Source organism: Sceloporus occidentalis, unplaced genomic scaffold (genome assembly GCF_023333645.1).
Source record: "Sceloporus occidentalis isolate IW3139 unplaced genomic scaffold, rSceOcc1.0.p SCAF_35, whole genome shotgun sequence".
NCBI lineage: Eukaryota > Metazoa > Chordata > Lepidosauria > Squamata > Phrynosomatidae > Sceloporus > Sceloporus occidentalis.
The window spans coordinates 3398054-3538394 of NW_028317015.1; the positions used below are offsets into that span (position 1 = coordinate 3398054).

At 40.3% G+C, this 140341-nt stretch overlaps 3 protein-coding genes and 1 pseudogene across 4 annotated transcripts; 1 reads left to right on the forward strand and 3 right to left on the reverse strand.

Moving 5' to 3' along the window:
• The first annotated feature begins 21569 nt into the window (after positions 1 to 21569).
• TMPRSS5 (transmembrane serine protease 5) lies at positions 21570 to 40303 on the forward strand. Its single transcript, XM_089487838.1, has 9 exons — positions 21570 to 21581; positions 24073 to 24154; positions 26499 to 26615; positions 31550 to 31712; positions 32145 to 32326; positions 34082 to 34180; positions 35141 to 35283; positions 38114 to 38266; positions 40247 to 40303. The coding sequence occupies exons 1-9, from the start codon at positions 21570 to 21572 to the stop codon at positions 40301 to 40303; spliced, it is 1008 nt and encodes a 335-aa protein (XP_089343964.1).
• A 382-nt stretch (positions 40304 to 40685) lies between these two features.
• On the reverse strand, positions 40686 to 56209 carry ZW10 (zw10 kinetochore protein). Of its 2 annotated transcripts, none has more exons than XM_089487963.1 (16): positions 56105 to 56209; positions 53737 to 53871; positions 51525 to 51626; positions 50167 to 50244; positions 48988 to 49147; positions 48533 to 48682; positions 47922 to 48113; positions 47361 to 47524; positions 45950 to 46132; positions 44876 to 45105; positions 44396 to 44467; positions 43141 to 43310; positions 42773 to 42903; positions 42283 to 42414; positions 41994 to 42196; positions 40686 to 40806 (listed from the first exon to the last, which is right to left on the reverse strand). In XM_089487963.1, exons 1-16 carry the CDS (start codon positions 56207 to 56209, stop codon positions 40686 to 40688), a joined length of 2328 nt encoding a protein of 775 aa, XP_089344089.1. The 2 variants fall into 2 exon arrangements, with proteins under 2 accessions (XP_089344089.1, XP_089344090.1); XM_089487964.1 differs by having other exon boundaries at positions 47361 to 47497; positions 47904 to 48113.
• Positions 56210 to 61999: 5790 nt separating this feature from the next.
• LOC149297969 (G protein-activated inward rectifier potassium channel 4 pseudogene) lies at positions 62000 to 68810 on the reverse strand (annotated as a pseudogene).
• Positions 68811 to 96211: 27401 nt separating this feature from the next.
• Positions 96212 to 122083, reverse strand: USP28 (ubiquitin specific peptidase 28). Its single transcript, XM_089487840.1, has 25 exons — positions 122018 to 122083; positions 120415 to 120547; positions 119738 to 119840; positions 119078 to 119240; positions 117364 to 117450; positions 116872 to 117009; positions 115280 to 115353; positions 114606 to 114682; positions 113592 to 113740; positions 112506 to 112633; positions 111887 to 111982; positions 110598 to 110743; positions 109530 to 109661; positions 109011 to 109081; positions 107930 to 108158; positions 105886 to 106074; positions 104734 to 104885; positions 104199 to 104360; positions 103597 to 103692; positions 100766 to 100944; positions 99621 to 99699; positions 99315 to 99394; positions 98789 to 98912; positions 98098 to 98293; positions 96212 to 96387 (listed from the first exon to the last, which is right to left on the reverse strand). The coding sequence occupies exons 3-25, from the start codon at positions 119824 to 119826 to the stop codon at positions 96212 to 96214; spliced, it is 3012 nt and encodes a 1003-aa protein (XP_089343966.1). The 5' UTR covers positions 119827 to 119840; positions 120415 to 120547; positions 122018 to 122083.
• Positions 122084 to 140341: the final 18258 nt, after the last annotated feature.

Here is a 140341-nt window from a genome sequence, read left to right on the forward strand (position 1 = left end):
CCCTTTCCCCCCCCCCCCCCTTGTACTTACCTTTCAGCAGTCCTGCAGCGAGTCTCCCTGTTCGGTCTCGGTGCCGGCTTGTAATGCTGAGCATTACAAGCTGGCACCGAGACCGAACAGGAAGACTCGCCGCAGAGGAGGAAGAGAGGGGCGCCGAGCGGGTCTCTTTTTTTTTTTTTTTTTTTAAAAAGCGAAAGAAAGGGCTTGGGGCGGCAAAGTGCTGCCCCTTCAAAAGTGCCGCCTGGAGCAGTTGCCCCACTCGGCTCCATTGTCGGGCCGGCCCTGTTTTGAGCAATTAACATATTTCAGTAATTTTCCACTATATCAACTATTTCCTTAAGGCTCTGATACAGCCCAGCCCTGCCTGAAATATCTGTACATTCTACTGAATTATAACATTAAGTAAAAAGGCACATGGGCCCTATATCTCAGTGTGCAAATGCTAATAAACATTCCATATTAAAAAGCTGGACACTGCAGTTTCGAGTTAATTACTGCATCCTCCATTACCAGAGGGACTCTCAGATCCTCGATTCCTTGAAACGTTTATTTATCAGGTAGGCAACCCAATAAAAGCATAGATGTTAAAGTGTGATGGATAATGTAGTAGAAGTTGATTCTTTATATTAACCCAATGCACAGAAGTCCTTTTTCCTCTTTTTGTTATATTCATCAGATGTACTCATTAAGGGCAAAGTTGGTTATTCACTGTCTCAGGCCATGCCAAGTTCATGGACGCTGTACTCTTCAATGAGTTGTTGGTAATCTCTACATCACAGATTCTGAGTGTTCAACTTCTACTCAACAAAATCATCTAGAGTTTATTTCAGGATAATGTGTCAGATCATAGATTTTCAGACCAATCCCATTCAAGGCATATGGAAATGTCCATGGATGTTCCATGAGTTATCCTTGGGTTTAGTTTTGGGATATATCAGATTGATCATTTAGCTTATACATCAGGGCACAGATGAAATACTGTATATAACAGAAGCTAAACCACTTAACCTTTTTATGGCATTTACAGATTTCATTATACTAAACATAATGCATCAGCAAGATGCTGATCCTAACTCAATATGAGTGTACTTTTACTTATTTATTCCACAAAATAAACCTCTACTTTACACACATACTAATTTAAAGGGATACGAGAGGCTTAATTTTAAAGGATTACTTAGTGTATAATAAAGGAACATATTAATTACAACCTAGAAATCCTGTGTGCGAGATAACCACTTATCTGAAAGATGTTCTGTAATTATAGCTTTTGACTTTTTTTATTAAATTATTCTTTCATATTAATAAAACTTGCAAGGGGAAACAAAGTTAGAAAATACATGCTTTCAGCTACAAATATGAGGGAATCGCTCGTGGATGTCTCGAATGTCAGGGAAAAATATAAATAAAAAATATGCAAAAGTAATCCTTAGGATTGTACTAAGGAAAGTGTTATAAAGGATCACTAGGACTTAATATATCCTGAATAGGTTACTGCATAAAGCATGTGCACTGCAGCCTATCATGGTGACAAATTGCTATTGTATAGAAAGAATTGATAAATAAAGGTTACCATCTTTGCCAGGATAATTACTAAGCCAGTATTAAATGTTTTTATTTTTATTTTTTTTATATACCATTTTGAGAGGCTTGGCCGGTGGCAGTGGATAGGACTTTCCATGTTGTGGGGAGGCAGGTTATTGGCTGGTATTTGGAGGGTGCTTTAGTATAACATCAGTAGAATAGTGCAGGATTGCCCTGGTCCCTCAACATCTAATGCAGACCTTGTTATATATAAATGTTAGGTTATCTGTGAGTCAAAGAATCAGTATGCATGTCTACACTCCACTTAGATGTTGCCTGCAGGTCAGGACAGTCACGTAACTTTGCTTTCATAAGGGACAAAAATGGAACTAGTAGAACTAGACTGTAGATAACAATATAATTGCACTAGGTTGTAGATGAAAGAAGACAAAGGTTTCAAGAAAGCGAGAGGCTAAGCAGCTACTAATAGCAGAGAAGAGGCACTAAGGTACCAAGAAGTTTCAAGGAGTCAGGTACCTGAAGCCAATTAACAATCTGCTGTCTGTTTTCAGGAGAATTCAAGGTTAGTCAGACAAGACATGTCAGGATAGCCATTCATTAGCTGTTAACATGCAACCACAGTAGCCAGGGCAGTGAAAACAATGCACCCCAGGAGACACTGGAAAAAAGGCAGGCCAATTATCAAGACTATGGAAGAGGGTGAGTGCCTAGAAATAGATCTATCCAGGTAACCTGACTTACAAACATAATAATATGGGAAACAGCCGGCTCCATGGAGTTTGAGGTTGATGGCCCGGTGAACTAAGCAAAGCCTCTTTTATACCCACATGGAAATGCTACAACGAGGACACGCTCTAGTTTAATGTTTCAAAATCTTTTTGTTATGTTCCCAGGACCCAGAATTTTTTTTTATGCTGCTACCAAATAAATCACTTTTGAAATCACACAAGTTTTAAGGTAGCCACTAAAACAACCACAAGTACCCCAATGGGCAGAGAATGACGTTTTAGACAGCTGCTGTAAGAAAAATGCCTGCTGCTTGCAAATTGGATAGGATCGCAATACCGAGAATATACTCAGACCTTAGATACCGCGAATTACGGTACATTGATGGACAGAAAGAGGAGAAATAAGAACAGCAGTACAAAAGTTTGATATGTTTAATGGTTGACGAATTTTGTAAGTTATGTCTGTAAACAGTATGAACTTATTACACCTTATGTTTCTTGACATATTTTATTTCAGGGTGTTATCCTGCTGCTATGCATGATGTGTTCTACACTTGTCCATCTTTATGCGCTAGCTCATGCCACTGTCATCTTACAATCTGCAGCAACGTAGCTTCACAGTAAGATCTTTTGTCAAAACCCATTAATCATTACACCATGTGTCCACAACTGTCCAGTCTGAGATGATAAATTATCAAATGGAAACATTAGGGAGGGACTTTATCTGGGACATACCTAAATCAGACATTTGTGTGTATATTATTTATCGATTACTATACTATCATATTCCATAGAGCTGCATAATTTGTAAACTGGAATTTGACTTATAGAAACAAAAAAGAGTTTACAATCAAGAAGGAGTTACAGTACATATATACATACACACACACAGTAAATTATTCATCTTCCACATCAAGAAGAAGTCTCCCTACAAACATATGTCTCAATGGACATTCCATTTATATTTCTTCTTATGGAAGTAGATATAAACCTTTAAATACCTTGTAAGGTAACCAGGGCAATTTCTGTTGTCATGGATACAATGAATACATCAAAAATGTGCACTTCTGTATCAAAATGACCCATTAGAAGGATCTTCTCACCCATAATGCCCAACGGGAATAAAAGTGTACATGTCAGTACCAAATGTTCACAGTTCATACAGAGACGTGGAATTGTCATTTATGGCACTGAGACGTATAATTGGCACGTGAAAATAAGATTACACGCAACCTTAAGGGAGACGTAGAAGACACTGTACAATAGTTTTAGCTCAGAGCTCCTTTTCCCTATAGAGACCAATGTCAAGGTTCAAATTAAAAACAACCATAAGAAGCAAAAAAACCTAAGGATTTGTCCTAAGCAGTACATGGATTACATTCCACGGCACACAGCAAGTTTTATAGACGATCTAATAGAATAGTACAGAAAATAAAAAGACGTTTTGCTGCTTTATATCGTATTTAACATATTAATGCAATTCAACGTTAAACTCAATAAGCTACCTATTGTAGTACTATATGTAGACCACTTGCTGATGCTAATGTCTGTTATGAATACATGTGTGTTAAATACTAGCCTATACAAAATCAATTAAAAAGATCCATAACTAGGTTTTAAAGGTTCTAAAGGTTTTGATACTGGAATTAGTAGCCCCACTTCTAGGTCCAAAAAAAAAAGAAAATAGCAATTTTGGGCTAAAGTTGTAATTTAATAGTTGTTGATCTAGGAATTATTCTGACTACTAAAGACCACCTAAGCAAATAAATATATTGTGCTTAGTTTTTTTTTGGCCTTCATCTGAATCAATGACTTAGATTTCTACTAACTACTCCTGTATTAGCTGACCATAGTATGAAAGCTGTGGTCTCTTTAAATGTTTGTCTTGCCTCTTCTGTAAAAGCAGGAGGGTTCTGCAGAATCCTTCCAAATGCACCTTCCCCACCACCCAACTAAATGAGGTGCAGGAGATGTGTGGGTCCTGTAATGTATAACAAGTGAAAACACCAAATTATTAATGAAAATGTATACAAAGCTACTCATTGACATAACGTTAACATAACAATTAATATGCCAGGCCTAAATCTTCAATTTTTGATTGACTCATAAGTAAAGGAGCACTTGAATTCATATAGAAACCAATAACGTGCATCGGTTATTATAAGTTGCTATTAGCTGGCACAGTATTCGGTTCACCTAGTCCTGGCATTTTATTACTATCATTGAGAATAAAATTGAAATATGCTAAATCTCTTGGTGCGTGAAAAAAAATCTGTCAAATTAAAATAGTCATTCTTTGCCCTTTGTAAAGTGAACTTAAAAAACACACCAATGAGGCGTCATGCTGGGCTATGTTACAGTTCGGGTTATATTTTGTTCGTTTAATATTTTGCCTGTGAGCAATGAAGTGGTAACAATTACAGCTAATGCTGTGAAAATGGACTATTAATCAAATTAGATCTTAGCCGCACAATAGCATATTGTTAGAAACATTATAACATTTTCTAGTGATCGCAAGATCATGAACAGGTATGTTGTATACATATATTTGAATTACTTTACTCCTCATATTTATTTGTCTAGGCAAAATAAGCCACTGAATTACATGCAAATAGGGTTCCAAATGGAATCTACTTTGGGGAATACAAGACAGAAAAAAAAGTCACGCATGGCGACTGAGATGAGTGCTGATCTGATTATTTGGTTCATAAATCATTTTGTTAAGGAAGCTGGGGGGGAAAAATCACATAAAATGGAACCAAAAAACAAACTTCAGCATGGACGTTTTGTTTCCGTGTCTTATAGCAAGCCATTGCCCCCGAGTGTCCCTTTAGAAGGGTCCCTTTTCAAAACCCAAATCATTGGCCCCTCTTTACTCTCTTGATGTACTTCTTTTCTAGAAGTTCTGAATGTCTACCACAGCTCAATGTCATAACATTATATTATGTCATAACATGTAACTTATAAATTATAATTTGTTTAATTAAAATATAATAGTGGCAGCTGCTGCTTGACATTTTGCATAATAATTACCGGCTGTAGTTGATCATCACCAGAAATCGATGATTTGCCCACTCCGACCCCCTTTAACTCATAATTGAGCATGTGTTTTTACTACCCAATTCCATTACTTTATATGTATAAATAGTGAATCCGAAATGTTATCATTCTGCAACAAACAGGCAACATAAGCTGAATGTATACACTATTTTGTGTCCTCATTTTCACTCTAACTGTTAACTGAGGTACAAATACTTAGAATGCCTTAGCGAAATGTAAATGTTTATGCGTGTGTGTGTGTATATATATATATATGTACATATATACACACACACACACACACACATCGGCTTCAAGCTTCTGAGAGTGAAAAGAGCACTACATTTATATAGTATAGCATAATAAAGAGCAGAGGCACACATGACTGGCACACAAACGTTTCGGGGTAACCCTCTTTGTAAATGTGCAAAGCCAGCATATTGAGGGTCTTGACAGACCCTCCTGAGTCTCTCCTCCCCCCCCCCCTTAAAGACACAAATGCATTCATGTTATAATGGTGTACCGGCACTCGCACCGAGCACTGTTACACTCAAGCCATCAACAGGAAGGGTCCTCCTTTCCTAACGTATTCATACATGTCATATCTGGGAATTCTTCAGGTTTTACCCAGAGTCTATGTCTATGCCACTCAATGCATAGCATAGTCACAAGGCTCATCATGGCATAGAAGAGCCACTCAATACATATACCGAGCACCGCTTAAGATCTAAAATGCTTGAAACAGTCATGTTGATGTTAAATATGAAAGGCATGCGATCTTTAGCACATCTTTAGCAAAAATGGCTTGGTTTTGGCTAGTTTTACAACATGTGGTTTTGCTTTCAACCAACAAGACATGTTAATGATAACCCTGAGTGATATCAATCTATTTTCTAAGATCAAAAATGCGGCAAAAGGTCAGCTTCACCACAGCCGGTTTTGACATTTTTAAAACCCAGACAATCTCACAAGATAATGTAATGAGCAGAGAAGCCAATCAAAGCACCCATTTTAATGATGTGTATAACACAGACACTTCATATTTCATTCAAAATCTGTATTAAGTGGATGCACACTATAGCCATTTCCCTGGCAGGTGAGCCCTACAACATACAATGTTACTATATTTACTACAAATAAATGAAAAGTATTTTATGTAAATTAATCAAAGCCTCAAGTAAAGTTGTAAAAAGAGAAAAATCACCATAGTATTAAATTATCTCAATAAATCGAGGAGCACATCTGACTCTCTTAACCAGTTCCTTAACACCGCTTTATGATAAATACGTTTTTTTTCTCAACAAAAATACTTTTATTTTTCCAACCAGAGAACCTATTATGCTTATTCAGTTAGATTAAGCACATTGATTGATTTGAGATTTCCCAAACTTGGCAGAAAATATTATTTCCAATACTAAGTGTTGTACCTGTGCCATGTATATTTTCCCAGTGCAGTATTCAAGGTAGAACTTACTAAAAACACTGAATGTGGGTTTTTTGGGTTTTTTTTGCCAAAGCAACAGATAAAAAGCCAAAGCAACTAAACATTTTATGGTAACTAATCTTAATGCTTTTGACACCATAATACAGACAAACTTCCATGTATAAATATACGTGAAACATACGTTAATTTTTTTTTTCTACCAAATGTTTAAAAAAATACTGTAAATCAGATTTTTTGATTTACATATTTAAACTTGCAATTATCAGCATTTGTGGATATTTGCTGCATCATGAGCATATGTTTTGAGCCAGATTTCTTAAAAGTGTATAGAAAATAACCAGTTTTAGTTTTTAGAAAGAAATTGGTACTTTAGTTAAGAGCCAGGTAAAAAAATCTGCATTAATACCAATTAAGAGATCCAAGTTACATAGAATCAGGTGAGTGCCTTGCATACATGGCTTAAGTAAGATGTCAGTTTTATGGGACAACAGGGGGTCTAAAGAGTGGCCACCAGTTCGGTACCCTCTTGGTCGGGTTAAGGTATGATATTGTTTTAGTTGTGTTGGTACATCATGATTTTGTCTTTCCCTCTTGCGTTTTTGGCATAACAGTTAGCAGCATGCCGCTGCCGTAAAATCTCAACATGAAAAATAGATATTATAGTACAACAGTATCAGACATCTGGACACAAACTCTGAGTCCGGCCGACATATATATCGATAATGTTGTTGAGTTCATGTTTTGTTCATCTTTTGTTCATATGGATTGAATTCCCAATCTGATCCTGACATAATAGCGTTTAGAATGTAAAATTTAACACTGAACAGTTACAGGAAAAATGGCCGCTTTATTCCTCTTAAACAAGTTATTGTAGCTGTATGTTTATTTGCATTTTATATTGCAAGCATCATGCAATATAACTGCCAAAATTAAAAAAATTTAGTCCGACAAAAGAAACATGGCTAAAATGTTTCAAAAAAAATAGTATAAGATTTTATATAAGGTTTTTAATATCGTTTGCTAAAATTCAATGGATGAGCGGCTCGCTTCCCATCTCAAGGATTTGACATGACCCTATTCTCCAGTGCCCCAACTCAATTTAATCTGAACGAATAAATCTTCAAACTCATAAAAGCGTCTATGATATGACAGCACAAATGCTATGGCTGCATCACAAAGGAAGACTGATTCTTGCATGCCAAGGTCTCTAGCCAGATAATTAATATCTTGGTCTCCCAGCCAAAGAATTACTAATGAGGAATAACCATGACCCATACAGATACTAGTTATAAATATATGTGTGGAAATGCTACTCAATATAAGAAAAGTATATTTATCAACAAATACTAGCACACAAGTGACATAAAAGATGCTGCGTTATCCCTTTGTTAGATGATTTGAGTGTCAGTGTGTACGGCATATTATATAAATATATATTTTTAAAATAGGACACTTTTCCACTTGGTGGAATTAACATATAACGATCAAAAAAGTATCTCTTTCTACCTCTCATCTAAACGATGGACTGAAATCATGTCCCAGCTTCTAAACTAGTAATTAGTAGACTTGTAAATCCAGATTGCAGGGACAGTCTGTCACTAGGACTCAGATTCCACTATTGTTATTCCCTACCTTGATGTCCCTTTAAAGTCATAATGTTTGTAGAAACAGTAGAAAATTGTTTAAAAACTAAAACAATTACATAAATGTATTTCAGTAAATCATAAGTCTTATAATTATCCCAGTAAAGCTCTGTCTAGTAGTTGCACCTCTAAGTAAAACTATATCAACTAAGTGTTCCCAGTCATGTGGCATGTCAAAATGTATGAAAATATTAAAATGTATCAGTATCACAGATATACGAATCCTAGATTTCACTTATTTAATCCCAAAACTCTGCCTAATTGTCACCAACCAGGATCAGCAGCCGCCACCGAGGAGAGGGAGATCCCCCTCCGTCAGCCAGCAGCACCACAGAGGAGGGGGAGATCCCCCTTCATCATCCATCAGGTGCCAAGGAGGAGGGGAAGATCCCCCTCCATCATCCAGCAGGTGCCAAGGAGGAGAGGGAGATCCCCCTCCATCAGCCAGCAGGCGCCAAGGAGGAGATGGAGATCCCCCTCCATCAGCCAGCAGGCGCCAAGGAGGAGATGGAGATCCCCCTCCATCAGCCAGCAGGCGCCAAGGAGGAGATGGAGATCCCCCTCCATCAGCCAGCAGGCGCCAAGGAGGAGATGGAGATCCCCTTCCATCAGCCAGCAGGCGCCAAGGAGGAGAGGGAAACCCTCCTCCAACTCCTTGCGTCTTTTGGAGGCGAGTCATCTGAATCCTGGCTCCTACACTTATCCCTATGCTTTATAGTGTACGTTCTGAATACAGTCTCTGGGGTTTGCCATTGGCTTGACATTGTTGATTCTGACCTCCGAACTCCTGACCTTGGCTCATTCATTGTTTTCCTGATTTCTGGCACCTCAGCTCGTCCGTGACCTTGTTTCAGCCTGCTCCTAGTGGTCCTACTTTTAATATACATGTACCGGAGATCCAACCACAAAGGTTGGGGAGACTGGGGGAGCTGCCGCAGGACCTCAGGGATAGCATGGCCAAAAGTATCCAGCTAGCCACTGTAGGAATGTTTTTCTCCCCTAGTCCAGTCCTAGATGCCCCTATATCTAATTTATACAGTGGCAATTGTTTAAAGTCACCTCACTAATTTAACTATGCTTTATGCAGTGTCAGTTCAGTTCGTTATGCAGGGATGGACCTGTATAACGCACAGCGGATTGAAGGCACTAAACCTACAATTCTGCCAACTCTGACTAGCAGGGATTTCTTAGGAAATTATCTTTAAATGAAAAGTGTTAACCTCTTAGCTCTGTGTAATTATCAATGTCTCTTGGATCAACACAGATATTAAACAATGAATTATACATGGCTTGCTTAATTTGTGCATTAGAAACTGATCAGTGTTGGCCCTTAACCCCTTAATGGCAAGATCATTTTTTACTTGAGGTACACTTTGGGAGAAAGGCTGTTTTAACATTTTCCGGTGTTGCTGTTTAGCTAAAAAAATCCTTCTTTCTCAATTAGTGTACCCACATATTTTAAGGGATATTATAGGAAAAGATTTTTTTTTTTATTTTTTTTTAAAGAGGACTTTTGCTCATATGCAAAAGCTAATGAAACAAAACAGATTCTAATATGTGTCCTTAATTTAAAAAAATACCCCATGTTTTTATGTATGTTTTGCATGTTATAGGATACTAAGTACAAATAAGGTCATACTGCCCCCGTGTCCTATTTGGGACATATTTGAAGACGGCCACTTCAATTTACCCCATGAAAGAATATACAATGCCACCCATGCATAGGTTTGTTGTGTTGTTTGAGGGGGGTTAAAAGCCCACATTTGGGACATGCACAATTCAGTTTTTCAACTTGAAAATTGGACGTGTTGAAAATTCTGCCCCATGTCCTATTTGGGACATCTTTTAAGCTGGCTTTCAGGTATAAATTAATGGCCCCATGCATGGGTTTGTTGGTTTGTTTGGGGACTAAAAAGCCACGTTTGGTAAGTGTGCATTTTTCATACCGGAATTTTGACGTGGTCAATCTGTCCCCATGTGTTATTTCGGACATATTTGAAGCTGGCCAATTGAGTTTTCTCCATCAAATCATATATTTTTAAAAAGACTATACACACACACATATACACAGTATAGACTTTTATTTTGTTGGAACTGAATGTTTCCCCTGATGGTTATTTTTACAGGTTACCAATTATTTATTTTGGTTTTTTTATTACTATTTTACTAATCACATTGTGATTAATGAGTTGGGCTCCACTGACTTGCATGGTTGAATGCAGTAGACCCTCTGAACATGTTAGCATTTTAGTTGGCACCACCATCTTGTGAGTGGCAGCAATGTCACTCACTAATGGCACTTGTGGTTGCTCTTAGAAGCAATCAGAAGGCGATCGGTGTAGGGGGTTGTGCTGCTGAATGCCTCGATATTGGGCAGCACCGATTGCTTCGTTAGGCGGCCAGAGTTAGGCTATCCTTCCATGGATGCTGCAAAGCCATGGGTTGCATCGAATGCAGCAATTCAAAGGCAGGCCAGACACGTACAGGCGTTACCACAAATGCATTGCATCGTGCGTACATGTACGGGCTTTGTCATGAAGGTGTTAATACATAGTAAAGTTAGTAAGTCAAAACTATAGCACACAAGCAAAGACTCCTGCTATTGTGAACAGTGTATTTTCTGATTTCAGTTATAGATCTCCTCAGCTGTCCAACTGGTCTGTTTATTCAGGAATTGTCAGTCACATGCCTATGAGACAGAATATCCAGCGGAGAAACAGTTCTACTTATCGAGAGCTTCTTTTCCCTGCTGATCCCCAGTGACACAACTGACACAAGCGCAGGAGTAAAACACTTGAAAGCCCCAGTGAATAACACAAATACAATGCAACAACTTTATTCAAAGAAGGGAGGGAACAAATGTGTCATCAGGGATATGCAAGGAAAAGAAGCACTCAGTAAGTAGAACCAGTGTTTTCCCTGCCATCCAAAGTTACACAATGGATAGATATACCAAAGCTGAGAGGAAGAAAAAACAGTTTTCATATCCTTCTGGTCAAAAAGCGAGTCTGCTTTAGCCATACAATCAAGTCTGTAATGCTGGGCAAAGGTATGAAGACTGTAGATCCAGTCATGAGAGATGAAACACCTTTTCGCCCAGGGAGGTGGATACGGCACGAGTAGAGTGTGCCGGATACCGGATGGAAGAGACTAACCAGCTGCAGTAAAAGCCAGACTGATGGCTGACAATTCATTTGGCAATAGAGTGCTTTGAAATACTCAATCCCCTGTTAGGACCAATGAAGCCATGAACAGATGTGAAGACTTCCAGAGGGCAAAGAAAGTCTATCTAAGTAGATAGAGAGGTGCCTCTTAAGATCCAGAGATTGTAGGACCTCTTCTTCAGTTGATTGAGGAGATACATTTAAAAAAAAAAAAAAAAAAAAAAGGTTGGCAATGCAATCTCCTGATTCTTGTGGAAGGCAGACTAAACTTTGGGAATAAATTCAGGAGGCAGAGACAGCACTACTTTATCTGGGGAAAACACAGAAATGGTTCCTTTGGGGGGGTAAAAGGCCATATTTGAGAGGTGCACATTTTTTTTTTAATTTTGACAACTGGTCAGTCTGTACACATGTCCTATTTGGGACATCTTTGAACCTGGCCAATTCAATTTATCCCATCAAACTTTAAACATTTTTTGTTAACTACACACCCCATGGGTATTTTAAATGCTAGTATTTTAAATATCTTTCCATGCAAGGATTTTCGGGAAGATGCCGCACTGATTTTAGCACTTGAACATAAAAATAAGCTTTTTTAATATTCTGTTTTTATATTCTTAGACTTTTTTTTATATCTTTGTTGGAAAATGGTTCCACTGATGCTGATATCACTGCATAGTTATTTGTAAATGTTACCAAGTTTATATATATTTTTAACTATTTGTATTTTTTCCAGTCTTTTATATTTCAGGCTGCGATTAGAAAGCTTGGCTCTGTTGACTTGCTTTGTAGAATGTGGTACTTATGTATAATCAGGTGTCCAGGTGCTTTTGGTTTTATAGAAGATATTGTATGGACACTGGAGAAAGACAAAATAGTCAGAAACAACTGGAACTTAATTATAGACCAAAGATTTGCAGGGGTGGAACATGATAAATGTGCAAACGTATAGGAGTAACTCAAATTACAGCTCATATTGGATTATAAAATATTTCCATCGCAGATTTTCAATTAATTATAATTAATTGCTCTGGTAATTATTCTGTGTCACTGATATTTTTCATCCTGCTTTACTTAAGTGACATAAATGTTTTTTAACTAGATTTGACAGTTGTAACCTCTGTGAGAAATTATATTTTTTCCCAATCATACTACCCTTTTATTAGCAGTACGATATTTAAATGATGTCCAGTTTCCAGGAAAGGGTTTAATATCATCACAACCCATTAAAAATGTAGACTCTGGAGTGGTATTAGGTTTTAGTTTAATTAATCGCAAAAACAGTTTGATAAGCTTTTGTCTCAGTAATCTGCCCTGTAAAGCTTGTGGAGACATTGTGATGTTAGTGAAATAGCATCTTTCAAATTAATGAGAAATTAGTTATTGTTTTCAAAATTTCAGGAGTATTGGTTTTACTTGTACAAAGGAAACGTCAGCCTCTAATTTGGAATGGTCAACAAAATAAGAGTTTAAATTGGCAGTGTGACGGCCCAGGGTTAATAGGTGCAGTCTGTGGTAGTTATTGTCTGAATTCTGTATGTCCCAGTATAAGTGTGATTATTGTTATGCTTTTGTCCTCCCCTCATGTGTTATCCTGTCCATGTGCCACATGTCCTGCCCACAGACTTTAACCCCTCGGAGCCCGGACACCATCGGCCCGACCACAACACTATTGTATGGAGATACCCCACGGGTGGTGGGGGTAAGGACCAGGGGTGGTTCAGAGAAGAGATCAGCTGGCGCGGTTATGGAACGCACGCTCTCGCGGTCCGTCCCGGGGAAATTTTAAACAGCTGCCGCTCGGGGTCCCCCCTGACCGACCGCGTCGCTTTTTATACAGGATATCCTCAGGCCCCCGAGCTATCCATCGGTACCCCGGGATCGCTGTTGCTCTTTCGGGATCACCCAGAGAACAATGGTTTAAAGCTGTACAGACATTGCGGGGCTCGGTAGCCCAAGTGTGGCACCGGACTGTCTGGGCTGGGCGGGAAGATGTGGAAATGATTTATGGTTTGTTTCTCACCTAACCTGTATATAAGCCCGTGTGATTCCCAAATAAAGAGTTCCTGATTTACCTTGCTACGAGTCCTTTCTTGTTTTTGGGGTAAGCCTCGGTGCTGCCATTATCAGGCCGGGAGAGCGCTGTATTGCTATACTTCCGTATACTACAGTGCCGCCGAGGTTCCCGAAGAGCTGTGTCACTTTTTGTCCTTTTTAGGACAATAGCCCCACGGTGCAGCTCAGCTTCGGCTAGCCACAGTGGTAAAGCAGCCCCCTCTCTCTGCAACGCTGGTTCTGTCTGGCGGTGAGGGGGTTAATCTCTGTCCCAGCAGGAGGAAGCAACGATTGGTGGGAGTACCCAGTTGGGGTACAGGTCATTCCCGTCACAGGCAGACATCTAAGAATAAATCACTGCTGATTGAAGGCATTCCCTATAGCAAAATTTCAAAATATACATGCATGAGAATTTTGATGTCAAATATTTTATCATCTTTTGATAATGTGTGTGAGACAAAGATTAAATAATTACAACCAATCTTTCACCTATGACAATACAAAATGCACTTGCTGCATTTGCAAATTCATAAAACATTTGCATCTGGGATGGGATTTTTGGTTCTATTCCCCTTTAAATGTTACGTTTTTGACAACTAGCTTGAACAAAATACTTTGACAGAGCCGCACTCTATATGCATGGGTGTAGGAACCCCTAAAAATCTGGGGGGGATAGCATTTTTACTGGTAGGGTATACCTGACCATTTCACCAACAGGGACTTTTATGACATTGCATTATAAATACATAGACATTCCGCTCTTTCGGGGGATGATTTCCACAAGATTTTGGAGAGTTTCTGTGGGGAATTTTTGCAACCATGCCGTTATGGACCTTGTTTTGTACACTGGGGCACAGTCATGATGGAATAGAAAAGGACCTTCCCCAAAACTGTTCCCACAAAGTTAGAAGCATAGTGTTGTCCAAAATGTTTTGGTATATCACCTTCAGCTCATAAAACGTTCTACTAGATGAATGGGAGAAAATTCCCACAGAAACAGAAAAATCTTACAACCACAGATGGACCGCACTGGACACGGCCACAGAGACTACTATGATGTATTGAAGGAACCATCTACACACTTAAACACTTGAATAACATACATACACATGCACACACTAACACAATAATGCACCCAAAACAATCCCACCTTTCTCTTCTTCCTTTCTGCTTTCTCTTCCTCCTTTCCTTCTGGTTTGCTGCTCACTCTCAGTGCAGTGCGGCTGCGCACAGCTGTTTATGCTGAGCGCCGGGATATAAACGTCATATGCCATCGCCCGGCGCTCAGTGACAGAAAGCACACTGATCTCCCCAACCAGTCCTGCACGCTGCAGCTGCTGATCGGGCAGCTGTGCACCACTTACAGCCCTGGGGGGGGGGGGATTTCTCTATAATCCATCCCCCCCGTCCCTACGCCCGTGTCTATATGTTAGATGCCGAGGCTTCACTCCTTTCCTTGTATAGTATATTCCTATAGTAAACGCTTAGCATTGCAAATTCTATAGAAAGGAGGTGTTTATCGCAACACAAGTAGGAACGTTTCAACTCAGCAGGACGCTTTGTCAATCTCAAGCTAATTTGGAGTGCCGAGCGTCCCCCCCACCCAGGGAATAAACTATTATGATCAAAGATTTTTAGTGGAAACCTGTCTATTGTGTAGGCAGACAATTCCACCTAGTGGCCATATTTTAGCACTCCAGTGCAAGTTGAAAGAAAAAAAAGCTTTTGTTAGGTGAGGAAGAAACAGGCAACATTCTTTATTGCCATACCAAAAAGTGTTAGTCCTTGATCTAGCCACGTATCTATAGAGGCATTCAGTGACATCGAAAACCCACCCCAGGATGCACTGTGATTGCTGCAGAGAGCAACCTCAGACTGAAAGGTTCCCCTGATGGTGACGTCAGTGGGAAATTATTTTAGCATGTTACCATTTTTTTTCACATTTATTTTACTAATCACATTCCATTGTACCTGTATTCAACCTGTAAGGGGAGCCAGGGTTCTTAGAAGGGTCTGGAGAGACCCTCTTGGAAACTTTTTAAATTTTTTTTTTTTTTTTTTTTTTTTGAAGGACGCGCCGCCATCTTCCAAATGGCACTCCAAAGGGGTGGGGGTTTGATGTCTGAATGCTTTGCTATCAAGGCATTTCAGCGACACCATTGAAGTTGATCGCCTCCTATACGCTTTTAAAACAGGTGTCTGTGGTGGGTATTGACACCCCTGATGCCGATCTTGGTGTTGCTGAATGCCTTGACATCGAGGCATTATAGCAACACCTTTAGGGTGCAGAAAGTGAACGTAGATCACTTTCTACACCCGTTTAAAGCCATGACAGTCCTGGCACGTCAATTGTCACTAACTAGATGCTTGTGCATGATGTGCCCGGTCAGTCAATCGTCATCAAGAGGTTAAAGTAGTTATATATAGCAATTTAAATATCCATTGCATGATTAAGATCTTTATGATGTTGTATTGATGCCCTGATGTCACAATTATATTAATGAGGTCACACTCCAAAGATCTTTTATGACATGGTTAAGATTGTTTTAGATGTTTTAACGATGCCCCGATGTGTCAGGATGACATCATAATGATGTCACACTATGTCATGTCTGTCCATGAGCTGGTAAACTGAGTAGGTTCCTATTCGCAGGAAATTACACAACAAATAAACGAGGAGATGTATCCAAAAGGTTAATGAAGAAATCCAGGTCAGGTCACAAAGCTGAGGTTGAGGCAAGCAGCAAGAATCACAGTTCAGTTGAAAGGCAAAGGGTCTGGTACACAGACAATCCAAATAGTAATAGAACACTGAGGTAAAGGTAGTAGAACCAATTGTGTATAGGGAGTTCAGGTTTAAATACCTTTGAACTTGGCTGAAAAGATGCATCATGGAAACCTTGAATTGCGTCCCTCTCAGTGCCAGCAACAAGAAGGATGCATCGCTGTGTTTGCAAGCAGGGAGGGGGCGGAGCCACTACAGAGTCTCTGTTCACCACGGGATCAAGGAATTAGGTAGGTGCCACCTCGGCTATCCCAAAGGATAGCCTTTATGACACACTACAAGTTTAATATATTAATATAATGTATATTATATATATTAATATAATGATGTTACATTCAAAGGATCAAGACAAGATTAAAAAAAACTTCAAAATGACATCATGATGATGTCACACTATAAGGATCAAGACAAGATTACAAAAATCTTGTATGACATGTTTAAGGTCTTTTTTAGATGTTGTAATGATGTCCTGAATATGTCAGAATGACATGATGATATAATGTTAATGTCTCATTTCATGAATCAAAACAAGATAAAAAGATCTATTTGTAGGTGTAAAACTTTTTAGATAAAGTAATGGTGCCCTGATGTCAGAATGATGTCACACTACAAGGATCAAATCAAGATTAAAAAGTTATTTTATGACATGTTTCAGAAGTGGTAAAAATGCCCTATATATGTATAAATAACAAAATCATGATGCCATGCCACAAGGACCAAGACAAAAGATTGTATAAAATATCTTAATTATGCAGTAGACAATGTAAAGATACCAGGGTTGTATTGTAATGATATAGTTGTTTGTCACATTTAAAAGTTCCTTTTAGCTTTTGTAACGGTGAGGTAATGATGAATGATGATATCACACATGAAGTATGAAAACAAGATTAAAAAGTTATTCTATGGCATGTTTAAAACCTTTTATAGATGTTGTAATGGTGCATTGATGTCAGAATGACATATGTTGATTATGTCATACTCCAATGATCTAAACCATATTAAAAGCATATTCAATATATTTTAGATGTTGTAATGATGCCCTGATGACAGAATAATTTAATGATATAAACGATGACATAGCAAAAGGTTAAAATGATAATGTACAGCATATTCAAAAACTGTTTAGATGTTGTAATCTAAAGCATATCTAAGACCTCTTGACAACCTTCCCTTTGGTGAATAGACTCCAATGGCAGTGACATCCTAACCATGTATTAGTTAATAATATAGGGAGGGTGTTGCGAACACACTGCAGGCATTGGTTCTAGCTTGTTTTTATTTTACTGCTCGTATTTCTTTCATCTCTTGTTGTAGTCACACAGTCCCTTACTATCTTTCTCCTACTTTATCCCCCCCCCCCACCAAGACACCCTAAAGTATGTAGGGAGTAATTATGAAATCAATTGCAACACTTTCCACATCCACAGCATTCCCTGAGCTAAATGGAGGTGAGGGTACCATGCGCAGAGAAAGGCGTTTGTCCAAACATCTCCCCTGCAAGGTATTTAGCTGGGGTGGGCTGAAAGGAGCAAATGCATATGGGGGATTTTGCAGACTTCTGCCATGGATTTACAAAATGCACAATTTGAAAATTTAAAGGGGCCACACAGCTACTCATAAGCAATTGCAATTGATGACTGGAGTATCCCTTTAAAGTGAAATTATAAATGCTACAACTACAGAATCGCACATTCCACTTCTTTATATCCTACTTTGATTAAAACAATAGTGTACTGTATCCTGTAGATGATCTTACTGAAGTTGCTGCTGTTGGAATTAGGATGGAGCCATGGCCCCATCTCACATTTTGCATTATGCAGGATCAAAATCAGGGGCAATTAAGGTACATTCCAGTCACCATAGGCACTGTATTGCCTTAAAACGCTCATCCTTGGTAAGAACATGAATGGAATTAGCAGAATTCCCTATTTATTATATCACCAGAAGTACAATGACAGAAGTCATGATTATGACATTGCCTTAATGTAACTGCAAATTCCTTTAAATTATTCAGGTGAGATTGTTCCACATAAGAGACATGCAGAATGTAATGGCAATTAAATAAGAATTACAGCGCTTGTAATATTATCTTACCGATTCAAGATAATTACAAACCATTTGAGTATTAGCGGATCTGTAGAGCGAGACATTGCTCACTTTATGTGGCTTATCGCCACGACCAGGATAGCGAGATACGCGCTGTTCTTATTATTCCTTAATTTGCAGCCGCCGAGGACTCTACCTGCTTCCCCAGATATCAGAACACTTAACTGGATCCACCTGCGCAGGACAGATTACGGGAACAAGGCGGAGGGGGCAGTTCACTTACCAGGACCCTTGTGTGATTATGTTAAAGGGACATTGATGCTTTGTTACTAATACAAACTTTTCATCTAAAATGCTACTAAACACCAAACATTTTGGCTTCACACAAAAACACAAATAGCGCCTTTTAATGGGAAGTTGCACCACAGTCTGGAGTAAGGTTGCCGTATTAGCCATTTTTTTCATTAAGCTATGGACCACCACCTACAACATCCCTCCCCGCGTTATAGGGAATAGTTATAAATCCCACATGCATGCATGTATGTATGTATGTATGTATGTATGTAGCACATGCCAAAATTACGTGTGTCCTATAAGAATACCTGATACGGCAACCTTAGTCTGGACCACATAATGGAGGAAATAAAACATTTTCTTTATGTTCATTACCTTTCAGTAGTCAGGTGTGGGTTCCTGCCTTTGGTAATAGGGAGTCGCCTAGAGGCCTTTCAGAATCTGATTTGCCTACCCTGGCTTATTACTACTACCTAATTTCAGGTTTTAAAACAGGAAGTGGAAGTGGTCAGCTGACATGCAATTGGTGCAGCAACAACTATTTGCATATTGAAAATGTTAAGTTTGCCTTTTGTAAAAACTGGAACTAGCGTATAACATGTACAGACATCCTGAGTCAGACAGAGTAACAATTATTTTATCTGCAGACTATTTTTGCTAAAATAAATCCCTGTTTTCTGCGCAGACAGCGTGCGCCCGGTTTGTCTGCCTCAGTATGGCCGAGAGATTCCTGCGGGGACAGAGTGCTGGGTCACAGGCTGGGGATACACACATCCAGACAGCAGCTTGGATCACTAGTGATATAGATCAGAACACAATAGTATGGTTACCAACAGTACTGATTTGGGTCAGGTCAGTCCCAACATTTACTGTGAAACACCACAATACCCTCAATAATCACAGTCTTATAATAGAGCAGAAACTGACTTTGGAGGTAAAAATCACCTTCATTCCTTTTATTATATAGGTGGCAGTGTGGAAGCTGCTGGACTGGTCAGGGGTGATCCTCTGATCTCCCGAACTATCCAACCATGCACACGTCCCGCCAACAATAGGCAGCTTGACAGGTTTGCTTACCTTTGTAGTTGCAGTGAAAGTTGTGCCCTTTCTTTTAAAAAAATTCTCGTCAATCATTGGAATGATCCGATCCATAGATATTCAACTTATTACTAAAGACCACTTTTGCACAAAGTTTATACCCCTAAAATGTATAAACCCCTGCTGTATGTACAGTATTTGTTAATTTTGTTACATATATAAAGGGATTGTAACAGGTCAGAGCTGTAAGATTACGGTATTATGTTATTAAGGAAGCAATAAAGTGGAACACACCTATGTAAATTCTCCACAGCAATTTCATTCCCAGTAAAAAATGTATTTTCTGTGAAAGACAAATATATCTGTTTAATCGGCAAAACATTAGTAAAAATGAACAATCGGCTTTGTGTAATATATAGCAAGAGACCCACAATTTGCTTCTTTAACCTTTACAGCACACGTGACCCAAAGCCTGAAAAAAGCTATGACCCAAAGCACCAAAAAATGTAACAGCTCCTGTATCTACGATGGTCACATCACTCCCAGAATGCTTTGCGCGGGATACCTGGATGGCAAGGTTGACACCTGCCAGGTGAGAGACTGTTACTTAGAAGTTAGCTTTGTATCAGAAATAGTTGGATTATTTAGTGTTTGAGTGTGCGGAATACCTAAACTTGCCATCTAGCAACAAACCATTGTGAGCTATCTATTCAAATATGTACGTTTTATTCATGATTATCTGACATCTCTTCCAATACTTTCATTTCTATGTACACAGACAAAATTATTCAGATCCTTTGCCAGTTCTCTCATATTGCTGAAATACAAAGGGTGTGTTGAAATTTAATTCAGAATCAATTATTGTAAGGTGACATTGTCTATTATTTGATTTTATAAAGAATAATATTAAACATGTCTTTTGCATTAGAATATAGTCCCCATACTCTGGAACCTCCAAGTTTATGAAGATGAAAGAAGCATTTCAGCATTGGCCTCCAACTATGAGCCATTAAAGTTGCTGTGATATCTTAGGATAAAGAACATTACTATTGAAATATCATTGGCCATACGGTGGATCTGAAGGAAAACAAAGAGCATTCTACAGAGGTTAGAGATAAAGTATCACAAATGCATTGATGGACTATAATCAACTTGAGCTTGGGCTGCACATTATACATAGGTCTGTACGATCCGTGTAAGAGAGTAACGAGAGGGAGATGAAACATTAGGCAGAGGTTATGTTTGGAAGGTAGGGGATTCCAGCAGTCAAGGGTTGTTGGGCGATCAATAATAGGCAATTGTAATTATGCAAAATATATAACTGTTCTGTTATTTATGAAAATGGGTTACATGGTAACTGATTCCAGAGCTGTCTCAAATATTAGTAACAAAATTATTATTTTCAGAATCTGAATTATCACAATATTACATACAGAGGACAGCAATCATGATTACGTTCCTAGATACAGCTACTGTGCTTTTATATAACATGTCCTGCAACTGGACCAGCTGGAGCTTGTGACCTCTGAGCTCAAATAGCAAACCTATTCAGCTGTGCTCTGCTGACCTGGCTTTCTTGTTTCATTAGATAACAATCTGTTCGCTGCTGACTGTTTAACCAGAGGCCCTGTTTGAGATACCTTTAATTATCAGCAGCATGAGCAGAATGCCTTCAGATCCCCCTGCCTTCCAACCCGAACGCACATTACAGAAGTGGTGGGAATGTAAAATCTAATAAAAAGTGGACATTTTCTTTCTACTATGTGTCCTACATGTATAGAGACAAAGATGGGGAATAAGGTAAGTGCAATTGTCTGATAAATCTGTAATTTAACAAAGTCAGAATATGAAACATCTACAGTTAGGAGTCAGATGTACCATAGACCAATACTTATATTGGTAATATTATAAATTCTAAGAATAATCTTATTACTAATTTAAAGTCTATGTATTTTTCAACATTTATAAAACGTATTTTAGTGTTTATAATAAAAAAGATGCAAAATTCTCAACTCAAACATTTCAGTTTTACAAGATCTGGATACAAGGATACAAAATAAGTAAACAAATTAAGTAACATTTTGCTAAGTTTCATTCTGTATGTAAAATAATGAAATGAATCCCAGAAGTAGTTCCTTCCACATTCAATGTGGACATATGGGTTATTGACAAATCAGTTTTAGTCATTATAAATAGATAAAACACCAAAAGCATGTTTAAATTGTTTATAGTGAGAGAGAGCGAGAGCGCAACAGAGGGGGGGAGAGAACAAAAAAGGGGAGATCGGGGGGAGATCCTACAACTTTTTAGTATTTAGCATATGCCTCCTCAACAAAATAAGTTTTAGCAGTATGTAACTGTATGGTAAAATGTAAGATGTAAAGTCCATAGAAGCTAAAATACACCAGTCAGAGAAACTACCCCTAATCTGTATGGTAGGATAATTACCTCTCTAAAGGGTGCTTTCTTATGGAGCTAGAGCTGAGAAAGCTGCTGTGGGCTGGAGCCTCATGCTGGGATCAGTCTAGCACTTCAAAATGTTGAATGAAAAGTTATAATGTCTCATGGACAGTTTTGTTTGTACCCAAGCTCAGCAAGATTGTCCAGGGTCTGGCTTGGACGCAGCTGTATTTACGCCCTATCACACCCAGCTCTCCCACCTCTTGTCTCTGATCAACAGAGCATAACGTAATTGGCACCAGGAATAATGACATACTAGATTCCCTGCATGTCTTAGAGTAAGGTGACCAGATTTTTAAAATGAAATCCGGGGACATTTTTTTTTTAATTGGCAAAAGGTAAAAACCTATTTTATAAGCATATTTTATTTAAATTATATATACAGTGTATTTGGTATACGTTTATGAAGTAATTGTATGATATATACGTTATTTCTCACATTTTGTCCATGAGATTCAAAAAAATACTTTTAAGAATCTTTTGGGCAGATTGAGAGTATCATGGGCGTGGTGCTGAGGTTTAATCGAAACTCCTTGGCATTGATGTGTACTGGATAAAGAAGAGATCAGTGCTCGGCAGATAATATAGGGTAGAATTTAATGTGATTGGAAAATGATGGGATTGGGAGTACATCATACACGGGACACCTGAAGCCACAATTTAGTGCCACTGATCCTTTTTAATAAAATATGCAGATTGAAATAGAATAAATAACACAAAATCTCTGACTGATTCCTGGGCCTAGAAAGTTTTTTCCTCTGAAGTAACTACAAATTCAGGAGGTCGTTTTATCTCTGAATAAGTAAAAATTAAATAGTTCAATTTATTCCTACAATAAAGTGCCAGGAAACAGATAACCAAACACCCAAACACACACACCAGGACAGGCTCTGCCACACCAACACCCAAACATACACACATCAGGACAGGGTCTGCCACACAATACCCAAACACACACACCAGGACAGGCTCTGACACACTGACATCTGGACGGGCTAAGCTACAAAAAAAAGTATTTTCCACACTGCTTTGTCGTTGACCCCCCCCCCCTTTTGTGTTTTTGCCCCTTGTGTATCGCCCCCAGCCAGCACTATGTGTATTTATGCCCCAGCCTGCCCCTCGCTATAGTATTTTTATGTAATGGCCCCAGCTACCCCGTCTGGGGTATTGTTGCCGCCAGCCCAAATAAAATACTGCCCTGCAGTATGGGGGGTGTATATCTGGCTAGTTGGTTCTAGGCAGCATTTTATCTGGGCTGGTCAGCAATATGTAAAAGTTATGTGCCCTGGAAAACATGGCTGATGTGGTCACCCTTGTGTATTGCCCCCAGCTAGCTCCCATATATTTATTTACAGATACTCATTCATTCCCTCATTCACAGATATTTATTCCCTTAATCACCTATACTCGTTCATAAACTCTCCCCCACCTCCTTACCTGGACTGCTGTCAGAGACCCCAACGGAGTCACTCACCGGAGTACCCGCTAACGGCAAGTGCCTGGTCCTGTGCTGGTTCCATGAGAGTTCCCTATTTGAACATCTAACCTCATCTCTCATTTTTGTTTTTCCTTTGCATAGTTAATCAGCTTCCATGTACTTTGAAGTTAAATATCATCAAAACAACTTCAATGATTTGCAAACAATAAACATACTGTACGTGAAAAGGAGTTTATATAAATAAATGCAATAAACTGCTGAAAGCTGTGATGGTGATGCTATCCCTTTTATATACTGCTCATCCCAACTGCATACAGATTTCTAGATATGATAACAACTTCCAGTTGAATCTTCAATAATATAACATGCATGACTCTCACATTTCCCCCCCAGAGCCATGGATCCTTGCCAAAAATTAGCCTAAGCATCAAAGAAGATTTGGAGAACATAGAATTGGAAACCTCTGTTAAAACAGGTAGAATCATTCATAAATCAGTAACGTTTGATTTGTTCCTGTATAAAGTGAATAGCCATTGCAAACATTTCTCCTTGCATGTAAGATCGGTCTGACATCTTGGAGGATTCTCAAAACAAATGCCAAGCCAAAACTAGAGCTGACTGGCAGTAAGAATATCACAAAGCAAGAGATGTGTTTGGCATAACACAACTCCTGCATGGCAAATAGTGAGTGGGGTAGTGAAAGGGGCACATGGTAAGGGGGATTCAGTAGAATCTCTTTGTAGATTTGCAAGAGGGATATCTTAAATATAAGGTACCATGCCATCAATAAAGTGCATATGATGGCTGGTGTGTCCCTTTAATGTCTTTGTGAGAGATGCACTCAATGGAGGTCTGGCACCTTTAGGCCTTGGGAAGGTATGCAGGAAAGGCTGAGTTTCCTGCCCCCATTGCCCCTTCTTCTGAGAGATCAAAAGAAGACAGGTAGATTTGAGTATCATCTACATAACGATGATACTGGAATCCAGAGGAAACAGAAAGATTAAATAGGTGGGTAACTGATTGACAAATGACAGGCGAGAGAGATGTGATGTTCAAGGGGACAGGTTTTTGGGTGACAGGAAGAAAGAAGAGTGGCTAGCTCTTCTTTAGTTGTAGGGGAAAAGACCGTTAGTATGAGATGAGCAGGGGGGTGATGGTGGTGTAGGAGGGGGTTGCAAAGACAACTTTGAAGTGGGCAGCAAGATCTTGGGCAGTGAGAGAGGTTTGTGGTGTGGGTATGGAGGGACAGAGAAGGGAGTTGAAGGTAACACATATATGTGAATTTTATTACTACCCAGTTCACTTCCAGTTCAATAAGGTTTAATAGTTGTTTGAGTTTTGAAACATGCACATATATTTTTCAAACTCTAGATATAATTTTAGACTGCTAAGCCTTAAACATACCAAGAACTCTAAAATATATCCGCTTCTTTGTTATAAAACCTATGCTAAGATATTTTAGCATGCCAAAACTAATGCCTTGTTTCTACCACAGGAAAAGCTGGTGCTGCTCCCTGCGGTGTGCAGAAGAGCCTGGTCCTGCTGATCATTGTAGGCGCCCTTGCAGGGATGGCTGTCGGAATTTACTTTCTAGGTACATTTATTTTTCATTAAACAGTATGCGGTTGTGGTATCAGAAAGCTAACAATATGTTGTGCTTTCAAATTTTTATATATCAGCCGTGGATTTTCTTGAAGCCTTTGATACTGCACGTACTTACTTAACCTGTAAAAACATGTAAACATAAATCTCTTTGTACACAATGCAGTAGGTATACAAACTATACTAAGGAAGATATTGTATGCAGTGCTTTTTATAAGAAGTCCAGCACAGTAACACTTTGGAACACAACTTATTTCAAGATTTGCAGTTCTTTGCCATAACATTTATCATTGTATTGTGTGTGGCAGATCCAGCTCATAGAGCTATTTAAGCCTAAATCTCACGAAAATGCTAAATTCACTAAACGGTGTTTTAACATTGTTGATTGGTTCCTGAGACATGAAACTAGTATTAACACTAGTGAAGTGTTATGTGCTTTAGTGCAATGCATAGCTTGGGTAAACTCATCAGGAGAGAAGGAACAACAAAATTAGGATAGGCTTATGTGCTCCCTCAACACCCCTCCATCCCTGGGCCATGGCGCTCCTATGTAAAGATGGCTTGGCCTTGTTTCACCCACTCAGATTATGTTTTGCTATATCAACTTCTCTGAGCATCTTGAGTTGAGTTTCCGGTGCTTAGAATAAAATGTAGATCCCCCCCCCCCCAAGGAAATACAATTAAAAAGTGTCCACCAAATCCTTCAGCACAGTGGCAGATATCATGTAACATTGTTAAATGAAATGTTTTGCAGTTTGGCAGCAAAATCATATCAAGGGAATTAGAAGAACTTTGTTATCAGATGCTGACCAACTATGGTTTGTTTACAAACCAGTAAAGATTACATATATTCATTGAAATGACTTCATAGTCGAAGTTCAAAAGAAAATCTCTCACAACCTATTCTTCAAAATGGGCATTTAAGTAACAGCAGAACACATTTGTGGTGAGGCTGGATGTCACTACAGCATGAACAATGTAGTTTATTTGCCAATAAGACCTCTGTATAGAGATGATGGTTGGATAAGTTAAACTTTTTTCCAAATTCAACTTGGAACTAAACAAGCGGTAGAGTCACCAATGCTGGGTGTACATTGGCTATGCCCAAATTGTTTAAATTTTAGCTTCACTTCTACATATGTCTTATACTTGTACCTAATTCCTAAAAGAATACATTTTGTAAAGCATCAACTGCATTTTTTTTTACATGTTTTCAGTGCAATATTTCATGAGACCCCACGTTTACCAAAGCTCTGTTCCTTTGCAAGATGCTGAGGTGACTGCTCGGTGCAATGACACAGACAACGAAGTTGCCACTCTCCCAGCTAGAAAAGGTTTGTAGTTCACTATAGCATTGATTGATTTTGTATGAGAAAACAAAATGACTGTTTACTTTGTGAAATGAATACACAGTAATGCCAAATGTATCTGAATTCTTATATTATAAGATTAAACATTGTGGTATTTCTTTTAGCGAGGTTCATACCTTTTAGATAGCCGACCAGAGGTCTAATGACCAGGATATTAATTGGGCTGATTCTCAAGATTCCTTTGCTTTGACTCTACAAATGCAATAGTTGAAAAAGCTTTCAACTAAGAATTAAAAGCATAAGATGGTACCAACATGGAAACATATAAAAACAGATTGTAATTAATTTTCTGGGGTCTAATCATTCATGTCAAGTTTAATCATGACCAGCCTGACATAATTCACTAAACTGGAGCAACTCATATTCCCTCTAGATTGTAAACTTGCGATCTGGGCCCTTTACCTCATGTTTCAGTCTGAGTATGTTTGTCTTATTTTGTCCGTAACTTCCCTTCTTGTGCTCTGTACTAAAGTGCTGAGTTTTGTTGACGCTATATAAATAAATGGTAGTAGTAGTAATAATAATAATATATGCTGAGGTTAACTCAACTAGGAATTCCACCAGTTTTCTAGAAGGTTTAACTTGGCTTCAAATTCAGTAGAAAAAAGATGGATGTTGACCTGAATACAAGCTCCAATGTAAAAAAAAACAATTTGACTCCTCCAAAGAGGCTAGTTGACCAAACTCAAGAGATGTCAATTCTAACTCAACCCAAGTCAACTGTTAACTTGATATTTCAACCTGAACAACACTTAAGTCAACAGCATCTCATCGTTGCTGTTCAAGCATATCCAAGTTATCTTTGTAACTCTATTAACACCTCTGGCTTAAATTATGTTAATAGTTATAGAAGGTGGTTAGGTGCCTTTTGGGTCTAAGTAGGCTACTAAGTATGAGTACATGCCACATTTCCCTTATATTTGTGGACAATTGGCAAAAGATAAGTATAAGTGATGAGGAGTTGAGAACGATTTATCATAAAGGGTCATCAATCACATCTCCCACAGATCAACAGTGTCACTACAAAAAGAAAAATATCCAGAGTAGATATATCAAGTAGATATAAGCATCTGTTCAAGCTTTTTTTTTTTTTTTTACTACTAGCATTAAGATTGTAAGTAAAATAATTCAACTTTTATACTGCTATTAAGTTTCAATAGGAAAGAAATTCATCTTTGGTGTGTTGCAAAAAAAAATGCATTTAATAAACTGTTTTACATCTCCTTCTCAGTTCTACTTGTTCTGGGATCCTATTGTCAGTGACACCTGGTTTGGGTCATACCCTAATTTGCTCAGTTGTTTGGGCCTTCCCATGGACTAGGTGTACAATAGATATAATAGCCTTACAGAAAGATTTTAGCTATTTTACACTGTAGTATATATGGGACGGGTTTTTTTTTTCTTTTCTGTTTGAAGCAACTGCATTATATAAAAAATAAAAACGTTATTACTGCGCAAGTCATCTTAGGTTTTAGACAACCTTTTGGTCACATAGAAGTATTTGAGCCAGTTGATGATATGATTTGGATTGACAGGAAGGTTAGTAGAGATATGGTTAAGCTTCATTTTCAACACAATAAAAGTACCAGTATCAGGAATCCTTCTTTAATAAATGATTTCAGTATCTTTCAGAATAAATACAGAAACCTTCTTGTTGGAAGTGCAGGTGCAAGACAGGCAAGAATGGCTTCCAACATGTCATGAGAGATGGAATTCAGCGTGGGGGACTTACATATGCCGACATCTGGGATTCATCAGGTAGTCTCCATCTTGTTCAAATTCTCCAAATATTTAGTGATATTTCCATATTCTATTACTATTACAGTGAAGTATATCATTAAGGCAGTTCTATGTAGATTTACATTACAGATGATCAGCCATACATTTCACCCTTCCGGTTCATTGCTTCTTAAGAAGCGTTTTACTCAAAACTTTTACGAACACGGAAGAACCCAACCCAAGAGGTAGCTGAGATCTGTGCCTTCTATAACGCCCTCGGTACCACTGCAAAGAGTGGGATGCTAGGAAATAACATCATTCTACAACCATTAGAGGCAGCACGTCACAGAAATCTGTATTATTAGAGCATACATTTTTACTGTCTCTGCTGTCTCCCACCACAGAAGAATAAGCACAGGAGGCCATAAACAGCACTACTAATAATATTCTTAAGCTTCACAAGTTTATAATTAATATGAAGTGCAAAGTCAACATGTATATTGATTTTTGTTCTTATTTCAATGAAGGTTGATGCATCACAGAAGTGTGAACATGACAAATGTCAGTTTAAATCAAAGCCAGGAATTTGTCCAAGTTCCCCCCGGTCAGACCGCTGCAACAGAGCATATGTGGCAAACTAGGTAATTAGACATAAATGGCATACAAATGACACAACCAGGCCAATAATGCATTTTAAAGACACAAGAGGAGATGCCTACTACCAGAGATGACCTCTGAAAGTACATCACATCTCTGTCTTTTGTTTGAATGCAAAGACGGACTAAGAGCTAGAAGCTATTCTGGATAACTAGTTTCTGCATGGAATACATTTCTGCTTCTACATTAGTTTTGTTTGTGTCGTTTATGCACATTGTGCAAGGTTATTACTCAGGTAGTCTAGGCTTTTCTCACTTTGACTAATATGTTTATTTGTTTTAGAATTTAACAGTGACAGCAATCCTTTTCATGTTTATGTTTACTTTTGTTTTGCAGGCGCGGATGTATTTCTGGCCATATTGTAGGAATTATGTGTTCAGGTTAGTGCCGACGTATTTCATTCCACACTTACTTTTAGGATTACACTGTGGTTTTCTCTTTAAAGGTAAATGCATGGCAGAGGCTTTCTCTCCCTGTCGCCCCAGATCTTTGGCTTGCAAGAGATGTATTTAGCCAAACACATCTCCTGCTTACTAGGGCCTATGCATGGTATACTCATGACCTGCCAATTGAAGCACTGGCTACCAAGTGTTTCATGGGATCTAATGAGAGCCCCCCTCCATACACACATACATATGGGCAGAAACACTGCCACTGATTTTTAATGGGAGTGATTGGCTGCCTCAAGCCAGCGGGTTAGTCTTGATGTAAAGCATCAGGCCTTAATCAGTCCTTGGTCTCATCTTAGGTTGAAAATAGTCATATGCCTATTCTATGCATGTTTAAATTCCTTTGTTGCTTCTATCACTCCTGCTGGGAGACTGTCTAAAGTATCTGCCATCCTCTCAGTAAAGTTCTTAATATCAAGTGTGCATGGCTTAATCTTTGGCACTTAAAGGGTTAGTGACACCTTCAGGAATATGAGATGTTTGCTGGTGTCTCCCCCAAAACTCTTTAGGTTTTTTTTTTTATCTAAAACAAGCGAATGTTAACGCAGATTGAACCAATATATTGCTATTTACATGTTTTGTCAGTCTTATTAAATGTGCCAGTAGGTAACTAAATGGAAAACCACAGGACTTTCCTACATCATTCCCTTCTCCGAGCGACTAGATTGTAAGATGTAGTATACTGAAGTATGTTTACGTTAAAGACAGCCCTATGCATAAGTATCACTTACAATTCTAAAAACATTTGTAAAACACTGTAGGCAGGGCACTCACACAACAATGTCCAAGCATGAGCGGAAATGGATAGTCAGTGAATAAAGCTAGGTGGCCATACATATGATGGGGCAGGTGCAGTCTGGCCCAAGAGGCAGGGGTGCAATTTCCCCCAGAGCAGGTCCAAAATCATTCAAAAAGGGCCAGTTTGAATTAGTGTGGCACAGCCTGGCCCGTGACCCTCCAGCCAGGCTGCTACAAACAAGGCTCCAAGTTAGGTAAAGTGGAAAAAGAGTGAGAGGGTAAGGTAGTTATGGAGGGAGTATGTATGTATGTATGTATGTATGTATGTATGCATGTTAGAGTGAGATTGTATGTGTAAGTGTGTGTTAGCATGAGTGTTTGTGAATGTGAGCTTGTATGTGCAATTGTGTGTTAGAGGGAGTATAAGTGTGTAAGCGTGAGTATATATGAGTGTTAGCATGAGTGTGTAAGTTTGTGTTTGAGAGTAGAGTGACCACATGGGCCATTTTTCCAGGACACACAAGTTTTTCATATCGATGACCAGCAGAGGTAAAGTGCAGCCCTGTAGTATATGGGATGTCAAGACTAATGGAAGGGAAGCAGTCAGTTATACACCCCCCACACTGCAGGGCAGTATTTTATCTGGGCTGGTCAGCAATATGTAAAAATGATATGTGTCCTGGAAAAAAGGCGGATGTGGTCACCCTTTGTGAGAGTGTGTGTCCTCCCCTCATGGGGGTACATGGGTGTATATGGGAACTTTTCAGGGCTGTCTCACTGGAGTTGTGTTTGACTTCCCTCCTGTGGGTGGAGGTGTGACTGTGACTAGAAGGCAGGGCTAGTTGTGCATAGAGGTGGGGTTTGGCTAACATTAAAGGGGATTAAGGGGGTGGAGGTTAGGCAGGGGTGGGACTTCAGCAAGGCGTGGGTGTAACCAAACACAACCTCCCTGAAAATACTGACCTGAAGACCAAATTACTAGCAATTCAACCCAGAAACTAGGGGTGAAACCCAGCAGGTTCCTAGTATGGGCACATTCCTAACATTACTGATAGATACATAATTTTGCTCTTACTTGCCTCGTGTATACATATCCATCATTTCTTTTAAATGTGTATCAATATACAGCCCTAAGCTTGATAAACAGAAAACAATATGTATGTATTTAAGCACGCATGGTTAAGGTGGATTACAGTAATTATTAATGCAATAACTATTATTATGTAATAATTCTAATTTTTGTCTTAGTTATCTGCCACATTGATAGATTAACACATCACATACTTTTATTAAATATTTAATTTTGCAATTCTGTTCTCCATTGCCTTACTGTAGAATGTGGATCTCGCTCTAAATCTTCCCGAATTATTGGGGGAAGTGACGTTGTTTTGGGTCGTTGGCCATGGCTGGTCAGTCTGTGTCTTAATGACAGGCATGTCTGCGGGGGATCCATCGTGGCACATCAGTGGATTGTTACTGCAGCACACTGTGTGCACAAGTAAGTAACTCTCGGTGTATATTTTCCATGCAGTGAACCCACTTTTAGCAAATCTTTAGCAAATCACTGTATTGTCCCGTATAAAGGTTATCCACACTTGCAGTCCGCAGCTTTATATTTGGATGAATTTCATTTATAGACTGCAAGGTAGTTGTATAACTTGATAAGCTTTGTGGAAACGTGAGATTAATAAAAAAGGGCTTTTTTTAACATTGAAATCTTTAAATTGCGTGCAAGATCTCACTGTAGCCATTGGTGTTGGAACTGGGGCAGAACTGCAGTTTTATCTTACAGATTCAACCTACATTGTGTAGGTCCAACCCAGGGGGCATCAATTGAGATTCCAGCCATCATATGCTCTATAATACATATGAAATCTGCCCGTTCTCTTTAAACCCCTGCTTTAGTGAACAGGGTATTTTCTGCTTTAAGTTATAGGTCTCCTCAGCTGTCCAACTGGTCTGTATATTCAGGAATTGTCAGCCACCTGCCCATGAGACAGAATATCCTGGTTTCTACAGTGGAGAAAATTGTTTACCACCAGAAGTACAATGACAGAAGTCATGATTATGACATTGCTTTAATGAAACTGCAAATTCCTTTAAATTATTCAGGTGAGATTGTTCCACAGAAGAGATGTGCAGAATGTAATGGATATTAAATAAGAATTACAGCGCTTGTAATATTATCTTACCGATTCAAGATAATTACAAACCATTTGAGTATTAGCTGATCTGTAGAGCGAGACATTGCTCACTTTATGTGGCTTATCGCCACGACCAGGATAGCGAGATACGCGCTGTTCTTATTATTCCTTAATTTGCAGCCGCCGAGGACTCCTGTAATCTACCTGCTTCCCCAGACAACAGAACACTTAACTGGATCCACCTGCGCAGGACAGATTACAGGAACAAGGCGGAGGGGGCAGTTCACTTACCAGGACCCTTGTCTGATTATGTTAAAGGGACATTGATGCTTTGTTACTAATACAAAGTTTTCATCTAAAATGCTACTAAACACCAAACATTTTTAATGCTTTCGCACAAGAGACAACATAAAGTAAAACTGATGAACTAATATTATAAAACATCAAAGTGTTCGCATAAAATAACCAACTCAGCATTAACATACATTCATTAGAACTTCAGAACTTTTCCTAATCCAGTGGAAGCCGGCAACTGGCGTTCTATCAAAGAGCAGAATCATAGTCTCAACTAGTGTGGCCGTTTACATCTTGCTGTCCACCACCTACTCTTCTCTTTGTTATAGGGAATGTATTCTATTATGTGATTGATTTCCTGCTAAGTTTATACATTCCACATACTGTATGTATGTATGCAGCACTATAGGTGGTATCCAGCAACACGCCAAAATTATGTGTGTCCTATATAAATGGGCAGTACGGCAGCCTTACCCTGGACCACATAACGGAGGTAATAACATTTTTTCTTTATGTTCATTACCTTTCAGCAGTCATGTGTGGGTTCCTGCCTTTGGTAATAGGGAGTCGCCTAGAGGCCTTTCAGAATCTGATGTTTGTTGCGTGGGGGGCGGTGTAGAAATGCACAGGACCTCAAAGTTTCTCACATTCAACCGGCTGCATTTCCATTTAAGATTTTTAATTTAAAACAGCAGGGCAGAGATTAACCTGCCCAAGATGGCAAGATTTCTGTGGATTTGCAGCAGGGTCTCCTCATTAGGAATTTGTCATTTTACTCATCCCTGCACGGCCTCGTTATCTGATTGGTTAAGCAAGAACCAAAATTACACTATTTCTTTTAACGCTCTAATACTTAGAGTATAGGGTACTACTTTAGCACGCAATCTACCTTAAGTTAGTTCGTTTAGTATCCTCTAGTTTGTATTCTGGGCCTTTAAACAGATCTTGGTTCTAGCCTTTCAATGTACTGCGTGCACTACTGTCCATTCCTTCCGACATTTCACCGGCCAAATATGGGCACTTGTTTTTCAGGCATGGGCCGGATGGCTAATGGTATTACTAGAAAAGAGCCGAGGTTTCTTTTGTGACTTTGTGATACTGATAAATATTTATGTAACTGAATTGGGTACTTGCCTTTTTTACACAATACTGCTTGTAAATGCATGGTCTTCTATTTATATATACGGATTATTAGGGCTGTAATACACTGTGATTGACTCACGGCCACCGAATATTCTAAACTCCTAGATTTACATCTCAATAAGGGACACTTATGAATACCTACTTATACCAGGCTTAATACATGTTATTCAGCCAATACTAAAACAACAGGATAGGGTGGCTGAATATATCCCAAAACACATTTTCATTTTGGCTCTTGTGAAAAATGTAATTGGAATATAAATAACATGTTGCTTTATCTGCACAGACAGCGTGCGCCCGGTTTGTCTGCCTCAGTATGGCCGAGAGATTCCTGCGGGGACAGAGTGCTGGGTCACAGGCTGGGGATACACACATCCAGACAGCAGTAGGTTAACAGCTTGGATCACTAGTGTTATAGTATAAAACAGTAGCATGGTTGCCAACAGTCCTGATTTAAGTGAGGTCAGTCCCAACATATACTGTGAAACACCACAATAGCCCCTTTAATCACGATCTTATTACAAAAGTGCCGAAGCTGACTTTGGAGGCAAAAATCACCAAAACAGCAATTTTCTTTACATTCCGTTTATTATCTTGTATCCAAAGGGGGACACTTTGTAAGCGAGGGGCTGGTGATGTATGATCCAACAAATAGAAGCTGAATGCTGGGATGTGACATCATTTAATACATTTCCATGTGGGAGTTTATGGGCTTATGGGATGCCCTGATCTCCTTAACCAGCCCATGATCCATACTGCAAAGGCATGATAATGGGACATTTTGACAGAACAGGGGGGACAGTGCCGGAAAATCACGACTGTCTCACACAAATCAGGACATTTGGAAGGTATGAAAGTAGGAAGAGTTTGCTTAAACTTTTTGGTGGTGGTGGAAGTATCCGCGGCGCATACAGAACTATCATTTCACCTTCATGCTGCTATGCATAGAGAGGTATAAAAGTGCCTGTAGTGATGTTAATTCCACACTCCACGCTCACTTTTCCAACCCTGCACAACTGTATAATTTTATCTTTTAAAACACCCTAATTAGTATATTTGTTACAAGAAATGGTAATAATTTAGAGCTGTAGGATAATTTTGTTAAGGAAGCAATTTCGGTGGCATATACCTACAGAATGTAAAATCCCCACACCAATTTTATATTTAATTAGTTTCCAATAAGATAAAAAGACAATGCATATAATTCCCACTGAAAGACTCATTATATGATTGAAAATATTTTCAATGTGATGAAATTGAGTATTAAAATTAAGATTCATATGTTTCAAAAAATAATGTGCAGCAAAAAAAAACAAGTGTCAATTTGCTTCTTTAACCTTTACAGCACACGTGCCCCAAAGTCTGAAAGAAGCTATGGTTCCCATTATAAGCAATAAGAAATGTAACAGCTCCTGTATCTACAATGGTGACATCACTCCCAGGATGCTTTGCGCGGGATACCTGGATGGCAAGGTTGACGCCTGCCAGGTGAGAGACTGTTACTTAGGTGTTAGCTATGTATCAGAAACAATGGGATTAATTTAGTGTGAGGAGTGTGCCGAATACCCAAACATGGTTCTTATTTTTCTTCTCAACTTTATTTAATGCTGAAAGTCTACACTCAAGATCTAAACTTCTTCTCTACTTCTTTCCTATGTACACTGCCTTGCAAAACTATTCAAACCGTATACCCCTTCTCTCATATTATAAATCACAAAGGGTGTGTTGAAACCAATTACTGTAAGATGACATTAGTTTTATTTGGTAAAGTTCTGTAAAGAATAATTTAAAAGATGTGACCATCCATGTACTCTGGAAGCTCCAGGTTTATGAAGATGAAATAAATTGCCCTAATGGGCACGCAATTACCTTAGCGTTGCCACTTGTGAACCATCAAAGTTGCTGTCAAATTGCTGTAAGAATCTTACTGATGAAAGATCATCGGTCAGGCTGTGGATCTGAAGGAAATCAAAGAAAGGTCATTACGCAGATATTACATATAAAGTATTAGAAACACACAGATTAGGAGAAAGGGTACGAAGTAATATCGAAGTTGGATGACCCAGAGAGAACAAAATTCCGCACTCAAATTAGGATATTTAACAAAGTAGAGGAGTAAAGTTTATTTCAGAGAGGAAATGTTAAAAGAAGAGGTCATAGTTTGAAACTGAATGATTTAGATGTAATGTAAGGAAAACCAGTAGACGAGTAGAGTAAAAAGTTTGACCCATTCACAAAATACCACCCAGATCATACAGCAAGTGGAAGAGATAGACTGCTTTCTTGCTTGAAGAAGGGTATCAATCACCAAGTAGGAGAAACTTGCTCTCAGCGAATCTTGCGGAGTGTGGTAGGGATCAACAGGATCGGAAAAAATATGTAACCCAGACTCATGAAATTGTCTAGAAAAGAAGAGTGACCTGCTGGTTGGACCTGGCTGCAATCAGGTCGATTAGTGAGAGACCCTATTTCTCCACTAGGAGTCGGAAGACACTTGGAGTAAGCCGCCACTCTGCTTGGTCTACCTTTACTCCACTCAAGTAATCCACCAGATAATTCTAAAGTCCTGGAAATTGCCAGTTTATTCCATCAGGTATTCCATTTCTGTCAGAAGACGGAGACTCTTGGTGGCTCCTTGTTTGTTCAGGTAAGCTGCAGCCACCCTGTTTTAGATTTGTTGGGTTCTAGTGTTCTGGTATGGGAAGAGGGCTGAGCCTGAAGAGAGCCATGCTGATAGCACAAAGTTCCAAGAAAATTGGATGTCAGGTATCTCAGAAGGGGGTTTCACTGACGCTGGAGATGAAAAGGGTTGAGCTGGGCTTCCAGAGAGACTAGGTGTAGTTAGTTCTTGGTCCAGTTGACTAACCAGGCAAATCTTTACAACATCTGAAGGGACTTGTCTATTTATAATCAACACTTTGTGGGAACTTGTAAAAATAAGAATGTTGTCAAGATAATGGAAAATGCTGATTCCCATAAGTCTGTGGTAAGCAATGACAGGTACTAGATCTTTGGGAAATGTTCTTGGAGCTGTGCTGAGCCCTGAAATGGAAATGCTGGTCTTATACTGCAAACCTCAGGAGCTTCCACTGTGCGGCAAAAATAAGAATATGAAAATAGACATACTTTACACAGATGGAGACCAGCCAATCTCCTGGACGGATAACCAAAGTAATGGAGGTCAAGGATTCCATTTTTAATTTCCAGATTAACAAGAAGTTATTTAGCTTGTGAAGGTTCTAGAACAGGTCTCCAGTCTCCTGATAATTTCCTCTGTACTTCTCAACAACCCAGGTGTCTGAGTAGAGAAGACTAGATACAACACTTGGGACTAAGCCACCTTCAAAAGTGTGGCTTGTCACACGAACCACTGGTTGAGCTGGAAGACTGGCTACTACGCCAAGCCGAATTTCTGGAATATTCATGTCCAGGACGGTACTCTCTGACTTCCCCAAACAGACCCACATTTCTAGAGGATCTTTTGTCTTACGACGTTGACTGGTGCCCTCAACAACCCTCTTGGTAAGGTCATCCAGATCTTTTTCAAACAGTGTTTCACCTTGGAAAGGGAGAACAAAAAGATTGAACTTGGATGAAAGATCAGCATTCCAGGATCTCAGCCACAGAGCCCTTCTAGCTGCCACAGAGAGAGCCATAGAGAGTGCTAAAAAACAAAGATCCATGAAAAAAAAATATGTAAGACAAGAAACTAACAAGAATACTCCCACTTAAGGAACATAAAGAAAAAGACTAACTCACCAACAAGACTGTAATCCTCCAAAAAAAAAACCCTGGCATTTGAGATCCACAACCAACGTCCAAGCAACGTCAAAAACCTGGTTGGTGAAAATCACTAATGCATATCCACCACAACGAAAGCTAAATACTTCCACCTAAAACATTTGCATTTTAAAAAATTAAGCAAAATAAAACCAGTCATATTACTATAGTTGATTTTGAGTTAAATTATATTGAATGCATACTAATAGGGACAGTTTAATGATCTGATCATATTTGGTAATCCAGACATTAAAAATCAGTATTAGAAATTATTCTACCAATACATTTTGGGAGATTATTTTTCATCTTTACCACAACGCATTGTCTTTATGAAGTACACCTATGCTAAATTCCATAAAGTTCCTCTTACAGTTATAAATTCCAAGGGAAATCTCCACATTGAAGCATTCCTTCTTCATCACGCTTCACCATGAATCATATATCATACGTCTCTAAATGTATTGATTGCTTACCGGTTGTTAAAGTAGACATTTGTACCACATGACCTTTTTTCCCTTCCCTGACCTTGTTCTTGCAGGGAGACAGTGGAGGGCCCTTAGTATGCCAAACAGACTACAAATGGCGCTTAGTTGGAGTAGTGAGTTGGGGAATGGGTTGTGCAGAGCCCAACCATCCTGGTGTGTACACAAAAATAGCGTCCTTCCTAGATTGGATCCATAATATCATAGAGGTAAGTGGAAGACTAGCTCGTCTTGTACCATCACTCCTATAAGTGATCATATATGCACATTAAACTTATCATTTATCTTACAAAATAAAACGTTAAAAAACCGATTATACTGTGTTACAGGATGACTAAAAGGGATATACCAAGAGCCACATCATCTGCGCAGATAGATGGATTGAAGAATCCTGCACTGTAAATGAAGTACAGGCATCTTCGTGCTCCGGTCTAAAGATGGATGACCTGAATAGTGGTTAAGCATCTTAAATAACCAAGCTGTCCTACAGTATCCTCAGAACCTGCCCAGTCAATGTGTAGTCCAAAGGTAACACGCGCCGTACGCTCTTTTACAGACCTACAACTATGAGTGGCTCTGCGGATGTTGGAAGACTCGCTTCTCAAGAACAATGGATGCTACACAACTGGCTCTAGTAGTAAAGTTAAGTCTCAGATTCTAGATTAGGGTAAAAGACACCAGCATACAGCTTAAACAGGTACGGGTTAAGATGGCACCACCATAATAATGACAGCTATGCATATGCAGTTTGAGTTGGTAGTAAAAAGACTCTGGCATGGTGTTGATACAATCTTTGGAGTATAAAAGAAAATAACTGGAACATTATCATTATAGCCCGAGGATTTGCAGGGGTAGAACACGTTAAATATACGACGTATAGGTGTAATGCAAATTCCGGCTCACAATAAATCATAAAATGTTTGTGCAGTGAATTTTCAATTATTATAATTAATTGCTGTAGTAATTATTCTCTGTCACACTGCTGTTTTTTTGCCGTTTTACTGAAGTGACATAATAAATCATATTTAACGAGATTTGACAGTCGTAACCTCTGTGGGGAATTCTATCTTTCCGCATCACACTACCCTTTTTTCAAGCAGTATGATATTTCAATATGTCCAGTTTCCAGAACAAGGTTTAATATATAACGGCCTATTTAAAAAGCAGACTCTGGAGTGGTATTCGGTTTTAGTTTAATTAATCGCAAGAACAGTTTGATAAGCTTTTCTCAGTAATCCGCCCTGCGAGGTCCAAGCTTGTCAAGGACATTGTGATATACTTGCCATACTTGCTTTAACATTTTCAAAGTAGTTTACTGGTTTTAGTTTAAAAGCAGCGCTTTAGCCTCTAATTTTGAAATTGGCAGACAGACAAGAATAAATGCAAACAGGGAAAAGAAAAAATGTCGGTGCGCTAAGCTAGTCACAGGCTCAAATAATACAAATGTATAATATGAGGCCTTCCAAACAGTGTGAGCATGCTGCAAATACAGTGTATTGGCTGTATAATGTATACAAAAAACAAAATACTGTCTGCGCTTCTCACCCTAATAAAGTTGGCAACAAATATATAAACATAATATAAATGAGAGGTTTTGGTTATATGAATTGGCCAAAGCATAATTAAGCTCACCCGCCACGTCAAGGCACACTCTCAATAGGGTGAGAACCTACTCTACATACATAGTGGGCACACAAAGTAGTTCATACTGCTACCAAAACCTTATTAATGTGTTGGGGGAGGTGCAATTAAACCTCCTCCCTATTAACCCCTGGACAGCAAGCTGCAACCAGACTAATGAGGAGCCAACAACCTCAAATATGTGCAAGAATAAATCACAGTTGATCGAAGGTTTTCCATATACTTATCCCTTTCATGCAATATATATGCATTTTGGTGCAGAATTTCACTCATTCTTTGATAAAATGGCTTATAAGTTTTTCTAGCATCGTTTGATATCGTGTGTAATAAAGTTAACCAATCTCTCACCTGCGGGGATACAAATTAACTTTGTACGTTTGCAATTTAGGAAAACATTTGCATCTGTGGGGGGATTTTTATTTAATTATCCCCTGAAACTCTGAACTAATATGTTCAGAAGACATTACGAGCGGAAATCTGTTGAATAGTAGGCAGGCAATTCCACCTAGTGGTCACTTTCTAACGCCCCTATGCAATTCTTAAAACAGGTTATTGATGGGGGAATTGTACCGACAGACAACTTGGTCTTTAGTGAGGTTTCATAGGAAAATGAAAACATTTAAACAAGGAGGTGTGAGGACCCCTACCATATAGTGACAAATCATATTAATGTGAAGCTAAAGACATCACTACTTGTGTAATAAGAGTAGTAAGTGGAACTATTGGGTCCCATTGGTAATCTTGGAGGTCTGTTATAACCCACTATATAATTACAAAGCAATAAAAAACAGACGGTAGGCAGGTGGATTAGTTGCGCATTTTAGAGTACATGCCCCTGATCACCAAAAGCAATGCGGTACTCGCTGGGCACTATTTCCCATTTTATGGAAAGGATAAACGAGAGGCACATTTCTTAAGAACAGATTTTACTGGCGCTCAAGCAAGTTTTGTATGTACAAAAAATTACAGAAGGTATGCAAACGTTAACTATTTAATCCTGGCCAAAGCTGCAGCTCTCCTCTCCGTATTTTGAAAGAGGGCCCGTATTAAGCTTTTCACTTCATTGGTGGAAAACTCGACAGCGAGTGGCCCTTTACCATCGGCCCACCTGCAAGATTAAAGAAACAACATATTAAAGGGAATCGGCACTCACTCAAGACAGGATTGGGTAACTGTTAGAACAAGAGGTCATAGTCTAAACTTGTTTAGATAATGTAAGGAAGTTTTTGTTTACTGAGAAGATGGAAGAGGTTAATACAATAAGGGAATTCAAACATACATGAGACAGGTATAAAGATATGGGGAGGAGGTTTAATTGCACCTCCCCCAACACATTAATAAGGTTTTGGTAGCAGTATAAACTGCTTTGTGTGCCCACTATGTAGGAGGTGAGAGTAGGTTCTCACCCTATTGAGAGCGTGCCTTGACGTGGCAGGTGAGCTTAATTATGCTTTGGCCAATTCATATAACCCAAACCTCTCATTTATATTATGTTTATATATTTGTTGCCAACGTTATTAGGGTGAGAAGCGCAGACAGTTTTTGTTTTTTGTATAAAGATATTTAAGACAAGTTCGAAGAATGATTAAGACCAGAGTCTTGGATCAGGTTAAATGGACAAATTAGATGAGCTGAATGGTCCTATCTGCCGTCTTCTATGTTTCCGCCGTTCTAAACCTGCATTGTGGCTCTCTAAGATCTTATTTAGAACGCACTGCGGTCAAGGATGGTATTAAACACAAAACAAGGCAAGGAAAAAAATACCATCTTTGGGGGCTGAGTAGGAGAGAGAACCTAAATAAAAGAAATGGGTCCACATTTAATCCATTGGGTTATACAAATGTTCTACTCAGTGAGTGAAACACTTCCATTTATTGGCACCAAAATTTTTCCCCATATACAATTTTAAGCTACATTGGCATTGTCGCCAATTAATGTTCAGTAGGCAGTGTGATAAGGACTTTTAAGTTTTATACAGTGAATAAAACCAGGATTAAGTTATAACATTTTAACAGGATGCACTTCATGGAATGGATTCAATGAAAACATATTAATACTTCCCTTTAAAGTGAGAGACAGTACAGAATACTAAATGGTATTACAACGATGGGCAATTTGTTGAAAGAGCAATTATTAACTGTGGGGCAAGCATTGAAAATCACTATGGTGATTACCCCACATTTGGCACTTTGTGCCATATAAATAAACAACAGAGAATATGAAATTATAGATTTTGGGCTGAATAATGTGACTGCTTATTCTGGAGTATGGTAAAGAGAGGTAAGAGAAACTCACCGATCCACAATCTCCTGCAGACTGGCCTGCAAGATAATCATAAGCTCTTTAAATTTCATCCACTTCTGGACATAAAGCGGAACCTCCTCCTGGTACTTTTTGTTCTTGCTTTCTTCAGGCAGGGGTGTGAATACCAGGGGGCCTTCCTCAATCATCGTACGGCAAAGTGTATATAGCCTTTCTCCATCCTCGGTGGAAATATCCTTCCAGAAAACAAAATCGGTTAAATGAAGAGTAATTCCTAAGTGATCAACAAAAGATACATATCCAAAATAATTTAATATACTACCTCTAAAGCCGCAATTTTGCTGATCATTTCTGCGATGGCCGTGTTCAGTAAGGTGCCCATGGCTTTGCAGTATATCGCTAGAGGAAGAACATCCTGCCAAACCTTCCCCAGGCAACTCAGCTGGTGTATAACCTTAAAAAGAAAGTCAGTTTAACGCTGCACGGCCTCACATAAAAATAACGCTATTCGTTAATCCGTGAGTAATGTGGCATGAATGTTAACATACATCATGTGTTTCGCTTGGCGGATCCGACAAGCTGAAAATGCAGGTAAACACAGACAGTTTGTAATACAGATCAGACAAGAGTGGCCCTCCGGAGCACCCCTTAAATCAGTGACTTCGGCTATAATGAGTTAATGGTTACGTGTGGGAAACGCTTCTCGTTCTCACGTTTACTCTTTTCATTTAAATCTCTAACATCTCTGTAACAGTCACATCTTTCACGATAACATCTTGCCTGACACTAAGCGATAGGCGGCCATCTCTTACCTGTCTAATGGCCTTGTGGGCTGCTGTGTAGTTCTCTTCATCTTCCATATTACAGAATTTTTTTGCACTCGATAACCTTTCAAGCAGATCTCCTTTCTGTGAACGCATTTGGGCGAGGAACACCTCGGTGCCTGTTACCAATCAAAATAATGTACTTTAGTATGGTGCACATGCCAAATTACAGCAATTCGTATACATATGGTTTATGCAAGTAAAGTAAGTAATAGGAGTCCAAAAAATGCATGTTAACCTAAAACTATGTTTGCAATAATAAGATACATATTCTAAGCACATTTCATGTACTGTGTTTTTCATACTGAATAATGTACGTTTCTCAAGTCTAACCAGGAAACAGATCACGGGATTACCGAGTCTTCTGAATCCAGGAACCATGTCAACGAAAGTGGCAGCTCCGTCACTAAGAGGGGAGGGGAAGTGGTAGCGAAACTGGTGGCCCAGTGTGAGCAGATGGTGTGCAATATACATGCAGTTGTTGTGGTGGATAGCGGACAGCTGGGGAAGCTTCTGCAGGTTCTCTCTACAAAGCAAAAATATTTTACCAGTTAAGAATTTAGGTATAACGAATAACGTATACAAAGTACACAAGCGGTGTTTTTACCAGAGCGACCAGTGGAATATCACAATAAACAGATTTATTATTAGGAAAACCACTTTTCAAATATGGTTTTATAAAAAAAATTGTAAAAAAATAAATAAATAAAAAACACAATTGGTGAGTCAATGAAACTATGTATCCGTGTACCTATTAAATGATGTGATGATATAAGGATCAGAATATATCTGTACAGCTTTAACATATCATTTCAGAAGGATTTTCCTATAGTAGTATATTATGAATAGTAGCTTCCTTTTTTGCACCCAACTACATCAATTGTCTATTCCCAGGAAATATTGTAAAATGCTCCTAGTTCTCTCACTCTACGGTATTCATGCACTAACCGTTTCCTGTCTAGACTACTGTAACTCATTGCATACCTGTCTTCTGGTTTCCTATATCTCTGATCAACAATACGTCCTCAACTCCACCAGACCATCACCTACCCCTACACTAAACTCAATATCCTCAAGTAGTGGATTAACTTCAAAACCATTCCTTGCAGGGCCCCTCACCACGTATCCCTATCCATCATTCCATCTCTGATAAGACGCCATTCACCTGTACCTTCTCTACATCACATGCACTGCGGTCAGCTACCGTCCCATCTCGACTAAAGAGTTTTATCCTCCATGCTCCATATCTCTTGGACTCCCTATCATCACACATTTCAACATCAAACCATTGAAATGGCTTTTTGCAGCACTACAGTAACATTCAAACATTGTATGTTAGGAACACTTGCAAAATGCACTTCATCCTCTCGATTTGCCCCTCTACAGGGCAGGAACCTCCTTTCCTCATCTATACTTACCTATTTTACCCCAATAACAATGTCTGTAAGGCTACTTGTACTATTACACCTATTGTACGGTCTCCTTTAGCATACATATATTCAGCAATATTGGAGCACTCTGAAACTCCAAGCGAATGGGACTAATGTAATACAAACTACTAAAATGATCAACATGAGATGTGAATTTCATGGCGATGCAGAAAACACTCACTTGTGATACGTTGGCACAACATCATAGAACAGATGGAAAATGTTTCTGACAGTGTAGAATAGCTGGATGGCGCTGAAAGGAAGGAAATATGGCATAAAGAGAGAAAATAAAAACACACAAAAACTGCAGGTGTGAACCCAAACAAAATAACACACAGCGATTGCTTTTTTTTTTTTTCTCTCTCTCCTCTCCCTTCTATGGATTCACCTATTGTATTTACTAAGATATCATTATGGTATATTTGCTATACCGCGTGTATCATATCAGAATGCTAACATACGTTTATCTTTGTCCATGAAGAAGAATCATTTAATCTGAGACCTTTTTTTTCTTCTAGATTGATAAATAAAATGCATCACCTCTGAATAAAGACCACATCATTCTACTTGAGCTTAGTTAATAGGGATATGAGTTGGCTATGATTCAGTTTTAACCAAAAGCACTGAACTCTTCATTGTAGGCTCGAGTCCCCCTACTAACCAGGGCCTGTTGCTGGCTGTAGCTTCAGAAAGGGTCTGGTAGGCGAGCGTCATTAACTTCTCGACAGACTCGCTAATCCGGCAGCTTGGCAGGGAGAAGGAGTGTTGGCTCAGCTTAACCTCGTTCTCCAAAGCCGGGGCTTCTGGGACACGGTTCCTCTGCCCTTTCACCTTCTCCGCATCTTTAGGGCTCCTGAGCTTTGGCAAGGACACCTTGGAGTCTGGAGTGATCTATGAATTAAGGGGAAAGTTTCTCAGCTCAAACTTTCTTATGCTTTTAGAATGTGTATCCTCATTGAAAGGGAAACATCTGCCATGTTCTTCTATTACTAGTATCACATGAAAAATGTTTTTTCGGTGTAAAACAATTCTAGTTTTTTTACATTATATGTTTTCCGACAGCAGCATATTAGTCTCACTTATGCGCCTTTGCACCAAAATGACTTTTTTGTTATATAATCCCATGTCTGCTTCGGTCCATCATAAAGAAGTAGATGCATTGAAACAAGAGCCTCAGAAGAAAACCCCACAGTTCACCAGATCAATTTTGGTGTTCGTTGAATTTACTTTTAATTAACAAAGCTGTCTTCATAACGAGCTGTTAAAGGCTTTAAATTGGTCAAGATTCCTTAAAAAAAGTAAAGTAGAGCCAGATGCTCAAAAGCTGAGCTCATCTAGTAAGATAAATGATGGATGTCTGATCGACAAGATGCCTGTAACACATGTTCATCTTCATACCTCCATGTGCCTGAAATTCCTGAGTTCCAGAAAAAGTCTGGTTAATTATTAAAAAAAAAAAAAAAAATTAATGGGAGGTTCTGTTAAATTACCAGGACTTGTTTTAGTGAATAAACCAAAGAGGAAAAGCAAGGGAGCACAGCCTACCTTTTCTGGCATTTAAGGGTCAAAGGTCTTACTTTTGTCTACAGTTGAATCTGAGAACCAGATAACTTAACGTGCATGTCTAACAGTACTGACGTTTGGCCCTTCTGGTGAAACGTACGTCCAGACAGCTTAAAAAACCCCAAAGATGTTCCTAGCCCTTTACCACCTGACGTGCTTTTGCGTCACCAACCTTTATGGTATTATGTATTTCTGAGGTCATCAGATTTCTGGCCGTTACTATCACATCCTGGCACTTCTTGCTGGCGAAGTGAGCATTGACATTTCGGGCATATTTCAGGAGCTCTGTGGCATCTCCCTTCAGATACTTCATACCCTTAAGGGCGTTTTCAAACTCCTCTGTGGACTTAATGACCTGGTTGGGAAAACAAGACATACGGCTATTACCCAGTGCCAAAGGAGAGCAGGCCGGACTCCGATCCTCTAGTAAAAGCATTTCATATACAATGAAGAAACTTGACAGAAGCTATACAAAAACCTATGCATTAAGACAGAAAAATAAGACAGAAGAACAAGAAGAGGCAAGAAGAAGCAGACATGCGGAAAAAGGAGACAGGGACATGGAACCGGTTGTCAGAGAAGGTAGAGACATTGAGACATTTTGTTTGTTTTTCCCCCTCCGGTAGCGTCATATTATATTCAGGTCTTTTCTTTTTTTCTTTCATTAAGATCTAAAGTTTGGGTGGGTCGTCTTATAGTCAAAGTCATCTTATAATTGAGCAAACGTGGTACTATGCACACTTATTAACCTCTCATGTGTTTTTTTTTTTTAAAGATTGGGGAGGTAAAAAACCCCATCTAGGTACTACTTTCCCACTTTTAGTGATCCAAGGGGTTTAGGGGTGAAAAAAAGTAGATAGTATTTTACCGAATCCTAACTTTTTTATTTTTTTTTTTTTTAGGTAGGTAGCACCGTAAATCACATTAACGAATACCACTTGCTTTGTGACTGCAATCTAAGACACCCGGTACCAGTGTGTCCACATATCTCAAACGGATCTACCATCAGCACAAACAGTGCTGACCTCTCTATCTTATTAATACTAGTCAAGCAGTTCAGCTTTCACTCGTTATATATGTAAAGACATGCGCAAACAGCAGCCAGTGCTAAACAGTGCTGTGAGCTCGAACTACTAATTTCTTGGGAACCAAATTCTGCCACCAGAAGCACAAAATAACATTCCACACGGCGTCACGTCAAACATGCCTATAGATTAGTATTTTATGACATGTAAGGGTACATCTTAAAAACATATCCGAAGTGACAATTGCACCATGAGGCTACCAGAAAACGTATAAAGCTCAGATATCTTACTATACAACCTGTTTAGTTCATCCCTATTACATTTTGCACCCAGTTCCAAAACAAGTTGGACATACTTAAAAGATAAAATAAACCGGGACAGTCAGGAGCACGATCTACGCACAAGGGAGATAACGTTTATGCACGGAAGTCATTCTTCATCATTTAAAAAGCTGTCGGCATAGCCGTGTTCTGTACTCTCTTCTTATTAAGTTGCAGTAAGTTGCGGCTCCTCTAGAACATGTTTTGTAAGGAACGAGATGATCGGAAGTCTCGGTACCTCGTCATACTGCTCGAGTTTGCTGCTGTTGGTCGGGATAGAATAGACCAAACAGTCTTTGATGACCGACTCCGAGATCTCCTCCCAGATCATATCCCCGAGAACCTCAGCTAAGATCAACTTGACCGATCCTTCACCTCGCTGGTAGTTTTCGAGCGGCACATCTGTTAAGAAGTAAAACCCATAACCAACACGTAACTTCACAGATGTCTGATCAGAAAAATGTGATTTGTGAATAAAAGACACTTTACACGGCCCCGCATTTCCCAGGAAAGAAAAAACTGCCTCACATAAAAAGAAAAGGACCTTCATGTCACTATTGAGTTATACCTCAATACCTCCACCAGAGGGCAGAATATTCTTTCCTATAAAGATAAATATTTATTTCTTTAATAAGTATCCTTGTAACAACGCTAGACTGTAGCTTATATAATATATAATATAAACGGCTCTAGCCAAAACCCAACTGCCTAGTATTGACATTAAGTCAGCTATGCCTAATTTTATACGCTTAGATTAAAAACCTTTTCCCTCGTCTCAGATAAAATGTCTTCTCCGTACCCAGTAAGTGCTTGTAAAGTAATTCTAGAACAAGTTGCAACTTCAGGAACACCGCTGCCGGAGACGGATGCTCCAGATCTGTTTCCATGGTTTCAAAACGCAAGATGACTCCTTGTGGTTGCGTGTCCACCTGGGCATGTAGGGCCGGGTACGTTACCAGGGGTTTAAGGATGTAATTGAGCAGTAACTGGCCTGGGAAAGAGAAGGTAAATTAATAGAACAGCAGATGGATTCTGGGATATAAACATCATCTCCCACACTTCATAAGCTAATATTAAATTAAAAGACAAATCCAAATTTTAAATAATGAGTACATACATAATATCACAATTTACCAATATTTTGTAAAATTCTGTAACACATATTTAGGTACGAACTAAAAGTTACATTTATATATCTTTATTAGAGAGAGGGGTGGATTAATGGAACAGCCTCCCAGCAGAAGTAGTAGAGGCTAATTACAGTGAGGGAATTTAAACATGCATGGCATAGGAATGGTTTTATCTGGCATAAAACGTTGGTATGTTTACATAAATTGAACCCCAACGTTGTTTGTATCAAAGACACCCTGCAGATTTATCCCCTCAAAAATAAAACAATCAGGTCCTTACTGAAGAATTTCAGCTTCGTGTTGAGCTCACCGAGGATAGCCAAGGACTGCAGGACAGAAGCCAGCAAAGGAACAGACGTGGACTCCTCGCTTGAGGGCGAAGTCCAGAGATGGAGCTCGGTTTGCAAAACCATCTCCAGACCGGTGTTTTCTGAGAAGTCGCAGGGTACGAGGTGGCGGTTAGTTTACAAGAGCAGAACAGAACATACATTCTCAACTGTCAATGCCCACCCATACGGCAACCCAGTCCCGCTAAGCCCTTTTTGGTGTCCCAAAAAAATGCGATAAAACAATTTCCGCTACTTTGTCTGTGCCCTGATCAAAATTATTGAAAAAAAGAAATGCCCATGTTTGCTTAATTTCAGACGTGATAGTTCCTCTTTGCCACCCTGTAAATAAATGGCGGGTACAACACAAGTAAAGTCTTCCATTTGGCTAGTAACGAGAGGCAGGTACCTTTGGACGGCGGGAGCTTCCATACAGCCAACTTCTGCCACTCTTCCCCCAGGTGGTAGAGCATGTTCTGTTTCTGCACGGTCAGCTCGATACCGAGAGCTTTCAACATCGGGAGCTCAAATCCCTTCCGGGACTTCAACACTTTAAAGCTGCTCTGGGCCTGGAAATGGATGCATTTACCATTACACAATTATATATATATATATATATATATATATATATATATATATATATATATATATATATATATATATATATATATATATATATATATATATATATACACACACCATTATACAATTTACTTATATACCATTATACAATTTATACATATACTATACCCAAAAGAGAAATTAATAGGTTACAACAAAAAAGCTGGCGGCGGGGTCAGGTCCAACGCTTACTTCAGTCTAACTTGTCAAGAGTTGAGGAGGCCAAAAAAGCTTAAACCTCTCTTTGGCTACAGTATTTTTTAATCACTTTCCTTATGAGGAAGGCAAGTCCAGTTTGATGTCTGGTTTAGCGCCTGTCACATCACCCTCCTCTAGTCACAGGCACATACAAACACGTCCAACAATCCATTACAGTGCGTTATATCTACCTTATATACAAACATTGAAATCATGAAAACAGTTATATCTTATCTTCTATGTATTTGTTTTTATTCAATACGTATACATCTATAATGAAACTTTTTTTTTTTTAAACAAAACACGGTGTTTCTGTAAGAATCCCTTTGGTTTGTACTTAAGCCCCATCACCGACTAACTGCTGATGGAGAAGATGTTAAAAGCAATTCCTCAATCATCCAAAATAAGAAAAAAAAATAAAAAGTACTTTATGAACATAAGTCAGAAAGCTTTACAACTTTCACTGGACAGATTTTTGATTTGCCTTACTTACTGGTCACACGCTAGACTGAAGAAGAAAAAAAAAAAAGACTCCGGATCCTACAGTGCTTGTTCATGAAGGTTTATTTGTAACAAGTAACATCACAAAGATAAAAGGTAGCAGGAACCACAACATTTTATCCTTGCTGTGTCACCCGCAGTAAGTTTCTTCGGGTCTCTGTATTTACACCGGTTGGTTCGGCCGTCTCACTCGCATCGCTGACTGGTATCGTTTACAATGTTCTGACTTATGCCGATACAGCAAATGAATGTGAATAAAAAGAATTACCTTTTCAAGATGTTGGGCTGCAGTGATGTAGTTTCTTTCAGCCAAAGCACAATTATATTGGTCAATAGCGCTGTCAAACTGAAGACAGAATATTCAATATTATATATATACACATAATTTAGTCTAATATATAATATTTATAAATATCTATTTGTCTGATTTTAAGATGATACTGGCGGGACGGCGGAAGCATGTAATTTCAGTTTGAGAAAGTAGTGACGTGAGCGGCATACTTACATACAGGCAGACAAATAGCCCCATTCATTCACGAGTCATTCATTCACGAGTTATTCATTCACGAGTCATTCATTCACTCTTAAGCAATATGCTTATACACACTATACCTATATGTAGGGGAAATATTGCACAATGAGTAGATCATGAAAACACCAGAAGAAAAATATATTTTTGATAAGCAGAGAATATAAACTACGGGGCATATGTAGCTACAAGTTTAAAAATATCACTGTATTACTTTGCTTTAAGAATGCTTTTATACAGTATTTTGTGTACATTTCTCATAAGTGACATTTAGCGAAAAATAAGGAGCGATCACAGGCTGATTTTCAATATTCTCTAGAGATCATGTTCTACAAAATCTGAATTTTAAACTTTGAACTGATAAAGCTTAAGGAGCTTGCCAGGGAAAAAAATATCAGACTGGGTCTCATGTAGAAGCCATAGTTCTGGCACAAAGAGGTAAAAGCAGAGCGCTCCGTAACAATATTCCACGGGCTGCTGCGATGATCGCACCACTCATCACTTTTCACCAGGATTGTTCTTTATACACACCCCGAGTTGTATGCTCGTGGCAATGCTAATGGAGACCTTTCCTCCACAGACTTTAATAAGGCACGATATTCCTTATCCGAAAGCAATAAGGAGTCCGAGTGAAAATATACAACCGTGTAAACTATTATTTGACTTGTTTTTATCTTGAAAACAGAGCGAGTTCCCTTTTATAGTGATGTCAGGGTAGAGATTGGTGTTTGGCAGCTCATTCTCCTACAGGCTATTATTAAAGTGCAACCTGTATACATTAGCAGATCAAACGAGAACTGGACGGCGAATGGTTTTCATCTGAATATTTAAACAGCCGGTATAAGAACCATTACTACTAAATGCGATACGTTGGCGATCTTTGCCGGAAGGTTAATGTTCAGTTGTATGCCGACAGTTTCAGAGCGCCATATACATCAACGCCCTCTAGACTGTAAGCTTGTTTGAGCAGGGCCCTCCTCACCTGTTGTCTCTGTTAGTCAATTTGTTATGTTACATGCTACTTGTTACGTCCTGTCTACCCATTGTACAGCGCTATGGAATTTGATGGCGCTATATAAAACAATAAATGCACTCACCTCTTGCAGCTGACTCAGAACACTTAGAATAACATTGTTTTTCTCAAGCTGCTGTTTCAATTCAGTGAATTCGCTGATTGCAACTTGAAGGTCACTTTGTACCTAGATTTAAATAAACATAAAATAAATGTAAAATTAATTTAAATATTTGATATAACAAAAACACACTTATATATGACCATGAACACATATTATCTCTTAAAAATCTATACATGAAATGTGCTTATCTTTACTTGCTCCTGCTTCAATTCACTTTTTCCAGGTCACTCCAGCAATCCTATACACTTTAATGCATATGATAGCTGACAGGTCCCTTACATTTTTGAGGGGTCCCTTGTGTAAATGTCTGTATGTTCTGTAAGCCCCCCCCATGAATCTGTCTCTTTGCTGGGACCCGGTTATTTTCGGTGCCGTGGCTTGTTTAACGAGACAAGAATCGGCAGGACACAGAGTAGGAGGATAGCTGCAGCTTTTAAAGAACACTTGTTAAAGTATTCACAAAGTACCGTATTTGCGGTTTTAAGACGACCCTGATTATAAGACGACCCCCCAAAATCTAAATATTAATTTAGGAAAAAAACAAAAAATATTTTCATATTTAATAAAAGCTATGATTGAGAAAAATATACCGTATTGGCTCGGATATAGGCCGCCCCCTAAAAGTTTGGTGCTTTTTTAAAGAAAACGTTTTTTTCTTTAAAAAAGCACCAAAAAAACATGCTGCCACTCTGTCCCCCCCCCCCCCCCGAGATATGCTGCCACTGTCCTCCCCTCCTGCCCGAGATATGCTGCCACTGTCCTCCCTCCCCGAGATATGCTGCCACTGTCCTCCTCCCTGCCCGAGATATGCTGTCACTGTCCTCCTCACTTACCGGAGCAGACTCCCGGGTGTCTTGCGGGTCCGGCGGGGGACATCTACGCAATACGCGTATACAACTTCCGGTGCCGGCAACACACCCGGAAGTCTGCTCCGGTAAGTCGGGGGGGGCAGAGGTAAAACGCATCGTGCGGACGGTCCGCACGATGCACTTAGACAACCTCCCGTGCCGGCACCCCCCCCCGTGGGAAGTGCTGGCAGGGGAGGCTGTCTGAGCGTATCGGGGATTAGGGTGCAGGTCCCCTGCACCGCTGCGGGGGATCTGTATCCAAACCCCGCTGCCTGCCCGGCGCCTGGGACTCCATGTCCCGGGCGTCCGTCGCTAGACCCCGAATATAGGCCGCACCCCCACTTTAAAAACTTAAAGTGGGGGAAAAAAGTGCGGCCTATATTCGAGCCAATACGGTATATTTTTTTTATTTCCTTTTATTTGCCAACCTGCCCCCCCCAGTTATGCACATCTGCCCCCAGGGTTGCCACTCTGCCCCAGAAATGCCTTATAGTTATACCCCCTATTTGCCACTCTGCCCCATGATGTGGCATATCATGGGGCAGAGTGGCATATAGGGGGTTAAAAGGCATTTTTGGAGGTTTATATATATATATATATATATATATATATATATATATATAACTGCTAACAGCAACCACACTCCTATCAAGCCAAGGCAGCCAGTAAATGCTGGACCCTGGGGATGATAGGAGTCTGAGTACAGCCTCCCTATGCCATGCTACCACCACCACCCCCCTTACACATCCATACTAACACACACTCATTCACAAACATTTAAATACTCATTCATTCCATTAATCACACATACTTGCTCAATGCTCAAAAACCCTCCCCCACCCCCTTACCTGAACTGCAGATCTCTCACTCGAAGACTGCTGCAGGGGCCCAGCTGTGCGAGCAACTTCTCTGGCCCCGCCCCCAGAGGAAGGAGGGGGAGGCAGAGTTATGTGACACTCTTCTAGCTTCCTGTTCTCCTGCTGCTCGCGACCAAAGCCCGGTAAACAGCATGGCCCCAGTGGGCATTTTCAGGTCTGATTATAAGACGACCTCGATTATAAGACGAGGGGTATTTTTCAGAGCATTTGCTCTGAAAAAAACCTTGTCTTATAATAGAGCAAATACGGTACTTGAATATACATTCTTCTTTGGTGAGGCTGTCAGGGATAGTAGGCATAGATAGCAAGGATCTTCGCCCCAGCCATGAGTTATACACTTTTTGTTTTGCCGTGACACACCACGGTGGGTTAAATGTTTCTTTTGTCCACTACTTTATTAAGGGAAACACTTTGAACGGAGCTATTTCCGTGACTGCTACCTCTTACCTCATTCTCTATTCTTGACTTTAGGACATCCACATCGCCGACAAGTCCGTGCACCTGTCTCACTAGATCTTCAGCGCTTTGCATGCTGGGAAGGAACTCGTCATACTTTTTATTGATCAGATCACACACCTCGCCCTGCGGAGAGAAAGTGATCTTCAGGTTTCTTTACAGGACGCAAATCCATGTCATATAAAGTTAAAGAAGCAGTGTGCAGGTCTTTCCACCTTTCATCCAACAGCAAATACTTTCTTCATACTCTTACACTTGGATGGGTTAAGTACTGTAATCCATCATTTATGAGGCTTTTTGGGGCAACACAGGGGCCCTCTAAAGCGGTCCTGAGATGATTCAATCCTAAAGCCTTTCACAAACACAGATACAATTCAGTTCACTAGCAGAAGTGGATCTGGTCAGCTACATATTTTTATAAAATATAAATGGGGATTTCTTGACAAGTCCGTTACCAATAAACTTCAATTTAGGATTAAGGGTTTTTTGTCTCTGGTTCAAATCCACTCGGAGATTTGGAAGTAAGAACGTGCGTCCCTCCTCATAGTGAGTCAGCAGCAGGCACGACATTTCTTCGGCAGTCTGGATACCTAGCTGTAGACCAGTAAGTGTCCAGAATACATTTAAAACATAAAATGTAATATATAGTTCTACTCGTTTTTGACTTGACTTCTTCAGGGGTAAATCAATCACGCATCTTCAAATAAAACTAATCTTTCATTTGAACTTGCTTGCTTGGATTTGCCCCTGAAGGAGAGAGACAAAAAATCCAGCAGGCAGTGAAAATGCTGACCCTTACACATTTAGGTTTAAATGTCGCTTGTCAGTGTGTTTTCAGCTTGTAATAAATATTTTATATCTTCATTTTTACTTTATACACTATAGGGGCTCTTTTGTTATGTTTTCTTTGATATTGACAGTTATTGAAGTATCACAAAATCCTGTTTACTTGGAAAGCAAAAATATTTAACAGCTTCCACAGGTAGCTCTATAAAGAACAGAGAAAGATCTCTTACCAAAATGTTGAAAACTAAGGAAAAAAATGGGAGAAAAAGTAGTAAACACATCTTAATGTTATACGCTTTATATATTCGGTGCTGATAAATAACTTCAATTAATGTGAATATGGTTTAATATTAAATCTTGAAATAATTTAATCTTTAGCAGGCACACTTGAATACCCTTTGTCATGAAGGGGTTAACCATGTTACTGTACAGAGAGCTGCAGCACTGAAGAAAGATGTGTTTTATGTCGAATCGTCTTTAACTGCAGACCAGGGGGTAATACATGAAAATAAAAACATGATTAGGGGGGAAAAAAGCCGGCTACTAAACTTTTTGGATGGCTCCTGAACCCGAACCAAATTGGCCGATCCCTGGTTTAAAACATTATCGTTTGGATTACAGAACCCATGTGACTTAAATAAATAATCGTTAATATTACGCGTCGGTCTTGTGTAAGTCACGTGATGTGGTAATCATACACGACAAAATAAATGTAAAAACCTGGGATTAGATATTTATAAGAATTGATTTTGATGCAAATTTCCAACGGTGATCCTGTCACCACGGCAACCAATGATATGTTACTACTGACTGTATCGTATTTTGAATACGTATTTCAGCGCTTAGTCCCACTTCATTAATCCTAGCTCTTTTATTCTTTTTTTTCACAGCAATGTAAGCATTCCATGCTAAAACACATCCAAAAATTATCACTTGATTCTTTAAAAAAGGGACAGGTGGGGATTGCCCAGTTGGGGTCTGATGTGGGACCCCACCATACGCATGTGCAGAAAGCGCTCACATTTGCTTAATTTTCCTTGCTACTGATTGGCTGTTTCAAGCAGCCAATCAGATCAGCAAGAAAGCTGGAGGACACCGGAACTAAAGGAAACATTGTTTTACTTTAATAAGTGCACATGTGCATTATTTTGTGGGATATCGGAAGTCACAAAGTGTCTTGTATATGTTTGTATGTTACCCATAAAGTATCCTTTATTTACAAAGTGAAAGTGAGCAAGCGAATAACAACACATAATATTAATAAAGAAGGTATGCCCAGATTTATTCTTTATCCTCAGATTGTACAGCACTGCAGTCTATGATGGCGCTATACAAGTCCATAAATAATCATTATTACAGGTTCTATCATCACAGGCAGCAGAGCTGGGATTATTTGACAGATACAGTTTATTTACCTCAGTGACATCGCCGGGACACGTGACTAAAGAGCTTCTAGCACTTCATTAAATAGTTTAATACGAATTGGATATAAGGCGGCCCGAGCATGTCTGCGTTGAACTCAATGGCCATTTGTGGGATAAACACATAGCAGATGGCCGCTGGAATGTCTCACCTTCACTTCTTCCACCTTCCGGGACAGGCGACTAATTTTGGTTCCCAAATCCTCCTTTTCCAAGCGGCCAGAATGGGCCAACACCTCCGTGACGAACGACGCCATCCTCGCTCACCCGGTTCCCGGTGCTGACGGGGCCGATTTCAAATCGTCACTGGCGGGGATTCAGCTTTACGAAAAGGGCACGCTGGGGAAAGTAGTTCGGCGGGTAACAGAAATGTAAGGGGACGGGAAAAGCTGAACTACAACTCCCGGTATGCACCGCGGCACAAGGCCTGACAGATGAGAACGGAAATGGGACCCGCAGCAGAACTGGCAAAGTTTACTGGGATTTGTAGTCTTTTACGTTGGCACAGTAAGTCCGTGCTGGACTACTTTTCTATGAGCCCCATAGTATTTAGCTCAAAGAGTTAACGGAGGATTTAAAACTGTCAAATATCGCATACAGACAGTTCCTTTATGTAAAGTAGCTATCTATAACCCACAAGTGTCAATACAATTTATTGTTATAATATGACGTATATATAGCCCTCAGTGTGATCACTTGTGATCTCAGCACTGAAGGAATATATACCCTCTCCCCCCCTACCCACTATATATCCTCTCCCCCCCTACCCACTATATATCCTCTCCCCCCCTACCCACTATATACCCTCTCCCCCCCTACCCACTATATACCCTCTCCCCACCCTACCCACTATATACCCTATCCCCACTATATATATCCTCCCCCCGTAGTTCTCTCACCTTGAAGTCCAGCGACGGGAGCACGATGCTGCTGTCATCCTGCACCGCTCGCTGGTGCCTGCTGCTTCACTGCTGAGCGCCGTAATATGACGTCATATTTCGGCACCCAGCAGTGAAGCAGCGGGCACCAGCGAGCGGCTTTTAAACGTTGTCTTCTTTTTTTTGATGCGGGGGAGAACGAGGGGCGCCGAGCGATTGCTAGGCGCCCCTTTCTCTCCTCCACATCAAAAAAAAAAGACAGCGTTTAAAAGCCGCTCGCTGGTGCCCGCTGCTTCACTGCTGGGCGCCGAAATATGATGTCATGACTGGGACGGAGGTAGAGGCCTCGTGGAGGAGAATGAGGGGTGCCGAGCGGTTGCTAGGCGCCCCTCTCTCTCCTTCGCATAAAAAAAAAAAACGGCGTTTGAAAGCCACTCACTGGCGCCCCCTTCAAATGGCGCCCATGGCACGAGCCATAGGTGCCATACCCTAGATACGCCTCTGTTGCCATCAATTAGTTTAGATCTCATATCTATTAAAATTAACTTAATCTTCAGGGTTTTTTTGGCCAGAGAATCCCAAGGTGAATTTAAAGTGACTTTATATGGTGTGCATGATATAATGATGGACTTTTTTTTGCTTTTCTTTCTGTCTCCCCTCCAAAAACTGTTCTAGATTTTGGAAGGTTAAGAACAAGCAGAACATGGTTAGTGTTTCACATTAATAACTCTGTCCCCTAATCCCCTGTCCCCTTTGCTGCCCCAAACCAGTATCAATACCATGCCAATGTAGACATAGATAGATGTGCATACCCTTCACAAATTGTCAAGGATTCTGTTCTCCACCTGTCAGGTACCAGGCTGAATTTTACACATTGGGGTGATTGCCTGACTTGTTGGGCACTAAGAACACCATGGTCATTAGCAGTAGAATGGGATGAACCGTTGCCACAAGTCAGTTTGTGAAATTTCTGCCCCAAGTTCACTGTAAGTGCTATTATTGTGATGGAAGCATCTAGGACTAACAACGCAGTGACGAAGGAAATACGCAGAGCAATGCCGCCAAGTGTTGAAGCGCATAAAAACAATCCTCTGTAGCATCACTCGCTGCCAAACTGTCTCTGGAAGCAACATCAGCACAAGTGTGTGTCTGGATCTTCATGTAATGGGTTTCCAATGTCTGAGCAGCTCCACACAAGCTGCAGATTACTGTGTACAACACCAAGTGTCGGCTGGAGTGGTGTAAAGCATGTCACCACTGGACTGACCAGAATGCATAGTGCGTACTGTAAATTTGGTGGAGGAGGGATAATGGTCTGGTGCTTTTTTCTCAGGATTTGGGCCCCTTAGTTACTTACTTACCAGTGAAGGGAAAATGTTAATGCTTCAGCATACCAAGATACTTTTCACAATGCTCTGCTTCCAACTTTGTGGGAACAGTTTGGGGAAGGCCCTTTTTTATTCCAGCATGACTGCGCCCCATTGCACAAAGCAAGGTCCATAAAGACATGGTTGGATGAGTTTGGTGTGGAAGAACTTGACTCTCTGCAGTCCTGACTCAACCCCATCGAACACCTTTGGGATGACCTGTAACAGAGAATGAGAGCCAAGCCTTCTCGTCCAACATCAGTGCCTGACCTCGCAAATGCTCTACTGGATGAATGGACAAAAAATCCCACAGGAACACCCCAAATCTTGTGGAAATCCTTCCCAGAAGAGTAGAAGCTGTTATAGGTGAATGGGGGGCTCCATATTAATGCCCATTTTTTTTGAATAGTATGTCCAACAAGCTCATATAGGTGTGGTGGTCAGGTGTCCACATACTTTTTGGTCAAATAGTGTGGCTTTCTTATAAAAAAAGTTGCAGGTTTACACAGTATTTAGACCCTGCTCCAAATAATAACTAATTGAGACCATAGTTTACAACCAGAGACAGACATTTGACAATACGTTATATTGAACCTCTGGTCCAACAACATTGCTCAATTCTAAGGCTAAAAATGCTTAAATATGGCTCAGTTTATCCCACACATGAAATTGCTTTGTGTCAAAAAAACTGCCGCAATAACTACAGTATTAAAGCAGTGAGCGGTCTATATAGTTTTTCATTCACCAGCCTACTTTTAAGATGACCTTTACCATCAGGTTGGGTTCCACCAACAACCCCACATCCAAATGAAAGACATTCCAATGGACAAAAGGCCTCCTTGATGGCATATAAATCAAATTTCTTCAGATGATATTAGCTCACCTAACTTTCTGGCTACTTTTGTTCTGTAGTATGAAAGATCTCACTGGTTGGTATCTCCATATGGATGTGTAGACACAGACAAAGCACATCACTATTTTTTTATTTTTATTTAGATTTAATTTTTTTAATAAACAGAACATTAGGATCTGGATTTTTAATACCACAGCAATGTTTCACATAAATTGGCAAATGTTTATTAAGCTGCAGTTTACCTGGAGATCTGGTACCTGGTGTGACGGAAGCCTCCTTCACTGGGGCCACTGGAGAAGCCTGACTGCCAGCCTCCTCCCTATTGACTATGGGCCCTGGGTTTGTAGAGACTTCTGTGGCTACCCCCAGCAGTATCATCTCATCACTGGCTGAGGGGATTATCTCCAGCAGACAGCCAGGATCTGCCACCAGGGAGTGACCACCATTCTTTGATGTTTAATGTTGTATAAATCAGTCTTCGTTTGGTTTTACCCTACACTGAGTCTCGGCGAGTGACTGGGGAACCGGGGAAAGTGTGTTGTCCCAGGCTAAGGGAGCACAAGACAGCGGAGGTAGTCGGACGGACTAGCCAGCTCCGTGACATTGGTGGCAAGCGGTGGGATTGCTTCTTAGTCCGAGGGACACTTACTTTCTACCGGGATTAACCGACAGGACGGCAGACTTCGGTCGCCTTGACGAGGACATGGATGTGGTATCACAATTCCAGGGGCTGCTGCGGGTCATCCTCTCCTGCTACACCACTGCCCTGCCTACAGAACAATACCAGAACCTGAGGCAAGTGGTTCGACGGTCAGTATGGCAGAGGGCTGTTATACGCCGGGGTCAGTGTCTTCCAAGCTCCGAACAAAAGATTAGAGACCAGCGGGAACTACGGATGTCATTCCTGGGACAGCAACCCCAGGAGCAATGGGTATCCGAATTGGACAAGCTGGTCCAACAGGAGGTAGAGCTGGAAGATCACTATAGGGCTCTGCAGTGGTATACAGAGCAAGCATATTGGGGAACTGCGAAAGAATGTTCTCCAGAGGGCTATGACTTCGGTGGCCTGGGATTATTATGGGATAGTCTTCAGGAGGATCCAGACTTCGGCAGCACAGCGGAGTGGCGGATTGATGACATCCGGGATTTCAGGGAGTGGGACCTCCCAGATGCACTAGAATTTAAAGGTGATTTAGACTTTTTAATTACACAGGAGTGGGAACTGGAGAAGGCGTATAAAAAACTGTTCGAACGCGTTCAACAGAATGCCCCAGTGTCCAGGGATTGTGTGGATTTTGTGGATGTGATTGAGTGGTCAGCTGAGGATGTGGATGGGACTGCGGTCTCCACCCCTGAGTCACAGGGATGCTGGGCAGCTAATCCAGATCCAATACTGGAGCTGTGCGACTTTACACCACAACCAGAGACTGGGGATTTATTTGATTTATTGTCTGAGGATGTTAACCCAAGAGGGGTGGATAACACTGCAGTCTCCACACCTGGGTCCTCAGAATGCTGGGCAGTCTGCCCAGATCTCTTAGTCCCAGCTGAAGAGCTAGCAACAGGGCAGAGCGCTGCTGGCTTCTGCCCCACACCTGCAATCACTACAGGGATCCAGGGAGATGCGGCAGCCGGCCCTTCTCCCCAGCGGCAGCTCACATGTCCGGGAGCGGAGGAAGCGGCCCTCCCTCCCCAGCGGCAGGCCGACCCACAAGATGCCCTAACCCCAGCTGAAGTGCTGGCAACAGGGCAGAGCATCGCTGGCCTGTGCCCAGCACCTACCAAAGCTGCAGGAATTCAGGGAGATACAGCGGCCGACCTGCCCCCCCAGCAGAAGCAGGGAGGTGGAACAGCCGGTCCATCTCCCCAGTGGCAGAACCTAATTCTGGGACCGGATCAACCTGAACTCCTTCCTCAACGGCAGCAGGAGCACCAGGGAGGGGATGCAGGCAGCATCCCTCCCCAGTGGTACCCGGGAGATGGCGCAGCCGGCCCATCTTCCCAGCAGCAGCAGGAGCAACAATTTTGGGAGGGCATTGATGGGCCAAATAAACTGACTGACTACGGAGTCAACCCGTTTGGGGTCTCATCCTATGTCAGTCCAATTCGGAGGGGGAAGAATTGTGACGGAAGCCTCCTTCACTGGGGCCACTGGAGAAGCCTGACTGCCAGCCTCCTCCCTATTGACTATGGGCCCTGGGTTTGTAGAGACTTCTGTGGCTACCCCCAGCAGTATCATCTCATCACTGGCTGAGGGGATTATCTCCAGCAGACAGCCAGGATCTGCCACCAGGGAGTGACCACCATTCTTTGATGTTTAATGTTGTATAAATCAGTCTTCGTTTGGTTTTACCCTACACTGAGTCTCGGCGAGTGACTGGGGAACCGGGGAAAGTGTGTTGTCCCAGGCTAAGGGAGCACAAGACAGCGGAGGTAGTCGGACGGACTAGCCAGCTCCGTGACACCTGGTAAACATCTGTGTTTGTTGCATCTGTCCTACATTACAGCAAGTGGCACGTACCCCTGAGAGTATGGAGGACGATAAATGGTTTGGACATTTATCAGAAACAGATCTTAAATATCTAAAAAAAAAAAAAAAGGTTTCGTGTGGGGTTTAGGAGACAGAACACACGTGTCAAGAAGGGTAACCATTGATAAGAAGGTTAAAAAGTAGGACATTTAGGGACGGAAACACTGAACAGAGGATGAAAGAAAAAAAACATCACATTTAGAAAGATCACCATAATTAAAATAAAACCAAGGATTGTGACAGTTTCCTGAAAATTAGTAAAACTGCCCTTTAATTTCCAAATGTTTAGTAATGTATTGGGGTATCAGGATAAGATCAATTAATTGTTTAAATAAAATGGTTAGCTTAGCTTTAACTGTGTATATGTTAAGGAATACACATTGTTGTGTGCAGTGTGAAATTACGGATACACAGCTGTATCAAAGGTCAAGATCATTACTGACAGACTCTCGGCTCCCTTCTTCCGCTATGCTGTGAAATTCAGCCTTGTCGTGGCTGGCCTGACCGGCATACCCATGGACTGTGTTACCATCTTGAGGGATACAAGTCTGATACATATTGTCCCAGTAGAGGCTGAGAGTGGACCGATCGTTCTGCTCCATTTCTTTGAGCTCTTGCATCTCCTTTGCACTTCCCCAGGGTGTTTGCACATCAAAAGTCTTATCAAAGTGGCTGTAGTCAACACGGAAGGCGCCTTTCTCCAGAGTCATGCAGGGCTCAAAACGATGACCCCATAGTATTTCATCTTCAGTGTAAGATGTCTTAGCCTGACATGTCATACCTGTATTAAACAAGATATCGAGGTGCAAGTTAAAAGCTGTCTCAATAACCAAAGTATTTGTTAAAGAGTCAGTAAACTTTTTTTAAGCGACTTGTGAATGAAAACTAATGCTGGCTTGTCTGATAGCAGTCAAAGTTGTTGTTTTTCTGTAGCTGTCCAACTGACAGCTGATGACCTTAGCCCACATAAAAAGCCAATCCGAGAATATGATGGCACTCAATTATTATTATTATTTATTGTTTTATATAGTGCCATCATATTCCGTATTTAAATCAACAACACTATATACATAATTACTATAACTAACATATAATAAATGGGAACAGTTTTCCAATTATATAAGCTCGTTTGAGCAGGGCCCTCCTCACCTGTTGTTTCTGTAAGTCAAATTGTCAAATAATCATGTTATATACTACTTGTTATGTCCTGTCTACCCTTTGTACAGTACTATGGAATATGATGGCGAAACGAAACGAAGCTACAACTGTATACACAGTTAAATTTAAATTTTTCTAAAAGCTTATTTAATCTATTTAAGCTTGTGTTCCTAATTCAGGGATTTGTAGATGAGTTGAATTATTCACCCTCTTATTTCATTATGATGACCAGAACTGTTACTTCTGCAAGAAGAGTGGAACTAGGCACACCATTGCAGGGCCTTGTAACCTCTATCCACCATAATCTCTGGACCAGCTCCTCCAACTTGGACATCCATTCCTCCTGGGGCTCCTGCTGCTCTCCCAGGAACAACATTCGCAAGTCCAGCTGGAGCCAGTGTCTCTCCTCAGCGGTTGGGAGGGACTTTCCTTGGTAGGCCTGCTCCCATTGGAGAGCCTCCCACCAGGGCTCCCGACGAGTATCATCCCTCCCTACCAACTCGTCCTTTAAAAAACAGGTATGTCGAGCTGGACTAGTGTCTCTTGTGATTTCCTCCAACCGCCTCCCGCCAAACCTTGCAACAATGAAACCCTTCCTGGGGGTCCAATCCCAGGTTCCTTGGCTATCATCTGCTTAGTAGCTTGTGCCATAAGTATTATCTCCATTGGTTGATTGGGACCCAGCAGGGAAAGTCTCCATCACACGTTCTTTTGAAACTCTGTTTCCTCAGAACTTCCCACTGATGAGGTGCTTGATCAATTGCTTTCCATGAGCTCAGAGATGATGGCAGTTTGGTCTTGTTGCTTGCACCTAACCCTTGAGCCCCCAGCAGGTCCTTTAAAGTGCCCTGTCTAATAGCCGGCACTGCTGCTCCATTCTCAGATTCACACTCTGGGATGTCCTTTAGAGAGGGAGAGCAACCTGCCCCTGTCTCCACATGTGGTGGATCTCCAAAAGTCTTTCCCTTTTGCCCAGAGACTTCAGTGATATAGCTCCCCACCCACATGTCCTCAGTCTCAGGGAGTTACCATGACATTCCTCCCCTTCGGAGTGAGACTAACAGAGGAGGAAACCCAAGGCAGGTTGACTCCAAAGGTAATCAGTACACCCAGGCCACCAGTGCCAATCCCATCTAAGTATCCCGAACAAATTGCCCATGCAAAAGCCATACTCACCTGGCTGACTTCTGCCTCTTCTACAGAGGTTGACATCACTCTGTCCAGCTGCCTGCGCTTCCACTGGGTTTGTAACATGCTCTGGGGCCCCCAATAGGGGAGGGCAGAGGTCAGCGGCCCTCTGCCCTGATGCCAACCCTCTGGCTGGGGAAATGGTGTACTCCTCAGCTGTCATTTTGGCTCCTGAGACTCCATTGCACGTCCTTAAAGCTTCCCACTGATGAGGTGCTTGATCATATGATGTCCATGAGCTCAGAGATGATCTCAGATTTGGTCTTGCTGCTTGCCCCTCACCCTTAAACCTCCAACAGGTCATTTAAAATTCCCTGCTTAATAGCCGCACTGCTGCTCCATTCACCAGTTCACACTCTGGGATGTCCTTTATGGGGGAGAACAACCCACCACTGCCTCCATATGTGGTGGATCTCCAAGACCAGATTATCTTTGCCAAAATCTCTCTCTCTCATTTGCCCAGAGGGTCCAGTGATATATAGCTCCTCACCCAAACATCAGTTGAAACTTGATGAAGGGTGAACACAAAGACTCTTTATTGAGTTGCAGGATACACAGTTATATACACAGATCTCACTGAAATCTAATATCGGTCCCTCTCCTATCCTTGGGATTTCTGCTATTCCTGAAGCAGCTAGCAGGAGCTAAGGTTGGTCTCGTAACAGCCCTCATAGGGGGTTAGTCTATAGAAGTCTGGATTGGGCAGACTAGACTGGGTTTCCTGGACACCCTGTGCCCCCCATATGCACAAAGTGACTTAGACATAAGAGGGGACTGGGAAGATGAGAAAGGGGCTTTCCCATGAATCTGCCACAGCCCCCTCTCAAACTGAAGCTTACCCCTATACATGTATGTGCTTTGGCTGCATGAAACATGTCCTAAAACATTACCTGCATTATGACACCACAGGTATTCAAGCGGTATATACGTTAATGATTTTTTTTTTTTTTCACCGGAATTTGCCCCAGGAAGTGCTACGTTTTGGGCATTTTCAGACATAGACAGTTTTTTCCCCCACACATCGCTATTGTGCTAACTGTGCATAATGCATAGATCAATCAATAGGTGACAATCAAGAAATCTCCCTGATTTAACTATGCATCATACAGGACCATCCAAGCTCTTCTTGCAGGAGATTTTCACAGAGTTGGCATTCATAATTTTATTATTATTATTATACTTTATTTATAAAGCGCCGACAGATTTCGCAGAGCTGAATGCATAATGAAATTAGTAAATGGAAACTGTATCTCTACTGCAAACTCATCTACCAAGTCCCATGTTTCTGGGGTCCCAGGAACTGCTCTACACTCACCTGTCACTTATGTAGACTGAGTGGTGTAGTTGGTTTTCTCTATGATAATATACTTCACACGTCAGCTATTCCATTGCACTAGATCATGTAAAGTGAAGAAGAGGATCCCTGCTTGGACTACTATTTAGCTTTAAATTAGCATTTTGAGATACATACGGTAGTTATGTTCACAACCATTATCCATTTCATTGTAAGTACATTCATAAAGTGAAAAATATGTTGGAAACTCAAGCTTAAGGGCCTAAAGGAAATGTTAACAGAACAATCTGTATATCAAAACAATCAGATACATCGCATTTGAGGGTTATGTGTAGCCACCTTGATAGTATTAAGTTAAAACCAGTGTATATTACTTGTTGGAACATGGGATCTCAACAGAAGTTTATTTACATTTTATTTAAAGTTATTTTTAAGGTACGCTGTGATTTTTCTGTTAGGAAATACAGCCTGCGTTTCAAGTAACACTCTTCTAGTGCAGCCTCATGAGTCTCCACTCTATCTAAGCTTGTAAATTAATGTAATCTGTAACTAACAAAGCATTAACTACTTTATAAAACATGTTTTTCACAGAAAGTGTATTTTAAAAGTTTAGTAGCTAACGTTCATAGACCAGGGACAATTAGTATGTTTTGAGTATATATCCCCTTAACAGTTTTATTGTTTTCTTTCTCACCTGTGGCTTCAACAATGCCCTCAAGTATCACTATAATTTCAAACTGTTCCCGTTTCAATGACTCTGCATTCATTTCCCAAAAGGGACTATGGTCGTTGATAAAATGGCAGATGATCTGAGGCTCCACAAGAAAAAGACGGTCTTCTCCGGTATCATAACCGAGGTTAATCTCTGATTGTTCCAATGGAATAAACTCCCCTTCCTTAGTCTGACGAGATTTGATCAGTTTAGCCCTTATCTTGGCATCGACCATGTGGCTGTCTCTCAGATCACCAATCCTAAACATTAAGCACAGCTTTTCATCTCTGTGAGACACGACACATTTCTTACTGAAGATCAATGTTTCAGCCCTTTTTTTAGGCCTGGAGATCTTAACAAACATACAGCCCACCATAAGAGCATCAATCACTGACCCTATGATTGACTGAGCCATAAGCAATATTACCCCTTCAGGACAATAGGCGGTTACCATCCTGGTTCCATAGCCAATTGTCCTTTGACTTTCCAAAGAAAAAAGTAAGGCAGAAAGGAATGAGTCTACATTGTCAATACAAGGCTTCCACTCAGGTTCTCCAATGTGATTCACATCATCTCTAAGGAAGGCGTCCAAAAAATAAATAACTGCAAATCCAACCCAGGTGACAACATAACACAACATGAAAACAAAAATGAACCAGCGGTACTTTAGATCCACAACGGTTGTAAAAATGTCTGACAAAAATCTCTTCTTTTCATCAATGCGTCCAAGGTTGACTCTGCACTTCCCATCCTTGGTAACATACCTCTGTCGAGTCTGGCGGTTTGTTAGGTTGAAGAGCTGTCGATCATCATACATGAGCTTACAACGCATCCTGTGAGATTTTGTGGTGGCAGGAGCTGATACAACGCTACGAGTAGGTGTCTTACTTCGCATGGGGATATTTGGGACACTGAGAGCATGTCTGGGGTACCATTTGCTACTACCGGCTTCCCGAGGTAGGACCTCCTGCTTTGAAGCTCGTTGGTAACGGGGTAAGTCTTCAGTGTTAATTGACACACTTTGTCTCTTCTTGGTAGGCAGAGGAGCGGCAGAAAGATTGGTGGGGTCTACAGCACTATATCTCCTGTGGCGTGCTGCTTTAACACTACTGGAATAAGTCAGCGGGATGAAGCTTGAGATGATCCCTCCTTTCTTAAGAGCACCAAGTTCATTTCTCTGGTGGTAATCATCACAGGAAGTAGCGGAGACTACCATGGTTTCAGGCTGAAAAAAATAATAACAGTGAATATGTGTATGTAGATAACTTATTTTCTCTCACAATAAAGATAACTTGTTTTTTTTAGACTAATCTTAATAGAACACAATAAAAATCATTGTCTCAGGTAGCAAAGATGTTAACATGTGTACATACATAACTTGTTTTACCTGACCTAATGTACGTACCAGGTCACCCTTAACATGGACTGCACAATCAAAATTGGCAGAGCACATGTAGAAGCAGCATCTGCCTGTCGCGCTCAGCGTACCAGATAAGATGCTGGTGCAGGGTAGGATACTGTGTCCCCGCAAAATCTGTCTCAGAGGAGTTCTTTGCCCTCCAACAGGTTCCCCTCAGGTTGAGCCTTTTGGGTTTGAGCAGCTATGAGACTTTCTGATGATCTTCCAAGACCGAGGACAAACTGTAAGGATCCACAAGCCATAGTCTGGGAGCCAATGTTCAGGGTAAACAATATATCAAAGGTGAGGTCAGGAAGCCAGAGTTCAGGGTAGCCGGGATATCCGAGGCAAGGTCAGGGAGCCAGAAAAGAAAATAGTCGAGGTGAAGTCGGGTCAAGCACAGGAACAATAGTAATAAATGGGCTTTGGTTGGATACACTATGACTAGCATGGGTAAAACCATCAGAGGGCAAGGTGTAATGGGTTTCTGATGTTTATATGGGGTTGAGGAGAACAAAAGGCATCAACTACGAATTCAAAAGGAGTGACGTCACTCTGTTCTTGACGTACGCCTGTAGCCATCTTGTGTGTGGCGCAGCTGCTGGCTTCTGTAATACCAAGATGCCAGAGGAGCAGAGGGAGAGGAGCGAAACCCGGTGGTGGAAGCTGCTGTAGGAGTATCCTTCAAGCGGCGTGGGACACTGGATGGCAGATGTCCCCTAAGGCGCGTGAGATCCACGGACCTCACGGCATAGGTCGGAGGCTTACCCCAACGGCAGACCGCTGAGTGTGACACTGCCATTTCACATTTCAATTCACTTCGTATACAGTTCTGTAATTTAACATTTAGTGGATAGACTTTGTACAGCATGAAATACACCATTTCTCCCAAACCATTTGTCATGTTACTACATAAGAATACTGCAAACTATGTGAAAAGTGGACAACCATTCTTCACAAGGTGACTCAAACACACTGACCAGAAAGAAAACATTAACTAGTAATTTCAAGAAAACTTTCAAAATGCTGTTTTAACACATTTTTATAATGTTTTTATATTTTCAGCACTTAAAACATCATATTTACCAATTTATTTTCTTTCCAGCTGGCTCATTTATTGGTATTTCTATAAAAAATATTCCAAATTTGTGTAACTGTTACACATATTAAAGGTTGTCTGTGTGGTAGAAATGCCACTGAATCAGTAGAGTAAAGCAGTTGGTAGTTTTTCCACCTGCAACCAGAAACTTTGGTCGACTTTACCTTTTGAGGGAAGGTCCCATATCGGCTGTTGTCCGTAGGAGGCCGGGGTAAATAAGCTAACATGTGCTTGGCAGTTGGTGTCTGCACAGGAGGGATGGAGTTCCTCCTCACCCGGGGGTCATCTACTTTCAGCCTGTTGTCAATAATGTGATTCCGCACACAGGAGCCATTATCCTGCTGCAGGTCCACACTGCTGTCCGGTGCAGCCAGAGCCATGGTGGGTCAGATGATGACCATAAAACTTCAAGGGAGATCATTGTACATTCTCTGTAGGATCCTATAAGAACAGATTTAAAAATTAGGAAAAATATATAGATGAACATATCTTAGGGGCGAGATGTTATTCCATGTATAAGGTCATTAATATTATTTTCCAACAGATTGAGAAACACTAGTTACAGATAACCTGTATTGCACATTGACATTTTACTTATATTTTTCTGTAGACACGTTGTAGTAATGGTATGAGAACTGCACGCAAATATATATTATCGCTCAAGCAATTTACTCCTTTAACCCTTTCTGCACTAAAGGAGTGCAGAATACATCAGAGAGCTAAACCCCAACCTAAAATTAACTATGAATAAGTCTTTGTATGTCAACCACATACTTTTTTCATAGTAAAATGGGTTTTATGTATGTAATGTTTAAAATATGTATGTCGAATGCTCAAGTTATCCTTGGAAAAAAAAGCTAAAGCTAAAGTTATGTTTGGACAAAAGCTAAAATGTTATGTGATGCATTCTCCTCGTAATTGGGGGATCAGCACGATGTCTGGTCCCAAACGTGACCAAATAACCTTTCCAATTGTGTCTTACCAAGCGTTAATAGGATTAGTTACCTAAGAAGGCAGAAAACAGTTAAAGCACAAAGAAATCCATGGGTCACATTCACTCTGAAGCATTACAAGGTGCCATACATCTTTAATGATTGACTTATATAAAGTTAAGTAGGGCAGTGTTTGTGTAGCAGGACAAATATTATACACATGGCAGAAGGTCACACGATCTTGCTTACATTGCTGATCCATCAGAAGTGGTTATACTTATAGACCATTGTTAAAGGATGAACATTATGCCCTGACATCAGAGACATAACTGAAACCAACTTTGTTAAATTATTTAATGTTCTGTTTTTACATTTATTCGGATTGTAAACTCGTGAGAGCTGGGCCCTTTCTTCCTTCTGTACCAGTATGTGATAAAGTGTGTTATGTCATTTTATCCACTCTGGATTTGTTGAGTTGTAAGGAAGGTGGTCTACATTATATCTTTGGGCAAGCTGCAAAAGAAAATCCTGATTTATCTCCTGAGGAAGCCGGTAGTCCGGTGAAACGCGTTGACAGAGAGGGATATATTGGGAAGCTCTTGCCACTGGACGGTGGACTTCCCTGTGCCTGGTTTTATGCTGATTACTTCGTACATGCTTTTGTACATTTCATCTGTTGTAAGTGCAATACTTTACCTAATCCACTTAACCGAGTGATACTGTGCCATTGCTGGTGATACTGTGCCATTCACTGTTAACGGCACCAAGGTTTATAACTTAAAAAAGTGATTCTGCTGCAAAAGTTCAAAAAGTTGTCTTATCACCCTAACCTGGATGATCCAATCAGCTATGTATGATCCATACAAACTAATACCAATCAACACGACATATTGTGATACACTTTACACACTTTGCAGAAGAATCGTCTATTAAAGATTAACCTCTCTGTGCCCACCGATCCAGATCTTATTCTCCATAACCATAACTTTTGTTTTAGAGAAAAAATGGAGTCTTCAGAGGTATATGCCGCTTAGTTTCTAAGCATGTTTTCAGGCTACAAAGTGCTAGATCCACCATTTAGGATTCATTTTAAAGCTTTCAGAACAAGTGAGGAAAGTGAAATTACCCCATAAATACATATTTGTGAACACAAACAACATAGGGACACGGATAATATTGATAAAAGCCTTTTTGGTAACATAATATCAGACAGAAAATAATGCCGGACATCTGTGCTGCAAATGTCTAAGCCACCGCTTACTGGAGAGAGAGTCTTCATTAACACAGAATATCGCTCTGTATATGACGCATGAATAATCTATGAATAATCTATGCAGAGAGGGAACAGGTTTAGACCCTGGATTATGAACGTCCATAATCCTCACCAAATGAGGGCTGAAGCTCATCAAAAGCTAAGATTACTTTGCAGATAAAACAGAGTCTGTTTCAATGGCTCTTGCTTTTAGATTTACTTGTAAATGTTTGTTTTCAGATGGATTTAAGACACCATGTTTCACAGCTAAAGGTGATTTCTGCTATTTATAGCAGATTTATAGACTTTGATTTCTGTCCGTTACCGCTGAGGCTTGAGTCCTTTATGCTCACTTGCACGCATGCTCTGATCTCTGGATCAGCCACACTTTGGCATTTTATGCCATGCACGCCTGAGCACTCCTGAATACACAGGTAAACATTCAACAATTTTAACCCCTCCATGAACGTACCGGTACGTCCAAAAAATGCATCCCAAGAATCCCCTATGGACGTACCGGTACGTCCAGCCTGGACTCCCCCTGACACCTTATAATATGTTCCCTGGTGCTGAGAAAGTATGTAAAATCTATATAAATTAGCTATTTCTGAAATCAGGGCACCTGAATTAATAAACTTGGAGGGGATTTTCCATCACTTTACCTAATTTTGTGAGGATTCAGAGGGAAAATAAAAATAAAAACTCGGTGTTTTTTTTCAAATTTTTCACTAGTTTTTACTAAATTTCTCATTCTAAATTTTCAGCTAATCATCCAACTATGGTATCAAACGAAAGCTCTATCTCTCCTTGAAAAAACAATATATAGTTTACATGGGTACACTATTCACAGGAAAGGGGAATAATCGCTGAACTGACATAGCGCAAAAATGGCAAAATTGCTCCGGGACTTGAGGTACCAAAAACGATGGCACAAAAAAAATTAGGCCAAGTCAGATGAAGTTTACCTGTTGCAAGATAGAGCAGTAATTTCAGGAAGAATTTGTCACTTTCCTAAATCTCGCATTTCATTGTTTAGTATACATAATAAACGTGTAATGTTTACAGATAAATTATGATATATATATATATATACGGTATATATATATAAATATATGTATATATACGGTATGTATATATATATATATATATATATCAGTGCACACACAGCAAATACTATAAAAACTCCTATCGAAGGCAAAAATATTAGGGATTCCATCACACTATATGGCCATATACTGCTGCGCCCGACACTACGTCTATATTGCTTATCAAGGAGCTGAATTGGTGGGATTGCACTGCATTTTAACAATTACTGAGGCACCTGTGTGGTAGTGGGGCTTTTTAACCCTAAGGTTTGGTCAGAACCTGCAATTATTCACAAAAAAGAACAGAAAAAGGGGAGCACAGTTGAGGTGCTGCTGAAATGACCAGCATCTACACACATGGAACTTGGAAACGCTGATTAAGTTAAAACAATGATAAGCCATAAGTTTTTTTTGTAAATAATTGAAATAGAAGACAATGTAACCGACCCAAAGGTATTTACAAACCCGGAAAAAGCTCTAAAATATAAAAGTATCTAATAAAAGGCTCCTTTACAAGAAATCTTTTACAGAAAAAAAGAAACTTTACATTTCACTCTATACAAAACTATACTAAAGTTATAAAATGTTCATCGGACATTAAAGAAATCAATAGTGTTATTACTTTGTGAGACAAACAAAATGTATCCATATCCACCACAGAGCCACAACAAATGAAACATTCTTCACATGCATCTACAGACCTACATCTACAGTTCTAGAAATTGTGTCCCAATCCACATGGTTCACAGGGGTTCATTTTTTGATTACTATAAAAAATTGAAAAATAAATGTGAAAAAGGTAGCTTATTTTTTTCAGAGGAGCCATATAGGCAGGAATGGGCTAGCCTGAGGAGCAATGGGCCCGTCCAAAAAGAAGGCCTATTCTCAGAGGTGGCAGCACAGCATGCGAGCAGCTATAAGGAAGAGCTCAAGGCAAGGGGTTTGTGAGGGAGTATGTTTTAGTGTAAGTGTGTGAGAGGATGTGTGTATGTATGTGTGTGTTACAGTAAATGTGTAAGTGTATGTATTAGTGCTCATCTTGGCGGGGCAAAGGGTTAGGGCCCACTCTGTTGTACCTGCCCTCCGGGCCAGAAGGTGCCAGCCATCCCTGGTATGTAGACAAGATAGATGTATAGGTGGGTAGCTAAACTGCCATCTAAGTGTCAGAAAACATCTCCATATATTTACTGTATAGAGACTTCTTCTGAGCTCTGATATTTACAATACTGCAAGTGATGTGTCACAGGGATAAGCCTTACTATTCCTGTCCAGGGCCTCTCTTTTGACCCATATAATCCCTCCGTCACCCTCCTCGGAAACAACCAGCTGTGTCAATTGAAATGCTTTGTTTAGTGATCTGCTAAATCTCCACTTCATTTGATTGAAGTTATTGCAGGGATCTCACTTCCGTGTTTATTCAGAGAAAGCTGGTCCTGGTACAATTCTAGGAGCAGCGCAGGGTTAAAATTTCAAAATATTTGTTTTGTTGCGTAAATTTAGTTTGTCCCAATAAATGTAATAATTTATTTTCATTGTTATCAAACCACCAGGTTTCACGAGGCTATTGACTTTATTGAGGATGTACCTTCTTCCCAAGCAAAACAGAGTAATATTATTGCTCCTGGCGTGGCTGCGGCAGAGTGTATGAATACATAGGGCTCTTAAACAAATCCATAATGATAGGGCTTATCAATTTGCCTAATGGTGCTGGAGAGTTCTGTATACATATCTGGTTATCAAACTTCATGTTACATCTGCATACTATCCTCACTTTAATGGTCACACCAAAAAAACCCAAGCCGTCAGTGCAGTACCTTCAGACATGGACAAGGACCGTTCTTGCCTTTGTCAAAATTTGCTTTATGGTATCACGCCAAGACCTTGCCCAGCGTTATATGGGTTTATGAAGTATTAAGACGCAGCTGATAAGAAAGGGGGATAGTATCTTGTTGGTGCCCATTACTGTGTGATGCAACAACCTCCTGCATTTGTAAGGGAGGCACCATGAACATTTAAAGGGACTGCATGGTTACCACGTACGTTCAAGTGCATATGATTGTTGGCGTCACCCTTATGGGTGCTAAACGTCCTTTGGGTTACGCTCCATACTCCAGTACCTTGTGGACTGTTAGAGATATGGCCCTTAGGATCCAAATGTTGAGTTGATGCTATAAATGTTCACCGCCCTTTCTATGTCACGTGTCTTTCACGTTACAAGTGATTAAATGTATCTTTAACATGTGCGCTTCATATCATTATGATAAAGGGGAACTATCACCGGTAGAGCTTTTAGCATAAATATACGTTATCCTAAACTATTTTTTTTATTGAATGTTGAGATTTGTAGTCAAAGGCATACCCGTAATATCAATTAACTTTGACTCCTGATACTACTTTGGTTTCTCCTTTCATGTCCCTCTAGAAACACAGCTAAAACAGATCAGCTGGCACGATATAAACAAAAGGGGAGGAATATTCAACCCAACCGTATGAAAAGAACATTTTTCCCATGACATACACGTGAAGTGGTTTATTCGCTAAAGGGACAGTTAGTAGGGGAGTTTGCCGGAATGTTGTGGTGTCAACTCCCTCACTTCACTACTCATTTTGAAGGACCAACCCTGGCAAATGTATCCAGCAAGAAGCCAGCCCTGTATAATGCATAACTCAATATGTGAGGAGATGTGTATATACATGACAAAGTTTTATTTAGTGTACTAAACTGTAATATTTGAGAAATGTTAAAGACTTGCCCTATAGGTCACCAGTTTTGTGGCCTTTTCATTTATTTTGCTTATGTCTGATTTTGTTAATTTTTCGTATCCTTTGTTTTTTCCATTTTATGTTTCTAGGAGAGCCAGACAGTTCTGTGTAAAAGTATATTTGATCATTCTAGTATTTTGCTTCTTTTAGTTTTGCATCTACAGAGTTAAATGGCTTTTAAATTTCATCCAACCAAGACTTCCAACAAGGAAAGTAAATTAAATTCCAGATTACACTGCAGTTTCTTTAAGCTTGAAGTCGGAGAGAAGAATTGTAACATCCAAGAGCTCTACAGGATTTAGCAGGATTTAAAAAAAAATCACAGGAATAATTATTTGGCATTAGTTTTTAGGCTTCTATTTTTGTTATCCGTGTAAACATATACAGTGAGGATAAATGGAAACTAATCTTTCATATGATCAGAGTGGTGAGTGGCGTTAAAGAATCTACCGCTTGTATCCCAAATAAGATGAACACAGCACAAAATTGCTAAACCCTACTGCCTAATTCTGTTTTATTTTTATCTTCAATCTCATGCTACTGTAATAATTCAGCTCCATTATCTGCCTTTAATCTGCACAGAAAAGAAGCCGTCTCAAATAATGCAATCTTTGAGTCTGCTCAAAACATGTTTTTATCCTTTTTTTAAGCGACTGGTTACAATGTTACAGCAAACAGCAACACAATCATGGATTCACACCAATAAGAATAAATAGACGCCTGTCTATTACACCAACAAGGACTCTGATGACAATACAGTCTAAATGCATAGATATTAATATGAAGTTGCTCCCCCCCCCCCCCCCTTTGCAGCTATAACAGCTTCCACTCTTCCGGGAAGGCTTGCCACATGATTTTGGAGAGTTTCTGTGGGAATTTTTGCCCATTCATCCGGTAGACCATTTATGAAGGCACTGATGATGAAAAGGCCCAGCTCTCAGTCTCCCAATTTTTCATTCCAAAGGTGTTTTATTCCAATGGTTGATGGCAGACGAGCCCCCTGCTGGCGACCAATAGAGTCGCTCGTACAGACTTTTAAAATCCTAATGCAGCAACTTGTCCAGCAGAGACCCCTGGTCTCCCTGCTCTATCAGTTAAATGTCCGTACAAGGGACCTTATTGGTCGTTCGTACTGACTTTTAACTGTTGCAGCAGGGAGACCAGTGGTTAGGTTGCACCTTAAGGACTTAAGGGGCCGTGCAAGTGAGCCTATTGGTCGCTTGCACGGCCCTTTAACCTACGGATTTCCACTCCCGTTATCTAACGCAGCATCGCAGGGTTTAACGGATTGGTTGATGCCAGAGGAGGTCCCTGTAGGCGACCAATAGGCTCACTCGCACTGCCCCTTAACCCCTGATGGCGAACCTACGGATTTCCGCTTCCGTCAACTCCTGTGAGTGGATAAGGTAGGCTAGATGGGGAAGGGACCAGGGAGATTGGTAGACGAAGACGATCATGAAGATTCTTCGTGTGTGTGTCTTTGTCTTCTTCTACATCTCTTCTTCATGTCTTCGGAACGAACACGAAAACGCACTCTTCATGTTAATTTTTATGTTCGCCTGAAGACGAATGCACAAGTCTAGTATCTATCACAAAAACAGTGCCTTTACACTGGCTATTACAACAATGGGCAAACATCTCTGATAGCTTTTCCAATTAGAAGGTTAGGCATGTTCTGGCAGAAGTTGGAAAGGAGGTCTCCGTCCCATTTTATAGTAGGTGCAGTTATACTTTCATCCTCTCTGAGTGTGACCATATTTCTTTCAGGAACGGCTTTTATAGGTTGTGTGATGTTAGTAGCGGTGTGGCGATAGCCGGGGTGTATCAGTAACATGCATGTATATGTTCTGACCTGACAACTTGACGCTGTGCATATGCTGTAAGCACAAATAGATGTATGTTTAGGCACAAACATTGCACAGTGTGCATAATATTTTAGATTTCTTGGGGAAGCAGATAGCGCGACACTCTCTCCAAAACTGCTAACAAACATCGGCATGCATATGTATGCACATGCTTTCCCTGACATATACATCCATACATGTTCACGTGTACCTTCTTTAGAAATAAATAAAAAATATTGTATGATTGTGGAGGTTTGAAAAGTCCCATAATGACATTAACTGATATAGGACAGAAATCTAAGATTCAGGAAGATGAGGTCACCTACCATCTTACTCTGTAACTAGTGTTTCCTGTGTGGAGGACACAACCTGGTTGCCAACCCCTTGTACTCTTGGGGTTGCCGGTATAAGACCACCTATTAATTAAAACTAAAAACACAATACCAGTTTCATCGCCCCTTATACTGGATCGCCAGAATCACTGTGTTCTCTGCCTGCATCAGCCTCCTCGGTTAGAGGAAGAGGTTGTATGGCATAGTGCTTTCATAGTTTTAGAGTCAGTGTGTATGATATAAGATTGTGTGTATGCATGTGTATTAGTGTGTGTTGTTAGCATGTGTGAGCATGTGGCGTGTGTGGGCGTATGATGTTCGTACATGTGTGTATTACTGTAAGGTGTTAATGTTTGTGGGAATATGATGTAAGCATGTATGTGCCCGTTACTGTATGGTGTCAGTGAATGTCAACATAGGCACGCATTTAACATTGGTGAATACACAATAAAGTTATTAGGGAAGTAATGCAGACTAGACAGTGAGCCTAGACTAATGGCTAATTGTGGTTGACCATGATGTCCAACACCTGGAATATTTGACCCATGCCACAGTTTGTTATTATTTCTATATTGAAATATGAAGTCTGTGCTACTCAGGGCTATAAACTTTATAGCCATGCTCAATACAAGACACAAAAATAAATCCACATTGCAATATTATTTTATGCACACTACCAAACTACATTTTATTCCACTGAAGCCATTAAGTATAATCATTTTTTATTACATATTAATAAAGTTTATTGGCCTCTCCTTACAGTTTGAACAGAGCAGCAATTAGATATTAAGTTGATGCTCCATTTTGGGGCAAATATTAATTTACATTTTGTATAGATGCCATGAAAAGTAGATAATGTAATAATAAGGTCAGCCTATATGCCATATTAATAGTTCTAACAACCTTTCTGTAATGTCTGTAGAAGAGGATCCCCTAAATCTGGGTAGGCCAGGCCTTAGTCGACAACATAGCGTGAACTGAAGGCAGGAGAACCGCAGGAGACGTGGTCAAACGAGCCGGGTCAGAACCAGAGGACAATATCAGAGCTCAATCAGAATCCAGAAGCCAAGTCAAAACAAGCCAAGTGAACAGAAAAAGAAGCGGAGACAAATCAGGAACCAATAAGCAAAGTCAAGGGTAAGCTGGGTCACAACACGAAAATCATGCAGGAGCACAAACTTACACCAATCAAGGGTACTGAGAGACTGAAGGTGCAGAGCTAATATAGGCAACCTGGAGCGAAAACAAGGTAACTGAGGTCACCAGAGGTCATATATGCGCGTGATCGTGCACACGCAAGTAACGATCATGTGACTGCGTGTTCAGCCAGGAAAACTGCCTCGCGATTTGCGAGGTAGCAGGTTGGGAGCTGGTGCCAGCTACCTCCGAAGATTCACGGCAGGTCAAGGAGGTCACCGGAACGGGGCCTGCTGCAGTAGACCTTGGAGGGCAGCTGAACCGGAGCTGAGTGGGACAGCCATGCGGGTAAGTCCTGACACTTTCTTTCTCTATGTCCCTTCTTTTCTCTCATCCTCTTTGTTTCTCCTATCCTATCCTTTCTCTCTTCATCCCTTTTTCTGTACTCTACTTTCTCAAGTCACACATCTCTTTTCTTTCTGGTGTCTCCTTCTTTTCTCATTCCTAAAGCAAACTTTTAGCTGTCATCTAAAAAATTACGTCCTTTGCCACAACTCTGACTATACCTCAGCCACAACATCTGCAAACATGTTCAGGAAAAAATGGCAACTTTTGCTGCTACAAATTGCTGCTTGGGTGAATACAGTCCTCACATCCTGTACAGTTGTTTAGGGCTGACGGCCACTTTGCACATACTTTGCCTGTTTAACAGAATTTAAATAACATGGATACTAAAAAGGAACCCCTGGTAATATCAGCATGATATAATCAGTCATTCATCACACGCACTGATAATCAATCTGAAGAAGAGACCTAGATAGTCTTCAAAGCTTGCAATCCATTTAACATCAGTTAGCCAATAAAGGTATCATCTTTACCACATTTATGTTCCATGAGTGGTTATGGAGTCTATACAGATCCCAAGTGGGTGTCTGGTTGTATTGCAAGAAAAAGGAAAAATAATGTTAAGAAATAAATAAAAAGTTTCACTATAGAGATGAATACAGCGAGGGAGATTAAGACTCCGTCAGACTCCGTCAGATAGGTATAAAGTTATGCTGAATATAAGACAAGACCAAGGACCAAATAAGGATTTACAGAAGAAAATAAACTTGCAGACTAGATGGGTCAAATCATTCCTATCTGCTATGAAATGCAAAGTTTCTATGTGAAAAGGTAACAGTTTGGCTTCTCTTTCACACAAGACTATCTGGCAGCCTCACACACCATTATCAGCACACCCCACCTTGTGTAAAATGTATACCGTATCTGCTCGATTTTAAGACGACCCCCCAAAATCTGAATATTAATTTAGGGGGCAAAAAACTCTGAATATAAGACGACCCTATGGTAAAAACTTTTTACTAGTAAATATTAATTCATGTAAACTATTGTTTCATATTTAATAAAAGCTATGATTGAGAAAAAATAATTTGTTTTTATTTCCTTTTATTTGCCAACAGTTATGCACATCTGCCCCCAGGCTTGCCACTCTGCCTTATACCCTCCTATATGCCACTCTGCCCCATGATATGCCTTTTAACCCCCTATATGCCACTCTGCCTCCAGAAATGCCTTATACCCACTATATGCCACTCAGCCTCCAGAAATGCCTTATATTCCTATATTCCAGGGGCATATCATGGGACATAGTGGCATATAGGGGCTTCTATGACGGAAGTGCCAGCAGTAGCAGGGGTTGTCTACGTCCATCGAGCGGACGTTTGCGGGCTGCCAGAGAAGAGAATTCCCCACAGCGCTGCGGGGAATTCTCTCTGGCGGCCGGGGAAGGTATGCGCGATGCGCGTAGATAACCTCCGCTGCTGCCGGCACTTTCGCCGGCGCTCCGTGATAGATGCCCGGTGATAACCTCTATTTGAGGTCTGATTAGAAGACGACCTTGATTATAAGACGAGGGGTATTTTTCAGAGCATTTGCTCTGAAAAAAACCTTGTCTTATAATTGAGCAAATACGGTAAATAGGGAAGGTGACAAAGATAGTAAGAATCCTTTATTCTACCTAGTTAGAGTGGTTAACCCAGTCTTTATATGTTATTTTACTGCAGAATACTCTTATTTTCAAATCAAAACGTAAAAGGCTTCAATCATCTTATGCCCTATTTTTGATCACCAGCAACAGAAAGGGATTTGATGGATTTAAGCCCTTATTTCATCCTCAATTACTGGGCTACTAATTGGAATTTTCCATTACAATCCACAGCAGGCTGATGTAATAAAATGATGTTTTGTTCTAAATATGATTTGCATTAGCATTCTGTTTTAGAATTCCCCAATTTGACAAAGAACACCAAAAGTGACCATTCATGTTGAACAGAACTCATAGAGGCTACCAGTGATATCTCTATGCCACTACCAAGTTACCCTGTAATGCAGAGGAAAGGACAAACAATGTTCAGTTAGCCAAGCATGCTGGGAATTGTAATCCAAAGCTGCTATATTTGTGTGTGCCTGGTTAGGTAGATGCTTATGCATGGGTCTTGGTTACTTAAAGGTCCCTTCAGTGGCCAAAGCTGGATTCAGGCAAAAAAAAAAATAAAAAATAAACATTGTCTCAAGACTGCCCATAACATTTCTATGTTGTTTAGTTCTTGTAATTCATGTAATTTCTTTCTAAGTAGTATAAATAACGTACCATAATACACTTCATATTTCCATATATATACCGTATGTACTTGCAATCTACTATAGAAACATCCAGCTGGGGAGAAAATATAATATATATTGCCTGCTACTGTTACTGTGTACTGCCCGTAGCTATATCATACATGCACATGGTGTTGTATGCACCAATCCACGCCGCTTATCATAGAATTCATAAGTTGTATGCCATTCATGGGTGGAATGATGCAGCTTGTTCATACACAACTAGCTAGACTTTCAAGACTGGGGAACATGTAAGAAAATATTACTGAACACATTATGGAAATATCTAGTGTATAGCCTAAAACCCACTAATCTGCCTTTCAGTATACAGGTTGGATGCCCATTCTTATCCTCATCACACCTCATGGTCCTCTTGTAACATGTAGTCCATCAAGCATGTACTGAACACCCTCAACTCACTTTGGAGTCATAATGCAGGCAAAGCTCCGCACCATAAAGCACACTCTGAAGGTAGTTATATAACCGCTAAGCAGTTAGGAAGTCCGTGGAATTAAAGAAGGCTTACAAAATGTGTTTATGGGGTATTTAATGTGTTCTCTACAACTGAAGACCTAAATATGGTAAAAACCTTGGAACACCACTCCTGAGTTTAGGTGAAACTATAAAGAATTTGTTATTGAAGTGAAAATGATGGGTTTGTTCCCTTGATTTTTGTTGTGCACGACCTGTTTTACATTTAGATGAAGGCACAAACCAGACCTGCTTTCGTACCACATAAAACAAGCAACAGTAACGAGCAAGTATGGTGGATTATGGTAGAATATAACAACAGATATAACCAGTGGAAAAGTTTTATTTGGGAGCCGGGAGTTAAATTGAGTTTCTGATATCCTGACGCCTAAAATTATTTTTCTACTAAGCAGTACTTCGCAACCTAAAACCAATTGCAACTGATTTCTCAGATGAAGTTCCTCACGTATAAATGTTCCTTTTATTATTATCTCTTGGTATAACTGTTTCCGATCAAATACAATGTTCTGAATGGCTTTTTAGATCCATCAGAAGTTCCTCCAAGGTTACACAAAATACAGGTTATGAGACACTGATATAGGTCTGAGTAGTGTCCACCAGAAAGTGATATGTTCTAGAACATGCGCCAGGAACACCAGGAATACAGTGCTCAGTACTTTCTGTATTTACACAGGTCTTAAAGTAGGAATTTTTTGGAGCGATATAAAACAAATTATATGGCTCAAAGGATCAAAAGTTCCAAGAAGCATAAACAATTGGATTTTAGTTTAGATTTACTGTTCTTAATCATGTATGATTACATCAATAACAGCACGTTATATCAAGAACTTATAACCAGGCTTCAGAATGAGTTAAATTACAACAAGATACTTTTCAAAGTTTCAATTTTCGACTTGTGACATTTAAAAGGAGCTATTATACACAATACGATGGCGCTATATAAAGCAATAAATAATAATAATTATAACAGAGATTTTGCTTGCTTTAAATGTTGGAACTATTTGCAAATTAGGAAAAAGAAAATCGAGCAAAACGTCTCAGAAGTTTCTAAAAAGACGACAATAAGCAGAGAAAGAGTCCTGTGATACAGAGCTAATGTTATCTTAGAACCACTGAAACCATTATTTCATCAACGAAACTCACCAGGACCAAGGTTTTAAAGAGAAAGTTCACCCTACCTCATTGTGCTGTCTTGCAAAGTCCTTAAACTACCAGTTGACAGTCCCCTATGGAAACCAGCTGGCTGATATGGCTGCAGAAAAGATCATCAGGAAGAATCGGAGACCCCCATATATCACCGATGGATGTGCAGATGCTAGACGATGCAGCACTGTCACCGAGGCTTCCCCGCGGAAGGAGGTCACTCAGTAATCTGTCTCAATGTCAGGCAGAATTATCGCCAGATGATTTAATCAGTGGCAGAGCTGCAAGCAGCAGCCTGGAGCGTGCAGGGTTAATTTCATGCAGTAGAATATCTATTTAACCTCCTTTTTCTCTTACGTGAAAAGGTTAAGGGGGCAAGTCTGCCACTAAAGCTGCACATGGCTCCGAAATCCTATGATCATGTCACATATGGCTACTGTTTTAATGGTCAAGGATAGACTTGAAATGTAACTGCAGGGCCCTCACCTGTTTCTGTAAGTCAAACTGTTATGTTATATACTACTTGTTATTTCCCGGTTACACATTGTACTGCACTGCGGAATATGATGGTGCTATATAAAACAATAAATAATATTAGTAAACCAAGTATAACTGAATAAAGTGGATGCAGACTACATTTTCTGTAATTAGAATCCACACACTGGGCTTTTCTGGCTTAGGCAGCCTAGGAACATGGGCCAGGAACATATGACCACAGACTGAGCTATGGTTTCACAGAAGGAAAGTGCAGTCTGACTTGACGGGTTGAATGGTTGTCACCGGTCATCATTATATTTCTCTGTCCTGAGGGAAGGTAATAAGGTTGAGGAGCCCCAAATGGAGACTCTACTCCCTGTTCATCTTGGGCTGACGGCTGCAACTAGATATTGTACAAGTCCATGCATGTGTGACTTTCCTCCTTTCCATATTTCCATTCTTTACAGAGAATGGTCTGAAAAAGAGAAAATATCCAGTTGGCGGCAGTTGTGTTGCTGGAAATGCCTTGTTGATGTCAGAGGTCAGAGGAGAACGGGCAGACTGTTTCGAGATGACCGAAAGGCAGCAGTAACTCACGTCAAACCTTGAAGCAGATGGGCTACGGCAGCAGAAGACCACACCGGTGCCACTCCTGTCAGCTAAGAACAGGAAACTGAGGCTACAATTCGCACAGGCGCACCAAAATTGGACAATGGAAGACTGGGAGGACGTTGCCTGATCTGATGAGTCTCTATTTCTGCTGCGACATTCAGATTGCAGGGTCAGACTTTAACATAAACAACACAAAAGGATGGATCCATCCTGCCTTGTATCAATGGTTCAGGCTGCTGGTGGTGTAATGGTGTGGGGGACATTTTCTTGGCACACTTTGGGCCCCTTAGTACCAATTGAGCATTGTTTAAATGCAACAGCCTACCTGAGTATTGTTGCTGACCATGTCCATCCCTTAACGACCACAGTGTACCCATCTTCTGATGGCTACTTCCATCATCTCAAACTGGTTTATTCAACATGACAACGAGTTCACTGAACTCCAATGGCTTCCACAGTCACCAGATCTCAGTCCAATAGAGCACCTTTGGGATGTGGTGTAACCGGACATTCGCATCACGGATGTGCAGCAACTGCATAATGCCATCATGTCCATGTGGACCAAAATCTATTTCCAGAACCTTGTAGAAAGTATGCCACGAAGAATGAAGGCAGCTGTGTAGGCAAAAGGGGCTCCAATCTGGTACTAGCAAGGTGTACCTAAGTGGCCAGTGATTGTGTGTGTGTGTATATATATATATATATATATATATATATATATATATATATATATATACACACCCCATATTTGCACGATTATAAGACGACCCTGATTATAGGACGACCCCCCCAAAATGTCTAGGGTAGCAGCAGAGGTTGCCTAAGCGCATCACACAGACACTCACCGGCTGCCAGAGAGGAAGATCCAGGTCTCCTGCAACGCTACGGGGGATCCCCCTCTCTGGCAGCCCATGAACGTCTGCACGTTGCACGTACCGGGGCTTCTATGGTAGAGCACCGGAAAGGTTATGTCACGCTGGCACTGATTCATAGAAGACCCAGAGGAAGTGCCGACAGCAGCGGAGGTTGTCTGCGCGCATCGCACAGACGTCCACTGGCAATAAAACCTCTTTCAAACACCGGAATCAGGTTTTTCATACAGAATCTCCACTGGTTTTTATGGTCAATTGACCATGTATTTTCTGTGAAGTTAAAATTCCTGGGGTTTTGTTGGACTTCCCAGAATACAGCCAATGACCTCCATGGTTTAAACCAATGTGAAAAATGTCTAAAAAATGTGTCCCTAGAGCTAAACAAAAAGATTAAAACATCAAATTCAAAACACCCACGGCAAATAATAAATATGCGGTTATACATAAAAATCATTCACCTTCTTATCTGCTGGCATGTTTAGCATCTTTCAGGATAACAGATCTAGAAGGCTTTAAAGGAGCCAATTCTCGGACAGTTTCCGGCCAGTCTGTGCTAAGCTTTTGGCCCCTTAGGGCTGATATTATGCTGCCTGCTAGGACAGGTGTATAGACAGGTACAGGACAAAACCTACCATTCTGGAAGAACTTTCTGCCATTTTTAGCCACAGATACAACAGACAGTAGCCAACTGTAATGGTCTTGGCTGGAAATGTTTGTAGTTAAGTTGGTTGGGTTGAAATATTGAGTTTAGCTGATAAAACATACTGTAAATGTGTGAAATTTGTACATTTAATCCTAACCCTTAAACTACCGCAGCTATGTGTGATGTATATACAGTTTGATTTAATTCTACCCAAAAGCTATGAAGGCACCATATTGAAGATGTGCAATTTCTTGATGTTGTAAGCACTAGAAGTATACACGTTCTGTCTGTTGAAATACTTTGTTATTGTGTATAACCCAAAATTCTAGAGTTCTATGTAACTCAAAGATAATAGTTATAGGGGTGATGTTGCGACTGATTGACTCCTTTTTTTTTTTGGAAACCAACCAGTGATCTATGTGTGCTCCTCGCGCTTTGTTTTTGTGAAGTGTCAGTGAATTCTTACTATGCCAATGATAAAATGAAATATTCCCCGCACTACGACTACCTGACAGCCAAACATAAAATAATTATTTACAATTATTTCTCCATAAACCTGTTTCCAATTTGCTTTGATACATGAGCCCCCAAAGATTTCTTTCTCTGCTTTATTTTCTAGGTATAAATATGCAGATAAACTCAATACTGCCTCTACAATAAAAAGTTATAACACACATTATTCTGCTAATTACAAAACAAGCAGAGCAGGTAACGATGATTTGCTTTGCTTTCATTTTTCTTATTTCCATCTTTCCTCATAATACGAGAGCGAATGAATGAAGCAGTAATACAGACGTAGTTACCCCAAGGCAGTGTGTCTGTACCGGGAGCTGGTCTCTCGTGATTGAAATTGGACGTTTATGTTGTCGTTTAGAGCAGATTGAGCACGCAGAACACCGGCATCCCTGGGTCAGAGGCGATGGTTAGATCCATGCCAGTGCCAAGCCACAAGACTAAGGAGCGTTCTTTAATTAAATGAAATTAATGAAACTGTGAGTTTAATATGTCTTATGTATATAGGCTTTACTTACCCGGTAATACATACCTCCCAAGTGTACTGTGTTGTGCGGGGCAGTCCCAATTTCCTAAACTTTTGTCCTCACCCACTTCTAACACCATGCATGTTGACCTCCAGCAATGTTTGCTGTATGAGTAATAAAAAACTACCACCTAGTCATCCCAAGTCTGGCCCTAAAAAGAGCCGTTCCTATCCTGCACTGATGAGAAACAAGACATTTCCAAGATAATGTCCAGAAGGTGGCGCTCTCTCGTCACTAATTCCCCGTTCAGAACTGAAAAACGACAATGAAGCCAAATAGACTGTACGAAAATGAGTTCAATCACAACATTAGAATTTTACATTACTATTATTTATTCAAAAGTTGGAACCCTATACATATCAATCAGATTGCTAACATTTGCTATCAAATACCCCGTAATAAGTTTCTAAGGGCCGTATGAATCTCAGCACGCCGTCTGCATTCACTATGCACATTTTCACACAGTGAAACATTCATAGGGTAATTAGACAAATGATGCTGGACTGCACACTTTTGGTAATATGTATAGGGTTTCTGGTTTTGAACATGTAATAGATTCGTGCAAATGGACCAAAAACTATTTGGACAAATTTTTAGTTCTAGGTCCAACAAATTTGGTTTCCTGCTCTATCGGTTTGGCTGAAGAAGCAATCACATGCGCGGAAGTGCAGTAGATCTGCCCGCATACCAGGACATCTTTTCATGAGGTACCTGGTACATCATTGGCCACAAAGGGGTTGAAGGGACACTCCAGCCATAATTCACACTTTAATTCATATAATAGCTGAGAGATGCCATTAAATTTATGTGGTGTCCCTAGGGTGACCACATTTTATTTCTGCCATTCAGGGACACACTATGAAGCGCATGAGATTACAGACACAGACATATATTATATGCGTTAAACATGCATTTTTAACTACATAATATGTACTTATCTCTTTGAAGTAAAGACCGTGATTGAAATATGATTTCAAAATAACAGCTGAACTTGTTCATTCTTTAATATTAGACCCTGCTGCCAATATATATTAATATTAGACTCTGCTGCCGATATATATATATATAATATTAGATCCTGCTGCCAATATACATAAATATTAGCCCCTGCTGCTATTAGATCCTGCTGCCAATATATATTAATATTAGACTCTGCTGCCAATTAATTTGATATTGTCCCTCCCTAGCATGCAATCACTCCCAAAAAAAAATATTTGCCACATTGAATCAGAATCAAATCCTGTATTTGCGGGTATACAATAATAATGTATGGAAACATAGCATTGCAGATATAGATCAACTGGAAATCACATGTAAACTAAGCACTGAGGGTATAGATCAAATAAACACATGGAAACAGCATTGCAGGTATTGATTAACTGAATAAGACATAGAAACCCTGTATTTGCAGGTATACATAAATAATGTATGGAAACATAGCATAGCAGATATAGATCAACAGAATAACACACACACCCAGCTTTGCAGGTATAGATCAATTGGAATTCACATAAAAACTCAGCATTAAAAAGGTATAGATAAAACCCCCTAAATTACAGGCATAGATCACAGGTTGCACACTCCAAAGCCAGCCCTGGCGTCCACACTGCCCACATAGATCCTAACCAGCACCCAAATAACATGCATAGGACTTTGTCCCCAAACAGCCTGGCCTGTGCCATCTAACCTTCTCCCTCCCCTCTCTCTACCCCCTTCTCACTATCTACCCTCTTTTGAAGTTCACCTACCTTGTGAGGTCCTGCAGTGGGAGTGCGAGGCCTCTATCTCCCTACTCTGCCGCGGTGCGCATATAGACCGCAACTGAGCTAGAACCCTCATGGAGTAGACTGAGGGGCACCGAGTGGTTGCTGAAAACTTACTGCTCGGATTCCAGATTGAGGCTGCCTGGGACATGTGGTCACCCTAGACCGTGTCCCCCTTGCATGTGCAGGAGATATATGTTTGGTCAAACCTACTTACAATGATATCAACCAGTGCTTGCCCGGTGAAAGTCTTAGGGAGAGGGTCTCATGAAATTTGATTTCATGCAAATTGAGTTCTCCTTTGTGATTTGACAATTCTTGCCACTGATTCAAGGAGCTACAGGCTCTCTCTAAAGGTAAGTACCTTTTATTATATTTTTTTTTAAAGAATACGTATTATCTTTTATTTATGTAGTGCCAAAAATGTATGCAGCCCTTCCTACAGTCCATACATTAAAAGGGTCTGACAAAAGTAGAGTAGACAGACCAAGACAAACCGATACAATAGGTAAAGGGGGATCATTACATCCTACAGGGCATATTAAAATACTGATAAAGTACTTTAATATGTAATCTTTTGGGCTGCACTGAGATCAGTGGTGCATAGTGTGCGTGACATTAGGTGCTTGAATGCAATTAGAGCTCATCGGTCAGTAAGCGCATGCAGCTACGGTTGCGTAGGAATGAGCGAGTAGCAGAATTTACACAACGCCATTAGAATGCAGAGTTAGTTACAAGTTCTTTAGTAAACCAGAGGCGCCATAGACCGACTCCCCACCCTCACAAACGCTTACAATTTCATTTCAAATAACAACAAAATAAATCCAGAGCCATTCGTTCCATTTGCATATGTTAACAGGCTACATTTTAATAGCGCATTTTGCTTTTTTATAGCTGAATTTGGCTTTATTTTATCCCCTCGGGGTCCTTTGCTCATAAGGTGCTTGATAACTAAAAAGCTATTATTATTTTTTATAATATACTGCTGTCACGAGTGATTTAGCTCTGCAGAGAGACATAAAGATTCCCATTAAACATTTTGTTCCCCGACTGGCGAATTGGATTGGTTAATTCCTTCTAGCTGTGACTCGTTATATGTTTAAAGACTCGAGATTTCTATCACTGAATCAGTAGCCCATACGAATGAAGATTAAAACTTCCTCGGCAAGAAGATGGATTTACAACCGGAATCAATGTGAGGTATAGATATTTTTCTGCAGAGCTTATCGTACCAAAGAAACCGACATAATGCATGCCTCGTGTGAGATTTAAACCACTTTGTTTTTATATTAAAAGGTTAAAAAGTGTTAATATAGCAAACAAAAGAAACCACTACAAGTCCAAGACTTGATCTATATGTGATAATAAAAGGAATATAAAAATAAGGGCTTCAAAGACTGAGTGTCACTGATTGATATACTTACCAACTTTAGGGGTAACTGTACACATTATGTGGCAAAAGTCATGATATCACACAAGTGTCACACAGTATGTGCAGCCCATATTATATGGTGTTTTTTTGGATGTCTCAATCCGTTCCATCCACTGAAGGACTGGTCTCCAACCCTTTGGCTTTATAACTAAGTGAACCAGCGTGGGATACGCTTGAGCCCGGTATTTGGCTTGGAATGGCTTGAAGGACAGGAGAAGTGTTGGCTAAGTCAGACCCATCCTTTTTTACTTTCAAACTCATGGATGACCGGAAGGTCTGCTCTATGCCCAGCTACCGCCAGCACTCCCAACTCTACTTGGTGCATCTTCAGAGCTGTCAACCTTCCCAAGAATTGAGGAAACTGGTGGGGACAGCAAATAAAAAAAAACAATTGCCAAAAAACTCATCTTGAGCCGCAAATCTGTGGCAGTCATAACGGACTGGAGTATCTTTCTGCTCTCCCCAGAAAGATACGCCTGCTTAAATTTTGTTGGACGCAGCCAAGTTTCACTACTACTACACATGTTAGCATATTTAGGCCCAGGCCCAGTTCATTTCTGCACAGAGCCACGATTCCTTAAAAGGGGGTAGGAAACAGTGGTGATTTCTAGAGGGGGGGGGGTATTTTTGCCATACACCATTATTAGATATCAATAAAAACAAATAAAAATAGGAATAGTTTGTAAATAATTATATTATACGGCAGACATGAAAATAGCATTGTATAAATTAATAGGGGTAGGCCGGCACCTTCTGGAATGGGGGGCATATAAAGCCAGGTAGCCCCCTGTCACCCCTCACCATAACTAATATACACGCTCACTCTAACACTCACCTTGAACCTGTACTCAGGATTGGGGCTGCCCCCTACCATTTGTGGCTTGCTTTCCCCTGTATATTATAAGGATGGTACACATTTAAGCTATAATATTTTTTTTTAATAAAGTGGCGTATGTGATAAAAAATTGCTGCAATATCTTATTTCTCAGATTCTAAATGTCCAAACCAGCAAGTCTCCTCAAACACATGTCTAATGTAAAGTACCCCTTAAGGACAGTCATGGACTTTCAAGGCCATTTGAAAGTACTTTTGATGTAACAATTTATTATACATAGAATTATAAAATATAGAATATTTGAGGCCATACTTATATCTTGGTTAAACCTGTTATTTTTTATCATGCTATTTAATACTACCACCATTCTTGGAGCTGATCGTTTTTCCCAATATATTGTTAGTCACTGGGTGGCAGTAGAACATTATATTCCCAAACATAGAAAACATGGTGAAACGTAACAAACAGAATCTAAAGAGCAAGTTCTTTATGATTTAAGTTGAAATAAAACATAACAAGGCTAGTTTTGTTAGAGTGTGTGAGTACGCCAGACTAAGAATTGGGAAGATTTAGACCTTATGGGCAGTTAAAGCAAGCTGTCACAGTATACCTTTTTGAGCCTTGGTGAATGAATATGGACTTCTTCTCCGGGTCTCCAATTCATGTTCCACTTTCTATGAGCACAGGAGCAGCGTTTGGCCATACCTGCTAACCCTGCCGTATGCAAAACCACTTCCCCAAGGAGGGAGATCTGTAAGCGTTGTGGGATCTCTGTGATACAGCTCTCAAGTCTTTTTCTCTATATTATTAAGTGTACATTATTGCTGTAAGTATCGCACTGATGCATATTGGTGTGTTTTGCTTCAGTACCATTTTGAATAAATAGTTTGCATATCACTTCTGGCATGGAAGCCCTTGTTCTAGCCTTGTGTAATATTATACATTTTGGTTCAAGGTGGGACGCAGTTACACTTTTAAACCTGGTATTAACCGGTAGTTAGTGGAACACATAGCTTTATCACTAGTGATGTTAACATCTTAATCCCTAGGGGGGGAAATCTATTATAATTTCTACCCAAAACTGCTTAAACTCCGAACTGTTTGTGATTCTTAAACCTCCTAAAGTACAAACATTAAGTTGATAGATGTTCTGGTGCATTAAATTTAGTGACAACACAGTCTTTTTTCATTAGATGAAGAACCCTATAAATTACCATGATTTGTAATGCAGCATTTAAAAAAAAAAAATGATTGTAGCATTAATGTTGCAAATGATGATCATTGTGGACTGCTAGCTGCTGGGTGATTAACAGGAAAACAAATGTGGACAAGTAAATAGGCCTGTGGCTACAAGAGACGCCATCATGTCCCAGGCAGAGCAACATTTTGGAAAACTAAATGGTTTTCCTAATTATATAATTAAAACGGCTTTATTAATTTACTTGGAAACATAGAATTTGATGGCAGATAAGAACCATTCGGCCCATCTAGTCTGCCTGTTTCTTTCCTTCTGTAAAGACTTAAATCAGTGCTTGGTCTTGTCTTAGATTCACAGTAGCCACATGCCTATCTCATTCATGTTTAAATTCCCTCGCTGTGTTGACCTCTCCTGCTTCTTTGACCATGTCTGTGAAATAAAGTTTCCTTACATTACATCTAAGCCTTTTTAGTTTTAGATTATTTTGACGGCTTTAGAGAGCCGAAATAACAATAAATACTCTTTATGAGTAAAGCAGTGACTCAAGAATTATCTTAACCATTTCAAGCAGAAAAGAGAGGAGGTCACCAATAAACCACTGCGAGGAGTAACCATGATATAAATTGCTTCATACTTGCAGAATGTCATTATTAAAACAATTGAAGGATTTTGTTGGCCCTTGCAGAATAAATGTACTATTATTATTTCTCCACACCTCTCCATCTGTGTCATCACACGCTGCTGGGACATTGCCAATGAAATTTCAACAGGCAGGCACTGAATTGCTTACTTTCCTACTCTAAGTCAGCTGGAGAATGTTCTTCTCCCCCCACTTTGTTTTTTTATGGCTGAAGCACTTATTCCTTTCATGTAGAGTTTACAATCATTGTGAAGCTGTCTACAGATGGCATTATAATTGTAAAGATAAATTAAGTATGCCCTACTTAACCATTTTTTTTTTTTTTTAAGACCTTCTTTCGTTTTCCTCCCAATGGTATTTTGCCCATGATCAATTATATTGATTTATCAACTTCTCTCTGCCTATAATAGTCATAATATAAGAACCATTTAAATGGGGCCATTTTTTTAATGTTCGGTTACATATATACCGAGACAGCAAGAATGAATGTAGTCTATTCACTAAAGGGAGAGTTGTGTTTCAGTTCCTATACATCCCATCTCCATTAAGCTTCTGCTGATCCCATATAGTTAATACAGTGAGATTTCGTCACACATTAAGTTATGCATTATGTAGGGCCAGTTCAGCTGGGAAAGGGGGCAGCGTCAGCCTATCATAATGAACAGTAAAGTGAGAGTTAAACGATAAATCCCTGTGTGTGTCTCTGTTATTAATGGAGCTAATGTTTAATGCACCTTTAAATAAAATAGTTGGACCACCATACATCCCTTCATGGTCTAGGTGGTCTTTCAGTAAAACTCATCGAAAAATCCAAAATTCCTACACTCTGTTGACACGAGGAGCTCAAGGTGTGACTGGCATATTTGCCATCAGCACATGGACACCACTGGGCTCTGAATTGGGGCAAGCCTTGTTCCTTGAGGCACAGTTTCCATTAAAAAATGTATGCATGTTTTTTTAGTAACAGACCCCAGCATTTTAAATGGTCAGAAGGACCCTTTTGTTATAGGAATGTGGTTAGAAGTAGAGATGTATTTACCTTGGGTGCTTCTTAAGGCCAGATAAAGGGCAGTGTCCCCTCCACCGCCACTGCCCTTGTCATATCCTGGAGCTTCTACTAAATGTGCACAGTGCCAGGTACGCTATACTATGGCCGCTGTGGAGGCTTGGCAGAGTCCCTCATAATGTAAATGTGCTGGTTGGGGAGATAAGAGATCTCCGTTGTAATGCACTGGGCCCACTCAACAGGGTGATCTACCCTTTGTGTTAGAGGGACTGTAACCCCCTGACCTTTTCAGCCTAGACTAGAATATACTATTTATAAAGCATTTTGTGTTGTCTCTATACACATTGTGACTTTTATAGCTGTGGAACTTATTTACTCATACTTGGCAAACATTTGAGCTCTTGGAAAAGAGGAACATCATAGTTTGAAATAGGGAAACGATGCTATAGGTCCCAAAAACGGCAGTTGTGCATAGTAGTTATGTAATAACAGTCTATTGACAGAGACAATGATTTTCTTCTTCATCAGAAGAACTCTGGCTCTTCATCAGACTCCCAAAAAATATTTAGATTTTGACTTCTGACCAAAGATTCAAATCAAGATTAGTTTCCCCCCACATGTTCGGACACATAGGCATTTGCTCCAGAGACCTCAATTCCAGCAAGTACAATTTGAAATAAACACAAGCTTGACCAGGCTGTTCATGGTGAGTTGAACAGACTAGCCATGGAAGTCAGCAGCTCTGAATCCTATAGAAGCCAAACAGCCGCAGTGAACATTACATGTCTAACAGAGCATGAAATGCAGATCTAGACCTCGATATGGTAACTGATTAAGCAATTAATAACCACAGAGAATACAACATTTCCAATGTGACCCGGTATAACAAGGTAGTCAAAGTGTGTTATAGCTGGCTTACAATGTCTGAGAAAACCTTGGGTTTCACAATATTTTGCTAACAATACATTACAATTTCATGCATATTTTCCATACAGGGCAATTAGAATCATTTAGTCTATTCGGCTTTTCATATATAAAAGAGCTTTTAGTTACTTTGCATAGTTGAGGCTGCTAGAGTTGCTGAGTTTTATCTGTGCATTACCCATCAAACCACTAGATCCCGTAGGAGAAACTTGTCGATCATAGCCCTTCTCCCAAAGGGATCTCTTTGGATGTTCTCCAAGCCCCAGCGCTGGTACTGGAAGTGCACACTATCAATATGGTAGTGGATATGGAGGAAAATGTGAAAGACTTAACAGCTTGCCCCACAGACCATCGTGATTGATCTCACTATATACACTGCGAACGGTGAAAAGCACGTTAGCGAACCGATTTCAAAACGATCATTCTTAACTCAAAATGGAAGTTAGTAAATGTTAAAGATACAAAAACTGGGATCACAGTGTAAGATAAAAAAAACCCAAATATTTTATTGCACATAAAAACAGATAAGAAATGTTTTGACATATTTTCTGACAATCGTTTTTAATTGTAACCCCCCCCCCCAAGTATCTGAGGAACTGACAGAATACCACCCGTATTAGAAACAAAAGAGAAAGATCACACGTGCTCAATTTAGGCTCTTGACAATTTGGTTTGGCACAGTTGGTGTCAATATTGGCAAATGCATACGTGCATTTCACAAGGCACAGCGACACTGGCTCACAAATGTTATGGAAGAAAAAAAAATAAAGCCCACAGCTCTAAAAAGAGAAATCAACGTAATTAGAAAGATATATCCGTCTTTAACAATAAAATGAAAAGCTCTGGTTTTATTTTTTGCCCACGGTAACAAGGCGACACTCGCTTAGATGCCAGGGTGAAATTTCCTGATATGTTCTCATGTTTTCTGTTTCCAAAATAAGAGAGCCAAGACCCTATACCATCCGTGCCAAATCCCAATGGTGCTTGGCTTCTTACACTAGTTTATTCTCTCTCCTTTCTCTGTTTAAATGTAATTGTGCAGCTGGTTGTACAGAAATACCCACATCCACAGGCAAGCATTTCCCCGTTACCCAGTTGGTCTGTGTCAGATGCTTGGCAAGTGATATGGACGCGAGGATTATTTAAAGGGAAACATCAAATAAATCATTACAGGGTTAGAAAATAAATAAACTCTATCTATATGTTGCTGCCATTTTCCTGGTATTTTTAATAAAACATATCAATCTGTGCAGCTTATTAAACCAGTGCACGGAAAAGATGTTCATCAGCTCACTCCACTATATTCACTTTTGAACCAAATACTTAGCAAATGATACGAAAATAATAGGCCAGCAATGCAAAGGGGGTCTGACACAAGCTACTTACAAGAAATGCAGGTAGTATTAACATGAGTCTGCTACTAGAAATATGCTTAAAATGTCAGAAAAACCTGGAATAATAATAACTCTGCACTGTACCGATTATTGTTCCTTGGCTGTGCAGGATCACAAAGCAAGATTCATTCCCTATGCTTGGTTGTACAAGGATAGCAATCATGTATTCTCTCGTGCCGATACTACGGGTGGACCTGGGCTTCTTTTAAAGAAGAAAATAAACAGCGGTTGAAGCATTTCAAGTAGTCTCAAGAAAACTATAAACAGACTGTATATAAGCAGTAAAGGACATTATGCTTAATGCCAGTCTTTGGTAACCGGATTAGTACAAACCAAACCATTTTGGAGTTCCAACAATGCCGCCTATTAGGAAAAAATGTACGTAGTTTTTCTCCGGTATAACATGATACGGGTAGGAAGAGATCACAATCTTAAAAGAGTCATGGATAAAAACAAACAGAATATAAAGCGAGTCAAACACTGTATTCTTTCGCCACACAGTAAAATAACTATATTATGAATGTTTAAGAATGTAAATTTACAGAAACCCCTGTGCTATTTACATGACACATGCAGTATCAGATACAAGGCCCACATTCGTAAAGCAAACACTCCATTCAGATGATGAGATTACCCCAAAAACATTCCTCTGCAAGAACTATTTTGTTGTTGGTGGCTCTTTGACCGATTACTGACATCGTTTTGGGCCAACTGGTCTCTGCCGGTGAATAGCAATCAATGCCACCTCTAGTTCTCGCTTTTGTGACTATTAGATCTTCTCTAAACCGTCCCTTTTATGACCCCTGCTGGGGATAGAGGATAAGCAGCAGCTGCGCGGGTTACCAGAGGGGCTATTGGTGGCACTGATGGCGAGAGGGAGCAAGAAGCAAAGGGTAAGAAGTGGGATGCCAGTCCCTGCACATCCTAAGGGCACCAGTGTTATGGCACGGCACATTTAAAAGTGGTAAGTATATGAGAGTAACACAGAACCAGACCATTAACATAGTTCTTTGTAGTGGTGCAGGTACATAATAGGAGTTTAGTGTTGTCAAGAAAGTTGTGTGCAGTAGTAAAGGACAAATGGATTTCCGCAAACCTATTGCACAGCTGCAACACTCATCCCCTTCAAGAATTAAAAAAAAAAAAAGCTTTATTCTTGCTTTAGCTTGTGGCTTTAGATTAAAAAAATAAAATATAAACATTCTTATTGTGAGCAGAGTGGCAACGGGTTATATTGACCTTATTCTGGCCCTTTAAGGTAGTTATTTTGATCCGGAAGTGAAGATGGAAATGCCCTGCTCCTACGTCACTGTGACGGTAGAAGCTCCCTGTATGGACTCCATGACGGCTGTGAAGCGATTGCACAGATCGTACGGAGAGTGCGGCCGGATCTTTGGCGGCTCCTTTAACACAATGATTTCACTGGAGCAGTCCAGGAGCCGAGGAAGAAATTGTCCAAGTTTCAGTTGTAGACTCTCTGCAAAGCAAGAGGAAAACACTTGATCCTTTATTTTGTGCCATAGGAATGATTTGTGATATTACACAAAAATTTGTCTTGGGTTATAACGGCAGAAGATGGTAAACACAATAAATGTGACTCAGGTGCAATGTCTGAAAAGTGGTCTTATAACTCAAGTAACCAGACTGTTCATTGATGAAAAGACCATTCCACGGGCTGCTGTGGTTTACATACCATTATTTAAACCGTGTGCCAAAATTTATTATTTTTACATAAACTCCAATGCATAATAATAATTTTGTATACAAATGGACACAGGGTTTGTCCAGTGGATCTAACAGAAAATCAAGGTTATCTTCAAGGACTTGATTTAGACAACCATAGAGATCAAAATCTCTTTGGCATATACAGCTACTTGTTCTAAGACCTGATTTTGGAGACTTACAATCCGCATGGATGGGCCTCATGTCTCACAGACAGTCTAGTGATTAGCACTTGAATATGCATTATTTAATGGGTAAAAACTTTAAGACAATTTTGGTGAAGCTGCACCTGTTTCCTCACCACATCCTGTTGCTTGAAGCAGCCAATCAGTGGAAGGAAAGTGCTCTTTCAACCAATGGGATCACTTTCTCCACATGCACGGGGGGTTCTCATTAGACCCACTGGAATTCTTGGCCAAGCCAGCGCTGGAGATGGCCGGCAGTGAGTATGCAGAATCCCTCCATGTACAAGGAAGGGGAGAAAACCATAACCATTTGAAGAGAACACTGGGCCGCCATGTGCATCGCAGAGCATATGATGGCTGGAGTGTCCCTTTAAAGTGCATTAACACAACAGTTAAAAGTATTAAGAGATAATGTACGGGAATAAAACTTTGCCTTGATCGGTATGCGTGGTGTAAGAGTTTCTGGCACGCCACAAGAACAAAAATATGTATGAATTCTTCACTGTCTAATAAGTACTGCTCTGTGCTAATTTGTATCCCAGCCAACGTGCCTGCGACTCTTATGTCTGGAATTGATTGCCGGCAGAGACGGATTTCTGACAGCCCATTAATCTCGCTTCGCACGGGCTTGGAGGGACAATGTGTATTCTAATGTGCCATAAACTGAAATCGTTATGCTTTAATCTTCCTTAGGAAGAGGAGAGAGGGGGCCGTCAGTCAATAAATATGCAGGGATGTTAAAAGTGACACGGGTTATTACTGCGTCAACTGCTCGTGCAGCTTAAGAGGGGGTGAGGGGAGAGTTAAATCGCGTGAATGTCAAACGTGTGGAGGTCAAGCTTCGGCTTTACTTGTTTTGGTTTTCTTCTTAAAGTACTATATTATAAAAACGATGTGATTTCCTATAAAAAATGTAAATACCAATTCAGGGCATTTCAGAATTTAACCTTGTATGCCCACATGGACTGTTTTATGTGTTTGTAAACAGAGGATCTTTCTAGTTATTCCTCTAGAAGAGTGCAGATGCATTTCGTTATCTATATACAGCAAACAAATTAACTGCACACAAATCCTCTTATTACATTTCAAATTGCAGAGCGCCCTCCGGCAATTACCTGTAACGTGTGTTTAGTAAGAGAATGTGCGAGTATTAAAGTGCAGTACAGTCTTATTTGTTCTCCATTTCATAGAAGCACAGAATTTGATGGCGGATAAGGACTAGACGGCCCATGCGGTCTGCTACAAACTACTACATTAACATCACTGCCCACATTTCTCACCGTCTATATCTTGACCCAGGTAGGAGCACCAGCGACTTCTCATGTCTTCAATAGCAGACAAGTCTTCCTCTGAGATTTCGTTATTGAAGATAAGGTGCATACACGGGATGATCAGATCATTCATAATACCAACGCCTTCAGACACTTGCGCCTCTTGGCCACTCTCAAAAAGTCTAGCAGCCATTTCATTTAGTTCCTGTGGAATGCACCAAATGATTACTACGCAGAAGCTTACAGACTGGAAAAATTCAAGGACTGGTCTACATTATACCTAACAACGCGAGAACATATGTTGACGTGCTCTGATCACCCTAATGAAGGCTTTATCCCAATCCAGTCCACAGCAGTTGAAGGAACATACATGTCAAACATGGAACTTCATGCAAATCAGTGCTGGCATTTCCTTTTTATACAAGTTAGAAACTCACACTTCGTCTCATCCCCCTACGCCTGTCTCCCCGCACAAATGAAGTAGTGCTGAGGAACATACCCAAGTATGCTGTTTTATCAGAGAAATGGGAAAACTCCCTTAAAGACTACTGTTCTTTTGATACAACCCATCAGTGCCCCGAGTACAAGCTACAAGGAAAACACCTGCTTTATTAAAAACCTTCACAAGCCACGTGAGAGAAACAGTTCGTGGTGGTGACCATCATCAATCTTAAAAAAGAAGAAAAGCAAAAAAACTCACCAGAAGGCATTTTCTTCTGTATAACTCAATGAGTCTGTTTTCTACCCCGCGGCCGTCTCCTGAACTCAGCAGAGTGTTGTTACACTGATGGGCATACACGAGATACGTCAGGGCTTCCTGACACCTGAAACAGCAGCAGTCGTTATGGCATTTCCTGTCTAAGGTTATTAACCCGCTTTAGACTGGGATTAGTAAAAGGTTAAATCCTTCCTATTTTGTCATCGTCAGAGAAACACAATTGTCAACAATGTACAGCAAATGTTTCATTGCCTTTACATGTAAAAATTAAATATATCTAGGAAAAGGTCACCACTGGAGTTCAAGACTAAACCGAATCTGATCCAAGAATTCCTTTTTGTATTGGATTGGTTAAAATTAAATGGAGTTTACAATCCGCACGTCTTTTTGCATCATGGATGCTAGATATTAAAAGTATAAGATCATTTGTTAATAGTCTTTCATTTATCTGTTTAAACACAATTAATAATGTAACGTTATGTTTCAATCTTAACAACGCGTCACCTACTTTCCATTCTGGTAGAGCTCCAATCCAGTCAGGAGATACACCGACACCTTCCGAAACAGGCTGTAGTCTTCATGCCACTTCTATACGAAATACACAAATTATTAAAAAATAAAGTGTAAATGAAGCATTTCGCTCTCTTCCCTGACAAAACATAATATCAGATTATTACAGAAGAGGCCGTTATTACCTGATCATGAGAGGAGAACACCAAACAGTGTTAATTACTTCATTACAGAATATCATTTAAATTAAATTGCTACAGCTGGAGAACCAACAAGAAATAGTAAAATAACCGCTAATCTTTACCTCGTATTCTTTCATATCCATATCATTTGGCCCAATCTCCTTCAGTTTTGCTCGCGCCACCTTCATGATGCTTATTGATCTGTATCGGGGGAAAATAACCAAACAAATAGAGCCAGTGAGCAGGGGTCCGGGTAGCAGAGAACACATATTTCAGTATGACAGCTGCCATCATAATGCGCTAGAGGTTCAACACCATGGGATGTGACTTTGTCTAGACTCGGATCATTGTTCAACCACACATCGGAAAAACAAAAACTAATGTTTCGTATTGAAACAATTGATAAAATATGAAACCCAAAAATCCGTACTATATATACTATACTGCTATTATTATATAATGAAAAAGAGTCCCGTAAACAAATTACGAGTATCGTTGATCGCCTCCTAAGCTCTGGTGTATGGCGGATGTTGACGCCCCGGGGAGGGGCCACACATGGCCCCTGATGCCGATCTCAGCGTTACTGAATGTCTCGACATCGTTGATCGCTTTCTAAGCTTTTTTAATTTAATGACAGTTCAGGACCGTCAAAGGTCGTTAACAGACCGTTTTTGCGCGACGGCCCTGAACCGTCAAAGGTCATTAAGGGGTTAAGAAGTCCCATGATGTATACTTAAATGTAGGTTAGGACTGACACAAACCTGGTTTTATCTCCTTTTCTTCCAGTAAACGACCTTTATTTGCAGATCTGGAGGCGGCCATTGCTATCAGTCATGTGATATTTTAGGGGATTTTCTCTGCTCAAACACCACACTTAGCTCATTCTTTACGTCAATGATACAAGGTCCCTTCCTACGCATACTTTTTATTAGTTAGACTATCCGGCTGGATTCTTAACAATACTGCTTAGCACAGGCAATATGATAAGGAGTTAAAGAGCAGAGCTGGAATACATACAAACGGCTAATATGCAACTTCTTGAAAACATTATGCACAAACTAGAACCGTTTCAAAAATGAAAACAAACACATTCTTATAAAGATATTAAAGATATTGGTAGGAATTCCCTTTTAACACAGGCCTAAGAAATAATGGGCAGCAGACCTGGACATTTTGGTAGAAATGTGCCAAAAAAAAATGAAAAGGTTGATTCCTTAATTTAAGGAAAGGTTTTTTTGGCAGAAGGAAAAGGCAATTTTTAGCTCACCTTTCATCATAGCTGAGATTTTTGTCAGCAAACTGTTCTAAGAGAGTCCGTTCGAGCACCCGCTCCGGGGCCTTGTTTTGGAAGAAGTACACCAGGACGTGCTGCAGACGAGGGTCGCTAGATGGAGACGGACTTTCTTTTGAAAGCTGTAAGAGGCGGGAATATTCTTCGTGGAATGCCTAGAAAAGAGACCTATTGATAAGCTTCTGTACACATGAGAAACACCGGAAAACACAACTATTATCAGTAACATTAGTATCAAGACCACACGCATCCTGGCACCAAACAAACATATTTTAGGCCCTCGTATGTCCTGGCGTGTTTGGTGCCCCATCTTCTTAAGATCCTTTAACTGAAAGCATTGCTTAAACACCCTTAAAACATCCCAGTGTATTTAAACCAGACAATAAAGCAACACAGTGGACAGGATAATTACAACATATCAGAAATCTCTTTATACATTTAGGGTATAACCGGTTTTGCCTTCACCCAGGGTTGCTTGGTACGGGTGTGAAGAATCTTCCCCTTGACTGCCTTTTTTTTTTTTTTAGGTGTAGCTCTAGATAAACTGACAAGCAACTGTCCCGGACTGAATACGGGTCGGGGCAAATATATTCCAACCTCACTTAAAGTCTGACCCTAACATTTGTTTTTCTCATTTCAAAACATAGCGGGAATGGTTTCTGTTTGAAAACGAAAGCAAAATCACTGAAGGTGCCAAATCGACATGGAATCCAAGCTACTGTAAACAACCCGGCCTCAGGTTCACTATCATGGACATTACCCGACATCTGTACTTACAACCAAACCGTTTTCATCCTAAAGGGCCAATCGCGGTATAATGCCAGCAAAACTGGCTCAAGGATGTAAGGGAAAAACATCAGTAAATTGTCTCTGGCGCGTGACACTGGTTATCCATTATATTCATCGTGTATTTTACATTTTGCCGTTCGGTTAGCTTTATAAAGCCATTACTGAGCTCTTTCATTTGAAAACAATGTGATGACTGCGTTACTCAGTTACCCAAGTCTGTCTTATTATAGAGATGTACGAATATCTTTAAAATATCTCTTTCTGCATTCTATACTGTGCTGGATTGCATCCAAGTCATAGATCAGCAAGTCTTCCAGTAACGTGAATAAATGAGACCAAAAGTACCCAATAATTTTTTTTTTCTTCAGTTTAAGGATCTACATTCTGGTTTATATATAATAATGTTTGTTGGACAGATGCAGGTCGATCCCCTTTTCTGGTGTGCAAATACTGGTCACTCCAGCAGTATGATTAAGCCGTCATTTCTTTTTTAAATCTAAATCCCATTTTTTCTCCTTGCCCCATTAACCTTCATTCGTTTATCTCATGCTCTCTACCTTCTCCTAAAGAAAGCATTCATGGGCGTCTGATCTTCCCCAACTTACCGGTGTATTACGCTGCAGATCAGCGCTAAATAAACAGAACTTCACAAAAATGATATTTAGTAAATGTGGACATAAACCAGCATCTTTTTTGCAGGACGAAGCATCGCATGTCTCTTTAGGTGAAAACTATAACAATTCCATAAACCCATCAAATAACACAAAAGTCCTTCTTAATACACGGTCCGAGGATGCAAAGAGCGTGCCGCTAACAGAAAAGGGGTCTGAAGATTTTGGATTGCTTTGCCTTTAAGGTGTTGCTACATAATTACAAGAAGCACAGAATGAATCTGTCTGAAAACGGATTTTTAACCTCAAAAGAGAAAGCTCTTTAGAAAAAGCCACAGACATCGTCAGCTACCTTTCAAGCTCTGAAAACCAATTTACGTCAAGCGCGGGATGATTCTGCATGGTACAGCCTAAAATTATCTTGCTGGAACCCAAGCGGCTCTCTGCATGTGCATGCAGCGACAAAAATAGATGTTCCACCGGCTCAAAAACAAATTTGCATGTTTTTGCAGATGGAACAATAGCGGAGCTGACAGTGCTTTTCACAGAACAAGAACAGCTAAAGATTCCAAGCAAATGTAATCGCTCTACGGTGGCAAAGATCCCACACATGTGCCAGTCAACAAAACCTTGCTTCTCCACTCTTTGTGGGCTAGCCGTCCAACTAGCCTAAACCCATCGGTTCATTCTGAGCAGAGGCCAGAGCTTGGATCATACCATCAATGGCACCAGAAAAAATTATTAATGTAAGTATTAATATATCAGACAGAAATCAGGTCACTGGAAAACAGTTCACTTGGCAAATAATTTAGGGGTTAACAAGAACATTTCATTTTAGGGGATATACACATTCACTTAGTGCCGGCTTTTAGCGAGGAGTTCGTGGGTGTGTAGAAATCATCCGATCGTCAAATGTGATCTAAAGCCTCATCGTTTAAGTAACGCATTGGCTTTCAAGCTGTGGTTTGTGGTGCCGCAAGATGATACAAGGGCATCGAGCGGTACGAAATTGTGCTGTGTTAGCACCTTGTATTACGTTTTATGTTAAGAACACTGCGCAGTTTTAGAAAGATTTCCATTAGCGCAGTAACGAGGAGGAGCTCAGAAATCCTCTAAAGTATCCCAAGTTACAAACGTTTGGGAGCCACTAGAGTATCGGGCGCAGTAAATCTGCGTTTCCACACATTATGACAAAAAGATCCTTGTTTATTTTTAGACTACATCAGCACAAACATATCTAAAAAGGTTGCTTGAAGCTGTAAGTCGTTCAATGTCTGGGGTTACAATTAGTATGAACCACAGCAAACGCCATTAGTAAACACAGCAAACGTGTAAACTGTGATTCCACAACCACCTCAGTATCTCCGATGATCGGAGTGTTAGGACAAAGACAGTCTTATGATATACCTTTACCAGCCCTGCTTCAGGCCCATCTCGGTCAAAGACAGGACGGGCTTTGAGAATTGCCAATATAACGCCTTGCATTGCAGGGCAGAGCATCACCTGGTACAAAAAATGAATGAAAAAGTAAAACAAAGAGTGCAAAAGAAAGAAGAACATAATAGAATTTAAGAAATCTAACAAAGCAAAGGAGAGAAGAATAGGTGATGCACAAGAAAGAAAGGTTTATTTATAGGTGGAAACGAAGGAAAGCCGTTTGTCCCTATATGATCTCTGCCTGCTATTTAATGGGTGCTCTGATTCCATTATAACTCCTGTGACCCAGAGGAGATAGTTATGCAGGGTTTGTGCTGGAAGATGCCTTCTCTTGGGGGCTTTAATATCATGAGCAATGTTTTGGCTACTAACTGGATCTGCATAGGGCCATATTAATGCACCTGAGTATTTTAACTGATGTAATACAAGCATTAAATGCCATAGATCATGCATTTTTTAAATATAATTCCTCAAATCTTGGCGTATGGATTCATCATTCTTGCTATACTATGAAACTGCTGAACAGGGTGGAGCAGTGGAGTTAACGGGGTTTGAGTTCCCGCGTTCTGTACCTCCTCGTTATAGCCATCGGAATCAGATCTAACGAGTATCTTTCCCACACTGGGGATTTCCACTTCAGAAAGCCGAGAGCTGGGCTGCTGCTCCGCCACGGCCTCCTGCCCCTTGGGGCTGGCTTCTGGATCGCTGGCCTCCTCTGGCTCTGGTTGTGTTGGCTGGCACAACAGGGAAGGAAGGCAGGAGAAGGGAAGACAGTAAAAATAACAGAACTGAACAAATAGACATAAAGAGGTATGTTTGTATTTAGCGAATCTGAGCGAAGACCCTCTATGGGAATTCCGGATTATCAATATTGTGGAGGTTGCTTGGCAGCACGGGAACTTTTGAACCCATTAAAAAGTGTACCAATAATACTTAGCGCCAAGCTAAGGAACCAACGCACACAAATGTAATGTCGCCAACGAAGCTAGAAACATGACCTAGAAACTCATAAAAGAAGCGACCACAGAACAAATGCAGACAAAAATCCAAACCACAACGTTATCAGATCACCTTCATCAGGCAGATATACAGAATTCATAGACTAACTGTACCTCTTACCTCTTTCAAAGCTGCCTCTACGCCATCTCTTTCATACGATTGAGCAGTTTTGGTGATAGCCAGGGCAGTTTGGTCTTTGTTGATCATGGCATGTTCCGATGATAAAGTCCTGGCATCTTCTTCATGGCTTGGTGCGGACACTGCACCAATTGGAAAACAGCACGAGAAAGTATAGTGAACGTAAGAATAAGCTTAACAAAAAGTATTTCTATAAAACATATCAGTAAAGTTTGGGTGAGCTAGAACAAAATAAAAATTGCAGAACATAAATCTAAAATCTAAATTTCACACAAGAGACAAAAAGTTTATTTTTCCCATTAAAGGTTGGCTCAGCCTCTGCTACATTTTAACAATAAGTCGTACACATATGATTTATTCATTAAAGTGGTTAATTTGCATATGTGGCTCTAAAGTGAGTTTCACCTTAGATTTATAATTAAGCATTAAACATTAAATCTAAGTAAAAAAAAATGTACACAGTCATGTACAAGATTATACATATACTATATATATATTTTATAATATATATTATATGTAACAAAGTGTGTGTGCTTATGGATAGTAGATATGAGGCATGGCTTTGCATGCACTTTATCACATTGGAGACAAGGAGCGGGACATCAGAGAAAAAGTCCTACAAACGCCGAGAACAACCAAGCACCCCTCGGTGGGTTCAGGAGGAACCGGTTGCACGGTTGGCACATATTACTGCTGCTTATCTCTATATGCCAACTTTCCCGCGTCTAATATTCTTGCGTTACACTGCATAGCGGCAGCGATGAGCACGATGAAGACAAGGTTTCTAAAGTTAAATATAGAAACCATGGAGATGATACAGAATCTGCGACAAACATACTTAGTGTATGAATCTTATCTGGATTTTGACTATTTTTCCACTGCTAGTCGTGATTTTGGTGGACAAGACATAAAAAAATAAACAGCGGACCATAATTTACAAAACAATAATAACCTTACCGCTAACTCATTTAACTTGTAAAAGGCGATTAAACAGATGCTTAAAACCAGAGGAGAGCGGTGTGAAAACCATGGCTTTTTGGTGTGAGAGCTTCACCATATGAAGCTCAGTGTATCTGCACCGACGGCGTTGTGGATCAAGTAACATATCGTTTCATCACTCACCCTCACACCGGACAGACAGCTCCTCGGGCTCCGTGGCGGCCACAGGCTCCATCTGGGGGATCTTGCAGGAATGAGCTTCCTCCCATTCCTCCACTTCATGCTCAAACCTTTGGTTGTCCTCGCTCACATAATGTTTCAGCACAGGAGGAAGACGTTCAACATGATCCTCCGGCTGTCCACATTCATTATCTATAAACAGCAACAATACATTAAAAAAAAAAAAAAGAAAGAAAAAAAAGACATCTTTACTCCAACGAAATCACCCAACAATACTACGTGTTTTCCGAGAATTGTTAAATAACATTCATATTTAAATATTAGAACAAGCCAACTTTACAAGTGATGTTGCTTCGCTTACCACTGAAGATAGTGTTGTTTTTGCCCTCATTAAACTAAATGCACATTGCACGGCCTATTACCGTATTTGCTCGATTATAAGACGAGGTTTTTTTCAGAGCAAATGCTCTGAAAAATACCCCTCGTCTTCTAATCGGGGTCGTCTTCTAATCAGACCTCAAATAGAGTCTGATTAGGAGACTAAGATCCAGATCCCCCGCACCGCTGCAGGGGACCTGGATCCTCCTGTCTCACCCCCCCCCCCCATCATACACACACTTACCGGTGCTTCCTGCTGTATTGCCGGGGCAGCGGGTTGACGTCTACGCGATCCGCGTAGACAACGTCCGCTGCAGCCGGAAGGAGGTGTGGCTAGCAGCGGGGGTTGTCTGCGTCCGTCGCGTAGACCTTCCCCGACTGTCAGAGATCTCTGATCTCTGACAGCCGGGGAAAGTATACGCGACGGACGCATACAAACCCCCGCTGCCAACTCCACCTCCTTCCGGCTGCAGCAGAAGGCGACGTCAACCCGCTGCCCCGGCTGGAAGCACCGGTAAGAGAGGGCTGAGAGGGGAGAGAGGAGAGAGGAGAGGGGAGGGGGAGAGAGTGTGTGTGTGTGTGTGTGTGTTAGTTAAATGGGGGCATAGGGCATTTCTGGAGTGGCGTTAAGGGGGCATTTAATAGAGCACTCTGCCTCCTGAAATGCCTTATACCTCCCTATATGCCACTCTGCCCCATAATATGCCTTTTAACCCCCTAAATGCCAGAGTGGCATATAGGGGTATAAGGCATTTCTGGAGGCAGAGTGGCATATAGGGGGTCAAAAGGCATACCATGGGGCACAGTGGCATATAGAGGGTTAAAAGGCATATCATGGGCCACAGTGCCATATTGGTGTGGCAAGCCTGGGGGCAGATGTGCGTAACTGGGGGACAGGCTGGAAAATACAAGAAATAAAAACAAAAAAAATATTTTTCTCAATCATAGCTTTTATTAAAAAAAATAGTTTACATGAATTAACATTTACTGGTAAAACTTTTTTCCTTTAGGGTCGTCTTATATTCAGGCTTTTTCTTTTTTCCTAAGTTAATATTCAGATTTTGGGGGGTCGTCTTATAATCAGGGTCGTCTTATAATCGAGCAAATACGGTAATTAATGCTTTTAACAAACATTCACTTTGCAAATGGGCACTCGATATGTATTTGGAAAGAAGTCATCATGGCCAGGTAGATATGGAGATGTTATTAGAAGAAGAGGAAGGTTAGAATAATTATTTTCTCTGAACTAGTTCATGGTGCATTTGCGGTTACCCCCTTTCAGCTTTAAAAACAAAATTCCACAGAAAACGCTAAAAAAAAAAAGAAAGTTTTCTCTTTCCTATGCTTGAAAATACCAATCTCATTAAATAGTAAAGGGAGGTCGGCTAATACGAGGCAGAAGTCACTAAGACTGAATTCAATGATGAAAAGGGAGATAAGAGAAGTATATGAGGACAATGGGAACGACAGAACAGTATTATTATATTATTATTATCTTTTATTTATATAGCGCCAACAGTTTACGCAGCGCTTAATACAATACATATATTCAAGGTGACAAGACGAGAATTGACAGACTAAGACAAACCGATACATCAGGTGGAGAGAGCCCGGCTCGCAACCTTACAATCTTGAGGGAATGAGAACACCGGTATATAAGAAATCCTACCAGCAATGAGGTACGGCAGCTTATTATTTATATACATAAGGCAGTAAGCACTGGCATTTTTCATCCCTCCGTAGGAATCTTTCTCCAGCTCCTCCCAGGTGGATTCTGTCACAGATATATCATTATACTTCATCCAACAAGCTCTGTTGTGGCTGTAGATATAGGCCCAATAGTGGCCAGCATTAGCCTGGCCTTCGTGAACCAGCACTGCATGGAGTCTGTACGGAACCTGGATAGGAAAAGAAGGGACAACTCAAGACGCTCCGTCGGAACACACATGCACCACAGTACAGTCCTGAAAACTCAGCCGAATTTAATATCATTAATATAAAACTAGGGCACTACCATGTTCTACTATGTGTGACCCAAGATCAGAAAAGGCCGGGAAATCACAAGGTGTTCTGAAAGATAAACAAAGCTATTTTTGTTTATCAAACGGCTGCAATTAGAGCTTTCCCGCTGACCAAATATACAAATCCGCAAAAATAATACCCATGGGATATGAAACAGTTTAAAGCAATAGCGCATACGTGTTTACGGTCTCTCGATGAACCGAAGAATTGTTTCTTTGAGCATTTTTACAATAAAACAAAGTCACAGGAAAGGCATGGTTCTTTTATTTATTATACAACATAAAGGAAATGTTGGAAGCACGGCGCGTTCTCATGTGTAGAACCTTCTGTTCTGTGCTACATGTCTGTTTGACGGATAATATCACTAGCACTTTATCATTCATACTTCTCATTTGTACCATAACTAGAAATATTAACGAGCTCCAAACCATGACCTATAACTGCTTGCTGCATTAGGTTAAGAATCCATGAAAACCAAACAAAGCATATGTTGGAAGCCCTTTTCATAATAATGTGCATGAAATAATATAAAGGAACATGATAATTGTCTGCAGGAGCTGGCCTGGGCGTTAACATCTTTATACATAATAAATAAAACGCAATTAATGATCACTCAAATGACTACAATGAAAAGCTGAGACAGAAATGTAACGTTAAAAGTAATGTTAAGAGTGAAATATAGAAACGCATCCCACATTCCTAAAAACCCAGCAATATACATATATTACCTGAGACAGGTGAGGATCAGAGTAAATCTCTTCAATTTCCTTTGAAATATTGGCAATAGAATTCTTCAAGTCTATAAGAATGGTTTACAAGTTAATGTATACATTCATACCGGAGCAGAAATAAAAACACGTAAAAAACACCTCCTCGGGGATGTTTGGTCACAGAGGGCGGATGTAGAATCCCAAAGCCGCGTATAATGCTTCCGCCAGTGTTTCACACAGAATAATCAAATAAAATCAACCTTTTCTTGCATTTTTATAGATTATCCCTCGGCATTCATGATTTACTCCATGAGGTGGCGGTAAGGAAGCTCCCGGAGACAATCAGGAACCTTGCTTTTACAATATACGTTTCTGAAATGACTAACTAGCGTCAGAAATCTGCTCTTTGAAAGACTAGTAATGGGGTTTTAACAATGATTTACGTTGCAGAACACATGGGAGATAATATGGCGACTGTCTCATTAATAAAATGGTAGAATAAATGACCACCATACACTGTTCAAGTACCATTCTCACCTTGTACGTCTTGTTCCACCTCTGTCCTCCATCTCTGCAGACAGGCTTCCACAGACTGCAGCTCGCTCGCTGTAGCTGTCCGGGGAGCTGGATATTCTGGAAGGCTTCTACACTTTTCTTCAGACTGCAGCTCTAAAGTAGGACTTGGAGAGGTGCTTTCTACTTCCAGGTTGATAACGAGCGACCTTTCCTCGCTTGAAAGATCACTATGTGCGTAACTAAAAAATATAAATTGTGATTATGTGCTGCCGGTTAATTCACATTTTTAGTTTGAATGTTATACAAAGTACAGGTTTTGCAACCGAGAATGCGGCTCTCAATATGCCCGTAGTATACCTCTCACAGAACATGGAAAAAAGTCACGTCCTTCCATATTCAAACTTGAGCTAAGAGCTTAAAACCTAAATACCAATCTGAACATATAGGTACCCTACTCGCAATTCACACATTTGTGGGCAACAAGTCTACATAAGCAAATACTCTCCTACTCGATCCTTACGTTCTTCCCATGGGCTAAGGCTCTCCTCCTCACTCATCACCTCTTCCTTTTCCTGTCTACAAGATTTCACTCGAGCCGCCCCATATCTCTGCAATCTACTTCCACCGAACCTTCAGCTTTCACCCTCCCTCCCAAATTTCAAGAAACATCTCAAAACCCACTTCTTCAGAGAAGCCGCACCATCTTAGCTGCTAGAACTTCCCTGCCATCGATACAACCCCCACACTACCTCTCACCCTTTCTCTGTGCCTTATGTTTGTCACCCCATTCTCTCAAGATTGTAAGCTTGCGAGCCGGGCTCTCTCCACCCAATGTATCGGTTTGTCTTAGTCTGTCAATTCTCGTCTTGTCATACCCCTTGAATATAGGTATCGTATTAAGTGCTGAGTAAACTGTCAGCGCTATATAAATAAAAGATAATAATAATAATAATAATAATACTTTCAATAAAGTTCAGCCTAATCTAGTTTCCAGCATACAGAACAATGTGCCGATTGCAAGCTTGACTAGCACATCTAACGTGTAAACACACACTTACCCATTCTCTAAAGGTCGGTCATATGAGGTACGAGAGTCCTCGGTTTCAAGTAGTGAGGTCTTTGTTCTGTCTGCAGGGGGACATCTATCGGGAGCCTTAGTACTGGCAAATTCAAGTACGTAGTGCAGCATATCAGGGAGAGGACATCGGTGAGGGCCAGTGCCATACTTCATGTACCTAATTAAGAGGCAATGACATATTCAATAAAAAAAATCTTATTTGTAATTAAATATTAAAGTCCTCATACCCTTTCCAGGCTAGTGTAACAAAGACAAAAAGGAAGAGTGTTCTGGGTTCAACTGCCATGGAGAATGTGGTGAATGCAACAAAGCATACATACCCAAGACACGAGGCAGGCGGCGGGTATCGGGGCGGGAAGTAACACACACACACACACATATATATATATATACACACACACACACACACACACATATATATACATATATACACACACACACACACACACATTGGTAGGACTGGAGAAAAACACGGATCGGTGAGTGAACTATAGTTTGCTTCACTGATCCCTGAAAAATTATTTTGGACTTGACTACCCTACAAAACATTAATTGGGCACCCTAATACGTTACACAGATACACATTAGTAGATCTGTCTTAAAATAATACGACTTTTTCAGTGTATATCACAACCGCCTGCTTTTGTGTCACATGTTAATTATGTGTTCTTGGCAAACAATAAGAATGATGTAAAATGATATGATTGAAGTATTTCTGGGAAGTCTTTGGGCATGCATAAGTACTAGGAACAGTGTTTATAACGCAGCATTTAGCTACAAAAGAGTCAAACTCAGTAGAATAAGTGAAAAGTTTACAACCACGATAAGATTCAACACTACTACTCACAACAGAATAATAATAATAATAATACAATTATTAATGTAATGAGACTTTTCCCCACTACTGTACCACGTGTTTGTTCCGTCTTAACTCCCATCCTCTCTCACCCATCTCTTACGCAGCCTAACAAAGAACCAAATTCGTTTCACTTCAACTACAGCTGATGGCTACAATGCATATTATTAACTATACTTTGTATCTTGTAGCTTGAATCAATGGTCTACAGACACACTCAGTTGAGACTTTGTGCAAACAGGAGATCTCCAGTCCTGAATACGGATCGCATGCATCGTACATTACGTTTCTTATGGTGAGAAGGTAGCCCAGGTGTAAGCTCAAAACACGCGGCTATGTTCCCCGAAAAAACAAACAATGTATTTGCTTGAATGGTGCATTGAAAAGCAAAAAGAGACAGCTACATATTTGCATTTTTTGCTGGCATATCTGAATAAAACGTACCTTTCGAGCTTCTGGTACAAGTAATCAATGTGCTCTTTCAATTTTTGGGATTCCTCTCTCTTTTTCCTCATGAGCTCTTTGTTTTTGTACAGGTACCTGGAATCGGAGGTTTGGATAAATAGTGAGGTTTCGGATTTAATTCACAGACGTGAAGCAGAGATTCAAATGACTTGGGCTTATGTATAAAAAGTAACCTTCTTACAAGGTTTGTAACAATAGAGACACTAACGTTGTCATCACAAGCAATGCGCAAGAAATGAAGAAGCAGCAGTCACAACAGTGGGCCAAACCAAAGCTCTGACTTATTAAGTAAACCCCGGGTAACACGTTGAGGATAGAAACACTAGAACAAGGTAACAAGTGCTTCAGTATATTATATATATATATATATATATACACATACACACATATATACACACACACATATATACACACACACATATATATACACATACACACTTTTTTTTTTGTGATTCCGGATACAGCCAGCTGGTGGTGTCAATATTTACATCCATGGATGGATACTTTCTACAGTCCTCCTATGCAGTCCTAGTCTCTGGCCTGAAAGTTAGCAGTTCTTCTCTGTTGAGCTGAGAGATCACAAACCACTTTCACTCACCTGTCCATGTAAATAATCTCAGGAAATTCAAGTTTGTTGTGGATCTTTTCTGGTTGCCCCAAAGACTGATTATATTCAAATCGGGAAAGCTCAAAGGTCAGAACGGGAGGAAGTTTTGTAAACCAGCGCTGCAAGAAACAAAACACCGTAAAGCATAAAGAATCGCAACAGAACATATCAAACACGTATGCACAGCATCAGAAGTGAAAAGTGGAGGTCCTTGCTAGAACATATCAATCTCTGCAACGCCAATACAAGGCACATAGATCTGAATGTTTTCAGTGTCGGAAATTAGATTCATATTATTGTAAATAATACAAAAATCCCACAGGAATCGCAAATTAAGTTTGATTGGGATTTTCTCACAAATCGACAACAGGCTGATATTTCTGTATTTATTATTTTAATATTCGTATCACGTTATGGACCTTTTGACACTCCTAATGATTTGTAAATTAGCAAACCCCACTGTGCCCATTAAATAAACAAAATATGTATTATATACTTAGAGGGGACTTTAGGCCCACAATACACGGATTATAAATACATACAGCCTGAACGCCAAGGAGAATACGATACATGAAACAGTACCTTTTCTGTGAATTTATATAAAAGAAAAAACAAAAAAAATAATGAAGGCGTACAGAGTGTTTAATTATTTTGTCTAATACGCATTTTTCAAATGTATGAACAAAATCAATCTCTTAGTTAATGGTAATTTTGTTAATCTCTTTTGAGGCAAATCTCTAAAACCAATTATCCATAGGACTGGCAATGTTCCAGAAAAATTAAAAAGGGCATCTGTTCTTTGGAGGTAGATTTGCAGTTACGTTCACAATTATGATATTTAAACCGTAATACAGAATTTCTGAAAGCCATCTGAACAAATTTGGACCTCATTGGCATCCTTAAATTCCGTACGAGTATAGATCGAAGATGTAGAGCTGGATTGTAAATAATCACAGTTAAATCTAATTTACACAGTATAACTTGGCTTAAAAAAACAAAAACCCCAGACGGCATCTTAAATATACAGATTACAGGTCATGAAACTTTTGAATGATACCACGTTAAAGTGATACTAACCTCTTGTCTGTACTTCATTGAATGGCCAGTCTGAACATTTTCGATTTCTCCCTCTACCATAGCACCTTCCAGGCATTGGTTCAGGTTATTAAAACCGTTCACCTGAAGGGGGTACTGGCCAAAAGTCTCAATGTTGGAGAACGTTCTATCTGCTAATATTTACACACAAAAAAAACCTAAAGTTACATTGTAAATAAACATGCAAACATTTTTAGAATTAAATGCATGGGAAATGTAAGAGTTTATGTTCAGGCTTTGTTTCTTTGCTCTGGTATTTATTTTCTATTCTAACCATCAGAAACATACCAACACTATTATTTTGGGCATGTATCTAACCTATGGTGCAATCTTTCTAGCTTGGTAACTGCATAGTGGATAAATCCAACTAAACAATGAACTCGCCAAGCGAAGGATCCCATAAATAATGCCAAACCACTGCATTGCAAATAAATCATTTTACTTTATGTCTCTGTAAGTCACTTTTTGCTGCTCAGGAATAACTTCACCATGATCAACCGCATCGACCTTTGTGACAGGCCTCAGAGCAAACGGACAATTCTTTTGGCAGTCCAATTGCCCGAATTGGCACAGAGCTCAAAATTATTTATGAGTAAATCACGATTTACAATCTATTAAGTTGTGCTCTGAACCCTGTCCTAAAGGCACACAAACGTGAAGCTTCTCATCGTCTCTGCCTCCAGCGCACAGATGGCACCATCAGCCATTTAACAATTATTTATGTAACAACCGATGCTATTTCCCAAACTACAATGAATGGTTCCATTAAAGTGCATGACAGCACCGTCACACGTTTAAAGAGACGTTAAACCTGACATTACTCTCAAACTGCCCATTCAGGTAGCCTGCATCCCAAAGTGCCGTAGAAGACCCGCTACTCATTTAAATCCCAGGTACCCCCCATATTCAGCGACTCGGCTAAATCCTGCTTGGAATTAGAACCTTACCCCCATATGAGTTAATTTAATGTTAAATTAAGAGGAATGAATTGCATACCTTCGACATATCCCTCGCTGAGAAACGTGCCATAAAATAGTTGCACCATTGGGTTCTCAGATTTGTCCCTTTGGCTACTATGGAGAAAAAGAATACATAGATTAAACAAAAAATACACCATCAGATCAAACCGCATATGCCAATAAACGGATTATCTGATATATAATAAGGGAACACATCTATTGATGCTGTTTCAGAAATAATTTGACTACTATAGCCAGTACTTAGTGGCATATGAAACGATTAGCAAGAAATCTTACAAATGGCTATTTGAAATTTTTAGCAACTTAAAAAAGTATAGCATAACTTACTAAAACACACATTGATCTATATATAAATATTCAAACTGATCATCATCCATGGCATGGAAGTATTCTTGTTTATTGTTTGCATGCTTTCAGTGTCTAATTTGGACAAGAGTACCGGGAAACGGCTGGCACTTGGATGCACTAACGCGAGAATTATCTTCATTGTGAGGGAGGTCTGCTATTCGAGTAATTCTTTGAAGCCTTTTCTTTGGAGAGACTAAAAGTTTCTAAAATTTTTTTAAATCCCACCAGACTTTTGGGGGTTACACAGCAGAAGGTGGGTGACTATACAGTGAAGTGAACACAGATGAACATTAGCAAGTCATCTTTGTGAAAGATTTCTAACAGGTGATGATGGAAACTCACTCTCCACTCACTGCCAGTTGGAAAGCATCTTCCAGCCAGTCCAGGAGCTTGTGCGTAAACTCGCTGACATCTTGCTACAAATTAAAAACAAGGCATTAGTGTAGGACTGGGTTAGAGATGGATACAGATTAGTTAAGTTCTTGGGTCTAGAGTCGGCGGTTTCTTTCTATACACCGTTGTGATGGCTTCGCTGCTCCTGTGACCACACACTACTTCCGGTTTCTGCGCACTCGGCTACATTGTGGAGGCCTGGGCTTCCATACTAACATTACATGCTAGCCTGTTTGGGACGGCTTACACACCGAGCCATAGGCTACGAATAGCATTCAATACGCACTGCGTGAGCCCACCAGCAGAGAAAATCTATCATGGTTTGGGTGTGTGTGCAGACAAACAGTAAGTCTGTAATGGCAGATATGGGTCACCCCATGAAAGTCACAGCCGCACTTCTACCCTACAAGATAAAAGCATTAATTAGTAACAAGAGCCCCCAATATGTCATCTGTATGAGCTTTTGGAATTTGTAGCAGAACAGGTTTTAATACGTTTCATCTTCCCTATCTCATCTGAACAGACAATGTCTTATTTTGCAGATTTGGCTGGCTAGTGGGTCTTCTAAACAAAGAAAATAAAAGGGTCAACCTATGACCAATGCTAAGGAACGTGGAGGGGGTTGTAGATAAGTGGACCAGCTGTCCACCAAAAGTGATAGTGGGAGGGAATGTAAACAAGACCAAAGTTTGAGTTCTTTACTGCAGGGAAATGGTATAGAGATGGATCCAATGATCCCTATCTGCCATCACACTCCGCTTCTGTGCTTGTACGTATCAGTCAGAAAAATCTCCATCTATTTCCACCGGCCACATGCATCCAGTCATATAAAATAACCAAAGGAAATGACCACATATGCTATAAGCAGCCAATAAACGCAAGAGTGTTATTTTTATCTTATGACTTACAGAAGAGGTTTTCTGACAGCTGCTGACTCACAGTTATAATAGGAATTCAGATAGGATGAGCGTCATTATACAGGGTGGGGAGACCGATTTCACACTTTCAGGGCTTACAAAGCAGTAACAAGCTATTTCAAATGTGAACATCACTCTAAAATAGAGGACAAACCAATGGGAACGGTATACTGCAAAATCATACACCAGACATATGATTCAAGAAAAGAATCAGCCCAACACCTTGATAATCTCCTTCACTCCGACTGGTCCGCCCATGTATATAATAAATGATGTTTCCGTTCTATAATCTTTTGTTGTATTCTAGGTGCCGGTGAGATTAACGCTGCTTCCGTTTACTTTGTCGGCAGCTACACACAGAAGGCAAGCATGTGGAGGCTGAGGGACTCTGATGTCTAGGCTAAAGAAACAGTCTCAGCAAAAATATTTTGACAGGGCTGTTCCTTTAAGACACTCTTGCGACAGACACTTTCCATTTCACTTTATCCATCAGAGGTGGCAGAATGCCACCGCGTCCTTTTTTATTTCAGAGCTGATGATTTTAGTATGTTACATATAGGACCGTGTTTTACGTCAGGGAGCACTCACTCCCTCGGGAATAAACGGCAACCTCTCTTCTTTTACCTGCTGTGCTTCTTCGGATAGAAACGCATCTTTCAACAGTCGCAGTGCCGGAAATGGGTCAACAAACTTTCGATTAGATCCGATCATTAAGGCAAAAAGAGACTGGAGTTCATGCATGAAAGCAATGTTCCTCTTCTCCTGAATATTTTAAGCACAAACTTTAAGTTATATTGTGTTAAATAAATACAAAAAAACATGACTGCTTAAGAACGGAGCAAGATGTCGCTGAACTATCAAAACGAATTTAAAAGTGCTTCAATGATACAAAGGCTGATATAAGGCATACAAGGTTATGGATAAATAGTGATATCGGGAGAACAAAGTGGTCTTATCGTCATAGCAACCAATTGAATGGACCAATCAGCTGTCTGCTCTGGTGAAAAGACCAATTTTAAAATTTTGAGCCAGAACCTCTTTCTATAATAGTAACATTCAATATATTTGACTATTTGAATTTTCAAAAACATGTTCCCCAACCATGTAGTTACTTACACTGCGAAATCGGCAGTTTTCCAGGACGCCACGAGGAATACTGTAGCTGTATACAAGCCTTCGGAATTCCGGGAGGTGGAAGAGGGACTAAAATCAAGATAACGTAAGATAATCGGACAAAAAGATGTAAAGATGACCGCTTGGTGTTCAATAAGAAAACGGATACTTCTTATTGGAATTTATTAAATCATGTTTTTAAATTTATAGTCTTGCAGGGTTTGTTTGGTTTTTTTTTAATCTGTATCTCATATGACAGTGACCTATACTTCTTAAAAATAAATAAATAAATATATGGTCAGCACAAAGAAACAAAACATTCTTAAGACAAGACTTATATAAAGTATAAAGGTTCAAGATTAAACAGAAATCTGTAAAAATCCAAATCTTTAGCCACTGAGGAACTTGAAGTGATTTTACTGCGCTTCTGTTGATGCTTAGGCTTTAAGTAACCCTCATTGTTTTAAATAAAGAAAACAGGCCTTTGCTTTAATTGGTAGTTTAGGTTTCCGTATTATCGTCGCTGATAACAGCTCAGCAGAAGGCTCCGCTGGGAACCGATCAAACTGAACGGGTTATTTCTATCTGCGAGTTGCGCTACTAAACAGCAAGAAACCAATCAAGTTCTGACTTTATTCCTAGCTGTGCCTCGTACTCTCATCACACGCACCCAGGAATCCGAGCGAAACACCGGGATTTTAATTGCGCTCCGCTAACACCAACCGTACAGCCTAATGCATGCTTTCAGATTAAAAGGAAGCCGGTATCTCGGTGCCAAGTCCAACCTCTTCGCTTTCATCCAGCTCGCGCCTGCTCCGATTTCTGTTCAGCAATCTAATAGCGTAAACGCCGCAATTGAACAGCCGGAACCGGCCTTTCTAATCTGAGGAGTTTGGAATAATAGCACGGAACCTAAACTTTAAATGTTTTCTGTCTTTGCGACGATAATATCGCTCTCCTACCAAGCAGGGTAATTGGCAATTAAGGGAGTCATCCATTTTTAGGGATCCTTTCGCGGCAACAGAAGCTTATCTGTTAAAATTGGAAAAACATCTTTTAATCACAGTCGCGTCTATTTTCTCTCAGACCCACAGAGCATCGTACAGCGTTTACAGAGTTAAATGGCAACTGCCGACGCGGGGACTGGCTTGTGTGCTACAGGGCAGAGTGTTAAACAGTTTACAGTAATTAGTACACACAATAAAATAAACATACTTTGGGAACTCTTCAATCCCACTGGAAGAGAAAGTCAGGTCTAGCATAGAAAAGTGATAGGAAGCCATACGATCTACCCCACTGCCGGGAGATGACTAGAAAAATCATGAGAATGCAGATATGGTGAGAGATGCCCATCATGCATTATTTATATGTTGAAATCGTTGGGATCACTTTCTGTGCACACAGAAACCTCCAAACCCTCGCCAAGTCAGTGCCGGAGTTGGCCGACAGGAAGGATATCACGGGGGCTCGCGCAGAATCCCTCCATGCATTAGCAAGGGGGACACCATGAAAATTTAAAGGGACCATTGAGCTATTTTATGCATTAATACGTGCCTTAATAATATGCCCTCAAAGATTGATTTCAACATAGAAATATGCATGATCAGCATCTTTCACTAGGTCTGCATGTTCCTTTAAAAACTTGCACCCAAAGTTTAGTCTTTATAAGAACGTCCTGCATGGCTGAAAGGATTTAGCCGCAGACGTCGGGACGCACCTGTATCACTGCACTAAACCAGCAGGTGTTACCAATGTTTTTTAGTCCTACGGGCCAGTCGTCAACTCTTCGCAAGTCGTTAGGGTTGGGTGGATTTCCCCAAACGTCACAGCGTTTCCTTTTTGGGCGGCTTTTACTCTCATTGCTTTGGGGCTCATGAGTCCTAAAATATAAAATTCATGGGCCAATTAAATTTTAATGTCAACTTACATTTTAACAAAACTAACATACATTTCAAACTGGGTCATATCAACTGCATGTATATTAATGCCAATGATACGCTTGGATAAGGTGCTTCTACAACGCATATCTATAAGGCAACGCATTTAATGTTATTCTGCATATCGTGCTTTTCCCCTCATCATCATGGTATCCTTACAAAGCTAATGTGAGCTTATGCAGCTTAACATTTAATTGATCAAAGTAGTTATTAATGATTATACGAGTAATAAAAATACCCCCACCCTCCCTAAAAAGCAGCATTTATTTTACTGCAGCTTTGCGGCATACATTATCCATGTGCGTGTTAATAGGGTCTTTATGTGTTTCCCTGTACAGATTTTACAAGATTCAGCATTAGCCTCTGCTTGTAAGAACAAATCGATCCAGGCTCTCATGTCAATCACAGTAGTCTAGAAGACGACATGAGAAAATCCATACCTGCTAGCATCACCCCCATCCGGCGGATGAGTTGTGGCCTCCTGCAAGCTGAGAGCGATTGCCGTCTCCAGAGCTTCCTTATCATGCATGAGGTTGTCCACACCTGAAAACGGGACACTGATCATAAAACCGGACAGGTCACGAGACAATCGCAAAGCCATCTTCTCACAACAATATAACAGGTCCAGCGGGTAACATGTATACAACCTCCTCCAGCTGGACCTATGTTTTTAATACCGGCCATATGGATATATGGATTTAGTCGTTTACATATTAATTTTGTAGGTTGTCAATCCCAAAACTAAAAATTTGGAATTATATAGATATATGCTAATTTAATTAATGCAGATTTGGAAAGGAAGGCCTGCGAGGACAGTTTTTATTTATCTCTGCGTTAGTACGCGCTAAGGGGGCCTTTTTAATTTTTGGAAAATTATGGAAAGTTTGTAAAGTGCTTGAGAAAAAGGCGCCAAACTAGAAAGAAAGGGTTAAATATACTTTTGATCAGAAACCGCGCTACTTTTCTAAATGTTTCAATCTTAAAATTAGGATCCGTATTCAACTAAAGGCTCCATCTCCTCTTGGACCATACCGATTGATTGGTTTATTGATAACATAATTGCAGTCATTTTGGTTGGAAATACATCAGCGACAGCAATGTGTAGTTCAGCACCTACCAGAGATTACTTGGTGGTCTGCGGCGCTCCCACCGGTGGCAGGCGGTTCAGCTGCCGGCTCTCTGGAGTCAGGCTCTTTGGCACATTCATCTGTTAGAAAGCCAACTGCCCGAGTGATGTCGTTATTGCTGGCCTGAAAGAAATCAAATGGATAATAAATACACTTTCAATTAACAGCCATGTCACCAAAAGGCTTACCAAAAATAAAGCCAATGGCTATTCCAATAAAAATCCAACGCAAATGATTCATCATAATACTCAGTTCATAATGAGTCTGGTAACGCGTTGCCATTATGTCAGTTTGTCCAGAAGTTGTTAAAAATCAAGTGCCTCGCTGTTAAAGAATCAATGCGGGTTGGGGGGGGGGGAGAGAGCAATTCTGGTGCAAAAAAACGGTAAATGAGGAGCAGTTAGATGAAGAGTTTTACTGCATGAGATAACTGCTTCACGTTTGTCATTATGTTGTAGAAATTATCTTTAATCGTAACCCCACCAGTGGCTGAAACTGAATATATTTACACGGCTAAACAGGCTGAAAAAAGTCCATAAAATCGCAACCCTTCCAAGTGCCAAAGGACACTTTTATCCAGTAACATCCTAAAGAGGTAAAACCAAATCCTTCATGACGCCAAAGGAAGTCATATGATCATTAAAAGGCACCCAAGCAATCGTACCAATGACAGCAGCATACGTCAACCAAAGGATTATTAATACGCTGCAGTCTTTGGGTGTAAAAATAGTGGAATGGATAACACAAATGGTTAGGTGACAGGAAGCAGAAGGACTTTTTACCAGCGTGGTACCGGAGGGATTAGTATTGGGAGTAATACTTTTTAATATTTTAAAGAGACGCCATCTCCAGAATAACTGACATTTCTGGAGAGACCAAAAGGAGGGTGAATGGTTTGCAGGATAAAAAAAAATTATTGAAAGACTAAAAGGGTCTCAATATGTAAAGCTGAGAGTTAAGGAAAGAGAGGGGACACGTAAAGGAATTTACCAGGCTACAGGAGTTTATTTCATAGTCTAAAACAAGAGGGTCAGAGTTTTAGACGGAAAATAAGAAAGTATTACTTTACTGGGAGTGTGGTAAATAAATAGAAGAGCCTCCCATCAGAAGTGGTAGAGGCTAATACAGTAAGCATTTATAGACTATCCTGAATCTGAGACAAGACCAACGACTGATTAAGATCCGAGTCTTTACATCAGGAGAAATCGGCAGCATAGATTGGTCAAATGGTTCTTATCCGCCATCAAATTCAGTTTCCATATTTAAATCACATCTAGTCCTAAAACGCCAGTAAAAATTGCTTCTACAAATGGTAACAGCTCACGCTACATGCACTAGCCTACACATCTCACACCGTCCGAGCGTTTATCCCAGCCTCGCTAACGATCACTTTATGGCTCTCAGCTTGCCGAGGTCCCGTGTGTGAGCTTGCCGAGATTTATGGGAGTTGAACAAGCGCAGAAAAGATTTCTACGATAAACAGGACGAATGCGCTTGCAGTGCAGGAGAAGCGGGGCAATGCCGAAACGAAAAGGTCTCATCTGTAAACTCATGGTTTAGTGAATATAACTCTAATGTCACGAACATACTCACTTTAAGTGCTTCGTGTAGGAAGGCAGCATCCTGAATCCCTGTAATCTCCTTCAACTGGTTTAGAAGTATTTGGCTGTCCTGGAAAAAAAAAAAAAAAAAAAAAAGGTACAAGATGTTCAGTAAAACAAAATGCATGAACCACAAACCGGGCCCTTTCTCTTCGTGTTCATGTGTTTTAGGGCAAATTCAGAAGGGCAGGGGCATCTAACCTTTTAATCGGGGTGGGGGACCTTACAACAAGCCCACGTGTCCTTCAACATGTACCCTAACCTGTTTTCATTAAGCTTAAAAACCCCCTAAGGGGCAGCAAAGCTATTAGAACCAACCAGCTACTACAAAACAAAGCCAAAAATACATAACATTCACGTATGAAATGCGTTGAATAATATGTTTTATAGAATATTATAAAGGTTCAAGCAGCAATGTCCCGGTATTCCGGTAAGAGTGAGTGTTCACTTGATGCCCTCTGGGATTAAGATCATAAATTGTATAAATCAACTGAAAAAGGGGGAAAAAATCATGATTGGCAGGACTTTCAAAACTAATTTATGTTGAATAAATGGTGCTCTCTTAAACAACTTAAGCCGGTAGATTCCAATTCGCTTTTTTAACCGGTACGGAGTATGCGCTCAGCTGAGGGCTGGAAATACCGTGGGACATATAAGGAGGAAAGGGAGTGCGAGCACCATGCGCTATTTTAAGGCCAGCCACACACGCCACTTGTGTTTGTCATTCTTTCTTCACAATGAGGTGTCGGCAGCCATTCTTGGGACGGAAATATCCCTTTCCACTCGCGGTGTCCGCACAGTAGTTACAGAAGGACTAAACCAGGGAAAGTAAAAGATTAGTCCCTCTACGTTCATTTCATAGTAAATAGATTTTAATAAAGAGGTCAGCCGTCCAGTAAACACAATGTTGCAACTCGTGAATTTGTTCTGAAACGCCCGGCTGAAATCAATACATTCATTTAAAAAAAAAAACTTTCGCTAGAAACATAAACATGGGGAAAATTATAGTCTACTTGTGAATAAAAGACCTGTACCTATGTAGCTGTTGTGGAATTACAACTCCCATGACGCTCAGGCAGGGTAAGCTTGCCAAAGACTAGCTGAGAATTCCACAACAGCTGCCTACTGGGCTACAGCCGATATGCGACAGATTGCAAGCTCCAAGGAACAGGACCCTCTTCTTCTGTACTAAATGTTTCTTAACGTGTGAGAACGTTATCGCCAGTTTTAGATTGGCTTCGTAACATATTTTCACCGTTCCAAATTCCACCAGCGCTGCAGAATCTGTATAAATAAAACGCAACGTAAAGGGCAAGGGAAGAGGATGGAGAATAAGAAAGACCACAAAGTCCAGCAAGGACGGCACCAAAACACAACATAATCCGCCTAAACCCGATGCCTCTGCGGTGATATCCAGGAGCCCGCAGCAGCCCACATTATCATCACCTCCAGGGACAAATACGGCAGGTGAGCCGACCTACAGCCCGGATACAGCAACGCCGAAGCCAAAAGACGTATCACTCACTAGTTATTTAGCCAGCTGTTTGAATGTGTAATTTGTGATCATTTACAACGTCTACAGACTTGGGGGACTCTGAATTTTTTGTACGAGCGCTTCATACGTCTATTTACAGGAAACACCACTGCCAAACCAAAAAGCTGTACTGTTTAAAAAAGGAAAAGAAAAAATGTCGGTGCGCTAAGCTAGTCTCAGGCTCAAATAATACAAATGTATAATATGAGGCCTACTGTTTAAAAAAGGAACAGACATAATAGCATTAATTGTGAACGTTGGTGGAATTTGGGGTTAAGAGACTTCTGAAGATACTCAAACAGCGAGATTAAAATTAGGGCTGTGTTCTCGAGTCCCAACGGCTGCATTCTTCCATCTAACCTGATGCTTCTATAACATGCTTCACAACACAGAACCACGCTTGGCACCGAGTTGCTTAAAACTTATCAGTGCCTCATTTCTGTGTCTCACGACTGCCGGGCTACAACTAATTATTCTTTGACAAAATATAAAAAGGGAGACATATGACCCGCAGCTTAGCCCTCCCCCCACTTTTGGGAGCTGAACTGTAACACCATGGTGAGGTCCGTCTATCCATCTTCACACCCTGCCGATGTCTGGGAGGGTATGGGGCAAACGCAGAAGTTTGGATTCTGCACAATCCCCTCGAGCGTTTGTAAGGGGCGCACCATGAACATTTAATGGGGCCACACCTGTGTCATATGCATTAATGTGTTTATGATGGCTGGGCTGTATCTTTCATGGTGCTCCCCTTACAAACGGGCAAGGGGATTGTGCAGAATCCATCCTTCTGCATTTGCCCCATTCCCTGCCTCAGCTTCTTTCTGCTTATAGGATGTGTCCGGCGAGCGAGTCTCAGCGCACAGGACATACTTACCATCGGTCAGCTCCACTACAGACGGGCGTCTCTTCTGACCCTGTACCCCTGTACCGACCCTGTACCGACCCTGTACCCCTGTACAGACCGCTTTCCTGCCATCCCACAGAGAAGGAGGACGGAAACTCCAGCTGCAGGGCTGCACTTTCTACATCAATTTGATTGCCTATTTCAGCGCATACACAGGCTGTCAGACCGTTAACCTTTCCTTTGAAGAGTTTTATGCGGACAGAGTTCTAGCTTCCAACAGGTTTGCCTGAGCTTCTGCTGTTACACTTAGTTTAAAAAGAGTATCATATGAAACAATGTAAGAATTACAATGCAATTAATTTGCCTGGCACAGAAACAATTATTCCTTACACACAGACTAACCACCGAGTAAATTACTGTTTGGTTATAGTCACAGATAAAAGTGTGATTGTGTAGTTGTGTATATTATTAATTATATGCATACACAAAAGGAATGCATAACAAAATAGAAAATCCAGCTGGCAACAGGTTAAATTCAAAGACAGCAGCGTGTTATTAAATATCACATGGTGAACACTGAAGGAAAACGCCGGTTGCTTGCACTTGGCATTTGTACCGCAGTGTCTGAACAGGAAAGCAGACTGCTTACTCAAAGAGATGGACCAGAATTTTGCCAGAACCCCCTAGTCCAAAACTACTCAAACTATCAGGCATGCGACTACCAAGAACCCCCCCCCGCGCGCAGGAACATCACTGCGATTCGCATAGTGTGCGTGCAAACAGTACCTCCAACTTTCTACATGCGCAGAGCTCAAGTCACAACAATGATGTACACTGCATGGACAAAAGTATTGGGACACCTGACCATTACACCAACAGGGACTTTTAAGACACGGCATTTTAAACACATCGGCATTAATATGTAGTCGGTCCCCCCATTTGCAGCTATAATAGTTTCCACTCTCCTGGGAAGGCTTTCCATAAGATTTGGGGTGTTTCTGTGGGGATTTTTGCCCATTCATCCAGTAGTTAGGACCGGCTCACAATCCCTGCTCCAGTTCATCCCAAAGCTATTCAATGGGGTTAAAGGTCGGGCTCTGTGCAGCCGGTCAAGTTCCTCCACACCAAACTCCAACCATTTTTTAGAGACCTTACTTGTAGTCCATATAGTGGCGGACAAAGCAGTGGGACGCACCTCTTAATTATTGAAAGACATTTTGGACAGAGCTTTGCTTTCCCCTTTGTGACAGTTTGGGGAATAACCTTTTCTATTACCGCACGTCTGTGCCCCGGTGCACAAAACAAGGGCCATAAAGACAGGGTTGGATGCGCTTGGTGTGGAAGAACTTGAGTGGTCTGCACAGAGCCCTGACCTCAACCCCATCGCACACCTTTGGGATGATCTGGAACATGTCTATAATACATTTCAAACACACACTCTTTGTATCTACAATATATTTCAAACACACTCTTCGACGTTAAGGTGAATTACGTCTTGAAGAACATACCTGATATTTTCCAATACTATGAATCTAGTATTAAGATCTTCTAGCCCATCACAAAGACTCTGTTGTGGCGACGTGCTAGTTACGGTACCCGCATGGGTCTAATAACAGTCTTTCAACCAGTCTCGATGTTCACACCAGGTGGGTCAAACGATTCTTACACGCCATTAAATTCCACTTAGAGTTATTATTTTTATTTATATAGCGCAAACAATTTACACAGCGCTTCTTACAATACATATATTAAAGGGGCATGACAAAACTAGAACTGACAAAGACAAACCCATAAATTAGGTAAAGAGACAAAGATTTATAAAAGCGATCCAATTACGGATGTTTCTGAGAGAGGCGTTGACCCCGGCACACTAGACCAGCACGATGATCATCTTCTCGTCAACATGCAGCAACCAAAAGCATTGCGACTGATTGTATATCACGGAAAATCGCTAAATGTAAATTACCAAGAAAAAAAGTGCTTTCTATGCATATTTCATTTGAGAAACAGGCCAAATCTTCTCACGCCTTTCGCTGGCCTTTTGATTTTTCTATAGATGTCACCAATACAAACCCGGCGACATGCAACAAAGCGTTACATGGAAGACCACAAAACAAAAACAAAAGAAATTAGGTCATCGACTTTCTGAAACGGGCAAACCACCAAAACGTCAGTTTCACCACATAAAACACAAGAGAACAGTGCGATGACAGTTCGCTTAAACAAAAATAAAAGCCAAAAAGCAGCTCGTCTACTGGAACCACATTTCATTCAGACATATAATATCTCAGAACGTACAGAGGAAATAACCATTATAAAGATAGAGGGCTCTTTTTACCCTTCTAGCAGACCACATACGCAGAAGACGTTATAAGATATATATATATATATATATATATATATATATATATATAAAATTATAGTTTATGGGGAAATACCAAAGTAGGAAAATAAAATGTATTACTTTTCAACTACTATGTAAACTAATAGTCACTACACTGTGAATGGCAATTGATAATGTGAACTATTATCTAAATGGCGCAACAAATATGTTGATAACCAGAACTCGTGATATACTCTTTTCGCTGCTGCTCCCACAATGCACCATTTACGCACTTCAAAGACTTTGATAGAGGATCAAAGTGTTGCTCAAACAAGCGCGTAACACAAGCCTTCGCGGAGGAAAGGAAGAGCCAATGGCTTCTTGGTGCACAAGGAGGGCTTTTCAAGCTTATATTATTGGCATCTGCTGCCCTCCTGAATTCGGTCTGCTGGCCCTTTATTCAGTGTGATTGGGGTGAACCGACTCACTCACTCACTCACTCACTCACTCGGGAGCCTCATTGTTAACACACTCAGCCTCTCCAAATTAATTATTTTTCCATTCTCTTTTCTCTGTCCCCCCCGCCCCTTGCTCTCCCTTCCATATTCTCCCGCTCAGGAACATTGGACCAATTTTACTCTATATCCTTTTTGTCTTTGTTCCTTTCCCCTTTGTACGTGCATTACTCTGCAAAGAATGCTCCGGAGTTGTACCTGTATTATAAAATCTATTAAAAAAACTGACTTTCAGAAGAAAAAACCCCAACACCTCAAACACACGACATTCATCGCTTCTATGGGTGTGTCTGTCTCTTAGTATTTGGGGGCATCATTAAATGCATGGTTGTTTTAACAAATAAAATGAAAAGGTCTACTGAGGGCAAGATCCTTCTGCCCGGGTCTGTGAAAGTACCGGCAGCTCATGGCTCAGTGATCTCCTTTTTGAAGATCCGCCATCAGAACCCACATGGTTGGCAGTCTTGGGGCACCCGACGTCATGTCCGTTTGGGAACAGCATTCTTTCAGCATTCCCGTCGCTGCAGTTTCTCTGCAGATATCTCATCACGAGTGAGCCAAACGGCTGGATCTTTTCTCCAGTCTTTGCCATCTGGGTGGGAGACTATTACTCGACAGCTGTCATGACCCAACTCATAACTACATGAGCCACATGACCAGTTGCTCGGTTCTGTCTGTGAATCCAACAGTAGCCGATTCACAAATACCTAATTATCAAGTATACAATAGTGATGTCACTTCAGCTTTAGAAAGTAAAATGACCAACTAAACATAGAACCTGGCGACATAGAAGGACCATCTAGTCGGCTCATCATAAAGACAGATAGGGAGACTAAAACATACATTGGCCAAAAGACAAAGGAAAAGGGACAGTTAATAAAGGAGACTACAGACTAAAGCGGGTAAACCAGGCGAACGCTGCTTAGAATAAATTCTAGAACATTGTCATGGAGGATGGGACCCTCTCGGCCAGTCTGGTCTGCCGGCTGTCACCTGCGTTAAGGACTCGCACCTCATTCAGCCCTTGAGCTCATCTTAGCCTGAGGTTAGTTTTATGCCTCTATCACACAAGCTTAAATACCCTGGCTGTATTAGCGTCTACCACTTTTGCTGGGAGGCTGCTCCATTTAGCTACTGCCCTCCCAATGATGTAAACCTTACTTACATTACATCCAAACCTCTGGCCCTCCAGTTTTAGATAATTCTCTAACCCCCCCCCCCCCGTACTTTGTTAACGTTTCTGTCTAATGACTATGTGTCACCAAATCCAGATATCCCTTCTAATAGAAAGAGACCGGGACAGCATGAGGGTATACAGCGTGACATTCACCTCAGACGGCGGAATACGGAACGGAAGCCATACACCAGCCAATAATAACTAATACCATATAATATATCTTGTGCAGACTCATCATATTATCCCCAAACACAAAACTCTCTCTTCCCCTCACACTTCCTTCCTTTGCCCTCCTCACCTGTCCTCCACTTCCTCCCCGCCCCCCTTTCCCTCTGACGCCCCCCTTTCCCTCTGACGCCCCCTTCTCCCCTACTCTTTGTCTCCTCACCGTGCTGTTATGAGTGTCCGTTCTACTGCTGGCCTCTTTCTCGTCGTCCTCCTCCCTGTCCGGTTGCCTCTCGGCGGTCATGCTGTCGGTGTTTGTTTTTGTTGTTTTGGGGGGTTTTGTCGCTGGATACACGTTACCGGACAGGCTCCCACACGTGCGCGCGCACACCCACTGCGAGGCGGAGTGCGGCTGGGGACACTCCCCTTCTCCCTGGCACAGAGTGGGCGCGCTCGCGCCCTGTCCAGTGTGAGCACGCCCCCTGGCTCCTGTGACCTAGTCTCCTGCCATGACCTCTGTTGGTAACGCCCACAGGCACACCCCTTTTAACCCCTTACGTCTGTGAATTAGATTTAAGGGTCTATTTGAAACTCAACACAGATAGCAACATGAATGTAAAAAAACCCCAGAAAATCAGTTGTCCCACAACAGCTCACCACAAATTCAAGTACAAGCACACTATAAATACACTAAGTACACTATACACTATAAATACACTGTAAGTACACTATACACTATAAATACACTGTAAGTACACTATACACTATAAATACACTAAGTACACTATACACTATAAATACACTGTAAGTGCACTATGAATACACTGTAAATACACTATAAGTACACTATAAATACATTATACTCTAGAAGTACACTATTAATACGCTATACACTATGTAATCACTATATACTATAAATACACTATGAATAGACTATAAATACACTATACACTAGAAGTACACTATAACTCCACTATAGACTATAAATACACTATGCATACACTATGAATACACTACAAATGCACTAGGAATACACTATACACTATGAATACACTAATTCTGTACTATGAATACACTATAAGTACACTATGAATACACTGTAGGTACACTATGAATACACTATAAACTATGAATACACCATGAATACACTATAAGTGTACTATGAACACACTATAAGTACACTGAATACACTATTGAAATGGCCAGTGCGGAATAGTTTTATTTTATTCTGTGTAGTTGGGGTGAGTCGGTGGGTGAGGTGCTCAAATTAAATCTGGAACAAAAATTCAAATTAAATCTACTAATCGAAAGTTTATTTACTGAAATGTCAGTGTGTGTGTGTGTGTGTGTGTGTGTCACGTTGGCCAACCTCACTTACTGTATACCTTCAGTAAAAATTACAACTTGCTTGATTACTATATACAGATCAAACACTATTTCAATGGAAAACCACTTAAAAATCCATCTATTTCCACAAAATTCCAAAGCCAACTTAATTAAAATATTTTATTAATGAAGAACTTGCTTAAAAGTTTATTGGCTCTGTAAGAGGCCTTCCAAGAACACAGCATCTTAGGTTACTACATAACACAATAATGGCAGAAGATTATGGCTTTATATTTTAATTTCATTTTTTACGGTAGATGATGGACATCAGTTGGCCATACATGTGAAAAAGTGTAGTCTTTTATATCCATAAACAGGTACACTAAAGCCAATGATAATTTATCATACACCTAATACACTCACTACACTTAAAAACCACAAAAAGGAAATATTTTGTGGGTTTAGAAGTCATTAAAAACACTCAATGTCAGAAAGGACTTTGGACAGATTACCCACAATACATAATTCATGGAAAGTACTGAACATTTAATTCTATTTCATATGTGCTAAGAGTTATGGATTGAAACTGGGAATGAGATGTTACGACATTAGTCCACATTTGCGATGAATATTATACCATCTTTCACTGCAGTCAGTTATTAGATACATGGCTTTATCTGATGCCCTACCTTATACTGGGAAATTTGTGTTGGGTGGATCAATAGGTCATCAGAACTTTTCCATCGTCAGACAAAAAAAAACATACCGATTAGGAAAGCTTCGCTGGTTTTGCCAACAATGGAGGTTGGGAAAGCATTGTCTAGTTTATCTACCAGATGAAATAAGATTTGACCCTGAAAAGTATGTTGCTTGAAGAAACTTGCTAATGTGAACATTAAGTTTAATAGAACTTTTCAAGTCTGTGTTTCCATCAGCAGGTGCTCTCCTTTTTTTTTTTTTAAGAAAAAGAAAAATCATGTTGGCCATCTTCCTCCAGTTACGGTTGCCATGTCACCTCTGTTGTTATTAAGAGATGGACTGATTAATGGGATTAAAAGTAAAATTACATTGTTTCAATTATGAATTACCCCACAGCATGTAAGGGGCACAGGTATATTATGTCCTATGGAGTCCTTCCTGAACTGGTTCATGCTCCACTGCACACAGTGGGTTGATCTGCGAAGATCTCAGATCTTCTTAATTGACCTATGGGTCGACTCTTATGGCCATTTGGCAATCGCCTAGGCAGTTCCATACGCCTCATGGAGCGCCCAACCATGGTCACACAGCATCTGGTGTGAAAGTAATCTTTTATTAACAGCTCCATATAACTCCATAGGACAAGTTTCTGCGTACGACTACCATGTTGGCTTCCACTTGAAGGTGGTTCTGAAAGCTTAACAAAAATTTTATGATGTATATATATGATATCAAGATATATACGGGTAGATGCTATTATATATTTTCATTAATTACAAGATTTTTAGGTGGCAAAGGCATTTTAATTATTTTAAATGTATACAATTTAACGCTTTATGATCCACAACGTTCACGTCATTTTAACGCCTAAACAACCAGTCCACGCACAGGAAGAACCAAACTTATAATAGATCTGTAGCGCACAGCTATGCTATGTCGTTCTCTTTACATTAAAAGTACTTACACGGCTATTTCAAGGAATCGTTAGATGAACTCACTTACAGCAAATGAAGCCTGATTAGTTATTGAGTGGTGTTGGTCTATTGTTACTGTAACTGAAGAGTTGGTTGTCTATACAATAGGCATCAGCTACTCTTCCTGTATATGAAGTTAGCATTGATTGCATCTACTTAGGAATGACTCTGTTATTTGTTAATCACTGAACCTTACAATGCTGACTTAATTAGAACTGGACTAAGTATTTTTTCAAGTTAATTCAATTTTACTGTTAGTTATTATATTGCAGGTTGTGTAGCTAAGTATTTAATCCCAAGGGGGGGGGGGGTGATCCATTAGAAAAGTCTAATATAAGGACCAATAGTTAAAGGATATTTCCATGAAAATCTGTTATTGAGAAAATAGTGCTTCCAATATTTGTGATCTAGTTATATTTTTGTTAAGAAATGGCAGCTTATTATTACCAACCAGTAACAAGACCAAATTCCAATTTTCCTTTATTATTCTTCCATATTTTGCTATTGAAAGCATGAACAAAGAACAAACTTAATCAAAGTTTTTTGAGATTGCTAGAAATTGCTGAGATAAAAAGGTTTAATTTGCACTGCTCTGACATATGTATGGATTATTTATTATTATTATTAGTGATTAAATTTAGCTGTAAATCAAAATTAAATATAGGGCAATGACAATACAACAAACATTTCAAACTCTAATCAGGGTTAAGAAGTAGAATTTCTTAGTTCCTACTTTAACGTTAAGACGGGCCATCATTAAAGATTCCATAATGCTTAACCAACCAATATTTGTTGACAAAATTCAAGAGATAAGAGGCTATCGCATGGCTACCATGCAGCTTACCTACAACTCACAATTGTTTGAGTAGCCAAGCTTGGCTTTACAAATCAGGAGTAGATTTTCTGTATATATAGTTTGTGTTAGTTGAAATGTCTTTATTCTCAAAAGTAAGTATGGAGGAGAAGCTCTCGGAGAAAACAATGAGTTGAGCATCCAGACCGTGTCCCTCTGGCTCATCCACCACAGGAGGCATTCTGAAGCCATTATCTTTGTATGGGACACAGAGCTGCGTAAGGCAGAGACAAACAGAAAGCTGACTTCAATACACTTGGCCAACAATGTCATCCAAAATAGAAAAAGGAAAGGACCTGAGTCCTGTCATCGTCCTTAAACATGCCAGTAGTGGGCTAGATGATACCTATAAGAAACAGCTAGACGGAGTCCTTTCTGTTTGGGAAGAAAGGGCTGTATATAGTCCTATAATCAACAACTAAGGCCAAACAATAAAATAGTTATATTTCAGTAAAACATCCACCAAAAGCACCTCCACGGACACAAGATGTTTTACTGTGTATGATACATGAGCTTGAGAATTCAATATTCAGTGACGCAGTTGCAGACTGGCTATGGAAATAGGGGACCGGAAGGGGCTCATCCAAATGCCGGACAGTATTCTGCAACTTCAGAAAAATATAATTGATGCAAAGGGATCTCATGGGGATGGTGTTCTGTCACAGATTTAGCAAAATACTAATATTATTGACATACTAACAATAATCCTCTATGGTGTAGGGAAGCGTAGGTATAGTGGGGTAAAAGAAGGTGACAACAATGGTATTTCAGCAAAACCACCACAAATGCACCACGGGGCCAAAGCTCTAATGTGTGTGATAAGTGAGCTTGAGAGCGCAGTCTTGAAGTGTGCATTTTTGTATTTAACTCATTCTTGACAATATCTTCGGGAAAACTTACCAAGTTCCCAGTGAAGGTGGGGTATGCAGTGACCTTAACAAATCCCCTCTGTGTATATAATACCGTCCACACTAACAAGCGCATATGTCAGCAACTAAATTTCATCATGGGCCTCCTCCGTACCCCCACGAAGAGTGCTTTATATAGTTCTCTCTGGTGATTAACATGGAACAGCTCATAAACACAACAGGGGGCTTGAAGGACAGAGCCTGTGGGCCCCTAAGGTAAGCCTGGGCCTGGGCATGGCTGCCCCTTTGGCCAAAAGTTATAACCGTCCCTGAATACAGCACTTCAAGCCATGTTCCTGCCCCTTCTCCATTTTTTATATTTATATATATTTTGGGGGCACCGACCAATGCACCTCCTGCTGTCTGCACACATTCGAGGCTCATGCTGCCTTTTGATATTATATAATGTTCCTGTATTTGAATTAGCGAGAGAAAGATCCATTAAGTAGGTTTATTTTATGTTCTGAACTGGGCCACGGAACATATAGGAAAAGTGACAGATATCTTGGGTAAAAAAAAGCATATGTAGCCAGATGTCACTAATGGTGGTTCAGGCTGTGGATCCACGCTGCAGTACCAGGAAAGGCGCCCCCAAGCGGTGATGACGAGCAGTACAGGAATAACCAGATGGTACTAGGAGCTGGCAATCGGATAGTCGGGGTCACAAGCAGAGGTCAGGACAGGCAGCAAACAAAGGATAGCCGGGGTCACGAGCAGAGGTCGGGGCAGGCAGCAGACAACGGATAGTCGGGGTCACGAGCAGAGGTCAGGGCAGGCAGCAAACAACGGATGGTCAGGTTCAAGCAAAGTTCAGGCAACGAAAAGGCAAATAAGATTCTGGAACGCTAGTGAAGGCAATAAAGGCACTATCACAGGCAAGGGGTACATGCAGACTGAAGGTTTAAATAGTCCTCTAGCTCAGGATCCTCCTACCCCCTAAATTAGGGGGAGGAGGAAAAGAGATAAGTACCCCTTTAAGACGCGGCATAAATATTCATGAGATTCATGCGCGAACGGCTCTCATGCTGCTGAGACGCGCGTCCGGTCTAACCTTAGATCACCACACAGGGGCGCGCATCTAACGGCCGGACGGACCACAACGCATCTTCCCGCGAACGAGCAGGGGGCTGAACGCGCGGGCTGCGTCTCGGCTCCCCTGCTCGCGGCAACGCTGGAACCGCCGGCAAGGTAACACCAGATAAGCAACCACATATAAGTGCAAAATGTATTAAAGTAAATCACATAATAATAATAATAATAATAATAATAATATTTCAAAACAGTCTTTTGGCTGAATTCCTAGTATAATTATTTAAGTTAAAACATAAATTTTAGTTAACAAATAAAAAAAATAAAAAAAATAATTCCGGCATCCAGTAAAGTGTTGTCTCCTGAACTCAGCAAATTAATTGAAAAATAGGGTTTTAATCATATCACAGGATTGAGGTCTGTTTTGAAATAAAAACCTGACTTCTATTATGGTAAAAAAATAAAAAAATCACCATTTATTCTGGGATATCAAAATATAAAAGTAGCAAGAGGAAAAAATGAATTCATCAATGGAAAGAAGCTCTAAGCAAAATCTCATCTCTTACGTTTCCCCAATGATTTTCTGCCCTTGTCGATATCTTGTTATTGTCGTATTCACAGCTCAGAACATGCGTCTGTCACACAATTTCCGCCAGTCTGCTCACTTACAGCGCTTCCTTGTTACAATCTATTTACCATTTCAAAGTTAGCAGCCTCTTAGACATCTAATTCCTAGTAACAATAAAATCTATAATAACAGAGCAGAAAAAGACAAATAAACATCATACACCTGCATTAATAAACTTTTTTTTTTACTTTTGTTTGCCATTGTGTATTTCTGCATATTTTGGAAGTAGATCGACAAAAAATACATTCTATCATAAAGTATTATTTCCATTACAAGAAAAGAAGCGACTTATTCCTTTAACCCCTTCGTGACAAAGGCTGATTTTACTTTTTGTACCCTTCGTGACAATGGCCTTTTTAACATTTCTGCGCTGCTTGTGTTTAGTTGTAATTTTCTTCTTTCCCGTTTACTGAACCCACACACATTAGATATTGTTTTTTTCAGGACAAGAAGGGCTTTCTTTAGATGACATTGTTTTGATTGTATCATATTATTTACTACTAAAAAAAGTATAAAATATGGTGAAAAATTTAGAAAAAAATGACTGTTTCTAACTTTTAGTTGAAAAATCTTTTACTCATCTATAAAAGGTAATGAAAAAACCTGCTAAATAGATTCTACTATTTGTCCTGAGTTTAGAAATACCCAATGTTTTTATGTTTTTTTGCTTTTTTCTGCACATTATGGGGCAATAAGTACAGGTAGCGTTTTGCTATTTCAAAGCCATTTTTTCCAAATCTGGTAATTCTTCCCCCCATGTGCCATTTCGGGTATCTTTGAACCTGGCCAATGCAATTTACCCCATCAAATCATATATTTTTGAAAACTAGACAGCCCAGGGTATTTCAAATGCTAGTATTTTAACTCTTTCCATGCACCATATCTACCACCAGTCTTTGTCAAACTTTGTGGTAGTCATTTTTTTGCATTTGGTTTTCCACACACATTTTACTTCAGGTATGACTTAAAAAGTTCTCGTATATGTCACTATCACAAAACACCCCAATACGTGTTCAGCAACATCTCCTGAGTACAGCGATACCTCACATGAATGATTTTGCCTGGCCGTTTGGGGGCAAAAGGGCCACATTTGGGGCATGCGCATTTTTCAATGTTGAACTTTGGCATTTGGGGATCCACTGCCCATGCCCTATTTGGTACATCTTTGAGCCGGGCCATTTCAGTGTGCCCAATAAAGCCATATATTTTTCAAAACTAGACACCACAGGGTATTTTAAATGCTGGTATTTTAACTCTTTGCATGCACACATTTTACCACCAGCATGTTTTCAAAGTTTGCAGTAGTATTTTTGTGTGTGTATTTTCCCCCAGCTCCTGGTATATGCCGCTGTCACACGACACCCCATAATGTGTTCAGCAACATCTCCTGAGTACAGTGGTACCCCATGCATGGGTTTTTCATTTTTGTGGGAACTAAAAGGCCACATTTGGTACGTGTGCATTTTTCTAATTGGAAATTAGGTGTGTGGCCATCCTTCCCCCGGTGTTAATTGGGACGTTGTTGAACCTGGCCAATTCAATTTACCCCATCAAATCATACCTTTTTTAAAAGTAGACACCCCACGGGCATTTAATAGAATTGTTTTAAGCTAATATGCTAATTTTAGGACCTGCTCACAAAAATATATTTTTTATATATATATATATATTTTTTTTGTCTTTTTAAAAAAAAAATTTAACATTTTTTTTCAACTTGGAGTTTCCCCTGATAGTGACATCAGTGGGAAATGATTTTTACATTTTACTATTTTTTTACTATTTTTTTTCTAATTATTATTAATTTTATTTTATTTTTTAATTTATTTTTACTAATCACACTGTGATTAGAAAGCTGGGTTCCATTGACTTGCATGGTGAATGCAGTACCTGTATTCAACCTGCAAGTGGAGCCAAAGTTCTCTAGATGGTCTGGACCATCTAGCGAACTTTTAAAATTTGTTGGTTCCTGTTACAGGGCAGCGGCCATCTTGCTTGATGGCGAAGATCATCGGCAGCTGCGGCTGTGACCGCTCTCCGGAGCGGTCACAGTCCATCGAAAGGTAAGTGTTTGGTGTCGCTGGATGCCTCCTGATCGAGGCATTCCAGCGACACCATTTAAGTTTAGGAGGCGATCGTCGATCGCCTCCTAAACGCTTTTAAAATGGGCGTCCGCCGCCATACAAAGTATGGCGGATGTTGACGCCCCGTGGAGGGGCCAGAGATGGCCCCTTCGTTCCGATCGCGGCGTTGCTGAATGCCTCGAGGTCGAGGCATTCAGCAACGTTTTTTGGGTGCAGAAAGCGAAAACAGATCGCTTTCTGCACCCGTTTAAAGACGTGCCGGTCCTGGCACGTCAATTGTCGTAAAGCACATGCTTTTCCGTGTCGTGCCAGGACCGGCAATTGTCGTTAAGGGGTTAAATGAGCTCACAAACTTTTTAATTGTGTTACATTGACATTTTACTTTTCTTTTTTTTGTACCCTTAATATTGTTCATGAAGAAAAAGACAATGCAGAGTCCTGGGTCCTTCCGTGTCTGTTCACTTGGTAGAATTTAACAGGAGATAAGAAGCATTCAGCCCATCTAGTCTACCCGTTGGCTGTCCAAGAATTCCATGGAACAGGGACATTTGCGCACAAAACTACTTGTTGGGTAATATATTCTGTTTAATGATTTGGTTTTATATAGAGCGGCCCTGAAATGATTATCAGACTACTACAGTCATATCTTTTTATCAGTACTTTCATCAAGCACTGCATGATTAACATGATTTCTGTTTTTTATGATAACAAAGATTGGAAACAAAAACATCACCAGTAATGTATTTCTTTCTTCCAGCTCTGGTGTATCTCCATCGGTCAGAATTACATCATTTATTTTATAATATTTACATATTTATTATGTATTTAGACTACAAAACTTTCTAGTAAAGATTGTTGTAATAAATTACATTATATATATAGATATATAAAATTCCATTTGCTTTTAATGTCTGCACCAAGACAGAAACCACTTATAGCAAAGCTGTAGTTTCCATTAACATGTGTGGAAATAAAAGGAATTCAATTAGATTCAGATATATTGTTTGTTTTTTACAGATATACATATACAGGAATTTTCATTAGTTTTATATAAAATTAGCATTTTTGTATTAACAAATGTAAACTCAGCATCCGTACTATTGATAGAAAGTCACATTTAGTTATTAGTATCAGTCCCTGAGCTTGCGGATTCAGCGGTTATTTCAGCAGATGGCAGCACTTCGTCACAGAGGCTGGTGCCGAGCAATAATCTTGAATTCTAGGCTTGTAAATACATTCATTTTAATTTAAATATGACCAGGGCCGGCCCAAGACTTAATGCTGCCTGGGGCGAAGTTTAAAATGCCGCCCCCCCCAGCCGACGCCGGGGGGGGCGGCATTTTAAACTTTGCCGATGCCATTATCTACCCTCCCCCTTTGTACTTACCGTTAAACAGTCCAGCGGCGAGTCTCCCTGCTCTGCCACGGTGCCGGCTTGTAATGCTGAGCGCCGGAAATTGACGTCACTTCCGGAGCTCAGCATTACAAGCCGGCACCAAGACCGAGCTAGAGGGCTCACAGAGGAGAGAGAGGGGCGCCGAGTGGGTAAGCGAAAACCACTCGGCGCCCCTCTCTCTCCTCCGCTTCAAAAAAAAAACGCGCGGGGCGGCAAAGCAAAAGTGCCGCCTGGGGCAATTGCCCCACTCTGCTCCATTGTAGGGCCGGCCCTGAATATGACGATGTATGATATGGCGTTCATTAAAGTAATATCCACAATATGTATGGCTTTTTGTTTATCGAGATATAAAAAGAATTGGAGTATGATTTATTCTCTCTTTCTACTGATGTTATTACTTTGGCATTATTTTACTTTAATTGTATATCATTGTCTGGTTCTAAGCCTGTATTAGGTATCGATGCAGTATACAGAGTATACAGAGACTTATAGCCCTGGATTGGGGTCTGTCGTGTATTATGAGGGTCACTGTCCATGGTACTGATTTGTTTTATTTTCTAGCCCAGAAATGCACGAATCCAGGTATCGAGGGCTGCAAAAAAGCCAGGCCAGCCTAAAAACAAGCTGTTAATTCAATTGTAATTAAGACTCCCGTTCTCAAGCTGGGATATCTAAAACTGCGGCCCCCAAGGTCACTTTGCAGAAATGACTTGGCACAGTATTTAATGGGCCAGTTGGGGAGATCTCCATTGTAACCAGCCCATCGAGCAGTGGCACTGCAAGGATCCTGATCCCACAAAAAGGCAATTGGCTCCCAGAGGGTCTGCAGGCTCCCCGGACCTGTCGGCCTAGGCCAGAATAAGCCACTGCCTGAAAGGAGCATATAAGCTCGTTTTTATTTTAGTAGGGATCTGTGAAGCATACCTTCATGCACTTAGATCTAAGACCAGTAAACCATGTCTAACCTTAGAAAGAGAATTGGTCTCAAATAATCCATTGTACCCAGTGCAGTAAACTCACTTGGATTCACCAAGTACTGGCCCATGGGGCAGGCCTACCCAAGTTTTTCCAGAAGTACGGTTTTCCTTAAACACATTGAGAAGACGGTAATTAATCAGAGAAAGCTGATATTTATGGGTATTTTACCTCAAAAAGTATCGGGAACAACAGTCGCAGTGTTAGATGCTATTATACAATGCAGCATCTTCTATAAAGCTAGAGACTTGCAATGTCCAGCCATTCAGTAGATGCCATCAATTACTGTTAAGTCTTCCTACTTTTTTGGATAGACACGTTGTCTCCATGGGCCAAAATGAAATTTCAGAGATGTCAAAGAAACAGGAATAGGCTAAAACTATGTCTGGTGTCTATGGTAACATCTATGGCAATTATGACCAAAAAGGCGACTCCATGTTCTTCGCCCACAAGTTTAGCATCCTGTGGGCTAACACCACGAGTACAGCCACATGCTACGTTAATTCCAAATAGCCATTCAAAAAGATTACAGAGATCATAACTGAAGTAGAATGATTGCCTTGATTTTAGTATGGGGAAAATAACATCAGTTATGGTCTGGAACTTTTCCTAATGTGTTATTCCGCATTTGCCTCTGTGGCTATAATAGTTTATTACAACATCTATTATACTGGCTGTCGTTGCCATTACGACATAATACATTTCCCTGACTATGCAATGTACTGCAGGGCCTTTTAAAATTCTGGGATTTAAAGAACAACTCCTAACATTGATTAAATATCTCATTTTCATTTCAGTGATTAATCAACTGTGGAAATTTGCTGTTCTTTCCCGTGGTTCTGAGAACGGGTCATTAGTGTTTAATTACTCTTAAAAAACAATCAGA

What these genes read in the sequence shown, in the direction of transcription:
- TMPRSS5 (XM_089487838.1), top strand. An exon ending in GCAAGGTTGACGCCTGCCAG is followed by an intron (nt 35,284 to 38,113) that starts GTGAGAGACTGT and finishes TTGTTCTTGCAG; the next exon opens with GGAGACAGTGGAGGGCCCTT. An exon ending in GGATCCATAATATCATAGAG is followed by an intron (nt 38,267 to 40,246) that starts GTAAGTGGAAGA and finishes TTCTTAAAACAG; the next exon opens with GTTATTGATGGGGGAATTGT.
- ZW10 (XM_089487963.1), bottom strand. Translation starts at nt 56,209, where the DNA reads ATGGCGTCGTTCGTCACGGAGGTGTTGGCCCATTCTGGCCGCTTGGAA. An exon ending in CCCACAAGGCCATTAGACAG is followed by an intron (nt 42,415 to 42,772) that starts GTAAGAGATGGC and finishes TTTCTTTTTAAG; the next exon opens with GTTATACACCAGCTGAGTTG. An exon ending in GCAAAATTGCGGCTTTAGAG is followed by an intron (nt 42,197 to 42,282) that starts GTAGTATATTAA and finishes GTTTTCTGGAAG; the next exon opens with GATATTTCCACCGAGGATGG.
- USP28 (XM_089487840.1), bottom strand. Translation starts at nt 119,826, where the DNA reads ATGCATGATAAGGAAGCTCTGGAGACGGCAATCGCTCTCAGCTTGCAG. An exon ending in CAATGAAGTACAGACAAGAG is followed by an intron (nt 112,634 to 113,591) that starts GTTAGTATCACT and finishes TGTTTCTTGCAG; the next exon opens with CGCTGGTTTACAAAACTTCC. An exon ending in GGTGGAACAAGACGTACAAG is followed by an intron (nt 109,082 to 109,529) that starts GTGAGAATGGTA and finishes CCATTCTTATAG; the next exon opens with ACTTGAAGAATTCTATTGCC.